Genomic DNA, 144,179 nt, shown 5'->3' on the forward strand with positions numbered 1-144,179 from the left:
CAAACAGTGGTGGATTAAAATGACTTATTTTATTATTGGTGTTTTTTCTTGAGGGATTATTATCAGCCGTGTGGAGTAAAGAAATTTGCCCAAGGTTTCACCCTGCCGGGAATTGAACTCAGGTCTCTCGCTTGCGAGGCAAGTGCTCTAACCACTGAGCTACAGGACTCCATACACTCTTATCTTATGATGAAAGGGAAATAGTCAAAGATTTTGTGCGTACCAGAATCTGTCGGCTTTTTCCTATGGGAATTGAGAGGAACTCACTCCCTTCCAAAGTCCAGTAGCATATCCTGACCCTCAGCATTGCTACTGAAGTTAATAAGAAGGCAAATTATAATACCAGAAGAATGTCTTTTAAGCAATGTGCCCTCCTGACCCTGAGGTCATTTTTTTTGTCAGCCGGGTGTCTGACACATGCAGAAACCCATCACCATACTTAAGAGTATCCAAACCAAACTGAGAATTCCATGTATCCCACCTACACATGGAAATCCCAGAGATAAATTGTTGGAATGGAATGCACTCTCTCTCCCTGGAGGAACACATCCTGTTTACCTAATTCCAGAAAGTATAGGCGCCTGAAGTAATTATTAAATGAAACTCATTGGCACTGCTGTGAAATAATAAAGGTAAATGCTATGTTATATGTTAATATTATGACATTTGATGGAAGTATTAATCTATACTAATAAAGATGAAGTGTCTGTCTGTGTGTCAGTGTATCCGACAATCGCGCAATAACCAATTGACGTAGAGACATGATTTATACCTCATCGAAAAGATCTTGCAGCTGGCATTTTTTTGGGGAGGGATCTCCTATTGTTGATGAGCTATATTAAAACATGCTTTAATTAAGCCCCAAAATATGAAGCATGTATCTTATTCTGTAACTATGTAACGACAGAGGAAGGCACCATTCAAAGTGATACGTCTATATTCTGCAACAAATAAATGGCACTTTTTCTGGTTGTCATGGGAACTAGAGTGAGACTGGAGGGAGAGAGACTGAGATAGTGAGAGAACTGAGAAGGAGAAAGAGAGACTGAGCGAGAGAGATTGTGAGAGAGAATGAGATAGTGAGTGAGACCGAGAGAGACAGAGAGAGAAACTGTGTGTGTGTGAAAGAAAGAGAGAGATTGAGATAGTGAGAGAGACTGAGAGAGACAGGGAGAGAGAATACATTATAAAGTGTAGTGACTGTGTTTTCAGGTCCTGACTATGTGAGAGTCAGGTCCTGATCCTCGACTGTTCAGCACCTTGGGACATTCTCTTGACGTGAAAAGAGCTTTACAAATGAAATTTTGTTGTTATTGTCTTGTGGGAGAGAAGAAAAAGACTGAGAGAGAGACAGACTTAGAGAGAGACTGAGAGAGAGAGAGAGAGAGCGAGAGACTGGGAGAGAGAGATTGAGAGACTGAGAGAGAAAATATATTAAAGGAATCCTTCCACTGAGTCCTCCCAAAGGAGCATTCCCACAGAAGTCCTCCCAGCTGAGTCCCAGCTAAATGAAATGTCTGTCTGTGCGTCTGTCTGTGTGTCAATTTACATTCCATATTGGATCTTTTGGCTGCAAGCGAAGCTGCAGTGGGGTACAGCTAGCAGATGATAAATTGATAACCACTTTTGAAACCACTTGATTACTCACGATAAACACTCAATGGACATTATCCACATCCTGACATTATGAAAACTGCTTTTTTTTTAAATCCAATATAAAATGTTATTGAAATCAAAGTGGCAGAAAAGCTGAATGAGGAGTTAAATTCTGAGTGAAATATCAACTAAGGAATCAATACGGACAGGCCAAAGCCTTGATCATCATAATTGCTTTAATTGCTGTATAAAAAATACAACTTTAATTACTGTAATGTTTTTCAGAATGTCTTTCATTCACTGGTATGATTCTCTTATCTCAAAGTTTATTCTTCTCCCCCACCCACACTCCCAAAGCGAAGAGGATCATTAGAAACCACTTGTAATTGAGCGCAGATTTTCTGACTTGCACTTGGTATTATAGAGCGGTAAAGAGAGATGATCATGAAAAGTCACGTATTCTACCATCGTTAGAACACGAATCAACTGAGGTTGTGGGAGGGAGGCCATGGCAAAGGAAATGGTTGGAGAGAGATACAAGTAATATTAATGTAGCTTTCTATTCTATAAGAAGAAAGCCTTTTTTGGTGAATTCAAAGTGTTGAATGACAATCAAATGACTTTGTATCCACCCTGCCCCTCCAACCTTTGTAATGTGGTGTCATTGTGGAGTGTGGAGGCATTTCTTTTTTGGAGTGATTTTTTTCTTAATCAAGTGATGGTTCCATTTTCCAAAGCCAGGAAATATTCCGTTGTATAACAGGGTTTCCTGTATTACTTTTTCCTGAAGTGGAGAAAAAGAAAATGGAAATTCAAATGCAATTTGAGAACAGTAATTTGTCTCCGGAGTATTCTCTCACCACTATACAGGACTGCTTTTGTCTTAAATGGCAATTATTCTTTGTTAAAGAACTGGTATATACTACTGATACATACATAAATAAATTAAATAACAAAACAATAATCAACTGTTCAAGAAAAATCAATTCACTGTTCCTTGTTGGTTTATTACAAGTGTCTGGGACTTACAACCTTCTGAACCACATCACCCATCTGAGGCTCCAAACACATTTCAAAGAAAACACAATAAGATATTAATATATGAGATAGAGAAAATAAACCCAGAACAATACTTTCAGATATGCAAAGGCAGCAAGACAAAAGGGCACCGATTTAGAGTTCTGAAGAGGAATTATAGGACATACATCATGAAGTATTTCTTTACACAGATGGTAGACATGAGTTACCAAGAAGGGTAGTTGAGCCCTGGGCACTTCATCCAAATCTCTTGAAATCTTGAAATCCAAGATAGGCTGCAAGCAGGTGTCAGCCTGGCTTAGTTTGGTAACATTCACACATCTGAGTCACAACATTGAGGAGTTAGGAGGTGAGCAGCTCTTCTCAAAATAGCCAGCCTCTGCCCTGTAGGCTGGGCTGGCCCTGTTAAGATGCTTGTGAACAGTGTGACATTATTGATGAATTCAAGAAATAATTGGTTGTTCCCAACCTAAAGTCCAGAAACAAAATATGTTAAATTTAATTGTGATTCATCAAATTGAATCAAACACATTGGGTCTGGGCAGGGTTTATTTTTGACTCAGTTCCCTTTCTATTCGTTTTAGTGCAAAGCTATTCACTACTATTGGTTTTTCCTGTTCATTTTTCAGACCATTTCTACATTTTTTAAAAAATAATCAAATAATCAAAATCTGAAAATACTTAGAATATACATTTTTAAAAATATTTTGATCAATTCAACAGAGCGTAACTGAATTATTTAAGGGTTGAGGGTGGAATGGATTTGATTTGAACATAACGCAAATTACTGCAGATGCTGGAAATCTGAAAACAAAAACAGAAGTCGCTGGGAACAATCAGCAGGAACAATCAGCATCTATGGAGAAAGGAAAGTGAGTCAACCTTTTGGGCCCACGACTCTTCATCAGAACTGGCATTTTGGGAGGGAGAAGCTTTTAAGGACTAACAGTGAAGGGGGAGGCAGGGCAAGGAAAACAGGAGAAAATGGGGTAGAGGACGGGGGGAGGGTGGGGGAATTGGAATAGAGGTGTTAATACTGCAGGAATTCATTCTCTGGAAGAGCAGCAGTTAATCCTGAATTTGACTTGGTTGCATTTATTTGGAAGAGGAACAGCAGGCAGGAGTTGGACCCAAGAAAGTTCAGTATTACTGAGGTCGGTCGTCAGAGAACAGACGATGAAGGAGGAAAGGATGGGTCAAATATCAAAAGTGACACTGAGGACAAAGAAGACACAGGCAGATCCAGGCTCTAGCTCTATTGTATATAACTTTAATCAGAGTTCACTTGGTGTTGTGGGTGGGTTGCAAATTAGCTTGGAAGATCTAAAATAGGGAGTTTGGGATCATAATTCAGGGACAATGATGTATTCCAAAACTTTGGGGAGAAAAGGCATTTTGAGGGTTGTCCAAAAGGCTAAGAAGATGACAAAATAAGAGAACTTGTGCAAGAGAGGATTAAAATCCTTCAATATAAAAGCTTCTATTTGCATTGCCTATAATGGGATATGAACAGTGGAGCTATTTCACAATCTCAATTTGTTAAATTTAAAGCAATGTGATTTCTCTATGCACAGCTATTTTGGATCTGGTTTAGGTTTCAAACGACACATGCTGCACAGTTTCAGGATATGAGCAAGGCTGCAATACAGGATTTCTGAATCAAAATTCAATATAAATCTGACAGCTGCTATTCACATTTTTAAATTATTTTTGTGAAGTATCAGCACCAAATGTAAAAAATATCTTATCCATTTTAACATTACAACAGTTGTCCGGCTTATAGCTAATGCTGCAGTCCAGTCTTGCTCTCTTGTGTACCACATTTTTCCTATGATAGTTTTAGCCTAGCTTTATGCCCTTAGGTCATCTCATGGTTTTAGGATTAAAACCATTGACTTAAAATGTAAGTTTATGCAAATTTTGGAAAGTCCTTAATTAATTCTTAATTTGGGAGTCAGTTTCCCAATTTACATTTTAGTTTTTTTTAAAAAAAGACTACCAGGCAATTAAATAATTTTCCAAACTTCTACACAATCTTATATTTTAAGGCAATGGATGTAAGACCTTGAAGAATTCAGGCCAGGTTTCCTAAAGCCAATGCTGTGTGCTCAAACCTTTTGTACATAACTGGATGTCCAGTGACCCAATACTATACAACCACCCAGTAAATTATATCTGAGCCTAAACCTCCTCTCAAATGATATATACATATGTGCATTTTGGGTAGCAGTTAGTGGATAACAAAGGCCAAAATCTCTCACGGCCTTAGCCCTAAGACCTTTGTTTATGTTCACCAGAATTTTAGAAAATCGTTCAATTCAGTATTAATTTGGAAGATGGTGTTCTGCAAAAAGGCATTCCTGGTCCTGCCTGCATTATGTGCATAGCAGAGATTACAAAAAATTATTTGGAAAAGTTCTAGACAATGCGAGAGCGACTGACATCATCATGCTAATTCTGTGATCACATCACACTTTCATGCATGTGCAAAATGGCTTTTCAAGCTTCCGGATGCATAATATGGTGTCAGCCTGAATTAGTTGGTTGCACTCTCGCTGCTCTGTGAGTTAAAGCTCCATGTTGAGATTTCTCCTCATAGTCTTGGACCCTGTTGACATTCCAAAGCAAAGCTGAAGATTGTTGCATTATTGGAGGTGCCATCCTTGGAATGAAATATTAAACTAAGGTCCCATCTGCCTGTTCAAATGGATGTTAGAGATCTAATGGCACTATTCAAAAAGAAAAGGGAGTGATCTCCTAGTGTCCTAGCCAACAATTGTCCAGGTACAATTCGTCATTCATTTCATGACTATTTGTGGAACAATTCTGTGCGCAAATTAATAATAATATAATCCTTGCATTTGATATAGAGCCTTACCACATCATTGAGATGTTTCAAAGTGCTTCACAGAATATATAGTAAAATGGATTTTGTGGGCAAAACGCGGCAGCCAATTGTGCACAGTATTGTCAGTTTGCTAAAAACATTCATTACACGCTACAGTAAATTCTGTAAAGCTCATTGAGACACCGTGATGATGTGATGAGATGTTATATCAAGTGAACGGACTATTTTGTTGTTATTTGTGTAAAAGCCACACTGGACATTGAGTTTTACTTACACTTGAGTTTTCTGTCTCATTTACTCTCCTCAGAATTCAATGGCTACTGTGATTCTCAAACGTTTAATAAGAAACACTGCAGTGATACTGTTCATCCCTTGATAAGAGGCGTCTTTCTTTTGTATCTATTTGACTAATATGCAGGCTCCAAAATGCAGTTAATGAAGCAGACCTTCATATTCAGCTCATTTTCCTAATGAGCAGCTGTCAACTATTTTGACCAAGGTTATAATTGCAACCATTATGATAATAATTGTTACAGCTACATTCCCTAGTATCATTTACTCATTGTCTATGGATGCTATTTGTACCACCTTGTGCTTGGAAATGGTTGGCTGAATTTTACTCATGAGGAGATAAAACCAGACAGTACTTCCAAGCCCATCTGGATACCCAAATACAATAACAACAACAACAAGATTCCATTTATAGAGCGCCTTTCATGTCGGGAGGACGTCCCAAGGCGCTGGACAGTTGGGTCGAGACCCGAGCAGTGGGGAAATGGTCAGGGGGAGGGAGCGAGGAGGGGGTAGAGAGTCGAGAGGGGAGCTGAAGGCACGGTCGAAGAGAAAGGTCTTGAGACCGGCCTTGAAGGAGGAAAGGGAGGAGGCGGCGAAGGCACTGGGGGATGGAGTTCCAGAGCCTCGGGGCTGAGAGGCTGAAGGCCCGGCCACCGATGGAAGGGCGGTTGGGGCGGGGGATGTGGAGCAGACCGGAGCCAGAGGAACGGAGGGTACGGGCAGGTAGGAAGGGGGATAGTAGGTCAGAGAGGTAGGAGGGAGCAAGGCCGTGAATGGCCTTGTAGGTGAGGATGAGGATCTTGAATTTGATCCTCCGGGGGATGGGAAGCCAGTGGAGGCGAGCGAGGGTATGTACAACAACAACAACAACAAGATTCCATTTATAGAGCGTCTTTCACATCGGGAGGACGTCCCAAGGCGCTGTACAGTTGGGTCAGGACCCAAGCAGGGGGGAAATGGTCAGGGTGAGGGGAGTGAAGGGAGGGAGCGAGGAGGGGGGAAATAGTCAGGGTGAGGGGAGGGAAGGGAGGGAGCGAGGAGTGGGTAGAGAGTCGAGAGGGGAGCCGAAGGCACGGTCAAAAAGAAAGGTCTTGAGACCGGTCTTGAAGGAGGAAAGGGAGGCAGCAAGGCGAAGGCACTGGGGGATTCCAGTTTCTGGTGCAAACTGACCTGCTCTAGTGCTCAAAACACTTGTAAATGCACAAGACGGTGGCCAGACAACGCAGGAAGCTGCAAGTGTTACAAACTACCAGTAACTGTGTGTCCACACGTGAAGTATAAGTAAATGCATGCTCTAGCAAGATGCTTTCCAACAGGGTCGGCCTATATTCTGAAACCTTGCTTGATTACTTGGTGGATTAGGGAGTACAAGCACTCCTGGACTCTACCCCGCGTGAAGGGCGCGATATAAATACAAGTTGTTGTTGTTGTTACAGTATTTCATGCAAAATCTCCCTGCAAGAGAGTAATTTGTCAGATTAAAGTCCAGGAAGCTTGTAAGATCAACTCCGAATGATAAAAAGTTTAAAGGAAAAATCTATAAAAATGACAAATAGAAAAAATATATAAGCCAGAACCACTAACAGAATGGGAGCACTTTAAGGAATGCAAGTCTCTTGGAGAAAGTGATTTGCATCCAGGTTTGTCATACAAATTGCTGTTATGGAAACAAACAGGGTCATGTTTCAGGGGCAGTGGTTCCTCCTACAACATCTGTGTTTCTATGCTCACCGAGATGCTACTAAATTAATGAGGTCCGGATAACCAGCAGGTCTTACCTAGTCACATCATTAAAATATTTTTACAATCTCCGAGATACAAAAAAGAAGAGGAAAGAAAGAAAAGGAAGGATGGGGGAGAATAACAGGGAGTTAGGAAGAGAGGAAGGAAAGATAAGGGGATGATAGGAAGAGAGGAAAGAGGAGGAAGCAAGGGAAGCAGGAAAGACTGAGGAAGAAACAAAGGTAAGAATGAACAGAGGAAGGCAGTAAGGTGCAAGGAAGGAATGAAAGATTTATTTTTATTTAATGGCCAGATTGTTCTATTCCAGTCCTCCACAATTACTAAATCTATATACAGTATAGGTTGGAAAATATCTTATCCTACTCAGGAAGTATACCTGTATATAAACCCAGAATAAGAAATGTGCATTTACCTTAAACTTCAACCATTCTCTTTGTTTCTCCTGATGAATATATTTCTGGTTGATCTCCTCCTGCAAGGTCAAAATTTCCCTCATTAATATATATAAGCAATGTAAAAAATAATGGTTTCATTTGATAGTGCACCTTATCATGTCCAAATGTCTCAAAGCTATAGGCAATAAGTTACTTTGAAGTGTAATGACTTGCTCTGCAGGCAACTTATGCATGAAACCTTTACAGACTGATGAGTCAAATAAAGAAATCCATTCGCAAACATAATTGGACGTCTTCTGGTTGATTTGATAATCTGTTCATATGGTGGTTTTCCACAATTATAAGAGTACAGTTGCTCCTATAAAGCATTAAAGAAAGACGCTAGCACCAGAATATTGCTGAAGCACAAATATGTTAATATCCTCAAGGGAAAAAAGAGCAAAACACTGAATGTAAGAGAATGTAATCAATTATTAAAAATGCAAATGATTTCTGAAATGTATCACTCCCATATAAGACTAATACACATACTGTCTGCAAAGACATTTTTGCATTCAGTTTGAAAAGGTTTGGCGAAATTTAGGAAATCTTACATGTACCAGAGAATAATGAAGTCTAAAACGTAGGAATTTTAAATGGGATTCCTTCATTTGAACTTCTGAGTCTCAAAGGAGGATTCATTCTGATAACAAGAAGAATAAATAATCCTTGCATTTGATACAGTGCCTTTCATGTCAGGAGGACATCTTAAAGTGCTTCACCGTATATTCTGTATAGGGTAGTAACTGTACACTTTGTAGGCAAACACAGCATCCAGTTTGTGCACAAATTATCATGATGTAAATGACCAATTTTATCTGGGAGAATCTTGGCCAGTACACTGGCAGAAACTCCATTCTCTTTTTGAATAGTGCCACGGGATCATTAACATCCACCTGAACAGAGAGATGGACATCAATTTCATGTCTCATCTGAAGGACGGCTCCTCCAACAATGGAATGCTCACTCAGCATTATATTTCAGTATCAGCCTGGAATGTAAATTCAAAATACCAACGTGGTCTTGAATCCACAGGCTTCTGATATTCTAGTAACGCAATACACATTTGCAGACTGGGGGGGAACTCTACTCCAAAAATAGATTGAGTCAAAGAGGAGTTTCTGCCAGTGAGCAGTGTTAGTGGGCAATTGTTGTGCATTAGAGCCCCAATTTGTATAGAGTTGGGCTGTTATGTGCTACAACACTGTAACACAAAGACAGTGATCAATACGGCCATAAATTGGACTAGCAAAACATGTGAGTCATCATTTCAGCTTTTGTTTGGTCAGTTGTGTCTGACACATGCGGAAACCCATCACAATGCTTAAGAGTATCCAAACCAAACTAAGATTTCCATGCATCCCACCTGCACATGGAAATCCCAGAGATAGATTGTTGGAATGGAATGGACACTCTCTCTGGAGGGATGCATCCTGCTTACCTAATTCCAGAAAGTATTAGGCACAGGTTGGCAAGAGCCAAGGCTGGGGGGCCCCAGAGTGTGTTGGTATACTGTTGGAATCTAACCAGCTAAACCTGCATAGCTTGCCATTGATATCGCTAAAAACTCATACCAGTGACTGGTCTACTTCTCTAAGTTCCAGACCTGCATGGCATCAGAAACCACCACCCATCCCCACATAATAATAATAATAATAATCCTTGCATTTGATATAGCGCTTTTCACGTCAGGAGGACGTCCCAAAGCGCTTCACAGAACACACTGTAAAGTGAATTGACTGTATATTTGTGGGCGAACGCGGCAGCCAATTGCGCACAGCAATGTCCCACAAACAGTCGTAGATTGAAAATGACCAATTTAATTATTGTTTTTGGTTTTTTGGAGGGATTATTATTAGGCGTGTGGAGTAAGGAAACTTGCCCAAGGTTTCGCCCTGCCTGGAATTGAACTCAGGTCTCTCACTTGCAAAGCGAGTGCTCTAACCACTGAGCTACAGGACTCCACATCCCCAACCATCACCACCTTTCAGTGTTGATACTATTAGATATTTTTAAGATTTCATTTGATTTCACTAAAGCCTGTAGCAGGTTTTCCCATCAGCACCTTGGGATGTGAAAGGCACTATATGAATGTAATTTCTCCGTTGTTCTCCTCAATGAAACATATGCCTTATAAATATTGAAAGGGACATGATGTGTGGATTACCTGAAGTTAAAAAGTGAGAGGCTGGGGAGAGCAGAAGCAATTCAAATGCTGGCACACCTTCACTTTGAAGGTTGAAGATACCTGGACCAAATTTACAAACATATCCAGATTCACACCTTGTTAGGTGTGTGAACAGAACCAGGTTGGTTCATGCATCATAATAACTTCTAGCAGCATAGATTAAAACAAAATAATAAATTTGCTAAATCAGCTAAATCAGAAGTGATGACACATAAAATAGTGCTGACCTTCAATTATGCCTAACAATTTACAATGTTTTAAAAGGCAATGATCAGAAAAAATGACGTTAAAACAATGCATTTATTCAACATGAAAATTGTATTGAAATAATGCTGAAAATACAGTATAAAAGTGGATAGAGGAGTGTGATCACAGAGTGATTAACACTTTTAGATCGACGGAGAAGGTGATTTTGCCAGAGAAGCTATTAGAACTTCAGGTGTTAGCTTGGTTCAGTTGGTAGCCCACTCATCTCTGGGTTAGAAGGTTATGGGCTAAAGCCTCACATCAAGTTTCACAGTCTAGACTGACTCAGTATTGGAGGAGGACTGTATTGTCAAAGTGCTACTGTTTAGATGAAACAATAAATCAAGGTCTTGTCTGCCTATTCAGATGGATCTTAAAAGATCCCATGGCACTTTTTTCCAGTGCCCTGCCAACAATCTACCAGATTAATTGATCATTCACTTCAGGGCTACCTTGCTGTGTGCAAACTATCTTTGCCTCTAAAGCACATTGGGATATTGCGATATTACAGGTATTATATCAAATAAAAGGATTAATTACAGTAATTAAGTATAAATACAGTGAGTATGATTGATAATGGGATATTCACAAACCATATTCAATCTCAACTAAATGTAAGTTCTTATTTGCAAGACTGTAACAACAACAACTTGCATTCGCATAGCGCCCTTCATGCCAGGCAACATCTCGGAGTTCATCTGTAAAACAGATGATTCCAAAAATGGCCAACAAGTAAATCAGCCAGGGTTTCCTTTGTAATCGCTGTCCACAGAAACCCACTGCAAGATGCATGTGTGTGGGCAACAACAACAACTTGCATTTATGTAGCGCCCTCACGCAGGATAGCATCCCAGAGCGCTTGAGGATTTGGGAAAAAACAAGATCAGGCGGCTCTGATGTTTGCCACGCTCATTGTCAAGGCTCATCAGTAAATAATGGTCACTTGGAAGAGAAATGTTCATGGGGAAAAATATGTTTTTTTTGCGGGGGGTTTGGATCCTGTGATTATCTGTAAATTTGCTGACCTCAGCTTGTCTGTTCTTACTTTGCTCCAATTCCAAGATTAAGCTAAATTTTAAGACGGCACCTACACTATCAGTGTATCTGTAAATTCAACTCTTTTTTACTTTGAAAATCCCAACTGAATTAATGTTTTGGATCGTAAAAAAGACTCCACACATCAAACAGGCAACAACAATGCTAAAATTGGTAGGGAGTAGTCCTTCCTGACTTCTATATGTGCCTTTCTGATAAAGAAGCTGTTTAGAGGTTAAAGAAATCTATCCGTTTGAGCTAATTTTCCTTTGGCAAGACACTGATTGTTTACAGTGGGGAATACATTCTGTCAGTGAGGGAAGTCAGTTGTTTATCTGTAAAGGGCATTATTTTCAGCAGAGAAACTGTAATCATGAAGCAGCTAATCTGTGAAGGGATCAATTTTGAAAGTTTTGGCAGGTGGCAGAGACTGAAATATATAACTTTATAATGGCTTTCTCATGGTGAAAGTAGTCATATATGGGCATTTCATTTTCAGGTCTTGATCGACTCCATTTATTTATTGCTGGAAATTTTCACTTTGGTATCAAAACACGAATGAATTTTGAACATATTTTCAGGTGGAATTTGGGTCACAGACTTGCACTATAAGTCTCCTGGATTGATTTGGAACAAATTGAAACAATGGAATCTTATGGGGAAGATTTTCAAGTACATCAATGGAGAATCAAATAGACCAATATACCTAGTATAGGGTGAGATTGAGGACAACAGACTTTTGCAAGTCACCTGTGAATAATATCAAAAGGTTGGTTCGGATCAAGGCCCTTCAGCCCATCTGAATTCATCCTTACAGAATATCAACATTTATCATACCCCATCATAACATCAAACTGACATTTTAAAAATACATCCAATATACTGGTCTCAAACACCCTTCCTGGCAACCTGTTCCAGTCATTATTTATTTCTGGTAAAGGAAAACCTCCTGGTGTCTGTCCTCAAATAGCAAACCTTTACTGAAGATATTAAGTGCTTGTTACATTTTTTGGTCAGACTATTTCATGTTCTACTAATATACTATTGTGCTACCAGTTATTATAGTTATGTGTGATAGTTATATTTGATCCCATTGTTGCATATTTTCCATTGTTGTGATCCTTATATGTAAGCTAGCCTTAGGGTTGCTAGGTTTTAATAAAGAGCTGTTGTTTCTACCGAATATATCCTCGAATCTCTATAATATTCTAGTCAAGAAAAGGAATAAGCACTTTGGAGGGTGGTTGTCAAAATAGGAGGTCTACTAGTGCGAGCAGACTCCGATTAGACATTCCAGTAACTGACATTGAGGTAACTGGGAATACCTGTCTGTGTGTGACTCTGACTTGGTTGAGTCACCTTTTGAAAGAAGGACTCACCCGACAGGGTTAGGAGAAGCAAAGGCCACTTAGCACAAAAGCGTTAATAAAATTTGCACGTACATCAAGTGGTGAGAACAGTCGCACACCAATTTTACCATTGGATGTTTTGTGATCCCTGAATAGTGAATTAGTGGGAGGACAGGGAGAAACTTCCTGCTCGGGTCTGACCTCTCTTTGCTGTTCTAATGCATAATGCAATATTGCCCTGAAAGTGTTCATCTGATGAGTTGCAAAGGAGATGTAAACTGTCACTTGTGGCCAGCACTCCCTCCTTCTTACTGAATGGCTGTGCTAGCCTCGTATGTCCCCTTGGAGCTCCTAATGACTACAAAACAACAACAAAATTACATTTGTATAGTGCTTTTCACGTCCAGAGGACGTCCCAAGGCACTGGACAATAAGTGTTTCGGACCCAAGCTGGGGTTCAGGATCGGGGCGGGTGGAAGGCAGGGGGTGGAAGGAGGGTGCCAAACTACCTCTGAGACCAGATATGCAACCCAGAAATGTAGATATGTATGAGTAATTATTGGCACAGGGAATTGGTTCAACTAATAATAATAAAAATAATAATAATAATAATAATAAAACAGTACACTTGATGTAGCGCCTTTATGTTTGGAGGATATCTCAAATCACGCACAGGTTATACTGTGAAGTGGAATGAAAGTATATTTTGTGGCCGAACAGGATGAGAGAATTCACTGCTGAAATATGAGTTATACTCGGCTAGAAACTATTCCACAGAACCATAGAAATGTACAGCACATTTATAGTCATTCAGCCCATTGTGTCTGTGCTGGCTCTTTGAAAGAGCAATACATTCAGTACTGCTTTTTATCCATACCCCTGCAAATTACTTTAAAGAGTTTATACATTTGTTCGCTCACCTGATTGAGTTTGCCGAAGGTCAGTTCTGCAGTCTGTTGAAGAAGCATCTGATTTACCTCGTCAAGTTCTGTAAATACACAGAGCTTCTTTATCAAATGGTGAAACAGCTGTATCTGAATTGAATGATGAACAAGTGATCTCAAAGGGCCTTTATCACACAAATGTACAACTAATGCATTATTTAAAAAAGACAAGTAATTGTTTAGATTAGTGTGAGGCACAAATTACTATAGCAACAGTAATGGTTGTAGAAACCACTGGATGCTAAGGTTCTCTGAACACAAAGGAGATGGCCAATGCAACATTACCAAGCAAAGCACTGTCAGAAATAACTCCAAGCTCAACATCTGTTCCTGTGACAACTGTGCAGGTGAAAGGTTCTTGTTGTATAATGCTGATCTCTCCGAAGGATTCATTCTTTTCTAATTTTCCCATAATCACATGTTTAGTTTCATTGACCTAGGAAACAAATATGAGACATGTGATAGGAGTAAAAGATGCAAACAAAACGCATTTAACATACGAGTCAAGACCACTTGCATGCAACATCAACTTGCCAAAATACGCGGGCTATCTATATTCAAAAAAGCAAGCGTTCTTTTAATCCCAATGGCCTGCCCTATTCTCATACAAGTTCAAGCTTCTAACTCTCATATAATGGTTCACTTCCCTCTTGAAATGGGTAACATACTAAATGAGAGGGAGAAAGTAAATACGTTCAGATTTGTAATTGTATTAACAACAAATTACTTTTATATAGCACCTTTCACAGGAGGAGTTTAGATGACTCCAGCGCAGCGGAGAAGTGTAGGGGGAGTTATTTTTCCAGCAGCGGTAGGAGATGGAGGTAGGTTGGGTGGTGGAGAGAGGGATTGAGGAGTTAAGGGAGATGAAGTAGTGGTCCAAGATGGCTTTGTCGGTGATGATGACGTCCGAGATGCTGATTCCGCAGGTAATCATCAGGTCAAGCGGGTGGCCATGGATGTGGAGAGTAGAGTTGATGTGGAGGGATAGGTTGGAAGAGGAGAGGAGGGAGGTGAAATCAGCGGCGATAGAGCAAGAGGGGGTGAAGTGCAGGTTGAAATCGCCTAGGATGAGGAGGAGCTCAGAACAAAGGGAGAGAGAAGATAGAAGGGTGAAGATCTCAAAGACAAAGGTGAGGGAGAGTTGGGGGAGGTGATAAACTAGGAGAATTGGAGGGATGGTATAGGGTAAGGTGCTCGAAGGAGGGAAAGGAACCAGAGGAGTAAGGAGTCGCCTAGGGTGATCCAGGTTTCTGTGAGGACCCTTAATAACAAGGCTTGATATAAAACAATCAATTGATACAGAGAAATGGTAAAGCAGGTTGGATGTAGTAAATCAAAACATTTGATTTACATTCAAATAGACTTGACTGTAGAAGTCATTTCTCAATGAACTTAAAAAGTCAACTATTTGTAGCTGTTTTAAGTATGGAAGACAACAATCAGATAAAAAGAGCTGCTGATTTCACCACAATTATTTGTTACAGTCTACAAGATGTAATTCACAAACTATTTACCGTTTTTCCCAGAGGACGTTTTACAATGACTTCAATGCTTCTTAAAATGTGGCATTCACCAGACATAATATATCCTGCAAAGCTGCTGATTTCACCTTCTTTCACCAGCACTGCAAGTAAATATGATGAACAAAAATCATAGGCAACTCTAACAATTTGAAATCTATAGGCAAAACAATGCAGAAATACATTCTTAGAGTCCAGTAATATATTCTTAAATCAAATATCTGTCCCTATTTCATCCTTTCATGAATTAACTTCCTTGTTCACCATTGACCTTCAAAGCTAATGGGTTTCCATTAGCAAATCCTAAAACCAGATTTGAAGAATCTATCATGGCTCTGAATCTGATGCTATCCAATAAACAGCTTAAAACAAAACTCTTAAAGTGGTCTGCAGTCTTATGTAGAATCAAAGACAAGTACAATTTTCTCTCGTGGACAATTCAGACAATTGCACAAAAGAAATTTTGTTTATATAAATTTACTATTGTAAGAGTTTTTTCTTTTTAATGTGAAAATATGCACAAAACATTACTATATTTCAATAAAAAAATAAAGTCCAAATTGGTGGTATGTTTAAAGTACAGAATAATTAAACCATGATTAAACTGAAAAGTGCTTGCCTTGGTAATTTTGATTTTAGTAGCAGGATCTCACGAGTATGGATGCAACAAACCAAGACTGACACAGAGCTGTGAAAATGCTCACTCATAAGTACAAAAGAAATGTTGTCATATCATATTATAGAATCATATCATAGAATTATACAGCACAGAAGGAGGCCATTCGGCCTATCGTGTCTGTGCCGGTTCTTTGAAAAGAGCTACCCAAATCAATCCCATTCCCCCACTCTCTCCCCACAGCCTTGCAACCTTGTTCTCCCCAAACTTGTCATGTTTTAAAAGCATTCCTTGTGTTATTTAATCAAGGTTCATAGGCATGCAATGGGTGGGAGGATAGGAGGGGGGGAAACATCCCCACTTTGATTCTCAGCCAAATCTCGTAGTGAAGTACCAGAGATAACCCAAATTAATTCTAACGGCAATTTGGTACGGATGAACACATGTGTACATGATTTGTCACAGGTATTCCCTAGAAGCCATATCATAATGTTTTATTTTTGGGATTCTGGAAACACTAAGACCTACATATTGTTTCTGGCACAATGCGGTAATGAGAAATAAGCCTACCTATTTACATGTTTGGCACTTGTAACCTAGCTGAGTGTATTGAGTAGGAAGTATATTTCTCTAAACAGAAGTTACAATCATGGAATTGCACAGTCTCCCAGGCAGCTTTGCTATTAACCCCACTACCATCCCAAAGCAAATTTGGGGCTCTGGTTTTCTCTGCTTTTCCATTGCTTTTAAAGTTTTGCCATTTAATGTAGATTTCCTCACCTATTCTTAGATAGATAGTATTTGTATGCCATCCTCTCATCCACTAAACTGCCTGTCCTGATGTCTCTTATGGGCCTCATCACAAACCTCATGGCTGCAATTTGAACAGTGTTGAACTTTCCCAATTTGAGTTACTGAACCTATTTTATTGCAAATTCCTAAAAATGTTTCCACTTCATATCTTCTTTCGCTTTGCCTCCGATCAACACAATCAAATCCCCCTCCTTTCCTTTGCTCAATAAATCCCATTAACTTTGTGAAGTGCTTTATGACATTTGATTATAATAATAATCCTTGCATTTGGTATAGTGACATTGGGATTTACTGCACAATGTGTTTGCTGACTGTGTATTTGTAGACATGAAAGGTACTGCAAAGTAAAACTTAATGTTGCAATCAAATGCAATATTCTCCCCAAATACTGATATTATGTGGGAACAGTTCTACTTTCATAGAGGTAAATCATTCTGCTGTCATATTTCTTAATATAAAAGAAAATAATGCTATGAAAGTGCTGACATTATTTAACACCTTTGTGCACAAACAGTGGAGCTGATGTTGTGTGGCTCGGCCATCAGTTGTGAAAAAGTGATAACACCCTACTGCCCTATGTTGCAGCTGAAATAACAGATGAAAGAATCTGAATCAATATCAGCGCTGTCACCATTGAATATTTTTTTAACCTGTAAAAACCTGCATGGACATGTATTTTACAAATACAATTGATCATTTCATTGCTGACAAGGTTGATTCTTCAGATGTAGGAAAATCCAAAAATGCTAATAATCATTATTATCGTTCAGCACCTGTCATATCGGGAGGACATCCCAAAGTGTGCCACAGGATATATTGTAAAGTGCAGTGACTGTGTATTTTGTAGGCGAACGTAGCAGGCAATTTACGCACAACAATGTCTCACATACAGCAATGAAGCCTAATGTTATTTGGGGGATTATTGGTCAGGACACTGAGAGAAACTCCCTTCTCGAATAATATAATTATCCTTGCATTTGATATAGTTCTTTTCACATCTTCTAGACATCTCAAAGCGCTTCACAGAATATATTTATTCTTTATATAATTTATATAAAATATAATTATTCTCTAGAGAATAATTCACAAGTGAAATTATGCATAATAGTTAGGAGATCATCAACTTTTCCCAGTTTAAATTATAAATAAAATAAAACGTAAAATAAATTAAATTGTAGATTCATTTTTACTTGTATGAAAGCTCGCTCATACCCGGTAACCTGAGTTATGGATCAATTTAGATCAGGCACATATCTTGCATCAACAGTCAAATAACCTGTTTTATTGTTGTAAGTATGCTTCCAATCGTGTTGTAAATTTATTTGGACCTCTCAGAGTCCCTCCTACTCCCTTCTCCCTTTCAAGGCAAATTTCAAAACGCAATTCTTTGACTACTCTTTCGGTCATCTTCATCCTCCCCTACCGCAATTGGTTCCCCATGGCAGCTCAGATGCCGATCTAGAACCGTGATTGTTCTTTGGGATGTCCAAGTGAAAGTTGCTGTATAAATGTAAATCTGTTTTGTTGTATTGCGATGTCCTAAATGTGAATTATTCTAACCACAGATCGGTAAGTACAGACCTTGAAAAGCCTATCACCACCTTTCTGTCAGTCTCAAAGTAAAACAAAAGTAATTATCCTCACTATTCAATCTCCACTACCTCTCAATCATTTTCTTCACCAAATAACTATCCAATTCATTCCTCTTGAATCTGCTGATAGAAGCAGCTTCCATCGCCCACCCTGGTAAGTTTATTTCACATATTCACCACTCTCTATACAGTAATGAAATCTGAATTGTGTGTCGCAAACATCTGCTCATAGATTCCACAATAGTTCTGAATTTACCACCTGGGTACAACAAACTTGACATTCCTATAGGGTGGATAAAAATAAATCTTTTTTAGCATGCATCACATTGAATAAATTTATCAGTCACTTGCAAAATATCCAATCATTACATTTTCATTTTGCAGTAGACTTCTGTGAAGCTTTGAGATTTCCTCCCTACATGAAAGGCACTATATCAAATGTAAGGATTATTATTATTATTTATCTTTAATTAATTGTGGATTATTTCTTATTGAATTTAAAGAAATATTATAATCACTATTCCTCTTCTGTGAAGAACATAACATTAAATATATAGAGCCCATTGTCAAATCATTTTGAAAGCTTCAAATGAAAGACAACAAAATTAAATGGGAAAGAAGAATTGTTTTCACCAATAGGATGAAGATCACATGGAACAATACACTAGCACAGGTGGCAAAACAAAGAACAATACAGGGTTTCAATCTAGAACTAGACAAATTTCTGAAAAGGATTAAGATTATTAGGTGATGTTAGGATTATTAGATTATGTTTCAAAGGAGTGTTTTGAAGATTTGATATTGACTACAATTTTGATATATATCTTAGAGGAGCGCTGCATTATCGGAAGAGTGTCCATAAGATGAGACATTAAACTGAGGTCCCATCTGACTTCAGTGAGGGTTCAGTGAACGATAAAGATCCCATGGCACTATTCAAAATGAAACAATCCTCTTGTTAAATTGGTCATTCACATACTGACTGTTTGTGGGACATTACCAAGTGTAAATTGGCTGCTGTGTTCACCAACAAATACACAGTTGCTACATTTAGCAGTAACTAGTGTGAAATACTTCGGGACATTTTAATGTGATAAGGCAACATGTCAAATGCACAATTTATTGTACTAACATTGGAAAGTGGTTAAATTAAATATCTGGTAAAGGGCTAAATTAATTATTAATGTAATTATTATTTACATGGATGCCATCGGGCTGTTGTCAAGGAGCCTGGTATTGTGCCCTAACAGCAGTGAATTTAAAAGGTAAGTAGCTTGAAGGTGTATTATTGTTATGAAAACTGCTTGACAAATCTTCATTCGGTATGAGTCAGAAGAGCCATGGATGATTACCCCGTGGCCTCAGCAAGATAGCTGGTACCAAAGAATTCTCTGATTTTCTGCTCCAATTCCAATTGCTGCTCCAATTATGATTATAAGCGTTTGAATACAGCAAAAAAATTGGCTATTGATTTAGCTGGATCAATATACTGTGAAGCAGAGCTCAAATGCTGACTGTGGGATCAAAAAAAGTAATCGGGATCTGCAAAGTGGCAGCTACGCATCCTTTTAAATCAGCCTTTGGGTCAAATTACTGCATTAAAATCAGGAGGAGCAAGATATTCCATTTGACCCAATTTTTAGGAATGGTTGGAAAAAGATAAAGTTTCAAAACATTTAATGTTATAATTTTCAAATCAAACCTGTTATGAAACTTTGCATTGTTATCTCCATTCTTGTTTTGCGTTCTTTTTCTATTTTCTGACATTGTCATCTTGAACATTAGGTCAAAAACTATGTCTCAAAGTTATGCAGTTCAACAGCATTATAGGAAGGATAAAGTGTTTCTAAAGCTGAATTGTTTTTCTCAACAAACATTTCCATTGTAGAAGGCCGGAATTCAAATTTGCCCACTGAAACAAAATCTGGCAGACGAGTCCTGAAGCCCATACTTAACGGAAATGCTGTACATTTTATAATCATTGCATGTGATACAGGCCTTATTCTATAATCGAGATGTCTCAAAACACTTCACAGGATTTACAATTTACGGGAAAGATTGCTATCTGGTAAATACACCGTACTCTTCCATCTTTTATGGTGGTAAGTACACACCATGGATTGCAAACTTTTCTATGGAGAAAGAAAATTTTATGTTTTTACACTTGGTGAAGGTGAGGGTCAAATCTATGTAGGCACTCCCTGATTCATGGCATCTTTAACTCCCAATAGACCATGGTAAATCACCACGGCAGCAGATTTTCCAATTCCGCTCATCTCAAGACCTAACTTTGAAAACAAATATTTAACATGAACCTATTATTTTCCATCAAGTGAAACATTATACGTAAACATAATATTCATAAATAATAATTATAATATTATACATACATATAAATTAAACTATTATTTCCCATCAAGTGAAACATTATACGTAAACATAATATTCATAAATAATAATTATAATATTATACATACATATAAATTAAACTTTTATTTCCCATCATAAACACCATTTATCTCTTCAGTGGTTACAAATTATTGCTTTGTCAAATTACCAAAGTATAGTTTTAAACATTTCACAAAAAAAGGATGAAATAGCTATTTTGGTAATTCACTGATGCTTTTGGTTCTTTCGAAATTACCTTAAACTACAGTAATTTCAAACCACAATGAATCTTGAAAATCTAATCTGTTTAACAGTGGGGGTGAACTTCCAAATTCAATCATCATGACAGAGGAAAGTCAAGTCAAAGCCACAGGAAAGGAAGGAAAATCAGATAATGAGTCACTCTAGGTCTTGTAATCCCAGCGGGTAAAGAGAGAAATAAACTTGCATTTTTATGTTGAAATGTCTTATGGGGCTTTGCAGGCTACTGCTGTCGAGTGCAGTGACTTGTTTTTCTGGACAAAAGCAGCAATCATTTGCACCAATATGTTCCCATGAACATCCATTTAGTCCAGAGTGTTGTCAACCATGACGCTGGAAGAAACTCCCTTCTCTTTTCAAATTTCTCTTTTAAAGTCCAACTGAACAGGCAGAAATGTTGCAAACAGTAAGAGAAGGATGTATCAATACTACTGGATTGTAAATTACGTGAAGCTTTATATTTCTTTGTGCTCAAAATACTGCGTCTGCTATAGCCTCTGTGTCATTTACGAGTTTCATTGTAAAACAGCAAGCTATTTTTTTATTAACATTTCATAATTTTTTGTTTTAAATTTTCAAAGTGTTTTGAAGATTTGATACTGACTATAATTTTGATATACGTCTTGGAGGAGTGCTGCATTATTGGAAGAGTGTCCGTAAGATGAGACATTATTAAACTGAGGTCCCATTTGACTGTTCAATGGACGTTAAAGATCTATTCAAAATGAGAAGGGAGTTTCTCATGGTGTCCTGGCTAATAATCCCCTTGTTGCAGGACATCTTAATAGCTACAGAATTAAGGAGTTTGGGCATTTTTCTGCTCCATGCCTATTTCATACTGCACGTTGTGACAGCAATCCACTGGCACACGTGAGTTATAAACAGGAACCCATGTAACACAAAACTGGAGATATGCTTCTCAGAGCACCTGGAAAAGAAGTGATGTGATTCAAACCTGCAGGATAAACAGGGTGGATGTTAATTGCTCACTCATCTTCTTCCCACTACATGCAACATAAATCTAGAATAAGCGCAGCAATTCTTTGATGTGCACTTGGAATTAGAATGGAAAATACACTTAGAGAACCAAGCAGAACAACCCCTTCTGTTTTAAAAACAGGAAAAATAATCTCAGAAATTTCTGAAGCTGGTTCCCTGTTTTGGGAGTGTGTCAACTGCTTAATAATGTATTTTTGCTTCTGGTGTCACTAACTAGCCACCATTTTCTCTTTAAATATGATGATTTGAGACATGTACGTAAATATTAACATTCTCCGCAATTGAAAAAAAATCTGAATATTTCAATGATATGTACTAAGCTTTAAATGTGACCTGGAAACTTCATCCACTAGGAAGCGAGCACATGAAAAGCAAGACAAATTGTCACAATACATAAATGCAGCATTCGTAAACTGGTAGACACTGCATTAATTGCAAATTCTGATTTACAACTAAAATTGTAAAATTCATTAAACTGGAACACCAAGAAACTAGACCATGTTGAGGTCTATGTTGAGACACAAATATAAAGATACTAACCATAACCTGCTGGATATTTTCTCCACTCCATTATGGCAACCAATTTATTTGTAGAAAGTTTTGGCCATTGAGCATAAAAAGGGCAGGATTGGATCAATTCTTTCTTCCTTATTTTGTCGTGCAGAATGATTTCCTTCAATGCAAAATGAAAAGAATTTTGTGTTTCTTGATATCTTTCTTGTTTAAGATTCCTAAAAGCATTGTCAGAAACGGAGGGAGACAAGGAATTCAATAATTGGGTGTGGAATTCAATAATGTTCTCACCTCTTTTATTCTCCGATATTCTCGGACAGATATTTTGAGCATTTGACAGTAGGATTCTGTGATGACGCTCAGAACACTGCTGCTTACATCTAGGTTTGGAATTGGTTCCAAAGTGCCAAAGCAGCTGCCAACGCTTAGCTGACAATACAAAACCAAAACAATTAATTTCTGAAGAGTCTCATTCCAAATTCCAGATTTTCATTTCACGTTGTCAACAGTTCATTTTAACAATCAAACATACATACATACACACACCAGGTATTCATTTATACAGAGGGTAACATACAACAGGCCAGGTTATCAAGAAGAATGGTTGAGGTCGGAAAATAGGACTAATTTAAGAATTATCTTGATGCTACATGGTGCTTAATGCAATGGTTGGATGCACATATGATACTTAGAGGAAGTGGCTGATGAAACTGGTTGTGTTCCAGCAGGTATATTTTGGGACTCAATGGAAATGGGAGTGGGGCCAATGGACTAGAGAACAGGGAACAAAACACCAACTTCCAAAAAAGAGTCAGAACAATAACCCAGGGAACCACAGGTCAGTGCATTTGATAGCAGTGCATTTAAACATTGGAGGGACCCCTGAAAGCATGAAATAATGAAGCATCTAAGGAAATACACAATGATAAGGGAGACTGAGGATAGTTTTATAGGTAGATTGCACAATATAAATATATTTGAGTATCTTGCAGAAATAACAGAGCTTGGGCGTATTGGGAACTCATGGAAGTAGATTTTAGAAAAGCTTCTGATAGTGCCAGGGAAATCAGCTCACAGTGCTGGAAGGCAGAAATGAGTGGGGAGCTTCAGAACACTGGTGATAATTAACACATCAGCAGGAATTCTGTCTTGCTAATAACTAAAGGGAGACCTCTGCAACTTCCCACAAATGGCTGGGTCTTAAGAAAAATAGATTGGAAGGTAAGTTACGAAGAATTATCTTGTTAAATGATAATAAAAATTAATAATAATCCTTGTATTTGGTATAGCACCTCATCACGTTGTTGAGATGTCTCAAGGCACTTCACAAGATTTTACTGTGAAGTGTAGTAACTATGTGGTTACTCCAACACTGCAACTCATAGCCCATCTCAAGATGCTACTTAACAGTGCCTTTGGTCATCCCCCTGATGATGATAGGAGGCTTAGAATAGGGTGGACAGGAAACAATTATTTCTGGGGGTCAGGGGTCCAATGAATAGAGAGCATGGTTTTATAATCAGAACTGGAAGGTCCAAAACAGAGTTTAGGAAAAACCTTTTTCACACAGAGAGAGGTAGGAGTGTGGAATTCTCAGTCACAGTTAGTTGTTGGGGTAACAACCATGCGCACACACAGAAAAAGACTGGACAGAGTTAGGAAGTTCAGGGATATGGTAAAAAAAAGAGGAAATGGGACTAGAGATAGGATATAGGATAAGCACTTGTGTGAATTATTGTCTGATCTGGATGGGCCAAATAGCCTGTTTCTGAGGTGTACCATCTATAAATCTATGACCCATTGTGATAGAATAGGGGTGGGTGACAATCGGCTGCCTTGCCTACCTCCCCATTTTAAGAGGGCTGGGCTCAGTGAGTCTACTGTCGACCCTGATATGGATCTTCGAACTGGAATACACATTCCAAATAAAATACCAAATTTGGCATGTATTTTCAAGGTGTCCAGTTTCACCAAAGGCAGCGGCAAACTGGTTCCCTGAAAGGGCTCAAGATCGTCATGTAAAATGGGGGTCCCAATTTGTGAAGGATGGCAATTCATGGAGGCACTAATTCATGGGGGGGGGGGAGCTAAAAAACATAAAACGTCCACTCATTTAATAACTTTGTCCTGTTTAAACGGCTGCAAAATGGTGGTAAGTATTGTGAGGCATTCATCGGGGCACTCTGGAAATTTCCTGATTTCTCATACACCCAGTCTACCCCCGATCATGAGGGCTTTATGATGCACTAGGTCGAAAGCCTTTTGGAAGTCGATGAACAGAACCTAGGTGGATTTCCCCCTAGCCTTATTATGTTCTGCGATCTCAAGCAAAACCACAAACTATCACACACAATCTTCATGAGAACGGAAGCTAGCCTATTCTTCCTGATCAAACTATTAACATGCAATGTATGCGATACATATGCAGTAACTACTTGAAGCACCACTTTGAGAGCCACTGAAATCATTGAAATCCCTCTGTCGTTCTCAGTCTCAGTAGGGTCATCCTTCTTGTGGACAGAAACCACTTCTATATTTATCATAGTCTGCTCCATAATTATATTGTGGTATATTCAAATAACATTTCTCAGGGAAATTATTTACGTTTGAGTCAACAAAGTAGGAAACCTTGTTTTTTTTCATTATATTCATTATCTACCAATTTTACATATACTTGATAATAGAGGAAATTAAGTGACCAGGATTATTCCTCAGTGTGAATGTAGTCCTGGAGAGTATTGTTAAATTGAAAACATTTTCCTCCCTTGATTTTCCTCTCAGGGCTGTATTCTCCACTATTGCTGGTAACAAATTTGCCTGCTGGGATTATTTTTCACAACTATCAGTAAGCATCACAGCAAAATGTTGATACCTTCAACTCAGCAGTGTTCAAGTAATGTTCAAAAACATAATGGAGTAATTTGGATCTCTAAGTTTGCTCCTTCCACAGACCATGCATAATCTAATAATAATCTTTGCATTTGATATAGCGCCTTATCACGTCACCGAGAATCTACCCGGTCATGGAGTATATCTCCTCACCCATTTATGTTGCGAGGGAAAATTATGTTGCCTGATCTTTCAAATGCTACCCACCATATTCAACAACAACAACAATCCAAGCAGTGTAGTGTCTCAGAGCGCTTAACAGTGGCGGAGCCTGACTCCAAGCCGGGGATGGGGGGTGGGGGAGGTGATCATAAGCACGGTCAAAAAGGCAAGTTTTCAGGTGGGATTTGAAAAAGGGGCGAGATCCGACAAGGCGGAGGGATTGAGGGAGAACATTCCACAGTCTTGAGGCATAGTGGCTGTAAGTGCGACCTCCATTGGTGGAGCAGAGAGTGCGAGAGACAAGTAGGAGGCAATGCCAGTCAAGTGGAGGCTTCGGGTGGTGAATTGGGGAGTGAAGAGGTAGGGAGGTGTCAAGGAGTTAATGGATTTGAACACGTGTGAGGATCCTGAAGTCAATCTGTTCGGTGATGGGGAGCCAGTGGAGCCTGGCCAGAACTGGTGAGATGGGGGTATGGAGTATGCGGGCAGCAGAGTTCTGAATGAGCTGGATTTTTTGAATCGTGGAGTTGGGGAGACCAGCGAAGAGTTTGTTTGATATTCCAGGTGGGAGGTGACAAACGCATGCAAGAGGGTTTCGGCTGCATTTGGGATATAGTACGGTAGGAAGTGGGCAAAGTGGCGGAGGTGGAGGACAATTCATCCACATTGACACCATTCAGTCTATTTGTGAGAGGAATTCTGGGTTTTGAGGTGGACAGGGGAAATGGGGAGGAGAGGACAAGTCACAATTATCCTCACTTTCTGTGTGCTACACTTGCAAAGTGTGCAGGAATTGATGTCAGCAGCAATCTAATGTCATCCGGCATTTTGAAGCAACATAAATCTCATTTGTCAAATTCTTAAATAATCTTAATTTTGAGATTTATTTAGATAAATTCTTTAAGAACTAGAGTTACTGTTGAATTCAATAATGTGCCAAATCTCTGCATGCTAAAAAAAAAGTAGTGTAAAATAAGAGCCAGGTGGAATGTCTACCTCTTTCTTGCTGGCCAATGCCCTTTAATGCTTTCCTCCCCCACTCAGAGAAAACCGTAAAATCTTAAGGTATGCAAAAGGGGTTGGAAAAAAGAATGAGGGGTACATACCAAACAAAGGTTTTGGAGAGGGAAGGAAATCAAATTTTCTAAGGATTTTATTTCAGTTAGGAGAATTGACTTATAAGTCACATGCTTCAGAAATCAAAAATTATGAAACAGGAAATAGAGTTGAAAAAAGAGCTCCTCAAGAAATACTGGCATCTTAGTGCCAATAACTGTGCTTGAAACAGCACCTTGAGATATAAGCTGTATGTAGTGGAGAAATGCATATAAATCACACTTCTCGCAAGAGCTTGACTCCAACCGAAAATCACATTAGACCCGAGGATCAGCCCATTGGTATTAATAATAAAAACTCTTAGCAATTCCAGCAACATCTTAAATACCAACATATCTAGAACAGCAACAGCTTCAATCCAAGGGATGTATATGACACTGCCAGACATCAATCTATTTGGCACTGTCATTCATATTGCCCAATTATGTTGCATTAGTGATTGTTCTAAAATTCTGAGGCAGGACATGGAAAATTTGTTAATCCATCAACAAACTCAGTACTTTGTCAAACTGATTTGATAGGTACTTTCACACATGGAGAAGAGTTGAGCTTGCCAGTGTTTACTAAAAGCTACTAAAAGGAATTTAAATCCAATTAAATTAGATTTAATGGGACTAATGTGCAATATTTGCAGAACAGTTTTGTTGCATTAATTGCAATTTCTAGTTGGATTGCTAGATTCTGATGTACTTCTGTGAATGGTGAATCCCAAACCAGCAAGATTTTTTAAAAAAAGTCCTGTGAGGAAACCAGCATCCTTTTGCTTTAAAAAATGTGTAAAAAAAACACTGGGGTGGAAAAAGGGCTCATCGTATCACCAAAAATAGTGCTTTGTCTCATATATTGTCTGCATCAGGGATATCTTTGCCTACAAAACACACAATCGATACACTTTACAGTGGGTCTGATGAAGCACTTTGAGACATCCTCCTGACTTGAAGGGTGTTGTATCAAATGCAATGATTATTATCATTAGTATTACATCATGTCAACTCGCCTTGGAAATATGGATTCACTATTTGCAAATCTCACAATCTGATATTTGTAAAGTAAAAGTCCCAATTAATGCAACAAATCCATTTGAGAACCCACTGATATTAACAAAAAAATCACCATATCATATAAATTAACCCATTTTAGAATATTTGCAAAATATAATAATAATAATCCTTGCATTTGATATCGCGCTTTTCACGTCTTCTAGACGTCCCAAAGCGCTTCACAGAATATACTGTAGTGAATTGACTGTATATTTGTGGGCGAACATGGCAGCCAATTGCGCACAGCAATGTCCCACAACCAGTCATGGATTAAAAATGACCAATTTATTATTGTTTTTTTTTGAGGGATTATTATTAGGTGTGTGGAGTAAGAAAACTTGCCCAAGGTTTCACCCTGCCTGGAATTGAACTCAGGTCTCTCACTTGCAAAGCGAGTGCTCTAACCACTGAGCTACAGGACTCCACGAGGGAGCTATTTGAGGGAGCTATTTAATTTTGACCAAACCTTCACTGAAACCATACAACAAATAACTTGAGGATAGGGTAATAGATCACCTTAAACATGAACATTTTAAATAAATCAACATTTACTTTATTAAAATAAATTTAGACTGTCCAATTATTTTTTTCTCTAATTTTCTCCCTTCTGGCCTATGCCTCTCTGCTTTTGTCTGGCCTTCTCTTGCTGAAGTGCTGTTCCACAGGCTACTGATAGTTATGTGCAAGCCATTGCAGTGAGTGTCAGCAGCCTACCTGACTACAGAGGGTGTCACAGCGAGCCTCACGTCTCTCTATCTGACTGTCGCACAACCAGTAATGGGTGATGCTTTGAGCGTGAGGACCAGGTGTCAGCCTAAACAATGAGCTTAAAGTCCAAATGTGGGTTTTGAACCCAGAACCTACTGACTCTGAGATGAGAGTGCTACTCAATGAGCTAGGCTGACACCATTTCTGATAAAGTTGACCTATAACTGAAATGTTAACCTATTGTGCTTTTTGCTGGCTTGGTTAAGCATTAGACCAGGCTGGCAAGAAAAGTATAATCAGTTTGAAGCATTTATAATGATTTAAGTATTGCCCTTATTACTCTATAAAACCCTTGGAGAATCGTTGCTGTTTTTTCTCATTAATCCAAAGTGGTGTGCTATTTTTAAACTATTTTTTAAGTAAAAGGTAAAAAATGAGTTATAGCAAATGCACTTAAGAGTATCTTATTTTACATATGCCCATGAGAGAATTGGCTCTGCCAACATGTGCCAATTAACTCAATAGATTCATGACTCCACAAATTTATTGAGTTAATTGGCAAATGATGGCATATGTTAGAATTTATGCTCAGTTCATACTCACAGGAGCAAGTTATATTGCTTCCAGCGACAGAGCAATTGTACACACGTGCAGAGCCACGGCTGCATCTAGAATTTTAAATGATGCCATCCCCCCCACCAATGCTTCCCCTTACCCCCACTCCCAGCCCAAAAATAAAATATGCTCTAGAGTTCAAACAAAAGCAGCATTTAGGCTGGCATTTAATGTGGGGGACAGAGTTTACCTGGAATCAGTTTCCATGGGAGCTTAAAGTTACTCAGCAGGAGGTTTGAACAGTGCCAAAGCTACGCGGGAAAATGAGTCTACATGAACCCAGAGGTTTCAAAGGAACAGTGAGTTGGAGTTTACCTGTGGGCCACATTCCAATGATCACTTTCCAAATTTAAACAAAGTTCCCCATTTCCTGCCAGAAATAAAGCGTGCTCAGAGTTACCAGGAGCAGGTGTGCAACAGGGAGTACTTCGCATTACTACTCTCAGGCTCATGTACCTGAGAAATCCTATTTATCTGTGCACAGATTGGCAGCACTACTGGTAAATTGAGGTTACTGTTTTCTTCAAAGCTTTTCCCACGCAGGTGGGGAGGTGCACAGGGTCTGTGTCCCCTCTGCACAGAAATGTTAAGATTTGTGGATATTCACTTAAATATTTAATTCAATATTTAACTACACCATGCTATTGTTTTTCCCAATGCTCAGAGTAACAAATTACTTCCTATGAGTCGAACACTGCTCTTGTTAGTTAGGGGATTTGGCCTCTACACTCATATTAATATCATATGACCCAATTTTTATAAAAATACAGTGCACTCCATATAATTGAATGGAGACAGATGCCATGCAATTATAAAGAGTATGCAATTACCCGAAGTTCATTAGTGGTGCCACCTTCCTGGTGCTTTCCTTTAATAATATACTACAATAGCAAACAGAGCTTTACAACACTCTCTTAAAATCAGTGCTGTTTCACTTTAAGGGACTTTAAGAGGCTTAAAGTGAAACAGAGGTGATTCCTCCAGGAATACTGTATGTCCAACAGATTGGCAACCCTACTTACACGATCAACTCCAGCAATTATCCGACTAATTATACAGATATGAATGAAATCGACTGCCTAGCTTTCATTCAATTAAGTAAATTGTTCAATTATCCAATATGCATTTGAGTGTCTTGCAATACCACGCAAACAAATAGCACATTTTCGATACCTGGAAATTGGTATGCAAATCAATGGAGCATGAAATGATCTGATATGCAATTAAATTGAGTGTATTATGGGCAGGTCATTCTAGCTACAGGAACACAAATTAAAGTGTCAAAACTATCTCCTGAAGTTCTTCTCAGCAGCTGGGCTGCATCTAACTTTCTGATCATGTCTTTAAATGTTGATTTATGCATTGAAGTACTTGGCAATGGTTGTGATGGCAAAATAACCATCTGTTTCTGAACAAACTATCTGTCTTTTTTTTTTTAAAATCCCAATGTTGTCTCCTGTAAGTGCAGATTCATGCTAGGCTACAGTTCCACAAGTGATAGCCATCTCTCACCCAAGTAACCATTCTTCATTTCTGAGTTTAGGTTCTGGGTACCAGTATCAACGATAAAAATCAGGGTTAGGCACTTGGCTAATTTTTCCCAAACTTGGAGGTAACAAATGCCAATAAATGTTCTATTCTGATGATATATTTCATATTTAAAGTGCCCTTTATCATAATAATTCAAAAGTATGGATTTCTTTTGACTGGCCAATGATTGACAGACACATGCAGAAACCGATCACCATGCTTAACAGTATCAAAACCCACCTGAGAGTTCCACGTATGCTAGACATGGAAAGTTTCCTGTGTCTGAAATGAAATGCGCAATCTCTCCCTGAAGGCACACTACCTGCTTACCTAATCCCAGAGTGTATTAGGCGCAGATTGGCGAGACCCAAGGGGATGCCAGAGTATGTGTTGGGGTACTACTTGACATTTAATCTAAAACTGCAAAGCTTGCCTTTGAGAGCATTGTCTGGTAGGCATCCCGCTGTTTATCCAGCTATGACCACCCTATCCATTAGGGCTTTAGCTCGCAGGGTTAACAGGAGGCAAATCAGAAGAATTATTGTTCCGAATGACTGCTCTGTCCTTGAATTTCCACTGACAAGTCAGGCTCGCTGATCTGTCACCCATAGTGCCCTAGAGTATTGCGGACCCGCCCGGCTTGGAAAAAAAACCAGAGACCACCACAAAGTTTGACTTGATTCCAACATTCCTTGTGAAACACATCAGCTTGGAGCTAGTTCAGCTGCAAGGAAAATTCCCTCTGTGGAGGATAGGTACTTGTTATTTGACATCTGTTCAAGCACAGGTATGAGAAGTTAGTAAAAATGGTTCAGATCAACTAGGTTATGTCTTATGTTTTCTGCCATTGTTGAGCTCTTGAGAAAATTGCATAATTTTGCACCACATGGGGAAAATTCCATGGCCAATATTATGCATCCAAGCACAGCTGTCAATATGAATGACACTTCAATGAAACTGATGCAAAACACACACCTTGAAAAATTAATTCTAATAAAGTCACACCATTTACAATATTATTTCATATCATTTGACACAAAATCACCATCTCACTGATAAGAAACATTTACTGTTTCAAAAATATTTAAAATCATTGAACACTGATTTAATAGGAAAAGGTCTGCACTACTCACAGTATGCAATATATTTATACTTATTTCAGTGTAATATTTACTCAAATATGATGAGCAATGCAGCTATTTATGTATTACTTAATCAGGATGATACATGTTCAGTGGTGCCCAACATAAAATGGTCCTGCTGCACAGTGTAATTATTTTAAACTAAAATATAATTCCAAAATAGCAATCTAGTCTATGGTCAAGTTTATAAGAAATAATTGACAGTATGCAATGAATTATTTGTTTTAAAGTGAAGAGAATGATGGACTGAAAAAATCACTGAGAAGTCAAAATTCTTCCGTAGTGGCTTGATAAACACATCAGTTAAAATTTTGTTTAAACATTTTGTTCAGGTGGATGTTAGATATCCCATGGCATGATTCAGAAACAGTAGGGGGTCTCTCATGGTGCCCTGGCCAACAATCCCCTCAAATAAAATCAGTCACTTACTTCATTGGTTGTATATGGGACAATGTTGGGCCCAAATTGACTGTTGCACACGCCTACACAATACACAGTGAATGATACGATAAGGTGCCATACCAAATGCAAGGAATAATATTATTTGGATGGTGTGAGACTGTACAATTTAGACAAGGTGGTTTCTCAGTTCAATTTCACATTCTTTGATGAGTTAGCTGTGAACGAAAACTATGGTGGGACTACAACTGGCCTGGAAAGCAAGTAATTGGCCAGGGAACACACGCTGCTGAAGTAAATGATTTTGCCCAGGGTTATCTGGGATGCAGCTTAAGAAACACACTTAAAGGAGATGAAGAATGTACAATTCAGTTAAACATGAGTTATAATTTAATTAATTCTTTAATTCTCATGCGAGTGGGAACTCATCTGCTCCTCGCATACGATGTAACAAATGTGTCGCTTTGGATTTAGGCGCTATTCTGCTCCATTGAGGAAGTTTCATGAGATGTGAATTGTACCTGCATGATTATAACTTACCAGAATGAAAATTCAACATCTAAATAACATTGCATTGTAAATGCAAACATTAAGCTCCAAATTTAAAATTGCTGTGCACATATTTATGAGCACAGAAGGATAAATTCACAACATTTACGGAATGGAATTGAATTGCAATCAGGTGACAGGATCTCATTTGTTATGCTGAATACTAGGAGTAATATTAGGCTTTAGTGTAAGCAAATGAAAGATTGAAATAATCATCAAATCATTTATACCAATATCTGAGATGGATCCATCTCAGGATCTGCTGTAGACTCAAAATCCAGAGAGTCATCAAGCATCTTCTTGTATGGAAGGGATTGTGGTCTGGCAGAGCCTTTCAGAATCACATGGAGGCCTTGGTTACCAAACACTGCAGAAAACACAATTCAACAGGTTTGTAGAAATGATTTCACCATGTTACTGAACTTTATAATATAGCTCAACAATATTACACAGAAAGATAAACTGATTTACAAGCTCGATCTAAGATATATATGATCAATGCAATTTCACTCAAAGGGGTGAAAAATGCAGCATTTCATAACAAATGCCATGTGATAAATCACATGGAATCTGTTAAGAAGCAACATATTTCACTTCAATATACTTTATATGGTTTTCAATAACCCACAATATTTTCTCAATATAACACTTTGTTCAAATGTTTATCAATTACAATTGTTAAGCACAATATAATAGGAAATAATCTAGGAGAGCCTGTTATTAATTTATGTATTTTCATCTCTCACTATGGAGGATATTTACTATTTTCCTCTTTAAAGTTGCCGAGTTTACAATGATGGGGTGAAAACTGCAATTAACACATGGTTGACTAATTCTGTCAGTGAGGTCAACTGGGAACTAAGACTGGCTAGGAGTGTAACATTTTCCAACCCCATATCCTCCCAATTCGATCAGGATGATTCATCCCAGAGGCAATCCATGCCGCCAACCAAGCATGAAAGTGCCATTGGTTGGGATCCTGTCTTTACTCTGATTATCTGTTGATAAAGATGGTATTGACATATCACAAGGCCTAATTTTCACCCCAGGTTTTTCTCAACATTAAGAAGCTAACTTTTTAAAATAATATTTTCTCTGCAGCATCAGAACCCACAATTACTGTACTGTAATTGTAGAACCCAGGGATAAAATGCACAGATTAGCAGCATCGTACAGAAGAGAAAGCACACACAGAGGCATATACAAAGCCACACACACACACACAATTGGCTTATTTTGTGGAAAATATTACTATTTTCAGGATCTTATCAAGAACATCAAATGTTTTAAACTGATTGTCTGCTGCTGAGCTCTTTTACCTAAGAATAATATGTTTTAAGACAAATGTGAGGCAACATAGCTTTAAACTACAGCAAATGTCATACTTCTGGAAAACCGATTGTCAACGTGCCCCCAGAAACATCCCAGATTTATCTTCAGTAATCCAGAGCACCAAACTACCTGCCATTGTTGCAAATAGAACAAAAACACCTTGAAATCATATTAAAATTCAGATTTAAGTATGGAGTCACTTCCATGAGGTGGATTGAACACCAATATGTAGTGGTGTCGAGTGGTTTGACATTCGGGTTAATTGCCTCCAATGCTGCCATCTCCGCCCTGTTGAAGGAGACCGTTTAAAAATCCGCCCAATTGACTATATAATGCAGTGGAGACTAATAACAATTAGCTTGACATTTTTTTTGAATAAAACCAAAACAAATGCAGAATCAGATTTGAATGTGTTTATTTCTAGTTTACTGATTCCTTCTACAATTATTGGAATAGATCTGAAAAACTGATATTGAGACGTCTCAAAGACGTGATAATCAAATGCAAGGATTCTTATTATTATTTGAAAAATTCTGTCCAGGCAATACCTACTAACAGCATAACTGTATCCATCGTATTGTATTTAGCTCTATCTAATTCTGTGTGTATGTTGCAGTTCAGAGATTCGGAAAACGTTTTAGGCTTTTGAACCCTTGGATTATAGGGTGACAGATTGATTGATGACAGAGGTACAGCTGGGTTGTGTAAATGTAAATAAAAAGAGGCAGTCAATCTATCCCATACCCTCACATCCAACTTTCTCCATGATCAGCATTACTCTTAGCATGTTAAGCATGCTATCTCCTTTGGTCTTAAATGAGTGCTACACTGTGAACGTTAAGCAAATTTAGTTTGAAAATTGACGTTAGCATTCCAACCCTGCAATATCAGCACATTTGGGTGCTATTGTATTAATTTTTCCTTCCACTCTATGGATCTAGAAATGTGATGTGATGGCCGCAGCCCAAACATACTAAGTTTAATTCCTCCCCACTTTTTGCCCTGGCTGAGGAGCAGAAACAGAAAGGTACACATTACACTTCTGCCGCTACAAGACTTGTTATTCTTCATAGGCCTCAGAGCTGTGAAGATCTGGAGCACTTTACTGGTAGTGTGACAGCTACATTACATTGCAATTATTCTTTTCTTCATCGCAATCACACAAGAAAAATAATATTGGGTGAGGGGAGCCCATTTGTTATCTCTGCAACTTTTATTAATGACGGCATGAGGAGTAAACAGGATGCCCAGTATTTCCACCACTATCCTATGGATCTTGGGACTATGGAGTAAGAACGTGGAATAAAATAACAATAAAAATTTACATTCATGTTGGCAGGATGTCCCAAAAGGCAAAACCATAATAATTGTCATAGATCCTAAAACTATTAGAAATTGCAAATTTCAAAAGCAAAATGCAAAAGAAAATACCTACGAATCCTTTCTCCCATATTTCCAGGCTCACAGTTGAACTTATTGATTTCAACTCCTCGTCTGAAAGCTGCAAAACAATGTCTGGGAATATCTTCAGTAATCTACAAACTGCCTGGCGTTCAGCATATGTTCTTTCAATAGAGCTGCAAGAAAAATTGAAAACCTTGGGTAAGGACAATAATCAGATCAGTCAGCTATTTTCATGTAGATAAGACCTTTGCTTATCTCCATCATCCAGAGATTGCAGAAAATGCTACTTTCACCTTCTTATGGCAAAAAGCAAAATACACATTTTATTCTTGGATTTAATGCATCAGTGTCTAATCAATTATAGTGATTGCAAGATTCCATTGTTTTTTCTTCAGGACAGGTTCAGTTTCAGGGTAAACAATTACTGATACAAATACAAATGTCTGAACAATTGTCTGAATAATACTATGTCCTGACTCTGTAGACTCATAAAAGTCATAATATATTCATTGAGAAGCTATTTGATCGTAAGAATGCTGAATGTATTCCTAATTCAATCGGTTTCACAAGCTATTGATTGCTTTAAAGGTCATTTAAATGCCTCTCTACATGGATTTGGTCAGTCATCAAAGGAATATGTTCATTTTGATCAGATATCTCCAATTTAGGAATCCTTTTACTTCAATGCAAACACGAGTTAAATCCTGATAAATTATCAGCATCCAAATAAATATGCACACCATACTCTGTAATATGGTCCACTATAGGCTAACATTCAACTTGGATTAGAGCTAATTTACTGCCTAATGTATCAATGTAATTCCCAGCTGTTGCGTCCACTGTTTTTTATTTCCAGCACAGAAAAAATTAGGTCATGTGCTTCAAGACATTATACAGATGTTCATCGGACTTCAAATTCAATATCAGGAAGTGGGAGATTTTTCCTCTAACCTAATATTTGAGTAAATATTCTGCACCACCAGAAATGCTGGGATGCAAAATGAAATCCTTCATAACAGATTTGATGTGATAATTTTTCATTTCACAATTGTCCCCTAAGATAGCTATTACAGTAGACTTCACTTTTTTTAAAATGCAGAGAAGCAAAGAAATTTCATCTCAGAAAGCCATTTGGTGGCCTATCTCATCTGTGCCACTCTGATCCCATTTCCCTGTTTTTATATGATTCACAGGGTTAAGAGCATATAAACACATCCACATCTCAATGTTGTGCTAGATAAGCTGGTTAACCATCAACATTGCCTTCGATTTTTCTTTGACATGTCTGACTCCACAAACTATGTTAAGCTTTTCCGAACTTGAAAGGGTTGAGGGGTCGCATTGTGATTCAAGCTCCAAAATGTCAGGGACTGAATCCATTGTTCAACCAATAGAGATACATGGACCTTAACATATTTCAGATTAATTTTATAAATTTCTAAAAGTATTTATTAATGAACAAGGTACATATTATGTAAATTGTCTTTACATTTTTGATATTAAGTTTGTTTGTTTTTAATTGTCTACTTATTTTATTTTGGCCATTTTTTCCATTTGCTGAGTCTTTACACATTTGCTGCTTATTATTTGCTAAACTCGCATATAATTGAGTACTCATCTCACTCTTGTTTGTGGAACATTCTTGGTGCATATCAGCACCAAGAATATACTCCATGTACAAGATTTCTTGTAAAGCATTTTCAGACGTTTTCCCGACGTGAAAGGCATTATATCAAATGTAAAGGTTAATAGTATTATCATATTATTTTTTCTTATCTTACTGGCATTTTGCCCATGTTGGTGGGGTGTGTATAGAGAAACCGAGTGTGAGGAGAGGCCGGGCCTCAGAGAGAAAGAGATAGAGAGAAGAGGGAAAGAATAATTTGATCTGTTCTCTCTGATTGAAATATCAGTCGCTAACCAGTCCGGGGACAAGAGCCTATACCTCCTGATAAGAGTGTGAATATGATATGTTCTAGAAAGATGTTGGTACACTTGGACATTAAGCTCCAAAAGGGGGTGCCACACAAATATGTTTGAAAACTGCTGATCTAATCAGAAGGAATTGAATATGACTGAATCTCTAGATTCTTGCTACTCTCACAGGTGTCAACATGCTTCCTGTTCAAGTACTACAAGTGGCAACGTTGACAATTGTTTCATTTTAGAAAACAAAGAAGAAGGATAAAGTCATTTCCTCTTAAGACCACAGTCTTAATGTTACTCAGTAATGTATTATGCCGTGGTCAAATATGGAAGTATCACAGAAATAAATCAGCTAAGTTTATCACAGGAGCACTCACTGCGTTGTTTAGGATTTTTTGTATGACAGAATGAGCTTTCATAGATAAATTAAATGAAGCCCTGACATGGTCTGATGGGAGTATCATTTATGATGCCAATTACACTGAAAAGAATCTACAGAGCTGTTCAGATCATATGTCAACTCAAACACTGTTAAAGCCCAGCTGTCAGAGAATTAATCCTTGTTTATGTACAACCAACTACCCTGGTACATTGAAGGCTTATCACTCGGTGATTTGTTTACTTAAAAAAAACTTATGACATCAAACAGTACTTGTTTGTTGAGAAACATCACCCTGCCAACTTTAATAAATCATCAATAGATGTGAATAAAGCCATATAGAAGCAATGACAGAAGAGTCATGAAAGAAGACATTCAGTAACAATTCTTGGCTTCACTTAATCGCACCACTGCTTTCAATGGTGTCTGTGTACCCACTGCTTCCGAAGACAGGCCTGTCAGGTTTCCATACCTGGACGCTAGCAGATTGGAAAACAATTACTGGGTGGCTTGCTGGTAATATCCACGAGACAAACAGAAGAAAGTTAATTTATGCTAGTTTTCAAGAACTACTTTTTTTTGACCAAGGTACTCCAAGGTCATTTTAATGAAAAAGCTCCTGTGGACAATAGATCATTGGATAGGAGGAGGGGAAGTTAATAACTATTGTTTCTTTTTTTACCTGCATTTTTGATCAAGTGATAATATCATTGGTGATATTTACCACCTCATATTATTCCTCCAGTGTTTAATTGATAATTGTTATATCAAATCAGTTAAGAAACATTGCAATTTTTAACCAATCTCTTATTTAGCAATACATCATCAATAATAAAAGAGCCCACTTTACAAAATAATGTCATTTCTTCCCACACATGAACAAACATATTGTGCTTATACATTCAGCAGATTGCAATAAAATAGTTCTACGAAAATATTACTGTTCGGAAGTGTTTACATAGACATTCTTAAAACTTTTATGGATTAAAATGATTGATACTGTGGTCAGTGCCTTAGCTTGTACATGTCTGTGAATGTGCTTATGGATTTATATCACTCTTATTATAATGTGGTCAGCATTTGTCTGTGAGTGTGTGTGCACCTATGTATGTATATGTGCAGGAAGAAGAATGTGGACAGAGAGTAAAAAAAATCAAACAATCTCAAAGTCCCTCAAATCAAGTAATTAATGTCAAGTGTAGGAAATCCCAAATCAGAACTCCAAAATAAACTCCAAACGGAGGCTTGCAACCATTGCTTGCGGCCCATTCCATAAAAATGACCATATAAAAATGACCTGTGTTTTTTTTAAGACAAACTGGCAAGTAGTCAGCTGATCGAGAGAAGCTGGCTTTGGAGAAATAGGAAACCTATTTCATACACCTACAAGCATGCTGAGAAATGTGAAGGGCACTATATAAATGCTAGTTGTTGTTGTTGATGATGCAGGAACGGGTACAAGTTAGGGTTAGGGTTAACCTAACAGATAACCTAACAGATATCCGCAACAGATAAGCGGTTATTTCACCTACAAGTACACAGTAATGTCTTTTTCTTTTCAGTAAAATCCTCTAAAGCATTTTGAGATGTTTCGACAATCTGATAAGCCCCTTCATCAAATGCAAGGATTAAATGCAAGGAATTAGTAGTTATTATTTTATTAGTAGTAATTCTTAAAGCTTTCCTTGCACTTTGCATATAAAGAACCCAATAGCAACTGATGAAACACAAGAATTAAGACAGGCCGATCTGATTGATGGCAGCCCTCAAACTCTTCACCTTCTGGTGAGACATACTTGATTCCTGTTCAATCGCACACTAGTTGCCTATTTTTGTATTTGCTTTGTGTCACTCTGACCCTGCTCGAGTGCAGTCCAGAGTCCATGAATTGATTTATTAATTTATCTTTCCTTTAAATAAGCATGGTGCAACCAGGGTTTTCCTGAAGAACTTTGGTATTCCCATGAGCCTCTGACCTTTTGACACTGACCTAGTTTACATGCCATGAAGGAAAATTGTAATGTGAAGGATGTATGTTGCTTACACTTACACTAATGCTTCTAATGGCAAGGAAGAGGTAAATTGTGGGACAGGAAGTCTTGACGCAGGCAGAAAGGAAGTCAACTGATTGTTTCCCTGTAAGAGGAAACACTAAATACTACTGCCATGTCTGCATTTTTCCAATGGAACTTCTTGAGCCAACCTATAGATCACAGGATTTTCAAAGGTTTAAAAATCTGCAGGAAAGGGTCATATTTTTACTCTTGTTATGTGTTGAACGGAAGTAATTTTTTCATGATGTTCATTTGTTTTAATATTTATTGTTTCGGCATTCCTTGGTTGAATAAAGGATCATGACCCACATTTTATTACTCCCACTCCACACAGCCGCCCGGCTGGCTCCAGCCTTCTGCTGGTCCCTCATCTCCTCCGCTCCACCAGCAGCGGCCATGCTTTCAGCCAGTTACACCCCAAATCTTTGGAAAACTCTCCCTCAATCCTTCCGCTTCCCACCTCGTTCCGCATTTTCAGATCACACCTGAAGACCTTCCTCTTCAACCATGCTTACGGTCACCTCCACCCTCCTTCTGGCTCAGCGCCACTCCAAACTGTTAAGCACTGCGAGACACTATCCCAGATGAAGGGGCCTATACAAACGTAACTTGTTGTTGTTTATGAGATTACTGATGTTTTCTGAGTGCCAGTAAAGTATCACTCACTTAAGATGAAAAAATAAAAGATTTTGACACCTTCTGGTCAAAAAATAATTAAATTCAGAGATATGAATTTCCCTAGGACTTGGAAACAAATTCTGCTAACTGTAAGTAAATCCATACACCTCCAGTTCAGAGGTCCCTCCACTTCATTCTCTTGTTTCCCATCTATAATGCCCGTTTTAAGACCTTTATTTTCAACAGGGTTTTTGGTCACCCTCCCAATCACCATCTTCCTCAGTTCCCTCCACCCCCACCACCAGTAAGGACTCCCAGTTGGCTTTGTGAAACACTACGCATTGGAGTTGAAATCAGAAGGTTTGGGGTTTACGTTCATGTGGATTATTTTATCTTTTGAGCCTGATAACAGAAACAGTTCTATCTAATTAGCTCTGGGATGCTTCCTAATGCGCTCTGGGATGCTACCCTGTGTGAGGGGCGCAATATAAATGCAAGTTGTTGTTGTAATTCACCGATAACATGTTGCTATTTGTTTTCTGCTTCCAACAGGCAGAAATTAAGAGTAAACAGAGAATCAAGCAAAACTATTTTACACAAAGGTATAACACATGAAATAAAGATATTTAGAAAATAGTGTAAATTAGGTAACATGCTAAGGATTTTGGAAAGAAATAAGTTTGAGAGAGGTGGAAAGGTGAGTTGAAATTAATTAAAAATATAGCCACTACACTTTACAATATAATCTGTGAAGGGTTTTGAGATATCTCAACAATGTGATAAGGTGCTATATCAAATGCAAGAAATATTATTATTAATCGACCTTTCATATTTCCATTCTTACAAAACTAACTATAGATATGTGTCAGTGACATAGAGGATGTATTGAGAATTCAAGCTCTGCCAGGTACTGTGGTATCTACCACAAAACAAATTGTATGAACAAATTTGGAACTATAATATATTCAGTGTGCTGTCAACCTTCATTTCTCTTTCCTCTGTGGCAATTTTCAAATTGATTATTACATACATCAGTCCAAATACCACATCATTGTTGTGATAATGCAACTTTACTATATGTAAAGCTCATGATAATTTTACCATCTGTTTTTCTTTTGCTCATCACAATATCCATAAGCAAGACAAAAGCAGTAGCTTAACTACTGGTTAAGAAGGTTAAGAAGACCTTTAAACCTTGACAAATAAGGTTATGTTATTTTTTGATTAATGGTGTTACATAACATAAGAAATGCTAGACGAAAAAAGAGCAAGATCCATCTTGTTCACCTTCCATCTTCCTGGTGGTCGCATGCACATATGTCCCAAACTACCTATGTACTATATCCCATAATGTTATTTCCTAAAAGAAAACTATCTAATCTGTGTTTGAAAGAATCAACACTTCCTGCTTCAATCGTCTCCCTAGGGAGCCTGTTCCACAGGCTCAGTGAAGTCGTGTTTGCATAGATTTGTTCTGAATTTATCCCCCTTCAATCGTAGGCCATGTCCTCTAGTTCTACTATTCTGGACAAGTTGAAGCAGCCTGTCATGATCTATATTGTTTCGCCCCTTTAGAATCTTAAAGACAGCAATCATGTTGCCTCTCAAACTTCTCTTTTCCAGCATGAACATGCCTTATTTACTTAGTTGCTCCTCATAGTCCAGTCCTTCTATTCCCTCAATCATTTTGGTAACGGATAACGTGTTCCTTTAATGGTGTAGCAATTGCTAAAGACAGAATTTCGCATGGGATACACTTTGGCCCATACTGTAAAATAAAGACATCCTTTTATTTGTAAGATAGGTGACAACCCATCATTTTATTGCATTTATTGCCAAAGGCATTTTAGTATTCATGGTACTGTATTTTTTTAAATTCATTTTTAAAAAGAAATCTCTTTGATTTGTATTTGTTTGTGTCTATCACCAGCACAAAATATCTCCCTGTGGAAACAAAAACAATTTAGTTTGTAAATTGAAGTAAGGCAAAAAAAAACTTTATTTGTGGCACATTGGAAGGAACATATTGATACTTTAAAATGTAGATTTATTGTAATATTGCACTGATTTGACATAAATTCAAAAAAGGGAGAAAAATTCTGGAGCATCATTGTCTCCAGATGGATGTTATTGGATTTATCGTTAAGCTTTGCAAAACTGGCCTGCAAGTGTCCTTCAAAGTTGAATCTGTGCCTCATTAATGCCATCACCTGCAGAGTGGATTTTTTTTTGCTCAGCAGGGTGTCTTGACACATGCGGAAACCCATCACCATGCTTAAGAATATCCAAACCAAACTGAGAAATTCATACATCCCACCTACACATGGAAATCCCAGTGATAGATTGTTGGAATGGAATGCACACTCTCTCCCTGGAGGTACGAAAACTGCTTACCTAATTCGGAAAGTATTAGGCGATGTTTGGCAAGAGCCAAGGCTTGGGGACCCCAGAGTGTGTGTTGAAGTACTACTGCTGGAGTCTTACCAGCTAAAACCCCCATAATTTGCCACTGATAGTACTGTCTGGCATGCTTTCTTGCTGCTTTTCCAGCTATAACAACAAAATTACATTTATAGAGCGCCTTTCACGTCAGGAGGACATCCCACAGCGTTGAACAGTCAGGTGTTGGGGCCCGGGCATGGGGGAGGGGTGGTGTAGGGGTGAGGGAAGGCAGAGAGGTCGGCGGGAGATCAAAGTCACAGTTGAAGAGAAGGATCTTGAGACCGGCCTTGAAGGAGGCAAGGGAAGAAGCGAAGCAAAGGAACTTTGGGATGGAGTTCCAGAGTGTGGGGGCAGAGAGGCTGAAAGCACGACCACTGATGGTAGGGTGGGGCGGGCGGGAGACATGGAGCAGACCGGAGCCCGATGAACAGAGGGAGCGGGCAAGTTGGTAGGGAGTCAGCAGGTCAGAGAAGTAGATCGCTAGTAGTCCTGGAGTTCAGGGTGGAGGCAGAGAGGTAGAGTTGGGTGTCATCCAAATACATGTGGAAATTTATCCCATGTCTGCGGATGACGTCACCAAGGGAGAGCATGTAGAGGGTGAAGAGGAGGGGACCGAGGACACTGACCCCAGTGACTGGTCTGCCCTTTCAGGTCCTGCTGATGAGTCAGGCTGGCTATGCGGCCACCAGCAGTGCCCTGGAACACTGCAAACCCGCCTGGCTCAGCTACCAGACTTACGAGCCCACCACAGAAGGCTGGCTCAATTACAGCATTCCGTTGCCTGCACGTCACCTTGGAGCCAGTTCAGCCCCAAGGAGACCCCGTGGACAACTACACCTGCACTGGGACAGCTATTTTCTTGCAGTATCACCAATGAGAACACTCAGGTCCAAGGGTAATAGGTAGTTTTTTTTATATGTATAAATATTTATTTTAAAATGTCAAGTCACATACAGCTGGAATATTGTCCCATTTCTCTGCATGGTGCTTTACACATTTCAGTGGTGGCAGAGCAAAGCACAGCTTGTATCTGACCTTATCACTGCCATTCCGCAACGTGTCAATGGAAACACCAAACCACCCCTTCCTTGTCAACCAGCCCTTGCTTACCCGAGTCTCAAATGCAGCTTCTTACCGTATCACCAGTGCTGTCAGAATTGAGAAGATTTTAATACAATTTGCACTTATAAAGCATGTTCCACGTATGAAAAAGTCTCATCGCACTTCACAGTGATCCCAAATAGGGTAGAGGGAAGGGAGATGTAAGAGAGAGGTGACCAAAGGCACGATCAAAGATTCCCCTCTCACCCTGGTTTAGCAAAGTGGCTCCATCTGAAAATGTCTCTGTTTTAATGCTGCTCCTGATTACAGAGATCACCATTTCAATGCAGTTAAAATCAGTATGCCAACTCAGTCATTATCCTGTGAAGCGGCACTCAAATGATACCATCTGGATTTAAGATCAAAGTTGTACTGTGGTGGTGGCTGAGATTTATTTTTCAAAGGGCGATTAGGATCAAACCAACGCTCAGGAGGATGGGAGTGGATGGTTTCATGGACATTAATTAGGAAAGGCTGAAAATAAGCAGCATTTCATATCAGATTCAATGGGACGATCATCAGATCAAACCCGTTATAAAATGTTAGAAATGTTATCTCTTAGTTTGCAAATCAAATTTGCACATTACAGGATTACTATTGGTGAATTTAAAGAGTTCACAGTGTTGCATTGTTGGAAGTACCAGTCTTCAGATGAGATATGAAACTGAAGCCCCATCTGCTTGTTCAGGTGGACGTTAAAGAGGCCATATTCAAAAGAGAAGGGAGTTTCTACCGGTGACCTGGCCAACATTCTCCCAAATAAAATTAGTCATTCACTTCATGGCTGATGATGAAACATTGCTGTGTGCAAATTGGCTGCCAGGTTCACTCACAAAACACACACAGTCACTAACTTTTATAGTATATCTTGTGACGCTCTTTGAGATTTCCTCCCAATGTGAAAAGTGCAATACCAAATGGAAGAATCATAGTATTATTATTAAAATGCCTTATTGAGATGGAGTGGATCTTGATAATAATAAGAATCCTTGCATTTGATTTAATGCCTTATCAAATCATTGAGATATCTCAAAGCGCTTCACAGAATATACTGTAAAGTGAATTGACTGTTATATTTTGTGGGCGAAACGTAGCAGCCAGCTGCAAACAGCAGTGTCTCATAACTAGTCATCAATTCACTCAATCTATGACTGTTTGTGGGATGTTTTTGAGGGATTACCCCAGGAAAATGATCCACCGTTCGACTAACAACCGGGTTCCTATTTATTGCTAGGTAAACAGAGACATGTGGAATAAGGAAACTTGCCTAAAGTTTCGCCCCTCCCAAGAATTGAAGCCAGGTCCTCTCGTTTGCGAGGCGAGCGCGCTAACCAATACCCTATAGGACTCCTGCAATTGATCACTGTGAGGGAAATCCCAGCATTGGCTGACATCAGTGTCACTAAATGGAAAGACGATTGGAATTTAAGCGCACAAAAATTAGAGGTAAGCTAAACTTAGGTCAATTATGACGTCCTTCCGATGTGAAATGCGCCATACAAATATAATCTTGTTGTTGTTGATTACTATTACATAACATTAATCCATACTATGGTTTACATAACTGATTTACAGGGAATCAATGCCTCCAATACAATGGTTGATAGCAAAATACATTAGGTTGAATAGTACAATTGGCAATGTACAATGGCTTAGCCAAAAGCCGACTGGATCGTCCAACTGTTGCCATTATTACCACCCAGGCACAGACAGCAGTAATTCAGTGCCATTTCACGGGATATCTATAGCGCAATTTTGTATATGGATTTTATATGCAATTTAAAAATGCATTATACTTATTCGAAACAGCCCTGAAACTGTAAATTGGGTTGAAAGCAGACTGGTCCAGACTAGTCATAATAATAATAATAATAATAATAATAATAATCCTTGCATTTGATATAGCGCTTTTCACGTCTTCTAGACGTCTCAAAGCACTTCACAGAATAGACTGTAAAGTGAATTGACTGTATATTTATGGGCAAAACACGGCAGCCAATTGCGCACAGCAGTGTCGTACAAACAGTCGTGGATTGAGTGTCCAACTTATTATTGTTTTTTTTTGAGGGATTATTATCAGGCATGTGGAATAAGGAAACTTGCCCAAGGTTTTACCCTGCCGGGAATCAAACCCAGGTCTCTCACTTGCAAAGCGAGTGCTCTAATCACTGAGCTACAGGACAAGTCATCAACAATAGAGCAGAATACCCAACATGTATGCAAATGCATTTAAATTCTGCATATTGCTTGCATCTTGTGACACACCTCTTTTGCAAACAGTCATAAAAGAGTCAAAGGTAATGATTTAATACTGGACCTAATTTGTTATTAATAAAATGCAGAAGCTGCAATGAATTGTAGGCTGAAATAACATGAGCACATCCATTAAAGTATCAAACTATTCTTTTGATAAAAAGTAATTTTACCAAGCGAGCTTCAGGTAGGATTTTTAAAAGAAACACTTAATCCTGTTTTCATTACAACACTCATTTATAGTTCTCCCCACACTAGGGCCTATTAGTACACTAATAGTGTGAAACTGATGAAGCAACCACTGCACGGGTGAAAATTCATGAGCAACTTATGAGTGCATGTTTCACTTCTGTCAACTCAACCAGCACAGAGATGCAGCAAAGGGGGAAATAGCTCTTTAATCGTTCTTTAATAGCTCTTGGATGATTGCAGTCATGATTGTTGTTGCCGTCTTTTGCTGCATCAGACACAGAATGCATTCAGGCAGTCTTAACTCAGTTCCAAGTAAGTTATAATAATAATAATCCTGCATTTGATACAGCGCTTTATCACGTCTTCGAGATGTCTCAAAGTGCTTCACAGAATATATTGTAAAGTGAATTGATTTTATATTTTGTATACGAAAAGCGACAGCCAATTGCGCACAGCAGTGTCCCATAAACAGTCATGTATTTGAGTGACCAAACTATTGTTAGTATTATTTTTTTTGAAGGGATTATTACCCCCGGAAAAGCAATCCGCCAATCGACTAACAGCTGGGTTCCTACTTACTGCTGGTTAAACAGAAGACTGTGGAGTAAGGAAATTTGCCTAAAGCTTTACAAGGCAAGTGCTCTTACCAATCCACTACAAATTCTGCCCCCACCCTCTGGAACTCAATCGCGGAGTCCCTTCACCTCATCCCCTCCCTTGCCTCCTTCAAAGCCGATCCCAAGACCTTCCTCTTTGACCATGCCTTCAGTTATCTTCCCACTCCCATTGCTCTTGCCCTCCACCCCTTTTGATTCCAAGCCCTAGCTCGGATGCAAACCCTCGACTGTCCAGTGCTTTGGGAAGTCTTCCCAATGTGAAAAGCGCCATATAATGCAATTTGTTGCTGTTACTTTTGATAAGGGTCTCGGCAGCCGAGTGGAAAGGTAGCAGAGGTGGGCAATGTTGCGGAGGTGGGGGAAAGCAGAATGTATCAAGGCAAGGGTTTAAAAGCTACAATATACAAACACTAAACAGGATATTTCCCGTGAAACGCTTTGAGATATTTCAACATTATAGACCCTAGTTCAAACATAAAGAACATTATTATTTATTTACTTATTTGATGGAGCCAGATGAAATGATTTAAACCATAACCCCACAGACCAACAAGTCTAATGTGTAGTGGTACCACGCATTGTGTCAGAGTTGGAGGGTGGATTACATAATGTCCTTTTTCACCTAGATGTCAATTAACACATAACAGTTGACATTTTTCAACCCATTTTTCCCACCTTTCACAATTCAAACAAATTACCTTTTTTTGAGGAGCTTGATTAGGGCTTTAATCTGCATTTTGTAATTGTCAGATGGATCTTTCACTCTCTGCCTCTTTACTCTGCCACGATAAACCCGAATTTGGGGAGATATTTTAGATGGTACGGTTTGGACTCTCTTTTCTGATTTTTCACTTAGTAAAAGAACACAAGATATTAAGTCAAGAACAGTTTTGTCCACTTAAAATTGTTATCTCAAACTTAACATTTTTACAATATTAGATGGAAATCAATCATTTTACCTGACCACTTATCACAGTTGAACATGTAAGGTAAACATGATCAGAATTTATACCAGGCACGGTGCCAGATACAAGCCAAAAAGCATACGGGATACTAGGTTTTATCAATAGGGGCATAGAATTCAAAAGTCAGAAAGTTATGTTGAATATTTATAAAATGCTGGTTAGGCCTCAGTTGGAGTACTACGTTCAGTTCTGGGTACTGCACTTTAGGAAAGATGTTAGGGCATTGGAGAGGGTGCAAAGGAGGTTTACCAGGATGGTACCAGGAATGAAGGACCTTAGTTATGAGGAGAGGTTAGTGAAACTAGGATTATTCTCCCTGGAGCAGAGAAGATTAAGAGGGGATTTAATAGAGGTTTTCAAGATCATCAGAAGATTTGATAGGTTGAACCGGGAAAAACTGTTTCCACTGGCATGTGGATCAGTAACCTGAGGACACCGATTTAAGATAGTTGTTAAAAGAAACAGAGGGGAGGTAAGGAAAGAAATTTCAGCTGTTCGGATCTGGAATGCATTACCTGAAAGGGTAGTGGAAGCCGATTCAATAACAACTTTTAAGAGAGAAGTAGATGGGTATTTGGGGAGGACAAGATTGCAGGGCTATGGAGAGAAGGCAGGCCAATGGGATTGAGTTAGATTGCTCTTTTCGGAGTTGGCGCAGACACGATGGGCTGAACGCCCTCTTCCTGGACTGTATGATTCTATGATTCTATACAAGCAGAAACTTATCACTATGCTTAACAGTATCTCAACCAGACTGATAGTTCCACACGTGCATATAACCTTCCTGTCCAAAAGGGCGCACCCTGGTCACCTAAATCTGAAAGTACCAGGTACAATTTGACGAGAACTAAAGCTTGGAAATCCCAGAGTGTGTGTTGATGTACTCCTGGAGTGTAACCAGCAAAAACAACATAACCATAACTAGCATTCTCTCTCACTGACTGTTATACAAGAGTGCAAAACAGGAAATGTGGCAACATTTGACCATTTGGATCACTGACCATTTTATTTGTTTTTAATTATTGATCTGTAGCATTTTTTCAAAACATAAAATAACCTATGATAGAGTCAACTGTTCAAATATGGGATCAAAATTTGAAAACCCAGATTTGTTTCATAAGCTGCAACTTCTGTTTTACAAATTTCACAGCAACATTTTCGCAGACGTATCTCAAATTCCATGTTGGCAAAGTCTGAAATAAAAGTCCAACACTAAAAGTAACTGCTAATCATTCACCCCCAGAATATTATTGACTGTCTTTTTCTTCGACTTGGGACTTTTGCCATTGCTATGAATGCCACAAACCCAGTTTGCAAATACAGTATCACAAACAAGATGTCTCATAGATATGCTGCACTGCCCTCTAGAGAATTGACATTATACATACATCTTCTGCTAACATTATGTTTACCCTCTGGCTTGTCTCTATCCCCAAACAAAAAATATGTTTTGCACCCAAACAAAAAAGGATTTTTGTACTGTTTCAAATAGATAATGGGGTGAATAAAATATTTTTAAGCCACAATATCTACCCTATCTGCTCGATTCAAGATTTTTCCAATTGGTGTAGAAACATAGAAACAGGAGAAGGGCATTAAGCCACTCAAGCCTGTACCCCCATTTTATAAGATCGGCACTAAAAGCACACGTTCCACAAATGACAACAATTGCAGCTGTCAGCCGACATTTCAGGACAAACCATTGTACCAAGTTGGATCAATAGGGGGAGGGAAATTGTCATACCCAAACTGTAGTTGATTTAGACTATAATTTTCAATAGATTGATAATTATGACCAGTGTTATCTAGCACAAAACACGTCACAATTTTCAACCCAATGTTCATTTGAGAATCATTAACTTAAAAAACAATTTTAACAAACTTTTTTTAAAAATTTCACTATTTCCACTCTAAACTTCTGAAATTGCACATTCAATAACAAGAACAACAAACTACACTTGTATAGCGCCCTTCATGTCGGAAAGATGTCCCGGGTGCTGGACAGACAGGGTTTTTTGGACCCGAGCTGGGACTTGGGGTCAGGAGGGGCGGAAGCCAGGGAGGGTGGAGGTGGGAGGGTGGCTGAAGGCACAGTCGAAGAGTAAGGACGTTAGACGGGACTTGAAGGAGGCAAGAGGAGGTGAGGCAGAGGGATTGCGGGATAGAGTTCCAGAATGTGGGGGCTGAGACGCTGACTAACTGATGACAGTCCATGCAATCCATATCAGAACATGATAGAGACATTTAATAGCAAGCTTATTATAATAGTGTTCCCACCTCTACTCAAACAGTAGGTATAGAATAATTTTCAAATTAAAAAACATTTATCAACCTATTAACATAGTGAATTGATTTTTTTTTAAACCTGAACATTATTTGTCAACCCATGAACCCGAGGGCCAACATTAATGATTAACAATAAAGTATATCTTTTAAAATAGATAATTAGACTATTTAATTAAAGAAACGTCTCCCCCTTCTCTTTCTACCACCCATATTGCTAGCTGCCCAACAGCCACACTGTGCTCCTGGGAAGGAAGAACAGAATAATTCAGCTGGCACTCATTATCATGGACATCATCAACATCATTCTTCAATGGACCTTGCAGGAAGCCTCTTGGAACACTGCAGGAACATAATGTACGGTCTATCTGCTTCCCTCAGGGAAAAGTGACTCTCATCAGCTGAGCCGCAACACTTGCAGCTAAAGGAGGAAGGATGGCAATAAGCAGTCATGAAAGCCGGTGGGAGGAAGGATAGTAACAAGTAGTCATGAAAGCTGGTGAGAGGTGAAGGAATAAAAAGAATTATACAATAATTATGTTGTCAAAAGAGCCATTTCACGATAGGAAAGAAAAGAGCTTTAAATGTTTAGAGAAAGCAACCTTATTAATTCACTTAAATGGGTGAAGCAAAACAGAAATGCTGGAAAATTTAAGGTACAATGAACAACATCTGAAAGCTAAAGATAGGTTAACGGTATGGGTTTCTTTATCAGTGAAATTATGCAATGGAGAAAAATCTTCTGTCTATGGCAGAGGAGGGGAGAGCAGGAACAGGCAAAGAAAACAAGGCATAAATAAGAAATTAAAAAGGCAGCTGACAGGTGATTACAAATGGGGGAAATAAAATTTCCAGCAGTTCATAATGTACTTGATATGCATTTATTCTTCCCTCCCCACCCTTTCCCCAATGTGGTCTCAGCACAGTAGCTCTGTCAAAGAATTTCTCTGTGGCAAAGCTGATCCAATCATGGAGATCAAATGCAAGGATTATTATTATCAGCATTTCAATGTAGGTAAAACACAATACCAGCTTAGTTCAGTTAGTAACTCGTGAAGCAGCACGGAAATGTTGCCTCCAGGATCAAAAATCTAACTCCAGCAATTCCTAAATACAACATTAAGGTGACTATTATTCTTAAACAAAGCAAAAATGAGCAATCCGATGGGAGAAAGTTGGGAGGTTATTTATTACCGGGACCTACTTTACGAATCTCACAATTTATTATTATTTATTATGACTACTTATTATGTATTATGTATTATTACTAATAATATACAATATATTAATAATAATATCCTTGCATTTGATATACTGCCTCTAACAAAATGTCTCAAAGCAATTTACACGTTCATCCACAAAACACAGTTACAGTTCATCCTGTGAAACATCTTGGCAATTTAATAAGACTATCAAATGCAAGGATTTTTTTAATAATTGTGTATTTGCCACTGAATGTAGCTATTAATTTTCTCTTAGTAATGTTCCACCATCAGCCATGAATGACCAATTCATCGGGGAATTGTTGACCAGTGCGCCAAGAGAAATTTCCTTTTCTTTGTGGCATTTTATAATACATTATGAAACGCTGCAAATTGCACCCTAAATTAGGAAATTATAAATNAAAAAGGTAAGGTAGAAAAGATGAGATGTTAAACTGAGATCCTTATTGCCTATTCAAGCGGATGTTAAAGATCCCATGGCATTATTTTAAAAGAGATGGGAGTTTTTCCCGATATTCTGACCAATAATGCTCCAGATAAAACTAATCATTCACTTATTGGCTGTGTGTGGGACATTGCTCTGCGCGAATTGGCTGTTGTGTTCACCTACAAAATGCAGTCACTACACTTTGCAGTAAAATCCTGTAAAATGCTTTGAGACATCTCAATGACATAATAGTAATAATAATCCTTGCATTTGATATAGCGCTTTTCATGTCTTCTAGACGTCCCAAAGCGCTTCACAGAACACACTGTAAAGTGAATTGACTGTATATTTGTGGACGAACGCGGCAGCCAATTGCGCACAGCAATGTCCCACAAACAGTCGTAGATTGAAAATGACCAATTTATTATTGTTTTCGGTTTTGAAGGGATTATTATTAGGCTCTGTGTGGAGTAAGGAAACTTGCCCAAGGTTTCGCCCTGACCTGCCTGGAATTGAACTCAGGTCTCTCGCTTGCAAAGCGAGTGCTCTAACCACTGAGCTACAGGACTCCACTCCACATGAGATGTCTCAAAACCCTATTATTACAAAGACTATTATTATAAATCTGAACCAGATGAAATTTCTTCACCATAGTTTCACAAATACAGCAATGAAGCTCTTAATTGTTATTTGTTATCAAAATTGGGAAATTTCATGGCATAGCAAGTTAGAACACTGCCCTTACACTTTTTTGCGGAAAATTCACACGTGCTGTGTAGTGGCATTATGCCACCTTGATACAATTCAAATGATCAATTCATCTTTCCCTCAAAGTTCACTGCAAGAGATGTATTGCCTGCTGAGGGAATTAGAAGTAAATTTATTTGCAACTTGGAAAAAATAATTTTTGTTGTAAAATGCATTGTAATAAATAAATAATAATCTTTGCATTTGATACAGCACTTTATCACATCATTGAGACAAAGCTCTTCACAGAATATATTGTAAAGTGAATTGACTGTATATTTGTGGGCAAAACGTGGCAGCCAATTGCACACAACAGTGTCCCCACAAACAGTCATGGATTAAGTGACCACATTTTTTAAAGAAATTATTATGTCTGGAAAAGTAATCCGCCAATTGACTAACAACCGGGTCCTACTAATTACTATGTAAATAGAGGCATGTGGAGTAAGGAAACTTGCCCTCACATCGAACCCGATTCCTCTTGCTTACAAGGCGATTGCTGCAAACACTTCGCTACAGAGCTCCACTCCATTGCAACCACATATGTGCAGTCTGGATCAGTTGACAACACCCTCGCCTCTGAGTCAGAAGGTTGTGGGTTCAAGCCCAACATCGGGACTTGGAAATTATATAGTCTAACATGACATTCCAATCCATGATTGAGGGTATGCTGCATTGTTGAAGGTGTCATCCTTAGGATGAGATAGTAAACTGTTCAGGTGGATGTTAAATATGCCATGGTATTATTTGGAAGAGAAGGGAGTTTCTCCCTGTGTCCTGACCAAGAAACTCCCCAAATAAAATTGGTCATTCACTTCATGGCTGTCTGTGCGACATTGCTGTGCTCAAATTGGCTGCCAGGTTCACCCACAAAACAGTCACTGCACTTTACGGTATAACTTGTGAAGCACTTTGGGATGTCCTCCCTTTGTGAAAGCTGCTAGATCATATGTAAGGATTATTATTATTCACGCGAGTATAGTCAAGTGCTCTTGTCAGGATTGTTATTATGGCACATTATTAGAGCAGAGAGCATGACTAAACTGAACCTTAGACTACCTGATGCAGCCACTCTCCAGGCATTGGCGCCTCTGATCCTGATGAGTGAGCACCCACAAAAATGCTGCCTAATTATGACTGAAATGAACGGTAGAAGATTTGTTAATATCTTATTGTAAGATATATTCAGTACAGCAAGTACATATTTTCCTAAGATGTATTGTGATGTCATGTGCAATACTTTTGATGATTAAAAGGAGTACTTTATGTAGGAATATTTGAGAAGCAAAATGAAATGAATAATCAAAACTTTATATTCTACAGATAAATTTCCATTGAAGGCTCCACTAGTCTACTAATATAACTTGATTTACGTTTTTGTTCAACTCGCCTTCATTCTTGCATTACAGTAGCAAATGGTTGCAAATGCATGAGCACTGTTTACAAATGTATGGCAGAATGCGCTCCTATTTTTCAGCACATTTTCTGAATGATACTCAGGGACTATGAAGATGAATTACTTATCACACTTATTGGATTTTTGTAGAAGAGCTTTCAAGTTACTGAAGTAACCCTTCAGTGTTTAATGGCATGAGAACAGGAGGTATGAGATGAGAACTAACTTTCTTCAGTTGAACGTCAACAAGACCGAGGCTCTCCTGATTGGCTTCCATCAGCGCCTCCTCACCTTTTCAAATGGTCCATTTATCCATTTGACAACATCAATTTCTCCAAATGGATGAATGGACAAATAGATGGCAGACTTGACTTGGAAAAATAAACTACTCTCCTCCAATGCCAGAGGAGAATAACTAAACAAATTAGTTCAGCGCCTTGGGACGTCCTCCCGACGTGAAAGGCGCTCAATAAATGGAATCTTCTTGTTGTTGTTGTTGTTGTAACGGAAATATGATAAAACGGAATACCCAGCAATATGTGCTAGGAATCCATCCACAGTTTTCAGTTCGTCCTTTGTAATGTTTATTGATTAATTTTGTGAGAAGCAAGTAAACATGTTGCCACAAAGTTGCAAAATATGAAGCAGGAATAAAACATCAACCAATATTGTGATTTTTTTACCATCATGACCAGCATTTTGGTTTATTGCTATTTCTTGACCGAGAAAAAGTCCAAAACATCTGATGGGAGAGTCAGAAAGCAAAACATCAGGCATAAAACAGCCTCTGCCGGTATTTGGGATTACAATATATTCAGGGTATTTTGTGAGCTAAATGCAGAAGTTAGGTGCAAACAAAAAGTCTTAATTAATGGAGTGGCTTCTACATTGCATATGTTATATTTTAGACCTGATTGTTTCCTTTTGCTTTACTCCACCAAACAATGAGTGGAAACTGTGTGGAAACATATCAGATCTGAATCTCCTTAAAAGTGCATTCTATCTGGATGTTTCAATCACCACATTTCAATGTTTCTGGTCATATGTAAAGAGCTATCAGGCTAAGCTAACAGAAAGACATCATGCCCAAAAACCCAGCAGTTCCAAACAGTATTTGAGAACCTGAGCTCTAATGATCCCCATCTGAATTAGGTGAGCTGCAGTTGATACAATTAGGGCTTCTGTTGTTCAGGATTTAAAATATTCACTTTTAAGGCTTATTTCCAGTTTATTTTTAGCATTTTTAGGAGTTCTAAAACATTGAAGGGTTTCTACTACTTTTAATAGAAGATTCAGACATGCTTGTGAGAAGAGGGAGGCACTGTGCATGCTTGGGGGCATGCACAGCGCTCTGGGACACTACCATGAGTGAGGGGCGCTATACAAATGCAAGTTGTTGTTGTCATTGAAAGCGCCTCTCTCCCCTACATGTGGCAGGTGTTTCTTGGTTCCAGACACCCCTGTGTACATGTACGCGGGAGGGAGAGAGGCATGCTCACACATGGGCAGTGCCTTCCTCCTCTCACAAACGTTCCACAAGAGACACCTGTGTGGGCAATGATAGGTAACCATTTACAGGATTTTGCAATACACATTGGATAAACATCGATTTCTCTTTTATATATTGTTTTTTTTTATTGGGGGGGGTCTGTTAAATCCGAAAATCAGAAGCCCTAGATATAATGTACATCTGTGCCATAGAAAAAATAAAGTCCAAACTGGAATTTGTGGAATGTAAATTAAAAAACGTTCCTCACCTTTTCTTCTCCATTTCAGGAATCTTGGGCAGCACAATTTTTGGTTGGATGAATATTTTTGGATACAGCTTCAGGAATATTTGGTGAGCAATAGCTGTACTTTGGAGATTATTTCTAAACAACAAGAAGGGCAAAAACCTCAACAAACTGCTAACCCAACTGAATGTTTGACTTCTATTAGAAACAATCACTCTTCTATTGTCTTTCATTCTACGATCAATCTAAAATGAAAATAAAATCATGTATGCCATAGGCATTACCTGAGTATTCTTTCTGTCTTAAGATCTACTATCCAGTGTTCAATTCTTCTATTTGCTGATTAGTTCCTTGATTTGCCATTTCAAAAAGAGCCCATTTTATTTCATGGAATTACCATATCAGAATAGTTCTATATTTCCATTAGTGCTGAAAGAATGGATCACTTCAAATTTCTCATCCATTAGCTGGAGTATTCTTATTCACTTTGGGGAATGTGTTCCTTTCCCTTATCTCTAAACTTACTTGACTGCTTGCATTTCCTTACCAGTCATGCAGATTGTGGTTGCTTGTCCCAGTACCTTTCAGCTCCTACCTTAAAATTTCCAATTACAATTTTTAAAAAAAAATTATTGATACCTTGATCATGATTTCAGTCATAACAAATTTAAGAATACAATGAATTTACTAATTTCTTATAATTAGTCTGTTGCATTTTTTGTATTGCAGTTACAGTAAATAAAATGTCAGATTTTATTTTATTGTAATAATACATCCTTGAGTACATGTCAAGGCGTTTCATAAAATATACTGTAGGGCAGCATGACTGTGTGCCTTTTGTGGATGAACACGGCAGGCAATTTGCACACAACAACGTCACGAAAAACAGCCACAGAGTGAGTGACCAACTCCCCTTGGGGGGTGTCAACAGCACACCTGGCCTGTTAATCCTGCAAGCTAAATCCCTTGTGGGTAGAGTGATCCTAGTTTGACAAGCAGCAGGAAGCTTGCCAGACAGCTTGCTAAACAATGGTAAACTATGCAGTGTTATCTGGTTAAACTCCAGCAATAATCCAACGCACATTCTTCGGTTTCAAGTCTGGGTTCTTGCCATCCTGTGCCTGATACTTTCTGGGATTATACAAGCAGTGGGTGCTTCACTCCAGGAAGAGTGGGCGAATTCCAAACCAGACATGGGGTGATTTCCATGTTTATGCAAAACTGTCAGTCTTGTTTGGATACTGATAAGCGGGTCCCACCTGGTCACCGCCTCTCTACCCCATCTCGGTCAAGGTAAGGGAGCCAGAGATGTTATCCAACATGAAGGGCACTGTACAAATAATAATCATCCTTACTTCATCAATTTCATAAGGGAGTATTATCTGGACATTCATAAATGATCAAGTTGATGACTCCCCAAACCTCATGCATTGTGAGTCATAGCAGTCACTTCAATGGGAGCTAGCTCAAGTAGGGCTACGTCTAAAACTTTACCTTAGCTGGATTGTGCTATGTTGCTTTGATTTAAAATTCCAAGTATTTCTGAAGGACAATGTCTGAGACGCAATGTTGGACGGATTGCATGGGAAAGACTACGTAGATTGATTGCCAGTCTGACTGCCTTTGTAACCAATGAACCCTGCATGGCAGAAGCACATTAACTTGAATTGGGTGTTACTTTTATGCAGTTTTCCATGGCACAGACAGTTGGCTAAAGACATGCTTTACTTCTGAATTCAACAGACATTGGACATTTTCTAGCGTGACTCAGATCCAACTTTATTTCCTACAGCTTCTCTTGTATTTCCTGATGCTATGTTCCTCTGCCAGTTTAATTTCCATGAAGTTTTTGTATTCATGGGTCACCTTTCAAAGAGGGTCACATTTCATTCTTCGGGTAAGGCATGCTTTGCATACCTGATTGTGTGAAGCATTTTGGATAGCAGTGGAGAAGAGAGCTCTGGCAGTACTCACTAGCTCTGAAATGGTGTTTAAAAAAATTAATGATATCTGTTAGCCTGGGGTTACTGAGCTACAGTGATTATAGATTGCTGCTCCAAATTTGAACCAATATGAAACCAACCTTTAAAGACTTGATGTTTCAAGCACCTATGAGATGAGATTTTGCAACTCAGCAAGATTTCAACTGCCAAGTTTGTACTGAGCCATAGTAAGAATCAAATTCACTCCAGCTCAACCATGACAAGGCAATCTGAGTAACTACAACATGTGGAGTGCTAGAAATGAACTCTAGGGTTAACATGACACCAATTAAATTCATCTCCTCTCCTCAAAAACTGGATAGCAGCATCATGCAGAAGTATACTTAGTGTGAAGAGCATTCCAAAGTAATTGAAGCATGGCTTGTTAAAGTTGCCAAGTATTAGAGGTCACTTTCCTGGTGCCTATTTTGATGACAATTTTTAAGTGGTCCATCTTCACTGCCTCATAATGGTCTGTGTATATCAGTTTACTTCCAAATGTAGGAAACATAGACCAATATGGTCCTTGAAGCAACTCACTGCATAACTATCACTGAGCAGTAACACAGTCTAGAATTTTTCAAGATGCGATGTCCTGGCAGCTCAACCTATTAGCACTTTACTCCAAGCCTAAATGAATGAGTTCAGGTCCCAGCACTACTTGTCTCTCAAACTAATTTGTCTTAAATTCATTGTACTTCATTGGTTCTTTGCCAGGGCATCAGACTCGCATGGAAGCTGCTCCAGAAGAGAGAAAAATATAAAAATATAACCCACTTGAATTGCTCGTCCTCCTCGGCCTCTCAGCTGCTTTTAATACCACTCCATCCTCTTCAATGGATTGATTTCAATGTCCTCACCTATAAATTCTTTAATACTCCTAGCACCTCTCCTTTCTCATGCACCTCTGCCGAACCATACTCTCCTGATAACAATTGTGTTTGACCCATCACCTCCACTTTGTCTCCTCCAAAGATTTCTCCTCCCGTCCTTTTTGATTATCTTTGGAATACCTCAGGGCTCTATATTCAGTCCCCCTCCCCACTTCAACATGCTACCTCTTTGTGATATCACCCACAAACACGGGGTTACATATGAAACCACACCTGCCTTCTCTCCTCTCCCTTGTCTTCTCTTTTCTGTCTCTATTAAGGGTTCCGAGACATCTTACATAAAGAGTGCTATATTTGTAAGCTGTTTTCGATGTTGAACCCACTGTTGGCCTAGAACAGCAACATTAAATGTGGAACCTGATCGCTCGCACACTCGTGTGTGTGGCAGTGAGCAGTCTGTAAGGGAGAATGGAATTGCTGTGATTTTAAAGTTTATTTTCAAAAACAAGTACAAAATCAACAAGTAGATCCATGCCAAGGATACTAACCATAAGAATAACATATTGTTATTAGTAATACATAATAACAACAAACAACAATTAAACTAGACTCTACAATGGGGGAGGGGATAACAGCACAACGTGCAACAGTTATTTGTTATTTATAATAGAGGCTTATGTTGAGTCATACCTGCTCTGTAGGCCATTGATGTTACACAATTCCTCCATTTTATTGTAATCAATCCCTAGAAAATACTGTATTTCTAGGAGAGATGGATGAAAATTAGATTTTGTTGTAACAACATTAAAAACATGATCATTTTTGGTAAATCGACATGCAGGCTTGTTATCAAAAATCCACAATAAATGATTGGGTTCCCAAGGTCCTAGCATTTATAATTCTCAAATTCCAAATCATTTATAATATCCTTTATTCACAATAATTAGATAAAGAGTCTTCAGTAAAGAACATACATTGAAAGACACTCAGGTACTTCAGATATGATTTATACCAATAACCAAAAGCCACAATCACCCCATTTTACCATTGAGTTTTAATTTAATAAGTATGTCAAGCTATTTACTCCATGGAGGGGATAGATGTTACTAGGGGGAAGTTGAAAGAGACCTAAGGGTGTGTGTTACTCATCACTCACCATATTTAAATAGTGTGACTGAGACGAGAACAAAAAACTGACCCACACCTTTGATCCATGGTTCAAAAATAAACCCAACCTCCTTCCTTCCCTCCCTCCCTCCCTCCCCCCCACCACCATCCACCCCAACCACACTGTGATTGTTTGTGTACGAACTCCGACTCACCCCCTCCCTACCTCTTTCAAGGACGGTCTCAAGACCGTCCACTTTGACCGCACCTCCGGTCATCTTTGCCCTGCTCACCGCCCTCGGCTCCCACCTTGGCACATCCTACCGAGGTGAACGGTGCTGCATAAATGTAAATTTGTATCATATTGTACAGCATAAAATTATATAATGCAGTACAATATGCTCTATCTACAATACACATAACAAGTTGTTATTGCTGTGGTACAGTAGTGGGAGGCTGGCGCTGAACCTCACCTTGCAGTAGATGCAGGAATAACTGTGTGTATAGAGTGTGTGTTGGACTTACCTCGAGGGCGAGCCTTGATCACCTGCTGTCCAGCCATGTGGACGGAGGCCGGGGCTGCAGAGGGTGTTTGTGTTTGTATGAAAGTTGCAGTAACCAGGACAGGGGAGCGAGCACCGGCCTGGCGTCTGTCTCCATGGTAACAGCAAACAGCCTGAGCGCCGCCATAGCAACACCCAGAACAACACAGCTGATCCCACTCACTAACCCTGGCCAGGGTCAGTCAGTCTGTCAGTCAGTCACAGTCACACACCATCACCAGGTGCTGCAACAGGAAACCTCGCTCGCCTGCATTCAAGGCAACATCGAAGCAACAACAACAACAAGATTCCATTTATAAAGCGCCTTTCACGTCAGGAGGACGTCCCAAGCAGAGCAAGGATGATGTGACAGCACCATTGGAGAAATAGCATACGTCAGCTTCTGGGAAGGAGTGGGGGGGGGATTGAAATCCCACCTGGGATGAGACCCACATATCAACAACAACAACAATAACAACAACAAAATTGCATCTATGCATCACCTTTCACTGGACAGTTGAGGGTTTGCACCCGAGCTGGGGGTTGGAATCAAGAGGGGTGGAAGTTGGGGAAGTAGGGGTGGAAGGATGTCCGAAGGTATGATCAAAGAGAAAGGTCTTGAGAAGGATCTTGAAGAAGGCAAGGGGGGAGGTAATAATAATCCTTGCATTTGATATAGCGCCTTTTCACTCTCCCAGCACTGCTTGGAGTGTCAACCTGGACTATAACCTGATGCAAGACTCCAAAATTAAGATTAAATTTAAGAATTAATCAAATTTGGCACATTCTGAAAAGATGGAATTTTGCTCCCCAGATTTGGTTTGGGTTTTGTTTGGAATAACATTCATTCAAACTAAACACAGCTCCAATTGTAAATATGTATATTATCTGTTGCATTTTTGCTGACCATAACTTTCGCTCCTAAAGTCTCCAACATTCACAGCTGTAGATGTATATAGGCTGCCCTGCCTGGATTCAATAAAAAAAACAATATTTGTTGGTTCTCATAGTTCTCCGCAATCTAATAAAATACTTTTTGATTATTAAGTTCTTTGTACAGAAAAATTGAATTAAAACACACAAAACAATATAGAAGGAAGGAAGTTTTCACTGCAATAAACATTGGAGTGCAATACTTCTGGCCTCATGTTGACTATCATGATAATAATAATGGTATAATCACAGTATCATAAAACTCATTGCTCCATATTTGCCAACTACGGTTTGCAGTCACTTCTGACTGCTCATTGATTTGCTTTCTAAATTAACTGCTGAGTGCTTTATTTCAATCTGCCATTCAACGTGAAATGCTTTATTACAACAACTTCCTTTAAAAAGTTCTATTTCTAATCTCTGACATCTCCTCAGTAATTAAAAGACCTTCCTTTTTTACTTCCTCTCTCTTCNAAAAAAACTTTTTATATGTTACAAAGACAGCATTAAAAAAGATTCAGCTGTGATTATAAAATTCACTGGATTAGAAAATCAACTTCCACATTAGATCAGAGTTTGATTTCTTGATCCATATCAGTTGAAAATAGATTAATTTCAATCGTGCAAAAATATATGGAGCTAGTAGCAGTTTTCTTTTGTTCACATTCTTTTTGCCTTCTATTGTTCTGAACAAAGTCCCTTGGCTATACTGATTAAACTGATATTGCTGAATAATTCACCACCGAGTTCAAAGCTTATTTCTATTAAACTGCAAACTCTCACATGACCAGATTGTTTAAGCGGATTTCAATTTTAAACAAGAAAGCCAAACATATATTAAAAAACACAAATAATTTTAGCATAATCTAACTTTAATGATTGCAACTATCCCAAATGCTATTTCTAATTCTAAAATAAAATTGGTGATATTTACCAGTGCATTTCAGTGTTATGCCCTTTTGTCCAGTCCAAGACTGAGGATATGGAGAGTGGTAACAAGGAAAAAGATAAATTAGACATTGAACTCTTGACTTCAAATGTATACTTTATTAATGGTATTCAGAAAAGGTTGTGGCATTTTATAATGTGCTAATTAACACAAGGATTGAACTGTGAAATGCATCAAACATTCTCCTATGTATTCACTGAAAAGTTGCAATGATGAACCATATCTCCACAATCTATGGAATGGACTTAAAAGGTAAAAATCAATCTTCCTTTGAAGAAAATGCCTTTTCTGTCAGGTTTACATCTTTCTTCACAAAAGATTGCAAAAGAGAATTGAGAATGAAAAAGAGCCTTCAACCCACTTGATCTCATCAGAACTGTGCAGTTAATGGTACTTTTTCTTAATTGTTAGGGAACAAACAAGTCTCTAATTCTTCTCTCGTTTTGTTTCTTTCTCAATCTAAACAGAGCCTCACCAATTAAACCATTGGAGGTCTGCCCACAGCTAAGCAAAGACCCAACCAATCATCCATTGAGGTTCATTGGGGCTTCAAAGCATTTATTCAATTTGGGGTATGAAAAAAATCTTGGTCACGTTGTCTTTGGGACAATGACCGTGATTATCATAGGCCTCAGCTGAGTATGAGCAGTTTGGAAGACATTAACCTTTCCACCATCTTCCAGTAATCACAAAGCCCCTGCTATTGATTGCTGGATATACCTGTGTTTCTTTTACGTAGATATACTAGCTTGACAACTTTCAATTTAAACAATACGTAGAGTTATACAAAGTGATATGGCATCGAAACAGACCATTCAATCCAACTAGTCAATGCTTGTGTTTATACTGCACATGAGTGCCCCACCCCTTCGATTCCTATTCCTTCTATTCTATTTATTTCTCCTTTACGTATGCATCAAGTTTCTGCTTGAATAAATTGATACTTTTAGTTTTAATCACAGCTTCCATTAATGAGTTCCACATTCTCATTCCCTTTGCATGACAAAGTTTCTCCTAAACTTCTTATTAGATCTACTACTAGCTATCTTATATTTTCTGCCTTCTTGATTGACTCCTTTAATAATCTTATCAACCTCTATCAAGTCCCCCTCTCAATCAACTACCTCATTACCAAATATTTCATTGGAAAATTTATGAAAATTAGAAACATTTCGTTTAGTTATCAGTAGGAATTGTTATCTGTTACCAAAGGGAGGTTGATATCAGTCCCATTGTTGGTGTAATTTGCCCTTCTCATGCAAAGTCAATAGCTGCCATTATTCTGGGCTATTTACTATCCTCTTTCAAAACCAAAGAGAGAGAATAGAATTTCTTCACTATTATCACCTCCATGGATTGAAACTTAATGAAACAGTGATTAAGTGCATTGCAATACTGATCTTGCATAATGTAATGAGACAGCTTCAAGAATAGAAATAATTGCTACACAAAAATTATGAAAATGTCAACTTAATTATTAGTCTGCTTCATTTCCTGACAAGAGTGATAATGTTGACTTTGTATAAAACAGATCATTAAAGAATTGCACGCAAATAAATACAGTATATTTGTGTAATAAGAACTAATTAAACTGATGTATGTGTAAACCGCCTGGAATTCAATGATGATAGGCAGAAATACTTACATTGTTTTTTTAATTATAATCTACATGTCAAGTCTGTCAGATCCCATTTTTGCTTCTCCAATGACATGGTGTTGATTTGAAGGCTACAACTGGCAGCAGATTAGCAATAGTACAACTGTCAACATCGTAAATAATGTAGAGTAAGACTATACAATTGTAATTGAATTCCTGTTACCAAAGAGCCTATTTGGCTCACTCTTTCAGCAGCCAGTTTTGTACCTTATACTTTAAACGTTATCAGCAATGCATATTTCATCTACTTATTCTTCCTGCCAAAATTCATCATCTCACACTTTTCAACATGGAATTTAATCTATGTGCTCCTGAACTCCTTACAGTCCTCTTCACAGATAGTGACACTCCATATTTTGCATTGTCTGCATACTTTGATACCATGTCTTATCCCAGCTAATAATAATGATAGTAATAATAATGCTTGCATCTGATATAGCTCCTTATAAAGTCGAAATATCTCAAAGAACTTCAAAGTGATTAATGTTAACTTTAGTGATTGTGTATTTTATTGGCAAACTCGGCAGCCAAGTCCCACAAACAGTCAAAAGGTGAATGACCATTTTAACTGGCGGATTTTTGGTCACTGGGAGAAACTCCTTTCACTTTCTGAATAGTCATGTAGCTCAGAGGTTAAAGCCATCGCTTTGCAAGCATAAGACCTGAGTTCAATTCCAGGCAGGGTGAAACCTTGGGCAAGTTTCCTTACTCCACATGCCTAATAATAATCCCTCCAAAACCAAAAACAATAATAAAATTGGTCATTTTCAATCTACGACTGTTTGTGGGACATTGCTGTGCGCAATTGGCTGCCGCGTTCGCCCACAAATATACAGTCAATTCACTTTACAGTGTGTTCTGTGAAGCGCTTTGGGACGGCCTCCCGACATGAAAAGCGCTATATCAAATGCAAGGATTATTATTATTATTATTATTATTATTATAGTGGAATGGGTTCTATAATGTCCACCTGAGCGGGAAGATGAGACTTCATTTTAATCTCATCTGGAGGAATCCATCTCTGACAATACAGCACTGCCCCAGAACTGCGGTAGAGTTTCAGCCTGGATTATGAGCTCAAAATGCTAATGTAGAAATTGACCCCACAATCATCTGACTCAGTGATACCAACCGCCAGGCTAAAAAAAACACAGCAAAAACAAAACTTGTACATATATTGTCCTTCGTGTCCTCATGTCTCATAGTACTTTACAGTCGACGCCAAGCCGGGAGGGGTAGAAGGTGACCATAGGCACGGTTGAGGAGGTAGGTTTTAAGACAGGATTTGAAGAGGGGCGTTAGAGAGGGAGCAAAACAGGGGCTTGAGGGAGGGAGAGGTGTAGAATTCGAACGCTTGTCCACAGCTCAGGTAAGGCACAGGTTCCCCAAATTACGCACTTAATCGTGAGTTTAAACTACAACATGTCGATAAGCATTTTTTCAAACATTACTTTTTTCTCCAACTTCTTGTGTTTTTTTCTATCCTATAGGCACTTTAAGTTTAGTGTTTGGATTTATGAAGCCAATCAATGAACTATTTGTCCTTCCCTTCTTTCTATTTTTCCTCCTCCTATATGTTTTCACTTTAGGAGCACTCTGCCTGGCTGAATCTGAATCACTCCTTCTTCAACGCGCTATAAATAATGTGCCCGTGTTGATGATAGATATCGATTTACTGTTGGGCCCATTTGTGTTTGCATTTCAATTATACCAAAAGCTTTCTGACTCAGGTTCTCATTTTCTCTTCACAAAGGGGTTCAGGATAAAAATGGCACATAGATTAGCTACATTGATCTACGTGTCTGAGACACATCACTGATGAGAAATTGATACGAATCCAGAGGTGTATCATGGCTATCGCGTGGGCAGTCTTAGTTTGTTCCCCAGATCAGCACACGGGTGTTTGTTTTGTTTCTCCCTGTCCCCTCTGTGGATCTTCCTATACCACACACCATTTCCCCAGTGGAAGGATGACTAACTCTCGGTATTTGCCAAATTGGTTGCTGTATTTCCCCACAGAAGTATCCAGTCACACTTTTTACAATATATTCTCTGAAATGCTTTGAGAGGTCTCAACGACATCATAACTGCCCCTGGCTCGGTCCTGGGATTCAAAACTGTAAAGTACTCTGAGATGCCATCCGGTGTGGAGGGCGCTATATAAATCCAAGTTGTTTTTGTTGTTGTTGTTGTAACGTGATATATCAAATTGCAGGATTATTATTATTATTCATTATGAAAGAAGTAAAGGCTACTTTACTAACAATCTTACTTCTTCCGTAACCCAATATACAGTCCCTTGTACCATAAACTCATTGCCATATATTTTATCCATTGGGAATCTCTGGACAAATATTCCTGATCCCAAAGATAATAAGCAAACTTTTCAAATACTGTTTCTTCGTCACAGTTCCACTGTTGTTAATTTAATGATAATGATCTTTCACCCTGGTATATTTTCAAATAAAGTGAAGTTAAAGCTATAAAGAAATCTTGAAATCCAGATTATTTACATTTTTTAGTCTTAACTGTCAGCACAGAAGGAGATTATTATTTGATTGTGTCTGTGTTGGTGCTAGTTTCCCTAATTTTGTTTGGTCAGCCGGGTGTCTGACACATGCTTAAGACTATCCAAACCAAACTTAGAGTTCTATGCATCCCATCTCTACATTGAGAGTTCCAGACATATTTATTGGAATGAATGCGTATTCTCTCTCTGGAGGGATGCACCCTGCTTACCTAATTTTAGAAAGTATTAGGTAAATTAGGTATTAGGTTAACAAGAGCCAAGGCTTAGGGATCCCAGAGTGTGCATTGGGATACTGCTAAAGTCTGACAGCTAAACCACATAGTTGCTATTGAAAGCACAGTCCAGCAAGCTTTCCTGCTGCTTGTCCAGCTAGGATGACCCTACCCCTTAGGCTTCCTAGTTGACGAACTAACTAGGGGACAGGCCATCCTAGACCTTGTTTTGTGTAACAAAACAGGGCTAGTCGGTAATATAGATATTAAGGCTCCTCTAGGGCAGAGTGATCATAACATGATAGAAATTAGTATTAAGTTAGAGAGTAAATGTAGTCAAATCCGAAGCAAGGATCTTAAATTTAAATAAAGCTAACTTTGCAGGTATGAGGAAGAATTAGCTAAAATAGACTGGGAGTGTTTTAGGGACCAATAAAGAAAACCAAAAAGCTCATTAAGAGTGAGAAAATGGATTATGAGGGCAAGCTAGCTAGGAACATTAAAACAGATTGTAAGAGTTTTTATAAATACATTAAGAGGAATAGGCTAGCAAAAGTAAATGTGGGTCCATTACAGGCAGAAACAGGAGGAATTATAATGGAGGACGAGGATATGGCAGAGTCCCTAAATAAATAGTTTGCTTCTGTCTTCACATTAGAAGACACAAGAAGTTTATCAGAAATAGAGATGAACCAAGGGGCTAATGAGAGGGAGCAACTTAGGGAAATTTACATTAGCAAAGAATTGGTGCCAGGGAAATTGTTGGCATTAAAAAGTGACAAGTGCCCTGGACCTGATGGTTTGCATCCTAGGGTTTTAAAAGAGGTAGCTCATGAGATAGTAGAGGTCTTGCGTCTGATCTTCCAAAATTCTTTGGATTCTGGAACGGTTCCCATTGATTGGAAGATCGCAAACGTCACACCACTATTTGGGAGAGAAAAGATGGGGAACTATAGACCAGTTAGTCTGACATCTGTGGTAGGAAAAATTCTAGAAGCCTTAATTAAAGATGTCGTAGTGGGATACTTAGAGGATCACGATATGATTAGACAGAGTCAACATGGCTTTACAAAAGGGAAATCATGCTTAACAAATCTTTTAGATTTTTTTGAGGACATATCAAGTAGATTAGATAGTGGGGAATCAGTGGATGTAGTGTATTTAGATTTCCAAAAGGCATTCGATAAGGTGCCGCATAAAAGGTTGATTCACAAGGTTGGGGCCCATGGAATTAAGGGGAATATATTAGCATGGATTGAAGAATGGCCAACGGGAAGAAAACAAAGAGTAGGGATAAACGGATCCTTCTCAGATTGGTGGGATGTGACTAGTGGAGTGCTACAAGGATCAGTGCTTGGGCCTCAACTATTTTTCAATCTACATCAACGGTCTAGATGAGGACATCGAACTTAATATATCCAAATTCGCGGATGACACTAAACTAGGAGGGAGAGTAAACACCGAGGATGACATTAAAAAAATGAAACGAGATATAGATAGGCTAGGTGAGTGGGCAAATAGGTGGCAGATGAAGTATAATGTAGGGAAGTGTGAGGTCATCCACCTAGGTGGCAAAAACAATAAAGCAGATTATTTTTGCGAAGGGGAGAGACTAGACAGTGTTAGCGTTCAGAGGGACTTGGATGTCCTTGTACACCAGTCACAAAAGTTAGTTTGCAGGTACAGCAAGTAATTAGAAAGGCTAATGGTATGTTGGCATTTGTTACAAAAGGGTTAGAATGTAAGAGTAGGGAAGTCTTGTTGCAACTGTATACGGCCCTGGTGAGACCGCATCGAGAGTATTACGTGCAGTTTTGGTCTCCTTATTTAAGAAAGGAGGGGGTACAACGTAGTTTCACTAGGTTGGTGCCAGGGATGAGGGGGATGAGTTATGAGGATAGGTTGAGCAATTTAGGCCTATATTCTTTGGAATATAGAAGAATGAGAGGTGATCTTACAGAAACCTATAAGATTATTAAGGGGCACAGCAGAATAGATAGTGGGAGACTTTTTCCCCTGGTTGGAGAAACTATAACCAGGGGTCACAGTCTTAAAATTTGGGGTAAGCCCTTTCGCACTGAGTTGAGGAAAAGCTTCTTCACTCAGTGGATAGTGAATTTATGGAATTCTCTACCCCAAAGGGCTGTAGATGCTCAGTCCTTGAACATAATCAAGACTGAGATTGATAGATTTCTTGTAGATAAAGAGATTAAGAGATATGGGGATAAGGCGGTTAGGTGGAGTTAGTATAGATCAGCCATGATCTTATTGAATGGCGGGGCAGGCTAGTGGGGCCGAATGGCCTACTCCTGCTCCTAATTCTTATGTTCTTATGTTCAGGGTTAATGAGAGCTGGGAGTGACTGGTTTGGTAGCAGAGGAAACTTATTCGGAAATGTCATCAATGTCTTGTTGAGTTTTCCTCATTAAGTGCTGAAAGGGTGAGTTATGTATTTTAATAAAGATTCCTCATTGCAACATATTATTTAACTCCCATTACAAGACTGAATTCCTGTCATGGGCACCAAATACATATGAGGTGGTGGTGGGTGGGGGGGAACAGGAAGTCCCATCTGTCTGTTCTGGTGGACGTTAGACGAGCTGAACAGGGAAAGGAGTTTGGCCAATGGCCAATAACCTAGCAATAAAACTGATCATTCACTTCATGTTGTTTGTGGAATTTTGCTGTGCAAATTGGCTGCTGTGTTTGCCTACAAATACACAGTCCATACACTGGAGAGCAATTACCTGATAAATGCTTTTCAGACGTTATGGGCACTTTTTCACATGCAAAGATTACATTCTTTTATATATTTATTCTTCAAGTGTCCAACTAATTCTCTTTTAAATATAGATTATAGTAAACCAGTGAGTTAAATTACAGGCCCAATTAGATTACTGCCAGGTCTTCTTTTCATATGTAATCTAATGTTATCTCATTCCTGGGTTCACATCATTTTTATAGCCCACAATTATCTCACTCCTGATTTATGATGTGACTAGTTATCCGTTAATTCAATTACAGTCTCGTACAACATGACTCCAATATCTCCAATATATTGAATATTTAAAATAGTGACTTTGTTTTTTACTCTCATCTTCTCTCCTCAGCCCACCTTAACCTTAATCTACCCCCCACCTCCTTCCCCCAACCCCCGACAACTCTTTTAAAGGTGTTGATTTGTGCCTGGGATATGGTTTCACATGGATAGGCAGCTCTTTATTATTTCACTCAAGTGTTTTTCTTCGCCTGTGAGCCCAGTCACTGAGTGCAGCTTACTATGTGACTATAGGGCATCACAGCTAAGGCTGGCATGAATCCATTCATATCTTCCAGTCACCAGAGATCAATTAGGAAGCATGAGCACAAGTTTTCTTTCCACTTCATTACCAAGCACTGGTGATATTGTGGCTAAATGTAGCCCTTGTTCTGTTCTACCCCCACCCCACCAGTATATATTAGGCAGTGCTTTAGCCACGACTGGAATTTAGACTTGCAGTGGGAGTTAAATATTACAGAATGTTGTATGAGGCTGTAATTGAAAGAGGAATACTTTTTAAAACTAATAACTCACCATTTCAGCACTTAATGATGAAATCTCAACAAGACGTTGATGATATTTCCTAATACGTTTCTTCAGTTACCAACTATTTCTTTCTTCCCACCACCATCCTCCCCCTCAACTCCCCAAGCATTTTGTCTTTCAATCAATTGTACACATATGTGAATGATGAAATCATGGCTGAATGTGTCAGCTGAACGTGAATGCTGATGCACAATGTCTCATAGCAGTTTGAGAAATAATCCTTGTATTTGATATAGCACTTTATCATGTCTTATAAATGTTTCAAAGTGCTTCACAGAATATACTAGTTGCCATTACGAACAGTAGTGTCCCACAAACAGTCGTGGATTGAGGGACTAAATTATTATTATTATTATTTTGAGAAATTATTTTAGTTAATTGGTTTAATAGAGCTGGAACACTGTTCATTTGTATCCAATCTATCTTCCTCTCCCTGCTTTAATTTTTCAATTGTTTTTGTTTGTCCCAGGGACCGGACCTTCTGGTTAGCATAGCTTTAACCAATCTAGGGTGTGCTATGCACCGGGACCAACAGTCACACATTGTTGATGCACTTATCAAATAGAAAATTCAGTCTGCTAGTGTGACAATCTATCCTCACAGGTCTCCAGCAATGTATGTTTGTTTTGCAGTCCTGTATTACCACAGTGATCGGTGAAGTATTATTGACTAATAATAATATAATAATAATCCTTGCATTTAATAATAATAATAATCCTTGCATTTGATATAGCACTTTTCATATCTTCTAGACGTCCCAAAGCGCTTCACAGAATAGACTGTAAAGTGAACAGACTGTATATTTGTGGGCAAAATGAGGCAGCCAATTGCGCACAGCAGCCTCCCACAAACAGTCGTGGATTGAAGTGACCAATTTATTTTGGGTTTTTTTGAGGGATTATTATCAGCATGTGGAGTAAGGAAACTTGTCCAAGGTTTCACCTGCCGGGAATCAAACCCAGGTCTCGCTTGCAAAGTGAGTGCTCTAACCACTGAGCTACAGGACTCCAAAAATAGCTTCAAATAGGTCAGAGCATAATAATAATAATGCAAAAGAGAAGGGCTTTCTCCTATTATTCTGACCAACAATCCATATAAATCCTGTGAAGTGATTTGAGATATCCTCCTGACATGAAAAGTGCTAAGCGAAATGCAAGGATTTTTTTTTTATCTTTTTCTCTTCCTTTCAGTTTTCCCACTGTCTTCTCTGATTTCTCCAGTATCACCTGAACCTTTGAACAGCCACATTGGGTTTAGAGACATCATACTGTGTAGCTCTCTGGCCAGGTCACATCTCGAGTACTGCATACAGTTCTGGTTGCCTTGACATAAGGCGCCTTCCCAGGCCCCAGAGTCAGTGCAGAGGAAAGCATCGAGGATGATCTCCCCTGTTAGAGGAATGAGCTCTGAGCAACAATTAGACAAGCGAGGGCTCTTCAGTTTTGAGAGACGATTTCTCAGAAGGAATCTTGTTGAGGTACAATTTTTTTTAATGGCATTTAAAAAGTAAATCCGGATTAATATATTAGTATGCATCAAGACAGTTGATCAAGAAGAAAATAGGTTCAGAGTAGCAATGGACAATTTAAGAACACACACAAGGGAGGTTTTCTTTTACCCAGAGGGTAATTAGCAACAGGAACAGGTTACCACAAAAGGTGGTTGATACTGGGTTCATTTAAAAAGCAACTTACCATGGTAAGATGGTTGGGTGGGTATTCTGGAAGGATGAAAGCAAATGGGCCTTCTTCATAAACTAATCCTGTGATCTTGTGATCTCTGATAAGATTTTCAAATGGGATTTTACTAAATAATTAGCTGGCTCATTAATCTCAGGTGAATACATTATCTTAAAACAGAATATCTCAAGAAATATCTTGAGATCATCTCTTGGTCCCAGTATTTCATGAAAGAGTGTAGTGGCATTATGTTGTCTTAATATTAATCAAATAAACTAGACAGTTAATTAATTTCTCTCTCTTATAGTTCATTTAAAAAAAAGACATGTCACAGTGAACCTTGGAGAGGGAATTAGAACCAGTAAATTTATTAGCAACATGGAAAAATTAATTTCATCGTAACCTCATATGTACTTTAGTCAGCCTTGCTCAGTTGGCAGTGCCTTCCCGCTGAGTGAAAAGGTTGTGGGTTCAAATCCCACATCGGAACCTTAAACTTCCTGTCTAAGATGACATTCAAGTGCAGTACAGTATTGGGGAGTGCTGCATTGTCAAAAGTGCCATCCTTCTGATCAGACATTAAACCAAAGTCCTGTCTGTTTGTTTGGGTGGATGTTAAAGATCCCATGGCATTGCTCAAAAAGAGAAGGGGAATTGGCCAACAATCCCCAGGTAAAATTCAAAGCTGTTGGCTGTTTGTCAGACGTTGCTGTGCCTAAATTGCCTGCTGCGTTCGTCTACAAATACGCAGTCACAGCACTTTACAGTAAATCCTGCAAAAAGCACTTTGAGACATCTCGACATTGTGATAGGGGACTATATTAAACGCAAGAATTATTATATTATTATTCAACAAGAGGTTGAATCTTTCATTTTCCCCCCCTATATTTTCTCTTTATATTTTGGCTGACATTATTGAGATACCTGAATGTATTCTTAATATTTTCATAAAAGATAACAAGTTAAATATTTAGTGAGCCATTATTTATTTAAAAATATAATAAAATACCTCGTATTAAATTAGCTGCTGGCAATATAATAAATCTGGGAAATGTGCTTTGTTAAAAGGTGTTCTCCTTTCAAATATTCAGTCACTACACTTCACAGTGAATTCCTTGAAGCACTTGGAGACGTTTTAACATTGTGATAAATCATTGTTTCTAATAAAAAGATTATTATTATTAGAATCCTGCAGTTTAGTTATTTAAAATAAAATAGCTTTCTGACAGCATTAACTTCTGACAGCAACAACTTGCACTTACATATCACCATTCATGCAGGATAGCATCTCAGAGCGTTTAAAATAAGAACTCAACAGTCAGCATTACACAAGCGTTTTACACACCAAATTTTACAAATTTTTCACTACTGTCTTGATGATTCAAAGCACATTTCTAGAAACGTTATAAAACGTCTAAAAGTTCCACCAGTCAATATTTCGGCTAATAAATAATAACCTTGTTTCTTCTCTTTTTCTATCTTTCTGCACAAGTTTGCAATTGCACAAACTATGTATCCTAACGATTCCCATTAACTGACAGTTTGAGGGTGAAACAATCCAGCCCAATGGAAACTGTTATCCAGGGCATGTTTGTGAGTGATATAGTTAGGACTCCATGGCTTTCTCTTGCTGCCCCAGTGAATCTTGCGATTTGCATTCTAATTACAAACTTGACCTCATTGATCTGATGTGAATTGTTAATAGCCTTTTCTGCTCCTCTGAGCATGGTGTGCATAAGCAAAATGACTTTTCTGTATTGAATTGACCGAAAGCCAGAATTGAGTTCCATTCCTGATCATAACACAAGTGCATCACACCCATCCATGGGAAATCCATTCCAGCAGTAGATTGGGTCTGAAAGCACTCCCTGCGACTCACTCCAGTACTAGAGGCATCAATATTTGGGACTTCTGGACTCCAAGTCATCACCCCACTCCTTATAAAACCTACTCTTGATCCCTCCAACCTCGGCCACTACCGCTTTATCTCAAACCTGCCCTTCCTTGCCAAAGCTCTGGAACGTGTTGTTGCCAACCAACTTCATGCACACCTCTCCCTCCACACCCTACTCGAACCTCTCCAGTCCGGTTTCCGCCCTGCCCACATTACAGAGACAGCACTCGCGAAAGTCACAAACGATATCCTCTCTATCTGTGACCAGGGCTCCCTCTGCCTCCTCGTCCTTCTGGACCTCTCCGCCGCGTCCGATACAGTTGATCATGCCATCCTCCTCCACCGCCTGTCCTCCATCATCCACCTCAGTGGGACTGCACTCACTTGATTCAAGTCCTACCTGACAAACCACCAGCACTATATTTCTGCTTTTCTTCTCACTTTCACCCTGTCACCTATGGGTACCCCTCCTTGGCCCCCTCTCTTCCTCATCTATAAGCTCCCTCTCGGTGATGTCATCCGCAGACATGGGGTTAACTTTCACATGTATGCAGATGGCACTCAACCCTACTTTTCCACCTCCAACTCTGACCCCCAGTCCCCTGATGTTCTATCAGCTTGTCTGTTGGACATCAAGAGCTGGATGAGCGCAAATTTCCTGCAGTTAAATGTCAACAAGACGGAAGCCATAGTCTTTGGCGCCCATCAATGTCTTCCGTCCCAAGGTTCCAACCTCCTCAACCTACCCGACCTATCCTTAAAACTCTCAGAACCCGTGTGCAACTTAGTTGCTCGAGGTGAGTTTGAATATGAGATCTGTTTGAAGAAGAAAATGAGACTAACTGGAAGAATCTGTTAGATTTAGAAAGTTAAAATTTATAATAAATTACTGCTAAAATACTTTCCTAGTGAGACAGGTGGATAATCCTGCATATAATTAGCACATTCATTAAACTGTGAAGCCATTGCATTCAGTCTTGGGCACCACACCTCAGGAAGGATATATTGGCTCTGGAGGCGGTACAGCGCAGATTCACTAGGATGATACCAGGCCTTAAAGAGTTCAATTATGAGGACAGGTTGCATAAACTTGGTACTTTCATACATTCTACCCTCTGCCTTGCCCCTCCATCCTCACTTTTAAAGCCCTCTTTATTCCCTCTAGTCCTTTGAGTTTAGAAGGTTGAGGGATGATCTGATTGAGGCTTTTTAAATAATAAAGAAATTCAATAGAGTAGATACAGAGAAACTATTTCCTCTGGCGGGGGAATCCAGAACAATGGGGCATAATCTTAACATTAGAGCTAGGCCATTTGGAGTGAAATCAGGAGCAGTCTTTCACCCAAAGGGTAGTGGAAATCTGGAACTTTCTGTGAAAAAGCTGTGGATGTTGGATCCGTTTCCATTTTCAAGACTGAGGTGGATAGATATTTGTTAGGTCATGGTATTAAAGGATATGGGGCAAGGATGGGTAATTGGAGTTGAGGTACAGATCAGCCATGATCGTATAGAATGGTGGAACAGGCTCGAGGGGCTGAATGGCCTACTTCTGTTTCTATGTAACTCCTAAAATCAACTTCGAGCACAATTCAAGTCACATGAAAATGTCACCAAAACTCAAGTCAATTTAAAAAGTGGAGGAGTTTCATAATGTGCATCGCAGCTATAGTCTTCTATTACAGACTCCCACAGTACACAAATAAGTACACAAAACACATGTGGAGCTCTCTTCGCAAGACTCCAAAATCTTTAATGATCAGCAGCATCGCCATTCTCTGCCAACCTTATGCGATTAAGGTTGATTTCTACAGCAGTGCGCTGATATTATAAGTCAATGTTTACATTAACTCAAACTAAAATCTCTAGGATGTCTTTGAAAAAGAAGTCTATGAGATGATTTGATATTCTATTACCTTATTTTGTTTTGTTTAAAGAAATATTCAGCAGTTTTGAGACAACAGAATGTCAGGCACAATGTTTTTGCTGCTTACTTTGAGATCATTTTAAAGTTTACGGTTTAGAGACTATACAAAACAGTACAATTTACATTTAAATAACTCCTTTCATATCGGGGGAAGACTCAAAGTGTTTTAAATATTTGGCTGGGAACCTGATCAGGGTAGATGGAGGAAGGAAGATGGGGAGGGGAGAAATAACTAAAAGCCCAGTCAAAGAGGGCTTTAAAAGTGAGGATGGAGGGGCAGGGCAGAGGGTAGAATGGCTGAAAGTTCACCCACTTATGGTGGGCTGATCTGGCAGGGGATATGAAGCCTGTTGATGTTTGCTGAGCCGAGAGAACAGCTAGGTCAGTAGGGTTTCAGGAGGTCACAAAGCTAGAGTGGGGTAAGGCCATGAGGGATTTGATTCACTGGGGGATGGAGTCGAGTAAAGATGGCCTCATGAAAACTATTGCCGGACTGGACATATCTTGCAGAATTCTGGATGCTGTACAGCTTTTGTAGGGAGTTGCTGGGGAGTCCAGTGAGCAGGATGTTGGAATAATCATGCCTGGATATGGTTCTGCTGAAAATCCCTGTCACAAGATTGGCCTTTATGTCCTAAGGCGCAAATACAGCTGAGTATTTAATAGGATCGTGACAAGACTGCAGATTGCTAGTCTTTTAATCTTCTTATTTAACTAGAAATCACAGTGTGTAATTATCCAAAGTGCTTTGAACGTTAATGAAAACCAATATATAATAAATATATTGCGTACATATGACTATGTCATTAAATTTACAAATTTAAAATAAAAGCAAAGGATGCACCTCAGTAGGATATTAGTGCAAATCGAATATTGTCACCTAACTCTCCACAACAGACTATTTGTTTTTATATTATTTACTGTGAATAACATTTAAAAGGATGCAAAGTTTTCACATAATAAACTGTTTTTTTTAAATAATCAATGTGTATCAAGATGGATGTCTGTCACAGTCAAATTTCAGCGAGGCAGAGTTCTGAAAAGCTCAGCTTTATTTAATTCAAACCACATAATTTACAATTTCCAAAAGAAAATACCACAAACCATTATAACTCATACATATTTAAAGTCCGACAAGTGCCTGCAGATATGATTACAGTGTGTAATAACTCTCCTTATGTGCATTCATGCCATCCTATGCAAAATCAATGTACTGTATGGGTTCTGTAGGTATTAGTAAAACCACCATAACCTGATGGCTTGACCCCATGTTAACCATCCTTGTAATGGCTATAAAACATTTTTTAAATCTGTTATTCGCTGATGTGGTACCGTAAAAAAGAAAATTAAACCAAAACTCTTAAAACAAGCCATTAATGTATTAACTTTTAAGATAAAAAGAATATAATGTGGATCAGCATTTGATTTCTTTCAGCAATTTCTATTTTGCTCTTCGCTCCAGAAAACTGGAAGGTATTAGAAACGCTCTTCTCACCGAGACAAGCACATTTCTTCCCAAAGATATTACTCGAATTCCATTATTTCTGAGAGACCAAGTGAAGGGTCAAGGCCCGTAAGGTAGTGAGGCATACTGGATGAAAAGAGGACAAGAATCAGAAATTAGTTGTTATGTTATATGTCATTGGGATTGTCTTTAGAGTTAATTGATATTCATTGCATTTACCATGGGGAGGAAGGTTCTAATGCATTTTCAAGTCTTATGAAACCAATTAAATCTGTTCTGTTAGACAGTACAAACATCTTATGCGAATATTAACTACCCACTTGAAGTATATCTGATTTAATCATCATCAAGGTCCATCCTAACAGAGGTTACCAACAATATTCTGGTCTTCAATACAATACCTCTGGGTGTTGATCCATTGTTGACGTTTTCACAGCAGTTGCTCAGTCAGTCCACAGCCTGTGATTAATTCTTCAATATTTGCCAGTCCTCAACTTGTCCTTTTCACCAAACAAACCTGATGTCAGTTTCAATTTTTAGTAACCTGGTTACTTTTGGAAGTTAACATAAACAACATAACTAATGAACCAAATGATGATTTTATCAAATTACACTGCAGGTTGACTCACAAAGGTCTGGAGGATTCATTTTGTGTTGTTTAAGTTTGATGTAATAATAATACAGAATTTTTATTCTAAACAGGACTGATCTTCAGTATGTGAATAGCTCTGACCAGCCTGTTCTTTAAAATGTTAATCTGAATTAAGCCACGATTACAGTGACAATCTCATTTGATTTCTTCAGACTGATTCAGAGCAAACACATTTAGATCGTTCCCATTGGTGTTGCAAAAACATTCCCCCAAAAATGTTTCGTAAATTTAGACTGCGATTACAAAAAATTGCACCAAAGGAGGAAGAGGAAAATGTGATTCAAAATGCCGGACCTCAACAGGGAGACAAGACTGCAGAACAGGTTTGTGTTCAACGGATTGATTTTCCACAACAGTATTTCCTGTCACTTGTTTATGTTAAATACCCCAGGTACAGCTTTGGTTTTCTGTTTACATGTTTCTTCTTTATAGGTGGACAAGAGAATCGAAAACAACCACAAGAGTGATGAAGCAAAAGATGCAGAGGTCACACTAGCTCCTGCAGATGCTCGGCAACAGCAAGGTCTGAGATTCGAGATAACAATGTAATGTGTACAGAATACACCCATCAACATTGCATGGCATGGTTAGAATTACAGAAAGAATATTTGAATTGCGAGCAGGTTCAGTGTCCATTGCTGTTCTGGAATGATTTTTCTAAAATATCACAGTAAAGAGTTATGCAGATATCACTAACTTTGCCTTAGTGGTACATTTTTGAAAAGTGAAGATGAAAACACCATAAACCACAATTTAATAACAATCTGAGTAAGGGACCCACAATAAAAGTCACCATTTTTTCGTTTTTTCTGACTGGAGGGAAGTGTTCAGTGATATCCCCCAGGGGTCGGTATTGGGACCACTGCTCTTTTTGATCTATATAAGTGACCTGGACTTGGGTATTACGAGTACAATTTCCAAGTTTGCAGATGATATGCTAGGAAAGCTAGGAAAAGTAGTAAACGTGAGGAGGATAGTATCAGACTGCAAGGGGACATAGACCGACTGGTAAAATGGGCAGAGACGTGGCAGATGAAGTTTAATGCGGAGAAATGTGAAGTGATGCATTTTGGGAGGAAGATTGAGGAGAGGCCATATAAGCTGATGGCAGAATCTTAAAGGGGGTGAAGGAACTGAGAGGAACAAAATTATGAGGGGATTCGATAGGGTGAGCAAGGAGAAACTATTTCCACTGGCGGGTGGGTTGGTAACCCGGGGACAATGATTCAAAATAGTTGTTAAAAGAATCAGAGAGGAGGTGAGGAGAATTTTTTTCACACAGCGAGTTGTTCGGATCTGGAATGCATTGCCTGAAAGGGTGGTGGAAGTCAATTCGATGACAACTTTTAAGAGAGAAGTAGATAATTATAGGGGAGGACAAGTTTGCAGGGCTATGGGGAGACAGCAGGGGAGTGGGATTGATTTGGATAGATCTTTTAAATGAGCTGGCACAGACACGATGGGCTGAATGGCCTCCTTCTGTGCTGCATAATTCTATGATTCTATGATTTTCTTCATCTTTATAAAACAAATGGTGTCAGCCTGGCTCAGTTAGTAGCACTCTTGCCTCTGAGTCAAAATGTTGTGGGTTCAAGTCTATGTTGGGACTTGAATTTACATAGTCTAAGATGGCACTCTAATGCTGTCCTGGGCGGGTGTCAGAGATGCAGTGCTTCGGATTAGACTTTAAATCAAGGTCCCGTCTGCCTGTTCAGGTGAATGCTAAAGATCCCTTTCTCTACGGAAAAAGAGAAAGGAGTTTCTACTTGTGTCCTGGCCAATAATCCCCTAAATAAAATTAGTGATTAATTTCATGTCTGGATGTGGGACATTCCTGTGTGCAAATGGCTGCCGTGTTTGCCTACCAAAAAACAAGTGTTCCACTGTACAGTAAATTCTGTGAACTGCTTTGAGACGTCCTCCCAATATGAAAGGCACTATACCAAATGCAAGAATTGTTATTAATAACGTTTTCCTTATCGATTGTTAAAGTATGGTTAGGAAGTTTTGTCCCCCTTTCCTTTCCCTCCATGCAACCCAGAAGTGATGATGACTCTTGTGTCAATGATGCTGCAAATCTAGTTAGATCTGACTAGCAGCTCCCTCCCCATTGCACATAGCAGTAGAAGGCAAGGTGACATGTCTTAATTGTATTACACCTGTGAGAATGGATGAATATTGTGCAGTTTTCCCTGGTTATCTTTGTAGATCAGGGAATTTCTATGCAAAACTTTCCTACAAAGGATAAATACATCAATCTAAACATTTATGTAGCACAAGGGGAGTTGTTATTTGTTTCCATTTTGTTACAAATCTGACAGGTTTTTCACAGTACGCATAATGTAGTTGAATAATGCTTTCACATGATTATTACAATCACCTTTGTGAGTCAAAGAGAATTCACAATGCGATGCTTTATTAGATTAGTAAAGCTGTTTAACTGGAGCTAAAATACATTTCCAGAAACAAGACTGAAATCCTATTTTTCTGTTCATCTACAGGAGCATCAAACCTCAAATCAATCTGATATTTCCCCAAAAGTACAAGCACACAGACACATACATACAGTTTCCAATAGTGGTCACTACAGAGCAGGAACCTGACTTGATTTTGTTCTCTCTGCAGTGCCAAGATCAATAAGGCCAACGGTAACACCCCATCCACAAACATAATACTTTGTGCAATGTAACCTGGGCTCGTGTGTAAGGCAAAAACCTGACACAACCTTAAATGAGCGAAATCAGCTTCTACAACATTATTTTCTGAATTATAGATGACCTTTGGTAAAATAAATAAACTAGACTGCTTCAAGCAGATTTTGAAAGAGGCTGCTAAGCATTCGGATTGCTGTAATTTGTTTTGAGGTAGATGATGATAAAAGACAGAGCTACATTCACAGCTGAAAAGATGCCTGACAGTGTTAAACCTTTGGAGAAATAAGAGAAACCCAAGGGTGAAGCACAGATTAACTTGTGTAGAGAGAATTTTTTTAAATGGCATTTGTGTAGATGCTATTTCCCTTTCCTAATAACAAGAGGCACAGAATGAAACATGATGCAACTCTCTGGAGAATGGTATGAATGGTAAACACAGTGAGACAACCCATCAAAGATAGCTGAATTAACATTACCAGCCTAGGAAGATTAATAATGAGGATTAATATTTTCACAAACTTTGGACTGTGGGAGGTGGAAGGAGGTGAAAGATAGGATGTTTCATAACAAATTCAACAATGCAGTTGAGAATTATTAAACCTGTTAAGGAACACTGCATTTTTTACCCACAAGTCATAATTGACAGGACTTGAGGGAGTGTTGTTCTGGCTGGATCTGAAAAGGGTATTCTTTTGTAAAAGAATTGAATAAACAATATGCTTTAAAGAGAACTGATCCAGTGCCAGTAAGAGAGAGGAGGCGGCACTAGCAAATGGCTGAATAATTGAATCAGTTGGGAAACAAAAAACAATGATGATGTACAGGGATTGGAAAAGATAGCGCTGATATTACATTACATGTTTTCCTGCAGAGACAAGGCTGCTATCAGCTATCCATAATGAACCTTGGCCAAATTTCCCTGAACCAAATAGAGCTGAACCTGTTTTCAATGGAGCAAAGTGATTTGAAGAGAGATATGATCCAGGTGTTTAAATTGCTAGGAGCTATGAATATTAGAACCATTGAAATTTGCAGCACAGAAAAAGGCCATTCAGCACATCATGTCTGCACTGAATCTTTTAAAGAGGAATCCTTCCAGTCCTATCAACCTGTCAGTTTCCCCATACTTCTGTAGTTTACCCCTTTTTAGATATCTATTTATATCTATTTAGTTCCTTTTTGAAAGATAATGCAGATTCTTCCTCAACGAATATTCTCAGCAGGGCATTGCATATCCTCACAACAACAACTTGCATTTATATAGTGCCCCTCAAGCAGGGTACTGTCTCGCAGGGCTTAACAGTGGCGGAGACTGACACCGAGCTGGAGGTGGGGGCTGGTAGGTGACTGTAGGTATATAACCACTCTGTTCGTGAAATCTGTTTCCCAATCACTCCATTTGTTCATCTGCCAGCTATCTTAAATTCACCTCTAGTCACTGACTCACTGGAAATATTTTTTCTCTATTGAGTCTAACAAAAGACTTGGATCATATTATAGTTGTGAGCAATATGTTTGCTCTCCACCATTGTACACAAAAAGGCATTGCTTTAAAATGAACAAACCTAATGCTAGACTGAAGATACAATTTTACCTCCCAATTTTTTTCCATTATTAAATACCAAAATATTATTCCCCAGGTTCTAGAAATTAATTTCATGCAAAAGTGTCTGAATACACTTTTTAGGTGCCTCTCGAAAAAATACTTATGAACAATGTTCTTCTAAAGCAATTTACATAGTTCCAAAGGCTGACAAACTGCATGTTAAAGACTGTATATATTCAAAGCTCAGAACTGAATTAATATACAGTAAAATTTGCATAAGTCTAATATAATTATAAGTCATACATCCACTCGAGTCCCGTTTCATTTCCTATTAAACCCACTTAAATTTATATGAACTAGTTATATTAACCATCACATATCTGGTAACACCGCTACTGCAAAATTTAGTTTCCCACCCCAAACGGAACACAACACAGACACACCCCAACATTCTCCGCTCCTTCCCGGGGCGTAACATGAATATCATCACACATATTAGTGTGGGGTGAGGGGCTGAGAGAAGAAAGAGTGTCACTTTATCACTTGGTGAGCAAAAGGGTGAGGAATGCCTCATCAGGGGAGCAAAAGGGGCCCACCACTACATGCACGCATAATAGTCTTGAAATGGCATGTGCAGTCATCCACGTGAAACAATCACAGGAACCTAAGTCCCGACCTGCCACCACATATGCACATATCGGCTGCAATGCCAAAAGACCACACGTGCAACACAAGTACGGAAGATTAGGTTTTGACCAGTCATCATGGCATCAGGCTGTGCAGATACTCCAACAAAACCAAATTAAGTTTATATTCTGTTAAAACATTCTGTTTCGAAACCTGTTTGGTTGTGTCATTCATTGTACAGTACATGTTTTCTGCACATGAGGTACTGTGATGTGAAGTACTGTTTTTGGATAGAATGAGCTACAAGAGTTTTAATATGCATGGGTTCAACAAAGTACAGAAACCTTGCCTTAATGTCAGCAGTCAGTACAGTACTTGAGTATTTGTTGTGTGTTAGTCATATAAAATCCATCTTTATGTAAATCATATATGATATTTGTAAGTTTGACATAACTCATACTTTGCATAAGTCATATTAAATGTTATTGTCCCAATTGATATGACTTCTATTAGGTTTACTGTAATTGAACATTTTAAATGGGATAAATACTGATGCATTTCAAAATTATGAAATATGTTTAGTAATAATCATGTGCAAATCCTGTAAGTATATGAGAGAGTTTAATTTAAAAATATAAAATCATTAAATCTACAGCAGCAACTACCCAGACTCCTCCTGCTGCCAAAAGCACTGAAGGACCAAAGCCACAACCAGCAAATGAAGCTGTCCTTGTAGAACTGTCTGAGGCATCTGAACTAGAAGCACAGGACAGACCAGGAGCAACTGATGGAAATAAGCAAGTAGAACTCAACACTTAGGAATTAAGTTCAAATAATGGTGTCAGTCTGGCACAGTTTGTAGCACTCTCCCCTATGACCTCCCTTTGGGATGTGAAAGGCGCTATACAAATGTAATTTTGTTGTTGTGTTATGAATCAGATTGGGGGTTTAAGCCCATGTTGGGACTTTGAGTTCCTAATCCAGGCTGACACTCCAGTGCAGTGCTTGGGAATCACTGCATTGTTGGAGGTGCTACCTTTCAGGTGAGACATTAAACTGAGGTCCCATGTTCTGGTGGTCCTTAAAAATGCCATGGTGCTATTAGAAAAGAGAAGGGAGCTTCTCCCAGTGTCCTGGCCAACAATTTCCATAGATAAAATTGATCATTCACTTCATGACTGTCTGTGGAACATTGCTGTGCACAATTGTCCACTGCATTTGCCTACAAATATGCAGTCAAGAAAATTCTGTGACATGTCAGTTGTACAGATGTTATTTCAACGATTATTATTATATATTTCAGAATACGAAAAACTAGGTGAAAACATGACATTGGAAAACAGGAGCGACGTGATAAATGATCAGATAGATTAAATCAGTTGTGAAGAATCACAATTTTTCCAACTGAATCTCCCCCACCCTTCAAATCAGCCAAATGGCTTGCTCTTAGTCGCAGTTTCAAGATGCTTCATTTACCATCTTGCCTGCTAATTGACTATAAGCCCTGAGGTTTTTTTTAATTCTGGAGGCAGCATTCAAGTGTTACTCCACAGGATGTCAATTGATTTAAGTCAATATTCTATTTTTATACTCACTCGAATGTCAGTCTCCATGATTGGGAGGACAAATGCAAAGGAAATTTCTTCGAGTGAAGATTTGGTGATTTCATAAGGTTATAATATAATATCATCCTTGCATTTGATACAGCATCTATCATGTCAAGAGGATAGCTCAAATCATTTCACAGAATTTACTGTATTTTTGTAGGCAAATGCGGCAGTTAATTCGTGCACAGCAATGTCCCACAGACACCCATGAAGTTCATCCACAAAACACAGTCACTCAACTTTATGGTAAATCCTATGAAGTGAAAGGCACTGTACCAAATATAATGAATACTTTATCATTTATTTAAGTGAATGGCTAATTTCTCCTGGCATATTGTTAGCCATGACAACAGGAGAAACTCCCTTCTGTTTTCGAATAGTGCCATGGAATCTTTAACGTCCACCTGAACAGGCAGATAGGTTTAACGACTCATCCAAAACAAGGTGAAACCGGAATTCCCTGAACCAGTCCTGAAGTCCTGGGATCTGTGGGGTGGGCAGATCAAAGGTACCAGACTATAATGTCAGAATGTCTACTTCACAGATAATTACTGCATATTTAGGGAAATACAGAACTTGAATTAGCAACACTCCAATATAAACTTTTGTGAGTAGAACACTGATAATCCATGTGTGAGTGACGTTTAAACGTTTAGTGTCCCATGTAGCAGAAGACTGGTATGGTCTCAGGCATAATGACACACACTGATTCCAAGTTTAGGGGTGTGCAGCCTTAGTAAATATAGTAGCATTGATCCCAGAAGTTCAAATAGAAATGTATGACAGAGTAGGAGGCCAATTGGTCCATTTTTCCATGTAAAATGCAACAGAGTACAAAACAGAAATTTACATGGGATTAATTAACTGCCTCAACTGTATCCAAAGTCGGGTGGAGCTAGAATGAGATGGGATCATGCATATTGTTGCAATTGTTGAATCAATAATAATAATCCTTGCATTTGATCTAGCGCTTTATCACGTCTTTAAGACGTCTCAAAGCGCTTTGCAGAATATATTGTAAAATTAATTGACTATGTATTTTGTGGGAGAAACACTGCAGCCAATTACACACAGCATTGTCCCACAAACAGTCGTGGATTGAGTGACCAAATTATTATCATTTATCTATTTATCTACTTATCTACTTATCTACTTATCTATTTATTTATTTATTCATTTATTTGTGTATTTATTTATTTATTCATTCATTCATTCATTCATTTATTGGAAGGGATTATTATCCCCGGAAAAGCGATCTGCCAATCGACTAACAATCAGGTTCCTATTTAGTGCTATATGAATAGAGGTGTGAGGAGTAAGGAAACTTACACAATGTTTCGCCCTACCAGGAATGGACAGGAGACCTTTGATAAAGTACCATATGAGAGATTCCTTTATAAACTGATGTACTTGGGTAATGAGAGCAAGACATGGATGTGTATTTAAAGAGTCTGGCGGAACAGATGGTAGTTGTTATGGTATCTAGGTGAAGATGGAATATGTTTTAACTGAGTTGTGTTACCAATGAAGTTAGGCTGACACAGTTCAACTTGAACAGAAGGCTCCAGCTCTGCCCAAAGAGAGTCAGGCATTCTACCGACACAAATGCATAATACTAAATTCCAGTTAGCCAGGTACCAAACTGCCTGAAGTCAGTTTACACTGATGGAAAAAGACATCCAGAGTTTCTCGATTTTAATTTATCTTCTGATCTTCTACTTTAAATCTGATACATTATTGATATCCATTTCGTGAAGCCTGAATACTGGTGTGTCACAGCTCTAGGGACTTATTGCTGGGACAGAAGCGATGGTTTGATTGCTAAAAGTGGGAGCTTAATTTAAAAGGTGGCCTGCAGTCAACAAAAATTAACTTGGCAATAACAGATGGTAGCTGTTTATTCTATACCTTTGGCTATGTATTTTAAAACTATCAAATCCAATTTACATGCCTTGACATCTAATACCTTTTAGAACGTCTTTAAAAACTCAGTTTGAACCCATTTGGTATCCTGTATTGTCCAAGGTATTGCTTCGATATCAAATCACGTACCGGGGAGCTATAAATCTCTATGGATGTCATTTGTTTTGCATCTGTTGAAAAATAAAAGGGCGTAAGTTTGTGTTATTCCAAACAACGTTGAATTCTTGCAACATTGCAACACAGCAAAACAGAATGTATTCAGGAATACTGCATTTCCCCTTCCCCACCCACAACATTTAGATTTAATATTAAAAATATTTAAAGCTATTTGGTGTTCACTATGTGAGGTTATTAATAATAATAATCCTTGCATTTGATACAGTGCCTTATCATGTCATTGATATGTCTCAAAGTGCTTCACAGAATATATTGTAAAGCGGAATGACTGTGTATTTTGTGGGCAAAACGCGGCAGCCAATTGCGCACAGCGTTATTGTGGCTGCATTGCAGAGATGTTGTATAAGTGAAATAGATTTGCTTTTCTCCATCCTTAAACCCTTAAATTTGGTGATTGTCATTGAATGTTTTAATAAATGTAAAACAGTGAATGTGAACATCATTGGATGTTGTTTCAAACGTAAAACATTGAATGTGAACCCCCATCACTAGATGTTGTGAGCAAGAATCAATTCACAACATAGAAAATAGCTAGATATGCAATGTGTAACCAAGAACATTTTAAGAGGCAACTATAAGAAAACACAATGTGGGAGACGATTTTGGAGGACAGGACAATACTGTGGTGATGTATGGATATATATTGCATCTCCCACTCATGGTGCTAATTAGGTGTCAGCCTGGCTCAGTTGGTAGCAATTTCTCATCTGAATCAGAAGGTTGTATTTACTTCAAGTTCCGTGTCAGGACATTAAATTCACAGTCTCGGCTAAAGCACCAATATGTTGCTGGGGGAGTGCTGCATTATTGGAGGTGCCATCATTTGGGTGAAATATTAAAATGAGGTCCCATGCAGGTGGGCATGAAAGATCCCATTGCATTAATCAAATAGTGTGTCCCAATGTCCAGGCCAACAATCCCACAGATTCGCTGTCATGTTCACCTCCAAAATACAGTCACTACACCTTACAGTAAAATCTTGCAAAGAGCTTTGAGATATTGTCCCGACATGAAAGGCTCCATGTCAAATGCAAGGATTATTACTACGGTTATAACATTTTAAAACATGTATTTTCATGGTGATTATTATTAGTATTGCTACTGTATTCAGAGGTGGGTTTTCTTCATGCATCTGAAAATTGCATTGCAAAATGGAGCAAATTAAATGTCATTCCCACAGACTCACAAAGGTTCACTCCTGTCATGCGACTGGTGCTGTGCGTTATGCTCTGCGTGTAAATGGGGAAAATCCACAGCACTAGCAGGTACACCCACTATTTTAAGTCGTTTGACAAAAACATGCAACATAAACACAATATGCCCTGCATCCATGACTTCTGAAGGACACTCTGAATAATGTCAGATTTACATGAAAGGGGAGATTCTCTGAGTGATGGTGAATTTGTGGAACTTTGTGGGTCAGAAAATCTTGTTTTCCACCCGATTATAAACATATCGACCTTGGCAGGTGCATACATTTACTGACAAATAGAGAATAAGATACACATCCACAAAGGTCAGTGAATTTACCAGTGATCAAAGAATCACGCTTGCATTGAGTATTAGCTGAAGCTTCACTACTTTAAATTGACCGCCCAAATGGAAGCCCATAGGTTGCTGCCAAGCCTGAAAAATTGATTAATAGATATGGAGAAGGGAAAATGTATTGTTTTATAAGATTGTAAAATATTGAAGTCCTTATCGAATCTGTTATGAAATGTCACATTTTTTACCCGATGATCACTCTGAAGCTTTTAAAATATTCCATTTCTGAAACTCCTAATTTTCTGTTCCATTTCACAGCAAAAATCAATAAGGACACTTTAAATCCCAATTGGTCTAAATGAACTGCAAGGCAGTCTGCGCAACATACTGTAATAATATAGTGCAATGAATTACCAATCAGTCTAAGCGATACTGAGAGCCAAGGAGGATGTCAGTTTGCAATGGAAACGATATGCCTTTCGTAACAGATGAAATGACAGAACCAAAATCACAAACTAATCAACAAACTAATTGGGAATTAATCTTGTGAATATCTTGTTTTATCCTGTTCTGTGGATCAGTTTGTCACTGATGGATCGTGAAGTGAAGCAATCCCCAGAAAACAGCAATCTGGAACAGGAAACCTGCACCTAACACAACTGAGCTCAAGTACAGAGCTCTGCTAACGAGTGGTTACTTTTCTAATATTATTAATGTGACCAATGGACTATTATCAATAGATGTTTTTCTGATTAAAAGTTTTCTGGAATCAAGAACTTTATAGGACAGTCGATGCACTGATTCCATTAAGGACTGGTGTTCAAAAGAGCATTATGTGCCAATTTAATGTTAATGGAATGGGAAATTGCATTGAACTCTAAAAGAAGAATATAAAAGGAGCAGCAGTTTGCCTACTATTATTTATATACTTTTTTTTACTTATGTTGCATACAATACAATTCAATATTCAAAAACCAGATGCATGGCATTAATTCCAATTTTCAAGTGATGATTTTATTCATGATTTATGTTATTAATTTGGGATTAGAAAAAAATACTCCACACTCTCGTATTCCTGAAGAATGCAAAGGTACTCAAGCCTTTCTTTGGCCAAGAAATCTCCAGGGAAGCAAAGTGCTAGCCTTTATTAGCTCTCTACTGTCTTTAAACATTCAAGTTTTTTTAAAAAAATATATCAAAACCATAAATTTCAAAAACTGGAAGTTGCAATTAAAGCAACACATCCTAGTTTGCAAGTATTCCATTTGAAATTTAACAATAATAATCCTTGCATTTGATAAAGCACCTTATCACGTCGTTGAGACATCTCAAAGCGCTTCACAAAATAATCCTTGCATTTCACAGAATATACTGTAAAGTGAATTGACTCAATAGTCTGTGGGAGAAATGCGACAGGTAATTGCGCACTGCAGTGTCCCACAAACAGTCATGGATTGAGTGATTAAATTATTATTATTTTTTAAATTGGAGTTCTGATATGCAAATCTGGGTGTCTGCATTGTAAATTTGTGTATCTTGTTGGTTTTCTTATATTTTGGGGGATTTTAGGCTTTCAGCTTCACAGTGAACATAGTGCATTGATTGATCAAGCAATATTTTTGACCTTTTCTAACTATCTTGCATTATATTACACTGACACTGATAACTCGGAACACTTTGCAGCCAGGTCAAACAACTGCCTTTGATTCTCACTGAGTTTGCTGACGTTCACCTCCATGACTTGGTGAAGCGAATGCGGGCGAGGACATCCCTATACAAAGAAAAGTTGATTGATCGGGATGCCTCTTCATCAGATGAAAGTATAATAGACAGTAAGTTCTACATTTTACCTCCTCTAATAAATTGTGCAATGCTTGGTTGTGGTGTGTTTTAATGGGATTCCCTAATAAGAAATCAGAGTCATACAAATTGGAATTCCTTATGGCAACGTGAAGTACATCATGCCAACCCACAGGAAAACTGTTCTGATGCAATCTACTCGCAGAGTGAAATGCCTGCAAGTCAAGAGGGATTCTAAGGAGATAATAATAATAATCCTTGCATTTGATATAGCACTTTTCACATCTTCCAGACATCTCAAAGCGCTTCACAGAATATACTGTAAAGTGAATTGACTGTACATTTTGTGGGCAAAACGCAGCAGCCAATTGTGCACAGCAGTGTTCCACATACAGTCGTGGATTGAGTAACCAAATTATTATTGGTCATTTTTCTTGAGGAATTATTATCAAGCAAACATTGAACAAAGAAAATATGGTGGCTAGAAACTTGCCCAAGGTTTCGCCCTGCCGGGATTCAAACCCAGGTCTCTCGCTTGCGAGGCATGTGCTCTAACTACTGAGCTACAGGACTCCTACCTTATTAAGGAAACATTGAGATATACCACAAATGATACCCCGTTGTCTACAAAACATTGATGCACATTCATTCAGAAAGGATAAATTTGTTACTCTTTAAGTGTTCGGGGTGACAATTCACAGCAAATAATCCAGTTAAATGATCACACTGACAGAACTTGTGGTCACCAAACAAAGGTGGCAGCACACTCTTCATGGTAAGTGGTGCCACCTTTCTTTCAGACAGATTCACTGCTATTTGGGACTTATTTGAAGTAGGGTGAGCTTGTATTGTAAATTCTAGCCACCATATTTTCTTTGTTTAATGTTTACTTTCTAGGCTTGATCTTCTAATCAGGGGTAAAATTCATATTGCCCCCCAGCCAAAAAGATAGATATCAATTTGCCTTAGTCGATAGCTCTTTTGTCTCTGGGTCAGAAGATTGTGGATTTAAGCCTCATATCAGGATTTCGAGCTCGCAGTCTCGGGTGAGGAAGTACTGTATTGTCTGAGATGCTGCCATTTGGGTGAGATGCTGAAGTAGCATCCAATCTGCCTGTTCAGGTGTACATTAAAGATCACAAGACACTATAGGAAAAGGGATGGGAATTTTTCCTGATGTCAAGTCAGCAATCCTCCAGATAAATTGGTCATTCACTTTGTGGCTATTTGTGTGCAAATTTTCTACTGTGTTGGCCTGCAAATAGTACAGTCAACAATTTACAGCAAAGAGATAATTGTGATTGGAATCACGGGTACATTCCTAAATCAGAATGATGAAAATATGTACAAATTACAAAAGTATAGGCTTCTCAAGAAAGAGAGGAAGGATAGGAAAGGGGGAGTGGTTTCCATAGGTGTAAAAAACACTTGGGAAATTAAGGTAGTTGAGCCAATGTTGTTAAATGTGTTCGATGGGAAATGAACTAGACTAGCATTTGGGACTCGTTTGTCTTCAGGGGAACTAAGACAAAATGTGGGGAAGTGTTAAATGGAGTGCCTTAAGGGGTTGTACTGGGATCTCTACCATTTCCTCATGTGAGGTAGTTACATTTGCAGATGAGGGGGAACTGTGGAATCAGAGGAGACAGCAAAGGTCTTATGAAGAGAACTCAACAAGGTATGCACATAAGCTGATCAGTGCTAAATGAAGTTCAATACAGACAACTGCAAGGAAGTATGTTTGAAGTCAAAAATAATTGCATAGTTATTTATTTCCAGTTTGGCTAGGCCAAACCAATCTTATGTTTATTTAAATTATGTTCAGCTCCAGTCAAAAAGCCCCCTCATGCGCCAAAAGAAGAAAAAAAAGAAGAGAAAAAGGAAGAGAAAAAACCTGAAGAGGAACACTATTGTGACATGTTATGCTGTAAATTCAAGAGACCTCCAATCACCAAAATCATCCAAAAACTGAAGCTCCCCAACAGCTTTGATCCATACACAGGTAATAGCCACCAATGCAAACAACATTTAACTTCACACAAGTTCAAACTAGCAAGATTAAATCTTCCCAGTGAATTAGAACTGTATCTTCCCTTTCAGGGAGTATTCAAACTTTTGGACTATAAAGCTGAAACTGATGCATGCAATTACTGTATAATGCTTACTCCTACGCTGTAACGCTGGTCATCGCAAAATCATAGAGAGTTTACAGCAAATTGTCCAGGACTCATCTTATTGCTGGTGCCAACTACACTAATCCCATTCCCCTGCTCTTTCCCTGTACTCTTTTTTTAATTTTTCCTCAAGCATCCAATTTCTTCTTACTTTTTTTAAAATCTAGTAATATATGATAATAATGTAGTTTTAACATGTAAGCTTAATGATTTTATATGTACCAAAGTACAATAAAATGTATTGCTGTTTTGCAATAACATCCACAAAACATTCACTCCATTTTACAGTATCTCCTGCGAGGCACTTTGAAATATTTTCTTGATGTGAAAGATGCTGTATCAAATGCAAGGCTTATTATTATTATTAGCATTTTAAAAATCTTGCTCATAAATGTACAGAGATTTGTTGGTCAGGGCCCAGAAATGTGTAAAAACACATAAATTCAATTAATTTATTACTAGACTTCAAGATCCTCACCCTTGTCTTCAAATCCCTCCACTCCTCTGCACCCCCCTACCTCTCTGACCTCCTCTCTCCTCACAACAGTGCCGTTCTCTTTGACCGAGCCTTCAGCTCCCCTCTCGACTCTCTTCCCCCTCCTCGCTCCCTCCCTTCCCTCCCCTTACCCTGACCATTTCCCCCCTCCTCGCTCCCTCCCTTCCCTCCCCTCACCCTGACCATTTCCCCCCTGCTCGGGTCATGACCCAACTGTGCAGCGCCTTGGGACGTCCTCCTGACGTGAAAGGCGCTTTATAAATGGAATCTTGTTGTTGTTGTTGTTGTTGTTGCCTTCGTTCCACTGGGTCTGTTCTCCTCCTTGTCCCCAGAGTCCTCCGCTCCACCCTTGGTGGCCGTGCTTTCAGCCACTATGCCCAGAGGCTCTGGAACTCCCTTCCTCTCTCCCTTAGCCTCGCCCCCTCTCTTCCTATTTTCAGGTCTCGGCTGAAGACTTTTCTTTTCAACTGCACCTTTGGTCACCTTCCTCCCCCTCCCCCTGGCTCAGCTTCGGGATCCATTACTGTAAAGCGCTCTGAGACGCTGTCCAGGGTGGAGGGTGCTATATAAATCCAAGTTGTAGTGTGGGAAGAATATTGGTCAGGACACTGGTTGGTACCGTTGGACATTGCCCGATGAGTTTGTTCCTTGCAAGGCAGATATTATGCACCACAGTATGCAAATTTCTGTTGTTTCTGAAGAATTTTCACATCTTGAAGGTTTACTCATTTGGCCCAAGTACAAAAATTCAATACAAAATATTGCACTACAGTCTGACTTCTTAATCCTTCATTCTAACTCCTTATGTTTCACCTTTCGCTCTATAGAGCAGTGAGATCAGAAGTGCTTGGGTCAGGTTAATGGTGAGCAAAAGCCATCGTTGTCACTGGGGAGACACCAGGCAGGAATGTAAATCTGTTTCAAAAGAAACAAATGTTTTTGTAACCTTTGTTTAAAAGTTTATACCTGCAGGTCAACAGCTACAGATGTTGAACATTCTCCTACAAAATACACAATCACTACATTTTACAGTACATCATTTGAAGCACTTTGAGACATCCTTCCAATGTGAAGGATTATTTATTATTTGTGACTGCAATAGCTCAGCTATTTCTAAGAACACTTCATGCCTCTGGGTAAAAAGCACCACCTGTAGACTGAGATGTAGCACACTAACAGTTCCAGACAGAAGTTCATCTAGGCTCCCCATCCAACTTCCGAAAAGATTTCTTAGAGACATCTAATAAATCCAAAACCTTTAATTTTCAGAAACTTGTCTAGGTTCAGTTTAAAACAATTCTTGTTTCTCATTGTTTAACTTAGCTCGTAAGGAAGCATTCTCACTGCTAGGGCTGAAGATTATGGGTTCATGCCCCATGTCACTTCTGAGCTCACAGTGTAGACTGACACATCAATACATTGCTGAAGAAATTAGTTAAGGTACTAACTGCAGATAAGTTGGTTGTTCACTTTGTGGCCATTGTGAGATAACATCATATCCAAATTGTCTACTACAACCATTTGCAAATGCAGTCACTACACTTGACATGAATTCCCTATAAAGTGATTTAAGACATATATCAAATGAAAAAAATATTTTTGTTCCAGCTGCCTATCAAACTATTGCTTAAACAAATTTCTGCACTTTCTATTCACCTTCATTAACCTTACTTTGAAGTTATGACCTTTTGTTCTGCTACTCTCAATGTAGAAGACAAACTTTCTAAAGTAGCATTTACACTGAAAGTATCAGGGATAATTCCATTACATGTGCATATTTTGTTCCACTCAGTATGTTTAGCCAATCTGTCCCGAAGTGCGATGGAACTCTCAATCCAGTTTGGCTACTCTTTACCATGGTGATGGATTTCTGCATTAGCCAGCTAACCTCCCAAAATGTCCCTGACCAATTACAATTACATGTCGTTCAATTTTAAATGTATTTTGTAAATATTAGATCCTACTTTTAGAATTGCAAATTTTCTAAATTGACCAGAAAGAGTAGAGCAGTGTTAGCCAACAGCAACAACTTGGAGCAGAAAAATCACCAGAGCCAAATGCTCATTGATCAAACTGATCAACATAGAGTTTTATAGTGAATTACTGCCTAATGCCACAATGTTTCTTATTTTAAGCTGAAGTGTATTGTTTGTAATTTTTCACTAAGTCTTGTGCGTTGTATTTCAGATCGTTTTTACATATCATGGTTGTTCATTGTGTCCCTGGCCTGGAATTGGAACTGTTGGTTTATCCCTCTCCGCTGGGCCTTTAACTATCAAACACCAAGCAATCTTCCATATTGGTTAACCATGGATTATATTTGTGACTTCATCTACGTGATCGATATGATGGTCTTCCAGGTCCGACTCCAATTTGTGAAAAGAGGCGACATAATAGTGAGTTTCTTCTTCCATGTTTTGCTGAAGCACAGAGGCAGCCAACATTTCAGTACCTGTACCACAACAACAACAAGATTCCATTTATAGAGCCCCTTTCACATCGGGAGGACGTCCCAAGGCGCTGTACAGTTGGGTCAGGACCTGAGCAAGGGGAAAATGGTCGGTGAGGGGAGGGAAGGGAGGGAGCGAGGAGGGGGTAGAGAGTCGAGAGGGGAGCTGAAGGCACGGTCAAAGAGAAAGGTCTTGAGACCGGCCTTGAAGGAGGAAAGGGAGGAAGCGGCGAAGGCACTGGGGGATAGAGTTCCAGAGCCTAGGGGCTGAGAGGCTGAAGGCCCGGCCACCGATGGTAGGGCGGTTGGGGCGGGGGATGTGGAGCAGACCGGAGCCAGAGGAACGGAGGGTACGGGCAGGTAAGTAGGGGGATAGTAGGTCGGAGAGGTAGGAGGGAGCAAGGCCATGAATGGCCTTGTAGGTGAGGATGAGGATCTTGAAATCGATCCTCTGGGGGATGGGGAGCCAGTGGAGGCGAGTGAGGGTGGGAGTGATGTGGTCCCGAAGCCTGGTGCGGGACAGTACATGAGCTGCAGAGTTCTGAATGACCTGCAGCTTGTGGAGGGAGGTGCCGGGAAGGCCGCGAGGAGAGAGTTCCCATAGTCCAGCCTTGAGGTGATAAAGACGTGGACCAGAGTTTCAGCAGCGTGAGGGATGAGGTAGTGCCGTAGTCTGGTGATATTCCGGAGGTGATGGAAGGCGGTGCCAGTTGTGGTGCGGATATGAGGGAGAAAGGACAGCTCAGGGTCGAACAGAACCCCGAGGTTCCTGACTGGCTTTGAGAGGTGGAGAGTGCAGCCTTGGATGCTGATGGTGTCAGCGCCTGAGGTGCGGAGGCGCTGACGCGAGCCAATCATGAGGGCCTCAGTTTTACGCACGTTGAGCTGAAGAAAGTTGTCTATCGTCCAGGAAACCAGACATATGCAGATGCCCATTCTTAAAATTAATGTCGATTTAGTGGCTTACTTCCCAACAGCTGCTGAAAAAGGACAATGTGACAAAATGAGTAAATCAAGAGAGTAAAAAAAGTGTATCCTATTGTGGAAATTATATTTTACTAAACTGCAGATGTGTAAATCAACAGACAAATCCTTATCTTAAATTTGCAGAAACAGTTGAAAAATAACCTGCTTCTTAACTAGATGAATTGAAGTGCCAGAGATGTCCATCACTAATTTCATTGCCCAGACAGAGATTTTATCTGAGGTTAAGAACCTAGGTGAGATGTACAGCTGTGGGGAGGGAAGAAGAAAAGCTGAAACCATTCGCCCAACTACTACAATTGCATCTCCTGTCAATGAATCATAGAGCAGTGTGTGGGATAATAACTGGAACTCAATAAAGTGTAATATGCATCAATCAGATCCAGCTCCACAGTACTTCCAGTAAGAATAAGACTCACAGTGCTTCCAATAAGTTAAATAACTCATTCGCTGCATATAGCTATAGACTTTCATTGCAACTCACAGCAGTTCTGTATATTCACAATATTCACACCATTTGGTGGCTTCTCAATTCTAGGGGCTTCTCAAACAATGCCGAGCAACATCTTCAGTATTGAATGAAATTACAATGATATATATAAAAAAAAGTATGAAATACAGTGACAGAAGTTATATTTGTAATATATATGAAGAGCTTGTGAATATTTATAATGGTGTCAGCCTGGTTCAGTTGGCAGTACACTTGCCTCTGAGTCTGTGTGGGTTCAAGCTCCGTTCCAATGTAATGCTGGGAGAGCACTGCAGTGTTGGGAGATGCCATCCTCTGGATGAGATGTTAAACTGAGGTCCTGTCTGCCTGCTCAAATGGATGTTAAAGATCCCATGGTACTATTTGAAAGAGAAGGGATTTTTTCCCAGTGTCCTGGTCAACAATTTTAAAATTGTTCACTTCATGGCTATTTGAGGAATATTGCTACGTGCAATTCAGCTGCCTCCAAATACACAATCCTCTAACAACAATGACTTGCATTTATATAGCGTACTTCTCAAGTTAGCATTCGGTAGCTCAACAATGACAATACTTCACACTCCGTCAAGACTAACACTAGGACTCAGTGGTCTCCCGGTGTCCTGGCCAACAGCCCCACAAATAAACTTGGCTATTTGTTTCATAGCTATTCGTGGAACATTGCTGCCACATTCAAATAAGCAGACACTCCACAGTAAATTCCCGACATAAAATGCGTTATACCAAATACAAGGATTATTATAATCATCCTGTTGTTCTCTGTACTCCTCTTGGGCCTGCCAGGCACGTAGTGTTGCAGTGATCGGAATTATTTGTAATACTCCAGGTATGACCTGAGCAGAGCTTGACTTCTGGGAATCTGTGCTCAACAGTTTTGACAAATTATCCCAGCATCCTGTTTGCCTTATGTATTGCTATCACTTAACAGAAGATTTCTGAAATGCTTTGTGTCAATAAGAGTTAGAGCATTGAGCTATAAGCAAAGATTAGACAAGACAAGAATTCTTCAATCCTGAAAAGAGATGTCCAGAGGGGACCTTGTATAGATGTATAAAATTTTAAATGGGATTGAGAAAGTAAGCCCAGAAGAAGACTTTTTGATGCACCGAGACAGCAGAATAAGGGAACATAGGTTTACGATTGCAAAGACTAAATTCAGCAAGTATTTATTTACCCAGAAGGTAATTAGCGACTGAAACAGGTTACCAGGAAGGAAGGTTGAGGCCAGACTGGACTCAATTTAAAAAAAAACAGCTTATTGTTGTGAGTTAAAGGTGGGTATTCCGCAAGAATGCAATCAAATTGGATGAAAGGCATTTTTCTCTGAACCTCTCATGAATTTAAAACATTTTAACTTGCTAAGATGCTATATCAATAATAATATAATAATCCTTTCTTTGATATAGGCCCTTAGTAAGTCATCATAATGTCTCAATGATCTTCAAAGAATTTACTGTAAAGTGTCTGTAAGACAAACACAGCAGCCAATTTGTGCACAGCTATGTCCCACAAACAACCATGAGATGAATGCTAAATTCTATCGGAGTGATTGTTGGCCAGGACACCTGGAGCAACTCCCTTAAAAATGCAAGGATTGTTATTCTCTTACATTCAATAGAGTTTCAGTATGGAAGGAATTTGGACCTGGACTAATCTGGTTAAACATAACATACAGTGGAACGTCATTTTAATGCTTTGTTTGGATCCCTAAAATTGCATCCCAATGATTTCTCTCTTCCAACTGTATTGAATTTATTTTCCCATCCCCGAGCAAAGATTCCATTCTCTTGCACTGATATTCTTCACATCGTAAATACAAACAATAACCAATTTTTTAAAAAATAATTCATTGGCAGGATGATTGATTGATTTTTCCATTTTCTTATCTTTTAGAAAGACAGAAAAGAAATGAAGAAGAATTATCAACAATCATTGAAATTCAACGTAAGTATTATTCAAAACAGTGGAGCTCTGTTACAACACTTGGGATCCACAAAATGTAGTTGGCTTGATAAATGATACACACATTCTCTGTCTTAGCCAGTTCCCAATACTACAAGACAAAATGTCAGAATTCTGGGTCTTCAGGTCACTGTCAATAAAACGTCTTGTTTGCCGCATATGCATAAAACAGGACATTGGCAGAAACCTCTGGAAGTCAAACGTTTTTTAGTATGGGAAATGGCTGACTCTCAGATCATTAGGTCTAATGATCATAAGTTAATGACCCGAAAGTTGCCCATTTAAGCACTAAATGTGGGGCCAGCAGTATGCATGCAAGAGTGAATGGGGTTTGCAGTGCAACCTCATTATAAGCAAATATGTGCTATTGTGAATTATTTTATAACAGCTCTGCACTTCAATCTTGATTAAAAACCATTACTTGTACGTAACCTGACAAATTATTTATTGCAAAAATCAGATGTACAGTTTTCTTTCATTTAAACTTTGTTTCCACAGTATGATTTGGCATCAGTAATCCCATTTGATTTACTATATCTGGTGCTTGACTGCAACCCACTGTTTCGAATGAATCGCTTGCTAAAGGTAAATGTATTTCAATTATTATTCAGTGTTGGTATTGAACTTTGGAGAGTAGTTGTGTTAATGCCCCATATTGTGATTTTGACCTCATATTTTAGGCTGAAACTCCATGCAGTGCTGGGGGAGCGCTGTGCTGTATTTTCCGAGGTGCATCCTTCAAATGAATCATTAATCCAGAGTCCCATCTCCCTGTTTAAATGTACGTTAAAGATCACATAACACTATTCGAAAATAGAAGGGAATTTCTCCTGGTGTCCTGGCCAACAATCTCCCAAAGAAAATTGGTCATTTTAGCCTCCTTCAAGTCCCGCCTCAAGACCCTCCTCTTCGACCATGCCATCGGCCACCCCCCTTCCCCTCCCTTCTATCCCCCTGACCCCTGCTTGGGTCTGAAATGCTGTACACTATCCAGCGCCTTGGGACGTCCTCCCAAAAGGCACTATATAAATGTAATCTTGTTGTTGTTGTCATTCAATCCATGGATATTTGGTGGGACATTGCTGTGCTTTTTTTATATTGATGGCCCCTTGTTTTGGACTCACCAACAACTGGAAGAGTTTATAAACAACTCATCAAATGTTTTTCCGCTGTTTACACATCAGCTAATGCTTTGCAATTTAGACATCAGAAGACATCTCAATTTTAGGCAAACTAGAAACAGAGATCATACTGCCATGAGACTATGCTGAGTAGACTTTATAGAGGGAAATTCCACCTGGGTCAAGGTTTACTCTATGTGGCATTTTAGAGTATCCCAAATTTCACTTCACATGAGGGAGTGGTGAATAGAAGTGTATGGGAGGAGTGAAGAGTGGGTGAACACTTGTGCGGAGTATAAACACTGCTAAGGACTGATTGAGCTGAATGGCCTGTTTCCCATGCTGTACATTCTTTGTAAATCTTTGAATCACCAAAATAAAACAGCTTTGGATCAATCAATGATATAATGAGCAAGTCACAGGTATGAGTTATAATTTTCTAGACATTACTTTTCCCTGATTTAGACTTTCCAAAATCTGTCGTGGAGAAAGTCAAATTGGAGAAATTAATTTTACTTTTCAATTTGACATAGACTTTTAAATGTACAACAGCAAAATGCTGAATGAGAAAGATAATGGTTGGAAAATTACTATTCAAGCCTGTCCTGGGGATCAAGATCCTCCCTGTCATCTACAATAGGTAAGGTGGGGGCCTTACTGAAAGTCCAAAGGCTAAGGAAGCCTAGTTGGACTATGGAAGCCCACAGAGCCTGAAGAGCAGGTGAGAAAGGTGTGCTCCCATGATTCCAGTGCAAGGTATTTCAGGGCAGCCTTTTGTGGAAGCTGTGGGAAAGGGAAGGAGGCTTCTCTGCTCTGTAGGAAGCCCAAGCAGCCCTAATGGGGGATCTTCAATCAGGACACCAAATGCCCTGGGACTTTGAGGCTTTTATACTTAATTCTGAGGGGGCCTTGAGTCCAGAAAGTTTGAGAACCCTTGACAACTCCCTTCATGCCTTTGCCCCTCCCTACTTCTGTGATTTTTTCCCCTTCTACGCAGCAAACTCAGCCACTCTGTCCCATCCCCTGGAACTCCCTCAATCCTTCCATTTCACCCTTCTCTACCTTGCTTCTAAAGCTGCCTAAAACCCCTCCTTTTCAACACTGCTACGGTCATCCTCCTCCCCCTTCCCTATCGCCCTGCTCGGTGCCTGACATTGTCTCTCTGTGAAGCTCTGAGACATTACTCTAGATGAAGAGCACTATATAAATGCAATTTGTATTGTTTTTTGTTTTTGTGTTTGCAGAAGCACTTTTTTGAAAATGAATCAAAAAATACCATAAAAACAAATGAGCAAAATCTGATTAGCTGATTTATTTTGTACTCTGTTATTTTGTCAAGAATAGTGATAATAAATGTGGCATGTGATATTATGATCATCACTGGTGAAAAATGCAGTATATGCTGTGATAACAACAACAGCTTGCATTTACATAGCACTTCACGCAGGGAGCACTTAAAAACTGGGGCATCAATGATTATAACAAATGATATATTACGCTCCTGGTGATAATTTAGTTAATGACTGCTATGGGTGAACACTGCCCCTAAATTTATTCAAATTCATGTGCCTCACTCAATGACCGCAATAATTGGTTTCGGCTCAACCATCTGAAAATAATTGCAGGGATGAACAGTTCACTCACTGTAATCATTTATTAGGACCTTGCCAACACTGGTATAATTATCACTAATGTTAGATATCACCAATATTTTTTATCAAAGCAAACACTGTATTTTTACCCGATATGAGAGCTTAATTTGGGGATTTACTTTAGCAATTTAAATACTTTGACATACATCAGACAACAGAAAGTGGAAGTAGATTTAGAGTTCCAAAAGGTAATTTCGGGGCAAAAAGCATGAAGTATTTCTTTATTTGGAAGTTAATTAATTACTGGAAATGATTACCAGGAAGGATGGTTGAGGCCAGAAAGCTATTCAGGAAACAGATTTATGCTGTGATTAGGTCAGATGGTCTGAAGGACCTTCTTCATCCAAACCTTGCTTGTGATCTTCTGACTCCAAATGAGCACATTCATGACCAAACTCAATTCTGATCCAAGGATTGAATTACTATATGTATCAAATGGTTTCCTGTTCATTCCATTGTATGACATTCCTGATGTGATGTAATACTCCTTTGTTATGGCGTTTTCCCCAGACTATCGTTCAATGTGAATTGCTGAATGAATAATTAAATAGGCTTGTAAAAATCCCGATCCAGACAAAATTCTGTTCCAAGTATAGCATTTCTTGGCAACCTAGCTCCCCAGTTAATGAGAATTCAACTTCACTGCTATTCCAGTACTTTTACAGGACCACATTTGAAGCACAAGAGCAAGGTTTGTGTGAAGTAATTCTGTAAAGCATATATCAAAACATGCATCATGATATTTTGTTTAACTGTGGTTAATATTGCTTAGCTTCCCTATGGATTAGTGGAATTAAGTTCATTCAGCTGAATCGGATCAAGCCCAGAAAACAAATATTCAACAAAATAGAAGTCACTTCAATGACTAGCAACAAATTACATTTAAAAAAAAGTTATATTAAAAAATGGCTTCAAATGAAGTGGCAGCAGACGATACCCTCTTTTTGGAGGGTCTGCCTCCACCTAATTGCAATTATCAAATAAACCATAAAAAGCACAACCAGAGTCACAAATTCCACCCTAGTGAATATGTCTCAACTTAAATTTCTTGGGTTTTTACTTTTCTCTAGTACTCTTCGTTCTTTGAATTCAGTGATCGAGTGGAGTCGCTCATGAAAAAAGCTTACCTATACAGGTAAGCAGTCACACAATATATTCAGCTTCAAAGAATATATTCAGTGGATAGTGCAATACCGCTTCTGATTTCAGATTCTGTACACAGATCAAAGTGCCAAGTTAGGTTCATCATTTTAACAATGAAAATGGTCTAAGTGGTGTTTCAACTATTTTAACCTCAAAATACAATGCTTATGATTTGAATGTATGTTGAAAAAAACATAACATTGAATCCTAATCTGACATAAGACAAAGTATTCTAAAATGACTGCAGAGGAAGTCTTCTGTCACTAATGCTTACACAATCAAACCCTCCATTCTGCTTTACAGAGTTGTACGAACAACAGGATATCTGCTCTATGTTCTACATATAAATGCAAGTTTATATTTTTGGGCTTCAACGTATGAAGGCATTGGAAGCACTAAATGGGTCTACAATGGTAAAGGAAACAGGTAGATCTATCCCAATTTCCTATTGGAATGTTATTGTTGACAAACAAGTAACAGAAGCTTAATTAGTTTAGTTTAACAGTAAAGCCATTTATTGCCATCACATCTCTGCATTTTGAGTTTGTAAATTCTACAGTCATACTTCTAGTATAGACGTCCCCAGATCTTGATCAGACAATCTGCAATGGAATGTGTTCCTTTGATCTGTCTTCCAGTTTGCTCTTTCAGCTTCTTAAGGCATTGACTCATGCCATCATGTGGTTCTAAAAGTATCAGCTAGCAATGTCCTCTGCTCCCTCATTCAAGTAACCCCATACTGCTGTCCTGATTAAAGTCATCTATCTCAGCCCCAAGAAAGGAACTAACCTGGGACCATCCAGATCTGTATGGTTCAGTTTTATATTAGGTGCTGGGTTTAACATCAGAGGAACCAACTCTGGGATGTTTGTGGGATTCAGGATACAAACAGGATAGTTTTATCGAGAAAGATTGAGATTATTATCTTTGATGAGAAGCTGGTTAGAAACCTTTGCAATCCTGAGAGCTTTCCCGTGAGCAGATATTGGGGCTCGGCTGTGACCTTGAAATCACTCACTGCTATAGAAAATATAGAATAGTTTCAAATTCTCTCTTACTTTTCAGGTAACATGACGGTGAATTATTGCTTTTAATATTCTGATATTGTATATTTATTTTTCACATCTTTCTTTTTTTCTTCCTTCTTGCTGATAAATATTCGTTTAGCTACCTCAGCTGTTTCCTCTATGCAGAGAAATCCCTCCTGATGATTGGTGAGCTTCCATTCCCCACCAATGAGTATGAACAAATATTTCAGATATGCAACTATTTTTTTGGAGCTCTTATTCTTTCAGCCATTCTTGGTCAGGTATATTTAACTATTGTGTTTCAAAAAAAGAGTTTTTAAATTATTTTAAGATATTATGCTTTTTTTCTTGAAAACGTTTAATTCATTTCATCAAAGCAGTCTTTTTTGTGTCTTTTTTTTAGTTTAATGAACTTAAACTGCTTTATTTTTACACTGGCCTGCCTAACATCCAACAGGAACATCTCCAAATGTACAATAAGCAAAACAAACCAATTATTCCCCGATCTACTGTGAGCTCTTCTGTATTACTGCTGCACTGTGTGCAGGTGGTTACGAGCCCACCTTCAGGAGGTGGTATCATTGGTTCACTCAACTGTAGTATAAACACAGGAGTGTCTGAATCGATTTGAGCACTGCTCCCAAATGGTCCCTTGACAGTTCTCAGATGGTCCATTGGAACCTTGATGGAATTAAAAGTCTATCACCCTATAGTTGTGAATACACAGAAATCTCCTTTTCTCGAGGTAAATACAATTAGAAGCAAAGAGTATGAATCAGTATTCCACTGTCACATCACTTTATTGCTGGAAGTGATGAACAAGGCAATACTTGGTAAAATTACAAAGCAAGGAAGCACTAGTCTGTGTCTAACATCAATGTGGGTTGTGGAATAGACAACCCACAGTTTCTTTTACTAATTTAAACAATGTGCCCTTTCAACTTGCTGAAAATATTTGTGTTCTCCAGGTACCTGAGGTGTTACTATTGGGCAGTCCGAACTTTGATTACTATTGGTGGTCTTCCTGAACCAGTCACTGTGTTTGAAATAATCTTTCAGGGGTGCAATTATTTCTCAGGTGTCTTTGTGTTCTCCAGCTTAATTGGTCAGGTAAATGGACATAATATCTAAGAATGAATCACTGTTCCTTGCAGTGCATTCATTCTATCAATCTAAGAATAGTTCACAACTTGGTGCCAAGCCTAAGGCTGGACGAAAGAATGAATCCACTGCTGGTGGTGAATAAAATATCTCATAGTAAGATGCCTATCACAAAATACTTGAATACCTAGCTTTGCCTTCAATGGGAATTTGACTTCAATGAAGCGTTTTTTTTGCAAATCTTCAGTATTCCATTCAGATTTATGAAATTCAGCAAATGCTTAGATGCTCTGCTTTAAATAAATTACAGTAATACTATCATCAATCCCTACTCAGAAAAACCTCCCTTGACCTATCCCTGTTCCCTAAATAATTGTTCCATCTCCAACCTCCCTTAAATTAAATGACAGAGCAGTTTTTTAAAATATAAAAGTGAAAATTTAAACTCAGGCTGTGAGCGAACCATATTGATGCTGCCATATTAGTGTTGTGGAATTAATGATATAGGACTATCTTTTACAGAAAGTTTTCCCAACCGCACCAAACTACCCAGCCATAGCAGTCTGAAAGAGTAATATCGCATATTTCAAACTAGATTCCCCCTTTTAGCTGGATTTTCTTCAGATTTTGCAAATGATCATTGCAACTTTTAATGTGCAATATGTTTAATGTGTGAGAAGTTTTAACACCATACTTACCACATGCTAGTTATTTTAAAGCTACTAATGTAGTGAGCTCACTGGTGATTTTGTTTTGAAGTGTTTGACAGATTTCTGTTTCCCTCATTTGAAGATGCGGGATGTTATTGGGGCAGCTACCTCTGCGCAAAATTATTTCCGCAGCTCTATGGACAACACAGTGCACTACATGAACATCAATTCAATTCCAAAAATCGTACACAATCGTGTGCGGACATGGTATGAATACACATGGAAATCACAAGGTATCCTGGGTAAGTAATAAGCCCACACAGTCCTTCTCATTTCCAGCCTATGGGCCTTTCCTTGAAAAAAGACATTGTTTATTTCAGACGAATCTGAGCTGTTGGAACAGTTGCCAAGTGAGATGCGATTAGCCATTGCCATGGACGTAAGCTTCGCTACAGTCAGCAAAATTGACCTGTTTAAGGTGGGTATAATTTGGTCCCATTCTTAAGGTGATGAAATGGAGTCCATAACATTTCATGTAAAAAGCATACTGGAAGGATGTTGAGGTGAAAGGCTGGATGGAATATCTTTCATATTTTTTCTTTATTGATGAGGCACCCATGAACAAGATGGAGTCCTATAGCATAGTGGTTAACGCACTCACCTTGCAAGTGAGAGGACCTGGGTTCAATTCCACTTTACAATATATTCTGTGAAGTGCTTTGAGATGTCTCAACGAAGTGATAAGGCACAGTATCAAATGCAATGATTATTTCATAAAATCACTTAACAGCCTTACTTAATCAATGTATAATTTTCTCCTCCCTCTATCAATTGATTCTGTATCTGTGACTTCCACTTCATCTTCACAAACAGTTTCTCCTCTATCCCCTCACCGTTTTGTGCAGCATTCCTCAGGGCTCTGTCCTTGGTCCCCTCCTCTTCATTATCTATATGCTCCCTCTTGGTGACATCATCCGCAGACATGGGGTCAGCTTCCACATGTATGTGGATGACACCCAACTATACCTCTCTGCCTCCACCCTTGACTCCAGGACCACTGCTGTCCTGACAGAATGTCTGTCAGACATCAAATCCTGAATGAGAGCTAACTTTCTTCAATTGAACGTCAACAAGACCGAGACTCTCCTGATTGGCTCCCATGAGCGCCTCCTCACCTCAGGCACTGACAGCATCACCATCCATGGTTGGGCCTCCACTTTACTAAGCCAATCCAGAACCTTGGGGTCTTCTTTGATATGCCATTGTCTCACACCACTGGCCGCCGAAACCCTCATACATGCTTTTGTTACACTGAGGCTTGACTATGCAAACTCATTGCTTGTCGGCCTCCCCAACTCCTCCCTCCATAGGCTGCAGATCATCCAGAACTCTGCAGCCCGTGAGCTCTCCCGCATCAGGCTCCCTGACTCTATCAACCCCATCCTCGTCCTACTCCACTTCATTCCCATCACTCAAAAGTTACAGTTCAAGATCCTGGTCCTCACCTTCAAAGCCCTCCATGGCCTAGCTTCCCCCTACCAATTTTCCTGCTCCCTCCGCTCAGCGGGCTCCAGCCTGCTTCATGTCCTCCGACTCGCTCACCCCACTATTGGTGGACAGGCCTTCTGCCACCCTCTGGAACTCCATCCCTCAGGCCCTTCGCTTCACCCCTCCCTTGCCTCCTTCAAGACCCATCTCAAAACCCTCCTCTTTGACCGTGCTTTCGATCTCCCTGCTTCCCCACTGCCCGCCACTCTCCCTGATCCCAACCCCCAGCTCGGGTCTGAAACTTTGTCTACCAAGTGCCTTGGGACGTCCTCCCGATGTGAAAGGCGCTATACAAATGTAATTTTGTTGTTATTGTTGTTCTTGAGTAATTAATTCTATTGATAACTAATCCTTGACCACAATCGCTTTTCTCCACCAATAAAATATCACCCGCCTCCCTCCTTAGTGCGGGAGACTACACACTCCTTACCTGTCTGTAAATTCAATCTTGGAGGGCAGGTCTTTTAAGTACTGTGGAAAACTAAATTAAGACTGGGTTTAAAAAAAATTTATAATTCTACACAATCTTAAATTTTAAAAATTTTTGGGAATAAAAGGGTATGGAGAGAGTAAAGAGTGGGTAGAAATCCATGTGGAGTATCAACACCGATACAGACTACAACAACAACAACAACAAGATTCCATTTATAGAGCGCCTTTCACGTCGGGAGGATGTCCCAAGGCACTAGACAGTTGGGTCAGGACCCGAGCAGGGGGGAAGTGGTCAGGTGAGGGGAGGGAAGGGAGGGAGCGAGGAGGGGGTAGAAAGTCGAGAGGGAAGCTGAAGGCACGGTCAAAGAGAGAGGTCTTGAGACCGGCCTTGAAGGAGGAAAGGGAGGAAGCGGCAAAGGCACTGGGGGATGAAGTTCCAAAGCCTAGGGGCTGAGAGGCTGAAGGCCCGGCCACCGATGGTAGGGCGGTTGGGGCGGGTGATGTGGAGCAGACCGGAGCCAGAGGAACGGAGGGTACGGGCAGGTAGGTAGGGGGATAGTAGGTCGGACTAGCTGGGTTGAATGGCCTGTTTATCTGACAGCCAAAGACTGGATGGAATCTGGGGCCTTTGATTTCTTTTATTCTCTCCTGATTAATCTTTATAGTTTGGCTCTCCATAGCCTCCAAGTTTCACTAAAAACATAGCTCTTCAACCAAGCCTTCAGTCAACTCTTTCCTTGCTTGAGCTTCCATTCTATTTCTGTAAAACACTTGAAGGTATTATCCTCCACAGAAGACATAACTTGTTGCTAATGGACTTCATTCTGGAAGTTATTTCCTAAGGAAGAGTGTCCAAAATTATGCAGAATAATTCAGATTAGGTCCAATAATTGTGGAATAACCTAATTTATTTATATTCTTTCAAATAGCAGAAAGTATCAGATAACATGGCAAACAGTACAAAGATTCAGCCAAAATTCTTCCATGTGCCTTTTATCTGAGTCAGCAATACAATATCTCTTGGCTTAGTAGGTAATTCAGCACACATTGACATTAAATTGGGAGTGAAAATTTAGAATGTGAAAGTGATAGCTAGTGTGAGACATGAAAATATATACATTGGTACAATGGGGGTGTGGGGGTGGGGGGTGGGTAGACATGTCCTATGAGACTAGATTTAGAATTCTTTTTGGAATAGATTTGAAATTGTATATAATAGTAAAATTGGATGCCAAAGATGAACATTGATCCATTACAAAGCATTAATATTTACTACCTCAAAAAGCACAAATTTAAAAAGTCCCCATATATATATATTCATTTGAAAATGCAACATGTATATTTATAGCCAGTATACGTTTATTGCAAATGCTGAAGAAAATTCTCTATAAAGTAGTGTGTTTTGGAAAAATGAGATTACTTACCCCACCAAAGTGATTATACCAAAACTTAGCAGCCTCCAGCCTTAGACTGTAGCATTTGTCACAGTTGGTAAATTCTCAATAGATAGAAAGTATCAGTGACAGGATAACATCTGTAATAATTATTTTCTTACAGTAATCGAAAGGCTGTACGGTTTTGCAAAGAGAATCTGAAATGAATCTCCATGAGTAACGTGTTACACATGGCACACAGTGTTATTGATTTTGAATGAGTTTTGCCCAAGGCACTGCCTCTTAGCTCAAATCCGAGCATATTGGCTGAAGCTGTCACTATTTTAGATGTTTGATAATTGCACATTTCTTCTCAAGAAATCTGTTAAATAACACACATTAAACTGCATTGAGTCACCCTGTAAATCTACCAATTGAGTAACTATGAATAGTTATATGGACCTCAGCAATACCGCAAATAGTACTACAGCACAGGGAAAAATCACTGAAACAACCATACTGTTCTCAGGGACATTATCGACATAGCAAGATCAAACAAGATTAAGCCATTTTAATAATAATAAATAAAATAACATCATTGCATTTGACATAGTGTTTTTCACTTCAGGAGGATGTCCCATATTGCTTCACATGGTTAACTGTAATGACTCTACATCCTGTAGGGAAACAAGCAAGTCCATCAAGCCTGTTCAGCCATTTTATTACATATAATGCAGGTCATTTTAATCATTTTCAGAATTCACTGAGCAAGAAATGTGAAGAGGTTGCTATTGACTGCATTTTCTGGGCGTTTGTAGCTTCATACCTGCTGTAACAGTTTATCTTGTTGACCTCAAATAGATGTGCAGTCATAACATTTTCCCTCAACTGGTACTTTTATATTGCATTGTCATGTCTCTGCAGGAGTGTGACAGACAGATGATATGTGATATGCTGCTCAGACTGAAATCAGTTGTGTACTTGCCTGGTGATTACGTATGTAAGAAGGTAATCTTCATTTTTCTCCTCTTCACCAAGTAAATTGATTACAGACAAATCTACCCAATTAAATTCAGCTTTGCTAACATATGATTCATCAAAGACTAATGCCAAGTGCTCAGAAGTAGCACTGAAGTCAAATAATAAATTCCTGTGAAGAGCACAAAGATTGTGAGACTTCCACTACAAGGAAATTTGATAATCATGTCAAATTGTAGAAACCTGAGATTTTGATTACATTATAGGCTTGAGTAAGAAATTAGAGCCTTTACGAACCACTGGAGGTCGAGTGGATTCATCAATAACACAGACAATCATTACCTATCATAAAAGGAAATTATACTTCACCGAAAGAGTAAATTTGATGTGAAATTTCGCAAGTCGCTGGGAATGATTACTTCTTCAAAATACACCTTTCATCTATTACTTAAAAGATGTGATGGCTGTGTTGGCTTATATCTTATGTCCCACAATCGTCAATTATTCCACAGCCTTTTTGACATCAATCCTTGTTTGTCTTGTCTTCTGTCCTGCTCCTCGCAACATTGCCTGTGTTCTGCATTATATGAGTCTTGGCCCTTCACCTAGATTTTATGGAAGAGTCACTGAGTTATTATCTTGGAGCTTGTGCTCATGTCTGGGTATATGTAGCAGGTTGAAATTCTCCCAGTTGGTACCTTTTTCATTATTACTTTATTATTTTGTGTGTTATGGTTTTCCCAGATGGATCAAAATGCTTCACAATCTCTCTGTGTCAGCAAATAATGTTTAGAAAAAAAGGTTGCTGAAAATTTTTGTAATATTTTCAAAGGTAACATTTAGGATTTAAATTGCAATTGAAATCTTATAATTCGTAATATGTCGATGGATCAAAAATGTGACTTTCAACACATAGCATTTCACTGCATTTTACAGGGAGGATACTGCTAACCAACAATCAAATGCCACAATACTTCTAAACAGCAGTGTAATGACACAGTCCTGCTAACCAGCAGTCAGATACCAAGGGCAACATTTTGGACAAAGTCTCATACATGTACACTGTCTGGACTATTGATGTGATTAGAGCACAGTGGGACCAATCTGCTAAAGGATTATTGGTTTGAATCTTGGTCTGCTCTGACTTTGTCGGTCTCAGCCAAAGCTGCATAGAGAGGTTGAATTGAATGTAGCCTTCCTAGGGTTCCATGCCTAGGTAATGTGTATGTATGAAAGCTTTAGTAGTTTGGTTTGGATGCTCTTATGCATGATGATCAGTTTCTGCATTTGTCAGCTAACCAGCTGACTGAAGAAAAAAGCCTAAGACTACAGCCAAGGCTTGGGACCTCAGAGCATGTGTTAGGGTACTACTGAAGTTTAACCAGCTAAATTTAACTAGCCATTGCAACACAGTCTGGCAAATTTTCAACTGCCTGTCTGTGTAGGAACTGTTAGGGCTTTAGCTTGCAGGGTCAACAGGAGCCAAGTGGGAACTGGTCACTCCAAGTCCCCATGAGCTGATTGATTTATCATCAGCATTGCCCTGGAGTACTGCAGCACACACAATCAATACATAATGCACTAGGCCATGAAGAGTGCCTGGTAAAATATAGTGAGCAGAGTCCAGAGACACACAGAGAAATTGAGACGATGTACCATTCTGTGGCTGTAAAAACATTAGAACATTGACAAAATCAAACCAGTGGTGCAAATCATAACCTTGGATCATGATATAATTGACTCATTGCTAAAAGGCAGAGTACAAAAAGCAGAAGTCCCAATTCAAAAAAGACAGAGAAAACTCTCCACATGAATTCTCCTGATACAAAGGCTCATTGACCTCAGCATCCGTCCCACACAAGCCACCAAGCTGTCAATACACAAACATGCTCAGGGCATGAATAGGTCGAAGCAGGTACAAAGAGAGCCAGCAGAAATGATACCTGGAATACTTACTTTGTTTAGTCCTTAACACCCAACTATGTTCCGTTCACATCAAAGAAAGCAAACAGTTGAATTTAAAGCAATAGACAATGGCACTATTTTCATATTCTTCCTACAGTGGTTGAGGGTGGGGGGAAGAAGCATTTATAAATCTCTGGATCTCCTTGCCTCGATCCCTTGCTCCCTTGTTATCTATCTTTAAATCCCACCTTAAAACCTAATGCCTCTTCGACCATGCCTATGGTCACTTCCTCCTCTCCCTTCTCCCTTGCTCAGCATACAACTCCAAGAGCGCTCCAAGATCCTACCCTGCATGAAGGATGCTATATAAATGAAAGTTGTCATTGAGCCATTCTTACTAAAAGCTGCAAATAAAAATCAAAACTATTCTAACTTTTTATTGGATCATGGCAGGTTCTTTAATCCCATTTCCCCACATTTACTCGATATCCCTTAATACCTTTACCTTTCAAGCATCTCCTTCATAATGACTTCAATCACTTCTGCTTTCTGTGGCATTGTATTCCACCCAGCTATAGGTGTGTGTGTGTATAGTATTGAACAATATTGTGTTTCATGAAGAACAATGGTTCCTGTTCTATCATTCAATATCCTGGCCTTCACTACCCTTCCTGGTAACTCATTCTAGCTATAACTGCAGTCTGTGTAAAGAAATACATCCTGTTGCTTGTCCTAGGTTTCCCGACAGGCATCACAGTGGATGCAGCGCTTTTTTCTTAAACACAGAGACCAGAACACAGGAGGGGCTGCAAATCAGTTGATAAATTAGTTAGTCCTTAAGCTACGTTCCGTGTTGCAGGGGGAAATCGGCCGGGAGATGTACATTATCAAGGAAGGAGAAGTCCAAGTCATTGGAGGACCAGATGGCAAAACAGTTTTCGTTACCCTGAAAGCTGGATCTGTGTTTGGTGAAATAAGGTAATTTTATAACAAAAACTTTTTTTTTATCAAAAAGATGATACTAAACTTGGACTAACTCCCAGTGTGTTTATTCTAGAAGCAATCAAAATAGTATCTAATGATAGATTATTTGATTCAGCATTTATTGGACTCTTCAGCTTTAAGTATTTCATAAGAATTATATATTTGGGGTTATGAACTATTGCAGATTAAAGGAGTGTCACATCCAATGTGACTTTGATTGTCTCATACTAACGAGGAAAGGGTTATATATGTATGCAAGCTGGATGGAGTCTGTTAAAAACTTTGTTATGGAATATTCATCAGGGAGCTACATGGGTGACATGTCACACTGTGCTTGGTCTATTATTAGTACTGTAATCAAGTTTAATCAGAAAGCTTGTCGTCAATAAAGCTGAAAAAGCAGACTGCACATACAGGTGAGCAGTAGTTTTGTCAATGCCTTGTGGTGATTCAATCTACCACAAGCTGCTGACATGACTTCAGTTACATAAAGTTGCTCTCAGGACAAGCAATACAGCTATAGGCCGACCTGAATACCATTCACTCTCCTCTACATAAGCAACTTAGAATGCTCCTCTTATAACTTGTCAGTCACCACAGGAATTACAGGGGATTTCATATTGAAGGGTTTTAAAATGATTTTTAAAATCCACAAGTAATACTTTGGTCTTCTTCCTGAGTAAGTTATAGATCAAAAGCTTTGATGTGTAGATCCAGCTTATTCCATAAATCAGCTTAGTTCTATTTGAATCTGCTTGCAATTTTGTCCTTTGAATTAATTTTTTTATTTTCCAGTAGAAAGAAATTAATTATTTCTAGTTGAGGGTCTGGATAGGCTGCAGTTGCATCAAAACAATAATAATGCTGCAAAATAATAATTAATCCTTGCACTTGATATAGCACCTTATCATGTCATCAATACTTCTCAAAGCGCTCACAGAATATACTGTAAAGTGGTGTGACTGTATTTTGTGGTTGAATGAGGTTAAACTTGATAATGTCCCACCACATCACCTCAACATACATGCACATTAAAATAAATGCTGGTTCCAATATCAAAGGGTCTGCAGAAAGAGCAGGGAATTGGGGATTAGAGGAAACCGCTTTAGTGAAGAAACTAGTGAACACATAAGCTTAAAGGTCAATTAGCATCCTTCAATGCTGCAATTTCTAAGACTTTATAAAGAGGATAGGGAACAATAATATTCAAAATTTACTGCAGTATTAGTGAAGTAAGAACTTGGTTATAAAACCGTCCTTATCCTTTTTTGTCCAACAGTTTCAGCATTTTTTGATATTTATCTCATATCACAAAACATTGAAATTAAGTGAATTAATTTATTATAATCAGAGGTGCAACTTTTATTAGCTTGTGCACATCAAGTGTGATCAGAGCATCAATTGGTCTGTCCATCCACATGTGTTGCATAAACAACAACAATTTTACATTTACACAACTCCCTTCGTGTCAGGACAACATCTCAAAGTGCTGCACAGGGTCGACGAGAAGACTGAGGTTGGGGTAAGGAAATCAAATACTAGGATTCCAAAACCATTTGTGCCTTCTGTAAAAAATGAAACAGTACAATATCATATCACTTATTCTTACTGGGTCTATGAAACTGCTTTTAATACTTTTACTCAAATCAATACTGAACCGTGAACAGAATGTCCCTAAGCGCATTTAGGCATAGCTGCACTGCTTTATAGTCAAAGACATCAAAGTGAACATTGTATTATGATTAAAGATCCATGCAATAGTCTTGAAGTTACTGACCTTTACTGTATTCTATTAATTTTAGAGGATGTTCTTCAATCTGGTTGTGTTGCCTTGCAGCTATAACAGTTATCTTGGTCTGTACTTCTGATCTCAGATATTTCCCAAAGTGTAGGTGTGAACACAGAATGCAGAATTAATGATGTCTGCTTCTGGTCCTAATGTATTTGTAAATTTCCATCTGTTAATCTGCTTGCATCGCACCATTGTAACTTTAGCCAAATCGTTCTCTATTTATTTTTATCGCAGCCGTGCAGTAGCGATGGCCACTTACAGTAATCGAATCTTGCAAATATGAAAGATTTGGCCAATGTGAGATTTGCTTTGCCCAAAATTTGGAGTATTCAAGCAGATGAAATGAGTTGTTTTGTCACAAGATTTGCTAACCTCATGTTTTGGCCTTGTATGTGCCTCTTGGGCAGAATTATTCCCTAAATCACTGAAGTGTCAGCCTAGCTGTATTGGTAGATCTTTCATCTCTATGTCAGAGGCTGTGGGTTGAAGCCCCAGGTCAGAACTTTGAACTTACTTAGTTTATATTTCCATGCAGTGCTGGAGTTTGCTGCATAGTTGGATGGCCTGTCCTTTAGATAAACTGTTAAACCGAAGTGGGTAGGCAGGATATCACCAAAGATGCAGTCAGAGATGGGTTTTTATAGCTGTGGGAGGGAAAAAGCTCCACAGAGCTTCCTTTTTCATTCTGGGAGAATTTAGATAAAATTATGGGTTAAAATTTGGGACACTTCATAATGCACAAAGTAACAAATTTCAGCTGGAGCTTTTTAAGACATTTTGACTTTTTTGTGATAACATTTTCATGATATTCTTCACTCTAGGATAGGGTGATCATGTTTTGTAAACCAAATCCGAGGACACGTATATATACAAAAACTGAACTCACCACAATTGGTGATGCTGGTGGTACAAGAGAAGCTTGTGGATTAATGGCTATATTTCTCTGATTAGTGTAACTGTTTCAGAATTGTTTTATTGTTCAGTTTGTTGCTGAACTCAAGACAAGCAAGACAGGGCAAACTTGGCCAAGGACACAATACCTCATCCGAGGACTGTCCCCAGAAATCAGGTACGGATTGTCTATGAGGGTGTATGAGGAAGCTTCAATGACATCTTCAGTCACTGTACTATATGAGGAAGTTTCAATGATACATTTAGGGAATAATATCACTGTATGAGGACGTTTTGGGGAAAGCACTGATTGTAGCACTGTCAGGAACAATCTGTTCCAAAAACTCAGCTCTCAAACCACCATATTGAACTCCACAGCAAGTTAAGTGAAGACAAAAATAAATGTGTAACACCAGATGGCATTGCATTGCCATCTGCGTCATCCATCCCACCCTCCTGTGTGTATTGACACTTTGCCATGGCAACACTGCCCCTTTAATGAATGGAGGCACAAAAAATGTCAGCTGCAATTCAAAAAAATCCACATTTTGCAGTGTTGAAAGGTACTTTAAAAATAGATAAACCCTATTGGGTGTATTTTAAAAAAAAGACACACTTGGTTAAATTGGATTTTCCTGCAAAAAGTAAGGATTGATGTTTAACTCTTTGTTGGTTCGGTTTGATGCAGTTTAACAACTGGAATAAATAAGAAACAACACCTCCCAGCAATTAGAGGACAACCATCCATCATTAAAGATACTGAGCTCCCCAAGGAGAATCATTTCTCAAAAGACTATTGACAAAATCATTCATAAAGCAAAGGACAAGATGGAGAGTTATACTATACCTTACTGTGCATACAATGATCTGTACATAATATCTAATTCTTTTTGCTTTTCATTTATTAGTCATAATGTTTTGATCGCTTTGTTCTATTTTTCTGATTCAAGATGTTCATTCAAAAATGCCAGTTGGTAATATGGTAAAATAATCCAATTCGTAAACTATTTTTATCAATGAATTGGCTATAGGGAATAATCTCCGGGGCATTTCTCTGAATTGCATGTGCACATTATTTTCCAAAGATCAATGTTCCTCCTGAGAAGTCAATGAGAATCATCATAAAATACTGTTTGCTTTCAGGCAAATAGCTTTTATACGTCTTGCTTGAGCTATTTGCATACCTCAAAGCGGTTTGCGTGCCCAAGTACCCTGCCCTCTCCCTCCACTCTGCTAGTTCTGGCCTGCTTCATGTCCTCTGACCCACAACCACTGTGCGGGTAAGCTTTCAACCACTTTGCCACCTGCTCTCTCACCACCACTATAACCCACATGAAACTGACCACCTGCTCCCTCAACCCCATCCCTATCCCTCTCCTTACTTCACAGCACCACCTCCTTGCCCCTCTACTCACAGACATCATAAACCTTTCCCTGTCCACTGGTACCGATCCCACCCTTTTAAAAACGGCCATCATTGCTCCTATCATTAAAAACCCTCCCTGGACCCATCCCTGCTCTCAAATTACTGCCCCATCTCCAACCTCCCTTTCTTTTCCAAGGTCCTGGAATGAGTTGTTGCTTCCCAACTTTATTCCTTCCTCTCCCACTACTCCCTTCAAGAAACCCTCCAATTGGGATTCCGCGCTGCCCATAGCATAGAAACAGCCCTGGTCAAAGTGACTAATGACATTTTATCCATCTGCGACCAAGGCTCCCTCTGCCTCCTCATCTCGTTGACAACTCTATCCACTTTGATATCGTTGACCACTCTATCCTCCTCCACTGCCTCTCATCTCAAGCTTCATGGTTCTGTCCTTGAATGGTTCAGATCCCACCTCTCACACCGTCTCCACTTCAACTCCACAAACGGTTTCTCCTCTAGCGCCCACCCCGTCTTGTGCGGCGTTCCTCAAGGCTCTGTCCTTGGCCCTCTCTTCTTCAATATCTATATGTTCCCTCTTGGTGATATTATCCGCAGACATGAGAACAACTTCCACATGTATGTGGATGACACCAACTCCATCTGAACAAAATGCAAAATATTGCAGATGCTGGAAATCTGAAACAAAAACAGAAGTCACTGGGAACACTCAGCAGGTCAGCCAGCATCTATGGAGAAAGGAAAGTGAGATGCTGCCTGACCTGCTGAGTGTTCCCAGTGACTTTTGTTTTTACCCAACTCTATCTCTTTGCCTCCACCCTCGATTTCAGGGCCACTGTCAGACATCAAAGTCCTGGATGAGAGCTAACTTTCTACAGTTGAACATAAATAAGACCGAGCCCCTCCTGATTGGATCCTGTCAGCGCTTCCACACCTAAGCCACTGACAGCATCACCATCATTGTCTCACACCACAGGCCGCCAAGAAGCTCATACACACATTCATAACATCCAGGCTCCCTGTGCAAACTCCCTGTTTGTCAGCCTCACCAACTCCTCCTTCCATAGGCTGCAGATCATCCAGAACTCTGCTGCCCATGTCCTCTCCCACACCAAGCTTAATGACCCTATCAACCCCATCATCGCCCAACTCCACTGGCTTCCCATCACACAGAGCTTACAGTTCAAGATCCTGGTCCTCACCGTCAAAGCCCTCCATGGCCTTGCTTCCCCCTACCTCTGCGACCTCCTAACCCCCTACCAAACTGCCTGCTCCCTCTGCTCAGCGGGCTCCAGCCTGCTTCATGTCCCCCACCTCAGCTGCCTCATCATTGGCGAGGGTGCCTTTGGCCATTCTAACCCCACCCTCTGGAACTCAATCCCACAGTCCCTCTGCTTCGCCTCCTCCTTTCCCTCCTTTGAGACCCATCTCAAGGCTCTCCTCTTCGACCGTGCCTTGGATCAACCTCCTTCCCCCCCTGCCCTCCACCCTTTCCGATCCCAACCCCCAGCTCGGGTCTGAAACATTGATTGTCCAGCACCTTGGGACATCCTCCTGACGTGAAAGGTGGTATACAAATGTAATTTTGTTTGTTGTTGTTGTTGTTCTGAAATTCTTTTCTGATATTGCTCTGTCTCACTCCCTCCCCATCTGTTTTCAAAACCCATCTTCAGCCATATTCACCCTCACTCCCCCCATCTCCTACCAAACTTTGACTCTCACTCCATCTCTATAAAGCACTTGGAGATGATCTCCTATGTGAAATGTGTTATACAAGTGCAAAAATTGTTGCTGTTGTTCGCATTCAAGTCTTTTCTTGGTAACTTTTTCCTTCGTTTAAATTCTCTGAGTCACGAAAAATAATTTGTGGTGATCTCAAGGGCACTCTACGTAGAATGCAAAGGCCTGAAGGAGTTTGGGAATCAAGCCGGGCAGTGGGATTGAAACTACAGCTTGCTCTAAGAGCCAGTGTAGACACAATGGCCCGAATGGCCTCCTTCTGCACTGTAAACTCTATGATTCTATAATAACTTTGAAACGTGTTCTTTCTGCTGGTGGCATTGCATGCTGGGATTTGTAGTTTCATTTCCTCTTTTATCGTGTTTGTTAGGTACCCCCCACTTCTCACGAATGTGGCATTTGCAAACTAGACAACAACAACTTGCATTTATGTAGCATCACTCATGCAGGGTAGCGTCCCAGAGCACTTGGCAGTGGTGGAACACACCGCCGATCATATTATACAGATGTATATATATTTGATATGTATATACTTATATATAATATATATTGGACATCACAATAGCAGCTGAGGATTTGTTTTCAGGTCATTTCTTGTCAAGAAAAGGTCCAAAAGATCTGATAATAGTTTAGAAATCAAAGTTTGTAGGAAATTGCTAAGCAGTAAATCAGAAGTAATATTTAGCACAGCAACTTCAGGTTTGCAAATAGCTCACTTTTAATCTCAAATTCTACAGTTTGCAATGTTTTAAGAGACAAATGGTCACAATATGCAAGGAACTCTCCCATTAAAATAATGTAGGGTGCAACTGAAAATGGTATCGAGGATCAGATTTTCCTCACACAATCCCCCTTCCTCACACACTCCATCTCTCCCACTGATTCTCACTCGCTCACACACATTCACTTCCTCTTTCTAATGAATAATGCTAGGGCTTTCTAATGCACATCTAGGGCTTCAGTAATTGAATTGAACCTTTGCCAGCAGAGTAATAAAGCTGCTGTAGGATCCAGCACCCATATAACCTGACCCATTTCTGTAATAGCACTTGGTACAAGGACAGGTCTAATAACACAAATCGCACCCTCTGGGAGTTTTGCATTTCATCGAACAATTGTATTTTGTATAATATATAGTCATGGCAGTGATGGTAAAAGCTCCTGATGAAAATGTGCAGAAAGTGTGTTTGCCAAGGAAATACATAAATCAGCTTCTTAAATAATTAAAGCAAGGCTTCATTTTGTGCGAAACAGTGACCGACCATGTGGCCCACACTTGTTAAGCACAGGATCTATTCCAAAAAGATTTAAAATTCAAAGAGAAAGATTTTACGCTAAATTAAAACTTTTCATATAATTCCCAACCAGATGACATTAGAGTCGAAAAGGGAGAGGACCAATTTAAAACAGTAAGGGTTTGTTAGTATATTGAGGTACCACTGTGTCACACTGTGGATTCACCAGTGAGCAGAGACCTCAGCTGCAACATGGAGAAGTGCTTCTTTATAGTCAGAGAGTGAGGACATATCAAAGCAGAGAACCACTGTCACCTCCTCACAGACTGTCTGCTACAGAGCAGTATTGCCAAAGGCCTGGGAGCAAATCGCTTGCTGACTTTCTCCTCCAATGAACTGTGCTTTGGGTGGAGTGACAAACATGTGGTATGTGTTGTGATAATTATCACTGGTGATATACCACCACAGCAGAAAATGTGATTAAGTGCATATTTTCGAGTGCCAATACACAACATCACAGCCATCACAGCCAGCTCAATCAGAGTTAAGCAACATCCTATGAAGTGGCACTGTCTTAGGGGAATAAGAGGGGCGGGGGCTCATGAGGAGCATAAACAGGTGTCAGGCTGGCTCAGTGGTCGTACTCTTGCTTTTGGGTCAAAAGCGCTCTGGGACACTACACTGCATGAGGGGCGCTATATGAATATCAAGTTGTCGTAGTAGGTTCAAGCCCCACATTGGCACTTTAACTTACCGTCCAGGCTGACACGCCAATGCAAGTCTGGTGAGGGTTAAAAATTATTATTTCATTATTGTTGTCAGAGATGCTGTCCCTTGGATGAGTGTTATCAAATTATTTTTTGAAACATCACATTTATTTATTCATAAAGATTGGGTGTGACAAACCCTTCCCTCCCTTGACTTCAGCATGCCGATAGCCACATGAATGCACAACCAGTAAAAGATGTTGTGGAGAGGCCAGGAGCAGGAATTCTGGCTGACTTTCCCTTCCCTAAACTCTGGAATGCACAAGGCCAATTCAGCCTTCCCATGCAGCTCAGCAGAGACCAGCAACTCAGCGTGGCCTGGGATTCGAACCAGTGAGCTCTATAAGCTGCAGCTCATTCCACTACACCATTGGGTGTATTGAATAATTATGGAATGTGTTATGAAGATCACATATTAGTGAATTAGTGAACAGAAGACAAGACAAGTTGAAACTGATTAGATTCTCCTGTTGTTGCAGCCTTCTCTCCGGGGGTGGAGGGAATCGACGGACCGCAAATGTGGCTGCCCATGGATTTGCAAACTTGTTCATTTTGGAAAAGAGAGACTTAAATGAAATTCTAGTGAATTATCCAGACTCGCAGAAGATTCTTAGAAAGAAGGCCCGGTGAGTAACAAATAATAATAATAACAATCCTAATAATCCTTGCATCTGACAAAGCACTGCTTTCATGTTGGGAGGACATCTGAAAGTGCTTTATGGGCTATTCTGTAATGCGTAATAGTTATATATTTTGTAGTGAACACAGCAGGCAGTTTGTACGAATAGTGCCCCACAAACAGGCAAGAAGTGAATGACTAATTTTATCTGAGGAATTGTTGGCCAGGTTACCAACAGAAACCCCCTTCTCTTTGCGAATAGTGTCATGGGAGCTTTAACATCCACCTGAACGGGCAGACAGACTGTAATGTGATTAAACGCATTTCCTCTGATTAAATTAGTCCTGGAAAAACAATCTGTCACTTCCACTTCCCTATCCTTGAAACCACACCATCCTTTTGTGTGATATATGGTATGTGGAACAGACTTTGCTCAAGGCAGGTTTTCATCATATGGATCACACAAGGTTAAGACAGGTTGAGATACAGAAGGACTTTTGGCCCATTTGATCTTATCCATCCACAATGCCAACCTCACCATCTTTCTATCACAGCATCAAGCCATTTTGTAAATGAATCCAAAGTCTTGGCCTCAAGGATGCTTCCTGGTAATCCTGTTTCAGTTGTTGATTACCCTCTACGTGGAGAAATATTTTCTGACTAGTTCAATACCTTAAGACCTATGTTTTTGACTGCACTTTTGGCGACCTTCTCCCACCCGCACCCCTCAGTTTCTTATTCCCCGGGTCTGGTTCAAGACAGCTAAGTGAAGCACTTTGAGACGTCCTCCCAATCTAGGGCACCATATGAATGTAATTTGCTGTTGTTATGCATTCTTCAAAACCTACTTCTGAAGGTAGAAATTCCACTTGGGCCTAGGATGACACTATTTTCTCAACCTTTCATAACATGCAGAATTTGGCAAATTCTTAAATACAGTCTTACTTTTGAAGGTGGTTTTCTGTAGATTCTTTTACAAACTACAAAAAAATAACTTCAAAGTTACTTTGCCTACAAATACACCGTCAATATACTTTGCAGTAATTCCTGTGAAGTGCTTTGAAATGTTTTGACAACTTAACAAGGCAATCAAATGCAAAGATTATTTTTATTCTGAATCTAATAATTTACCGATTGCTACACACTCAGGGATTCTAAGAAAAAGAATAAAGAATTTCTTCCCCATCAACCTCCTCAGAGATGTGAATAACCATAGATAAAATCTCTAATGTTCCTTCGACTCACTCCCTCCCTCACCTTGTTCAAGACGGTTTTGAGATCTATCTTCGAGCGCATTTTTGTCTTCTTTCTCCTCCCCACTCTTCTGAGCTCTCACCTCCAGCTCGGGTGCTTGGGATGTTCCTCTGACATGAAAGCACTATACCAAATGCAAGGATTTTTTTATCATTATTATTATTATTACCAACCTCATATTTACTAAAAATCCCCTCAAATCTTTCCAAATTTCCACTTTTTCTAAAGAACTATGAGCACTTTGCAACTCTCCAAATTTAACTATTGCACTTTTTAGTATATTAACATTTACAAGCTAAAAGCTGTCTACGTTGTTACATCTGGCTTATGGTGATGTACAATGTCTTTGATATTCTTGATAATTCAGATCTAATATGACCTGATACAAGCCCTTAATTTGTACAGACTTATAGAATTGCTAATGGACTTGTTAGCTTCAACATAATGGGAGATAACATTCATTCAAATTTAACATGCATGAACAGCAGTAACTTAGTGTTATTTTTTCAGCTAAGACTTTGGAAACAATATTAGCCAGAGACCCGCTTCAGAAGGTTTATTATTAAGAATACTTAACTGTATTATCAGGTTGCATATTCTTTAATTGTATGGACTGATTACTTCACAGTAGTCCTAACTGTGTTATGATTTTTTTTTAAATTATAGGGTGCAAATAGTAACTTCTGTAAAGTTGATAAAAGAGTAAACAATTCATCGTCCAAACATACAGTCTCCCTATTGTTCCTTTGTTGATATTCGTTTTGTAACACATACATATAAAGAGACATTAAATACACTGTGGGCCTTGATCTTTCACCCAGATTTCTCAGTAATAACACAGTTATCACCCATCACAATGAGTTTCCATGGTAGCACACCAATCCCTTTCTTTTTCAGGGAATTTCCATAGTAACATAATGATTTTCCATCAAAATCTCTTATATGGGAGACAACTTTCACAATCAAGCTAGAAACTGAAGCATAGAGCATAGGTCACTATGATCCAGCTCTGCAGTTAGCAACATTGGGCAGACTTCGGGTTAATTGGCTCTTTTACCAGACGGGTTATTTAACACTCCTACTAATCTTTCATTTATACCTGCTATCTTCGTATCTTTTATATGCTTAGTCTCCATTCTAAATGTCCATGACCCTGAAAATAGTAACAATTGTCAGTCAATATTGTCCATCTTCTGAGGGTGAGAAGACACCAGCAGTTCTCTGTTCTGTGTACATTGTTAGCAAGTGCTAAAAAGCATCAGGACTGCAGTATCTAGATCTCACTTGTTTCAGCTGCAGTACTCACTTACTTATGTCTATAGATCGTGTTAACATAATGGAATAAAATTTCAAACTCAAATCTAGATGTATTCAGACGAGCTAACCAAAAAACATATTTTAAGGACCTGAGTTTCACTTGGATACAACGATCTTGTAGCCAAAGAAACTTCTACAAAGATAGTTGTATCTGTTTCATAGTGAAGTATAGGCATTACCTTGCCACATCCCTTGCCATCACAATTGTTATGTAATTCATTGAGCGCACTCAAGTGAGCATGACACAGACTCTTGACTTAATGATTCATTCTTAATGTTACGCTTGAAACCAGACATTGGACTTCCAGCTGGTAGATTGAGGCCTTCACCGGCTGATAATTCAGACATTGTATTTTACTGAAAAAAGATTTAGAGCAGCCTGTATCCCACTGAGTAAGAGTTTAACACCACAAGCCAGAAATCCAATGCCATGTGCCTGACTTTAAGAACTTTACCATTGAGAATAGCTTTAGGAGGTAGGGCTCCCACAGATCCAGTTACAGATTCAGTGATAAATGGCAAGCGTACAGCTAAAATTTCACCAATGAAAATGTTTAAGACTTGCTGCAAGATTTCTTCATATACGGTAAACCCTTGTCTGGTCCCAACACACATATATGTTCAGAATGGTCCCTGACCTGTAAGTGTAACCGGAGTGACACGTTCCAGTGGAAATTCATCAATACACAAATAATATCACCCTCAATTCCAAATCACATTGCAAACACACAAAGTTACCACTGCCAGACCCTTAGGTCTATAGAGCAATAATAATAAAAATAATAATAATAATTTCTTGATTTCCAGAAAATTGCTGTCTAAAGACAAAGGGAAAAGGACAGAAGTCCAACAGCCAGTTCGAAAAGGCTTCATGTGCCTCATTCCACACAAAGAGGAAACTCCCAAACTTTTCCATACTCTGCTGTCAGCTATAAAAACACAGAAAAGGTTTGCTTTTCTGCAGAAATTCAAAGAAGCTGAATCTCGGGTAATGCTATTTATTAAATTGTTGAAGTTTTACAGTGATTTATTACAACAATCTTGTTGTTAATGTTAGATTCATGTTAGAAGGAGCATCAAAGTAACAGGACAATACGAAAACTTCTCATCTGCAGATTGTGAAGAAAGTCTGCACTGGAGGATAGTGGGATATTTGGGATTTGGTTTTGAAAAAATATGGAGTGAAAAATGCAGCATCTTTATAATAAATTATCATTTATATTAATAATCCAGTGATTTTTTTATGTTTGACCATTGAATGAAACCCCTTCCCCCCATCACTCTGCAATATTGGTTGAGGCTCCACCTTGCTAAGCCAGTCCAGAACCTTGGGGTCATGTTTAACCCTCAACTATCCTTTCTACCCCACATCTGCGCCATGACCCGCTCTGCCTTACTCCCCCTGCGCAATCTTGCCCGGCTCCACCACTGTCTCACACTGCAGGCCGCCAAAATGCTCATACATGCTTTTCATAAGACCATAAGACGTAGGAGCAGGCGTAGGCCATTTAAGGAGAGTACTCCCTCTAAAGCAAGTATGTCCTTTCTTAAATAAGGAGACCAAAACTGCACACAATATTCCAAGTGTGGTCTCACCAAGGCCTTATACAACTGCAGCAAGACTTCCCTACTCTTGTACTCTAACCATTTTGCAACGAACGCCAACATGGCATTAGTCTTCCTAGTTGCTTGCTGTACCTTCATACTAACTTTTTGTGACTGGTGTACAAGGACCCCTAGTTTTAGATTCATTACATCGAGGCTCCACTATGCAAACTCATTGCTTGTCAGCCTCCCCAACTCTTCCCTCCTCAGGCTACAGATCATCCAGAACTCTGCAGCTCATGTCCTCTTCTGCACTAGGCTCCGTGACCCTATCACCCCCATCCTTGCCCAACTCCACTGGCTTCCCATTACACACCCCTTACCATCCTGCTCGCTCCCTCTGCTCAGCGGACTCCGACCTGCTTCACGACCCCGCCTCACTCACCCACTATTGGCAGACGGGCTTTCCACCACCCTGCCCCCACCCTCTGGTACTCCATCCCACATTCCCTCCACCTCACCCCTTCCCTTGCCACGTTCAAGACCCATCTCAAGATCCTCCTCTTCGACTGCGCTTTCAATCTCCCTGCTTCCCCCCTGCCCTCCACCCTCCCTGACCCTGACACCCAGCTCGGGTCCGTAACTCTGTCTTTCCAGCGCCTTGGGACATCCTCCCGATGTGAAAGGAGCTTTACAAATGTAATTTTGTTGTTGTTGAATAAATTTGAAAAAAATGCTAATCAGATCAGTTAATGTCTTCTTGGTTATTAGTTTTGTTTTATGATTTTGAATGGCAGTTACCAGTGCGCAATCTAGGTATCCGGTTCAAACCCAGCTGTCCTTCCTCTCCCACATCTGGTCCCTGACTAGGACTGCCTTCTTCTACCTCTGCCACATTCTCATCTCCGACCGTACCTTACCCCAAATGCAGCTGAAACCCTCACGCTTGCATTTGTCACCTCCTGCCTGGATCACTCAAACGCACTCCTCGCCGATCTCCCCAGCTCCATTATTCAAAAGATTCAGCTCATTCAGAACTCTACTGCCCACATACTTACCCAGACCAAACTCTGTACTCACTTCTCACCAGTTTTGGCCAGGCTCCACTGGTTCCCCATCACCGAACAGATCGACTTCAAGATCCTCACACTCGTGTTCAAATCCCTTCACTCTCTGGCACCTCCCTACCTCTGTGATCTCCTCACTCCCCAGTCCATCACCTGGTGCTTCCGCTCGAATGGCATCACCCTCCCTTGCACCTATGTTAGATTGATAGATTCATTCATGTTACCCACCATCGGAGGTCGCACTTTCAGCCACTACTCCCCAAAACTCTAGAACACTTTCCCTCAATTCCTCTGCCTTACCCCCCTCTCTCCTTATTCAAGTCCTGCCTGAAACCTTTCTTCTACAAGCTTGCTTACGGCCACCTCCCCCACCTTCCGGCTCAAAGTCAGGCTCCGCCACTGTCTGAGATGCTATCCTGCATGTTGTGTTATTCCTCCTTTTCAGGAAATTTACCAACCATTAGCAGTATGCACTTTGTAAGTAACAAATGTCCTCCTCAATAAAAACCTTTTTGGGGGTCAGCCAGTTGCCTGACCCATCACCATGCTTAAGTATATCTAAACCAGACTAAGAGTTCCACATATGTATGCCACCTACACAATATAATGCCCCTGAGCCTGAAATGGAATACACACTTTCTCCCTTGAAGGACGCACCTAATTCTGGAGAGTATTACTTGGAGAAGAATCAAAAACCAAACAAATCTTTTAGACAGCCATGATACAAGGTCAATGGTGATATACAAAGTTCATTTTCTAATTTGTCTTTCTTTATTTTGTGAATCTGAATTGTTCAGAATTGAGTGTAGATGACTACTGATTTATAAGGTTATTTTGGGAAGGGTTTGGGTGAAGGAGAAGTGATATCTGACTTGAAAATGACCTTAACAAGCATCAGATTTTATCTTTAACAAAATAGTTAAGTTACTGGTTACAATAGTACTGGGGTTTAAAATGCAATATTTGCAAATACTGTAGTTATAATCAGTGTCTTGATTCTAGATTGTTAAAATCATATTTTGGGTCCACATACGGGTACCTCTATCACTACTGATGGCAATAACAGTTGATTTTGCGACTGATTCAAGAAAGGCAATATTTGTTATGTTTAATTCTTTTTTTTTTGGTTTTCCAGCAAGCCTCCAGAGCATCTAGCCCTGGCCCTTTACCCAGTATCACAGCTAAGAAAAAAACTGAAGCAACACCTAAGGTCAGCAACTTGCTTACTGTTACAGCTCACCATCTCCAGACCGGCTATACACAAGAGGCAGCTCCCTTGACAGTTCCCCAAACTGCACGACGTGGTATATTAAGAGGAATTAGCAATGAATCGCTGGTAATTCATATGACTCCCACTCTCAAATTAAATGAAGGAGAAATCCTTACTGTCGAAGTCAAACTGAAAAGTGACAAGAAATAATCGTCAAACTTTCTGACGCAAACGGGAAACAAGTGGATCAGTCTCTGATGGTCAGTAAACTTATTGACCTCGGTGGATGAGTGAGTCTGCTCATCAGCAAAAGTCAGCAAATTTACTGCGGATCAAAGAATCATGTCAAAGGACTGTACAATGTTTATTTACTTATATGTTATCAATCATACGTACCATCTAAAGACATATCACTTTGATCGCACTTTCGGTCATCTTTTCCCTCTTTGGCTCCCACCCGCAGCTCGGATGCCCAGCCAGCAGTGTCAAGTGCTTTGATGTGAAAGGCACCATATAAATTAAAAACCATATTGTAATGTTTAATTTATTCGGACACAAGCACACTGGATGTATTGTATTGGAAAATATTAAAAGTTACTGACCCCTTGTTACCCCTTGTGATTAAATTTACTAACCTTTTGAGGTGTGCTCTTAGAGTGACCTCCCCCATTAAATATAATTTGTTATGGTTTTATTCTGGGTGTAAATTGTAGTTGTAATACACTTATTACAATAAAATCAATGCTTTTGAACTTGCTATGATCTGAATGTTATATTTGTTTATAATTCTGTACTGTGAGCCATCCTCTAAGATATTAGGTCATTGGTGGCTCTATTGATAAAGGCCAGGGTCAAACAGGTCCAGTGCTCTGAGCTCTATCACTCCCAGTTTTAGAGTAGTCTCAATGTTTTTGAATTAGGAGTAGTTAGAGTCCGAGCCATAGCTCTCACTCTTCACAATGAACTACTAATATGTGGGTATCACATTTTTGCATTTACACATGAGGAGTTTTGCTCTTTAACATTAACAATACCCACTTGCACCGCTATTAAACATGCTTGTTTTGGTTGGTTCATTGTAACTGAAACATAAATATTAAACTATTCATATAAAGACCAGATAGAAAGCTTTGCATTGATTCACAGAAATAATGGTATTTGGACAGTTTCAAATAGAATGCAAAAGAATTCACTGTCTATAAAATACACGTTTTGTAATACGTACAGTACGAAGAGTTTCATGAATCATTCCGCACAGAGAACAATGTCACAGTTACTTCAGTCCATGACCGTGTTTTACGAAACTGTCCAACAACTTGCATTTATAAGGTGCCCTTCACATGGGGTAGCATCCCAGAGCGCTTGACAGTGGTGGAGTCTGACCCTGGGACAGGGGGAGAGGGAGCGGGGAGGCGACCGTAAGCATGATCAGAAAAGAAGGTCTTTAGGCGGGATTTGAAAGTGGAAGGGGGCAAGGTGGAGGTAGGGAAAGTGTTCCAGAGCTTTGGGGCATAGTGGCTGAAAGCATGGCCACCATTGGCGGAGCAGAGTGGGTGAGGGACAAAAATGAGGCCAGAGACGGCTGATCGGAGGCAGCGGGTGGTGGAGTGGGAGGTAAGCAGATCGGATAAGGCATGGAGGTGCGATTGCTTGAAGGGATTTGAAAAACAAGTGAGAGGATTTTGAAGTTGATCCGTTCAGTAATTGGGAGCCAGTGCAGCCTGGCAAGGGCTCGTGTGATGGGGATACAGAGTTTTGTGCATGTTTGTATCTGGGCGGTAGAGTTCTGAATTGATTGAATTTTGTATGGTGGAGCTGGGGAAACCTGCGAGGAAGGGATTGGAATAGTCCAGCCAGCAAGTGACAAAGGCATGGACGAGGCTTTCGGCTGCTGTAGGTGTGAGGAATGGACAGAGGCGGCAATGTGGGGGAGGTTGAAAAAAGTGGTCCTGGTCAGGAAATGGATGTGCGGGAAAAGGAAAGCTGGGGATCGAACCTGACACCTAAGTTGTGCACGGGTTCGGTGGGTCTGATGGAGAGCCTGGGGAAGTTGAGGAGTTCAGACCCGCTGGAAAGAAAACTTTGACGGGAGTCAGAGTGTGGCTTCTGACTTGCCGACGTTCAGATGCAGGAAATTTGATGTTTTCGAAGAAGCTGACAGGACATCAGCTGACTGGGAGTCGCAGTTGGGGGAGGAGGAGAAGTAGATTTGGGTGTCATCCTCATACATGTAAACCTACATACTAGTAAATCAAGTGATCAATCATAGAAATATAGAATATTACAGCACAGAAGGAGGCCATTGACCCATCGTGCCTGTGTCAGCTCTTTAGAAGAGCTACCCAATCAGTCCCACTTCATGCTCTTTCCCTGTATCCTTGCAATTTTTTCCTTTTCAAGTACCTATCTAATTTCCTTTTGAAAATTGTTATTGAATCTGTTTTCAGAATCTACTAACATTAAACTGAAATTACTTGTTAATTGGAGAATGCAGATTCTTTTGTATTCACACCTTTTAGTGGATTGCAGCACCTTTAAACTGACCTTGTATATGTATGCAGGCAGGATGTTCCACTACAGCAATTACATAATATTTCTAGTCAGGCTGTGTTTTGTGACAGGAATTTGTATCTGAGCTTGAACACTGACTTGCACAATTGTCTCTGATAAATAGGTATGAGTACAACAAACAATCTACACAACAAATGTGCGAAAATTATTAGTAATGCTTTCAGGGAAAAAAAACTTTTTGTCACCTATTTTTAAATACTGTGAAACAATGAGGTGAAAAAATGTGATTTTCCTGATAGATTCAAGAATTTAAGCATATTCAATAATTATTAAACCTATCATGAAACATTGTATTTTACCTTTAATATAACCAAAATGTAATTTTGTTGTATGATGGCAATCTAAATACAAGAAGTTAAAATCAAATTTTGATGCAAATGAAAACCCAACTCTTCAGCTGTTTCCTGTAATGTACAAATGTAGATTTCCTATTTCTTGCTTCATTACATTTAGTTCAGAAATTGTAGTTGATTAAGTCCCTGGTGTGAGCATCTCGAGCTGTGAAAATGGCCCAAGTGTCCAAATATATGCAGACTAGCAATTACAGCCAGCTAAAAATGAATATTATACATTGAAATACTGCTGTTAGTTTACCTCTAATTGGAAGAAGCTCTTTTTCCCAAAGTATTTTTCGGTCTTTCACGTCAATCTGCTGTGTACTGAGTATTGCTCTCTGGGGATGGATGCAAAATGTAGCAATTTCAACTCCTTAGATGCTGAAGCTAAATATTTATCAGTAGCTTAACAGACTGATACAATTATCATTGACTTAAAGCAACTTTCTTATAACAACAACAACAAAATTACATTTGTATAACGCTTTTCACATCGGGAGGACGTCCCAAGGCGCTAGACAGTCAATGTTCTGGAAAAAACTTATACTTTGTAAGGGTAGTTTTACTCGAAAGAGTTCTTAAACTATTTATTCGTCTTTGAAAGTAACACTCCAGAATAATCAAAGGGTAAACTTTAAATACAGTTTGATATCAACATTCAGTAAGCACTTTCCTTAAAATAACACAAGTTCGGTGAATGGTCCTCCATTTGATCGCCAGTGCCAGCTGACAGTAAGATCAGATACTGTTAGCAATAACATCCTGATTGCAAATTTGTTCTTATTTATGAATTAATTACTTTCGACTTTTCCTTTTAAAACAGAACTACTGTACTGTATGGAACAGCAGGGAGGGTGCTTTGATATTCTCTCTAGTTATACACTGTGGTTCTGACACGAGTGGAAACCCATTACCAAGTTTAAGAGTATCCAAACTAGTTTCCACATACATAAACTAATCTAGACATTAACATTTACCCGTGTCTGAAATGGAGGGATGCACCCTGCTTAATTAGTTCTGGAGAATCTCAGGTGCAAGAGTTGACCAAGACTTGGGGACCACAGAGTGTGCAATGGAATGCTACTAGGGATTGATCAGCAAAAACCCCACAGCTTGAGAATGCAGAATTCACTTCATCTAATACTTTGTTTTGCTAATTAATAAATAATGTAATTGTCTCAGGATTCAATAAAAGAGCTCAGCCTCTCAGGAAGTCTGTTTTTACCATTTTACCACTATTCCTGTCATTTTGATGTCCATTGTTAGCTTAACTGCATTAATCAGTTCACTTTCCACTATTCACAATAGGTACAGTATGTCACTGCATGAATTTGCTTTCTAATGGTGTAATAACAATTCAAAAAGTATTGATTATCAAAACACTGTGAAATACTATAAATACAACCACTTTCACTGGAAGCAGAACTCCTTTATTGTCTTTCCATCACTTTTGCTGTCATAAATGAATATGATTTAGCCTTGAGGCAATGGATATATTCATTTGGATCTAAACGGAGAACGTGATTACCAGAGGTTTAAAATGTATCTGTGTCTATTACTATATTCCTTCTTGGTTTGGAATATAGATTGTTCATTGCTGGGGGGAGGTGCTGCATCCAAATCCCTGATAGTCCAGCGCCTTGTGACGTCCCCCCGATGTGAAAGGCACTATACAAATGTAATTTATTGTTGTTCATTATTTGGATATAATCACACTCTGTATATTGCTTACAGTTATCATGTAAAAACTCCTTTGCTTCCAAATATTTTGAACAAAGGAAGATGCACAGCTTGGCTCAGTGGTTGCCTCTAAGACAGAAGATCATGGGCTCGAGTCCCATGATGGGTCTTGAACTCATATATTCTAAGATGATATTCCGATGCAGTGATGGGGAGGTGATGCATTGTTGGAGGTACCATCCTTTGAATGAGACATTAAACCAAGGTCCAGTCCACCTGTACAGGTGAACTGGTGGATGTTAAAGATCCCAATTCTGGAGGTAAGATACAGGTCGGCCATAATCTTATAAAATGATAAAATGGTGGAATAGATTTGAGGGACTGAATAGCCTACTCCTGTTTCTCTGTTTCTAAGTTGCTAAGTTAGTTTGAATGTTTTTAAAACTGAAGCAAGATGGGCCTTGTATGCTAAATGGCCTCCTTCCTTTCCGAGCTGTAAATGCCTAGAGTTCTATGGTCTACATTACTCAAATTTCAGTCCAAGGGAGAAAAATATTCTAGAGAGAAACTCCAACTCTACAGGTTCTGATTTCTCCATAGAATACAGCACTTAACAATGCGAGTTGCACAAATGCAAGGCTTATTATAAGACATCACAATAATACTAGTAATTTTAGCGAAGTCAACTATTTGGCTACCACCTCAGGCTATATACAGACTTGATGTTTCCATCGTATTTGACCTGATTTATCTGGACTTTCATATTCGTCTATAAGTGATCAATGTCAGGGATGAAAAATGTGTCCCTTTTGCACCTCGTGATAGAATCAAACACGCAAACATGAGGTAGACTTAATGAACTGCCCCAGTTGTGTAATAAATTATGGCTAGGTAGAAAAGGCAGGAGAATGGAATAAATGGACAGTTGTTGAAAAGAGCCTGCACAGATATGATGAGCCAAATAACTGCCTTCCCTTTGGAACTGTAAATATCTGTAGTTCTACATTACTCAAGTTTCACTTCAGAAAGAAAAATAACCTAGGGAGGATCTCTGTTCACTCCAACTCTATAGGCTCTGATTTCTCCATAGAATTGAGCACTTAATAATGGCAGTTGCACAAATCAGCAAATCACAGCTTCTGTTGAGTTTTCAACAAATGTAATATTATCTGTTAAATAGACTATAGCGCACCAGGTCTCTGAAGCATCACTGTCACTTCCTCCAGATGTTACCCATTCCTCATCTGAATTACTATCAGACACATCATCTTTCAACCCTTTCTGCATTGTTTCATCCAGAACAAGCTTCTGAGTCAAGAGAAAGCTATTGCTGTTTGCGATTTTTGCTGCCTTTGTCGAGAATAAGATCTTTGATTGCAAGTTATTGTCGAACTGACTTATTGTCTGACTGAGACGCCGTCCGGCGTGGAAGGCGCTATATAAATCCAAGTTGTTGTTGTTGTAATGTAATCGGAATGTACCTGGACTTCTTGCAACAGAAACAACCTCACAACATACTTGGGAATGGTTCAATTACAGTTTTGATCACAGCCAGTTTTCCCCTGTTAGTGATATATGCAAGTGATTCCGCAAAAAAAATATTTATGTCAGAATTGTTATTAAAGATTTATCCTTACATGGGAAAGTAAGTTATGTGTGGTGCAGAAAACCAAGGGAAAAATCTAAATAAATTAAATTATGAAATTTTTTTGAACAGGATTGGATTTATAAAGTTATTGGGGCTCACGTTCTCTGCTCACTGATCTTTGTGAAATATAAATGTGAGCAAGCATGTTTCAATCGGGTGGATGGTCTAATGGAAGTTAACAGAAGAAATGCCACAGATGTAATGTACTCTTTAGATGTCACTGGCAGTTTCCATTGTTCACAGGACTCAACATTTAAAGTGCGGCACCCTCGACCTTGTCCTTCCCAACCTCCAGAGAACACTTTGCACTCGACTATTGGAAAGCTTGCTTTTTTCTTCCACTAGTAAACCTTGACCTACCTGGAGGAGATTATCAATTCTCTATGTGAGCTCATGATGGATGTGAAATCACGGCGTTTAATTGCCGTGAAGGGCACTATATAAATGCAAATTGTTGTCGTTTCCTGCGCTTAGCGGCAATGTGCCAAAAAGCGACTTCAGACACAATCTGACGATCTGGAAGGTAAACCTTTCTAAGCTCTTTGTTTTAACACATGGGTCTGAGTTTCTGGACCCAACCAAGAGTATAACAGAGGTCATCCCATAGCTAATGTTGTTACAAACACTCATGAATGATAGCAAATCAATGGCATTCAGGTAACCTTCAATCTAAAGAAAGAAGGAATGCAGAAATCTCTAAGTTAATATTTGTAATTATACTAAAAGCATTTTACTGTTTATAGTTTTCTTGAATTCAATGTCACTATTATGTTGGATAGGTTATAAATACACACATAAATCCCAGCTTTCGCTCTCCCTTTCAATCTGAAGCTCAGACACTATGATCATCTTTCTTTCGAGGCAGCAGTTAATAGCTTAGTGTCCTCTGACTGCATCATCATGACATGCTCCTATCAGCCAGAGAGTAACTGTATATATAGCCTCTGCTCCACAGACACTTTCTTCCAAGAAGCAATAGAGGAAACATTTGTTGAGGAATAAGGGGCTAAACATGCAATTTAGACTGAGATTGCTTGACTATCAAGTATGACACCTGATACCCTCCACAGGCTGTGGATCATCCAGAACTCTGCAGCCTGTGTCCTCTCCTGCACCAGGCTCCATTATCCTATAACCCCCATCCTCACCTGACTCTACTGACTTCGCATCTCTCAGAGGATACAATTCAAGATCCTGGTCCTCACCTTCAAAACCCTCCATGGCCTTACTCCTCGCTACCGCTGTGACCTCTTAAACCCCTACCAACCTGCCAGCTCACTCCACTCAGTGGGCTCCAGCCTGCTTCACGTCGCTCGCACTACCAGCCCCGCCATTGGCGGTTGGGCCTTCAGCCTCTCTGCCCCCACCCTCTGGGATTCCATCCCACAATCCTTCCACCTCGCTCCCTCCCTTACCTCCTTCAAGACCCGTCTCAATAACTTCCTCTTCGACCATGCCTTCGGTCACCCTCCTGCCCCTACCTTCCCCTCTCTCCACCCCTCCTGATCCCAACCACCAGCTCGGATGCGGTTCCCTGACTGTCCAGCGCCTTGGGATGTCCACTTGACGTGAAAGGCGCTGCACAAATGTAATTTGTTGTTGTTGTTGAAACACCTGGAGGCAGCAATTAAGATGCTACAATTGGATTTGGCACTGTATTTAAGCAAAGAATATCAGCCATAGTTCCTGCCCCATAATCAAATTAGTCAGCCAACACTCACTGCAATAACTCACACATGAGTTGTAGTCACTTGGGTGTGATACTGAAGAGTAACAAGTATCTGGAGCTCTGTCCCAATGAAAAGGAAAATGAGTGAAATTATCCTCAGGAGATGGGCGAATAATTGCCATGAATTTTTAAACACAATTTGGATTGCATTAAGGACAAAATAGAACATATGTCAACATCACATCTGATCAATGGTCTATACTTGCAAAAGCATGTAGTACACAACAGCAAAGATTCTCTTTTGGAACTGGTGCCCAAATACGACCCCAGGTGTCTTTATTTCCTGTAACACTATATTATACACTGTTTTCCTGTGGCTTTGTCTAACAGTGTATTGCACCATTGGGCATGACAGATGCTGCTTCTTTATACTTCCACTATTATAACACATTTCTTCTGTCCAGCTACAGGAAAAACAAAACCAATTATTTGTTTTCCTGCTGATCCACATCTCCACTGACAACCAAGGGATTGCCACATGGACTATATATTTAAACCATATTGGCAACATAGCAACAACAACTTTCATTTTGTCAGCATGTCAGCAATCACTTCCTAAACTAGTTTCTCAAAATTGGATGACAGAGCACTCCCATAGCACATGTGTGTTCCACCATGCCACCACCTGACATCAAGTCTTACCCCTCCTAGCTCTTCGGCCATCAGATAAGTGCAGAACACCATCTACAACAACAACAATAACAATTTGCATTGATTTAGAGCCCTCCATGACACACAGCATCTCAGTGAGCTTAACAAGGGCGGTGCCCGAGGCCAAGCCAGGGGGAGGGGGAAGGTGAGCGTAGGAGCAATCAAAGAGAAAGATGTTCAGGCACGACCTGAAGATGGGGAAGGAAGGGAGAGGCGTAGGGATTGAGGGAGGGAGTTCCAAAGTATCAGGGCATAGTGGCTGAAGGCACAGCCGCTGATGATGGAGCGGAGGATTTGGGGGATACGGTGGAAGCCGGACCAGTAGAGTGGAGGCAGCGGGTACTGCTGTGGGGATAGAGAAGGTTAGAGAGACAGGGAAGGGCCAAGGAATGGAGGGATTTAATAACTAACGTGATCTGTGTCAGTTTCAGTCTATTTCATGATACACTTTGATCAGCATCTGATATACTTTGCTCAATCCTGTTTTTCTGAGTTTTATCTTTGGAATTAAATGCTGCAGGCACCCACTGGTAGCTTGGATGTTGGTAGCATTTTTGAGAGTTTCCCAAATGGCTTTGTATGAAATTGAACCATAAAGGCAATGGAAAACCCTGAGTTTGATCTTTGGTCTGTGCTTAGTGAATCAATCTCAAAAGGCTTAGATTTAGGGTTAGTTTTAGGATTAAGGTTGGAAATAGGGACATTCCTGAACTAGGGCAGCCATGATCCACGCTCTGGATTACTGTCCAATGATCCCTTGATGTAAAGTAAATATGTATGGAGCTATCAGCCGAGGATCTGTTGTAACACATTTGAAAAGAATGAAAAGAATGTTAGATAATAATGGGCCATATTTCCTACATACACAATATAAATAGTGCCCCCAGCCCAACTCATTATCATTTCCATGCAGAAGCCTGGATCAGTGCCAGACTAAAGCTAATACCTGAACTCTGTCTTGAGCCCTGTCACTTTATGGGCAGCTTTATTGCATCTAATAAAGATTGGGAAACCTAGGGGAAGACTTAATCACCCACTTCACCAAATGATGATTTGCATGATACAAATCTTAATTTCCGTACCAGTATTGAAGCTGTGTTATCCACTTAATATTTTTAGTTGCTTCTAGAATTCTGTACTTTGTTTACAACTTTACTTTCACACAGGACTTTAAGCAGTCTCCTTGGATGTAGTGAAATCTCCCTTGAAACAGAAGAAGGCACTGACAATGTCGAATGACCCTATTTATTTCCCCAGCCCTGGCAAGTGAGTTTTGGCTCACATTAAATATTTGAGGTACCAACATTTCAATCTCCAATCATTATTTATAGTATTTTTCCATTCACCTGCACTGCTGAGCGTTTATCTTTTCTGTACCCTTACACATCTTTCATTATCTGCATGACAAGGTTAGCGTTCCAGTTTTTTTCTGAGATCGCTTTAGGAGGAAATACTCAAAGTGTCTTTTTTGTCTCACTGATGCCTCTCTTCACCAGTGTCTTTTTCCAAAAGATTTCAAAATGTAATTCATGAAAGATACTATATACTAGTCCAGATCTGACAAAAAATAGCAACTGACCTCCTACTGCTCTAATGAATTCAGTTTCCCACTGTGAAATAAATGAAGCATGCCTTTAGACTCTTCCATCATAGCTGCTTGATTTACTGTTCCTGGACTGTCTGTATTGCTGTTGTAATTCTCTACCCTGAAAGAATTTAAGCTCTTTTTATTAAAGAGTGAAATTAAAGAAAAAACGATAAATGCAACAAGATTCCATGTGTGATACTAAACAGTCAGTGGTATTGCAGAATTATATACCCATTTTATTCCCTCCCTCTCATTAATCCTGGCTTGGCATTACAATATTACAGCACTTCGGGGGCAGATACAGGGATACGGGGCTGACAATCAGTGTATAGAACATAATTAGCAAGAATGGTGGGTATTCAATCATTTTGTTTCCATCCACAGGCCCTGACCCAACTGAGGCACATTTCTGAAATGTAGCACTGGTGCTTTGACACCATGTTTATTTTCAGCCAGCAGTAAACCAACAATACTATTAGTAAGTTAAAATAAGTCATCTCTATCCTCCACTTGGCAAGGATTCCACCTGCTCATCATGCCATTTCGGGCTTTAGGTATTTCCCTTTCACCCACCACCAGATGTGGTTTCTGGCCCCCATTGTAGTACAAATGTTGTTGCCCACACAGCACAAACATCTGATGCAGTGATGTGGAGTGAGAGGTGGGGGGAGGGGGAAGGGAGGACTGTTTAATTATAATGTATTTCCTTTAAATCCTTCCACCATCCTGCCCCATCCTATCTCTGCAATCTCCTTTAACCCTACTGAACTCAGCGAGCAACCCGCTTCAAGTGCCCCACCCTATTCACCTCACCATCAACAGGCAGGCTTTCAGCCATTTGCCCCACTCTCTGGAATTCTATCCTGGATTCTCTCCAACTCTCTCCCTCTCTCACCTCATTCAAAGTCTGTTTCAAGACACATGCGTTTGGCCATCATTCCCCGGCCACTCGCCTCAGCTCCCATCCTCAGCTCTGGTATCCAGCCAGCAGTGTCAAGCTCTTCGGGACATACTCTTGTCATGAAAGGCACAATATAAATGTAAATTAGTATTGCTTATTGTAATGGAAAAACTGTTTTTGCAACAAATTTTTATCACTGAGAGTCAATTGGCCTTTTTGCATTTGAGTGAATAAAAACAGGTGAAATCTGTGCTGAGCAAATTGTATATTGAAGAAATAGGCTTGATGAACCAAATGTAATTTTCTCATTCTATACCTTCTTATTGTCTGAGAATATGAGATAGAAATCCCTTCTTTTTCAGCTGCAATGTCCTCTTTAGCTGATGAAGGCATGGCTTATTGTATCAAAGTCCAATAAAACTGGCAGAATATCTTAAATTGAGTTGGCCTGCAGGTCAATGAGGTTATTTGCCCTTGGTCTCTTATAAATGTTGTATCGCTTCCTTTTTATTTTTTTAAAATATTCTCTCCTCTCTGTTGTGGGATCCAATTTAGGCTGACACAAAATGAATCTAAGAATCATGTTTCACTGGTTGGTCCAAGGGAAATTACCTGTCAACTAGTTAAACAAAGCAATTATCTTCAAGGTTGGAAATTGACAAAAAATGTAGAATGCGAGAGGACCAGTCATCATAGCCAGCCATCTCCAGATTCTCCCAGAGCACTTCACACCGATCAACCATTCTAGTTGTCAAGGGACCATTGCAATGCATACATGTCTAATTGGTCCAGTTATGCCACTTCGACTGATAGGATCCCTTAGGCAACTGTATTTCTTCTACGCACCAGTGAAGGGTTGCACACAAAACATTGACCTAGCTTTCTCTTTCAGATGCTGAACAGTCTATTGTGCATAGCCAGAGATGTGTGATTGTACAGTACTTGAGAAATTGCATCTCTTCCTTCTCCTAAAAATTCAGTACAGTGCAGCCACCACACCCTCCCATTGATGGTAATTTGCTCTTCACTTATTTACTTTCTAAACTACAAATTATTAAACACAACTCAGTTTAAACCATCCTTCTGATTTATACACTATCAAATTGGTTTCAAATAGAATGTAAGAGTGGAGGACAGATGTGTTGTAGGCAGCATTTGAATATAAGTTATGCACTGTCACTACACTTGACAATAATTACCTAAAGATCTTTGAGATTGGCATCATAAAAATATAAATTCTTTCTTCTATCAAACCATTCAGCTTTCTGACTGAAAATATACTTCAATGCTAACTGGTATATTCACAGAAAATAATGGTGTTCATGGGAAGAAATGACAGTAATTTAATTTTAAATGGCCACAGATGTAAACTTTGGTTTGTAGCTATAGGTGGGTTTTTAAGTATCTGGTTCTAATTTTAGATGAATGGAAATTGTTTTTGAGTATGGAAAGGAGTCATCCTTTATCATTGATTTAGAATGGGCAAACTCAATCTATGTTAGATTACATAGATTAATCCTTATATTTGATAAAGCACCTTTCATGTCAGGAGAACTCTCAAAGCGCTTAACGAGATTTACTGTATGATGTAGTTACTGTATATTTTTAGACAAATATGACAGCAATTTGTGTACAAGGCCCCTCAAACAGCTGTGAAGTGAATAACCAAACAAACAATTTTTTTCAGAGCATTGTTGGTAACTCAATCAACCACTGTTTGTGGGACACTGTTGTGTACAATTAGTTGCCATGTTTCGCCCACAAAATATACAGTCAATTTACTTTACAGCATACTCTGTGAAGTGCTTTGAGACGTCTTGAAGACATGGTAAAGCACTAAACCAAATGCAAGCATTATTATTTATTATTATTACTTACTCTAATCCTACTCGCCTCCTTCTTCCCTGTATTTTTTAATAGTTTTCCTCTTTTTTTATCCAACTCCCCTTTAAATGCTGTTTATATCTGAGCTTCTAGGACAATGCATGGTAAAGCATTTCCTTTTATAACAATCCTCTATGTAAATCTATGTAATTCTCTGCAAAAAAAAATCTAACTTTTTAATGATCTTTTCACTCCTGATAACTTTTCATGGTTTGCACAACCTTGCTGTATCCAAATTAGCTGTAGCATTTGCCTACAGAATGCACAGTCACTACACTTTGAGAAGAGCTTTGCAATATCCTCTGATGTGAAAGGCGCTATATCAAATTCAGCATGATTATTGTTAATATTATGAACCTCCCCTTTATCTCTTCTAGTGATAATCCTCAATTTATATCCTCTCATTACGATTCAGCAATTAGTACAAAGAGTGTTTCTTACTAATCCCCCTGACCCCCACCCCAACAATTTAGAGAAAATTACAGGTTAATAAAATAATGTTTCTACAATTTCAAATTGAAATGAATTAGTGTCATGTGAATAGGTACTCAGAACATTTCTTAGAAAGTAAATTTCTAGGCATAATACAGCGACTCAGTATCATATTCATAAAACTGTGTGGGTATGGTACAAAAGGTGAATGTTCTGCTTATTTAATGTGATGAATATCTTATGTTTGCCCTTTACCAGCAAATATTAATCAAATAGGACTCTGCAATATGTGTTATGCACTTGACAATAACTATTGCCATAACTATAAGAGAAGATAGCACTTCAATAAGGTATTAAGGTCTAATTTGCATTATTTGTTAAGAAGAAATCATGTTATGTTATACCACAATTAGACCTTAATATACTAATTCAGCTTTAGAAGATAAGACTGTACTCAATTTAGATTTACAGGAAAGAAAGAAACAAATTTGGGCGTCTAAAAGGTTTGCTCTCTCCAGAAATCACTTTATGAGACCTGCAGCATTATTTGTGAACCATATTGTTGCAGCTTGCTTCAAATGACAGGCATCATGTCCTGCAGGAAAATTGACACTGACATTCTATTGCAGAACTTAATGCCACTGACTGCTCATCTATGTCAGAGTGAATGTGAATTTAATTTATATGCTAGTCAGTGAGACCATTGGCAGACCCTATTAAGTGATGGTTTTAACTCATTTAACTCATTTGTGAGGAAACTGATTGTTGTAATTGGATACTCCTGCCATTAATAAAGCATTACTGAAACAACAGCAAATAAACTATGTTTATTTCAGGCTGTAAAACACAAAGCAATATTCTAATAATAATAATTCACCTTTATTATTATTACTGAAACAGCAGCAAATAAACTAAGTATATGTTGGGACATCCTCCCGATGTGAAAGGCACTATCCAAATGTAATTTTGCTGTTGTTGTTGTTGTGGAGTCCTGTAGCTCAGTGCACTGTTAGAGCACTCGCCTCGCAAGCGAGAGACCTGGGTTCAAATCCCGGCAGGGTGAAACCTTAGGTAAGTTTCCTTACTCCACGTGCCTGATAATAATCCCTCAAGAAAAATATTAAAAGAAAAAAAATAACAATTTGGTCACTCAATCAATGACTGTGGAACACTGCCGTGGGAATTGACTGCCGAGTTTCACTGCCTTTTACAGTCGATTCACTTTACAGTATATTCTGTGAAGTGCTTTGAGACGTCTAGAAGACATGAAATGCGCTATATCAAATGCAAGGATTAGTATTATTATTATTATTTCAGGCTGTAAAACACAAAGCAAATGTTTAGATACATATATGTTACTGGCTTTGTAAATTTAATTTAACCTGCTTTCAACAGACAACATTGTACAGGAACCAATAATTGAGTTATTATGCTGGTACGTGAATCTAATTGTTTAATGCAGAACTGTATTTTTGATAAATATTTTATTTAGGTTACAGAAACACTGCACTCAAAACAATTTTGATACAGTAAGATTTCAAACAATCATCTATTGCAATCATAAATTACACTAAATCGCTATTAGCTCTTCCCATTCCTTTTGCAAATACACTAAAACCTTGGCTGACCACACCAACGGGGAAAGATCCTGTCTGGAAACCAGAATTTCCAGCTAAGTGTAATTACAAAGCAGGTAATGACATTTTTACTGGCTTTTCCTGACGCTGTTTTATTCAGTGCCCAAAAATGCCAGTAAATGCCACTACAGACTTTGTAATTGTGAGCGGTAATAGCGAATAAGCTGTCTTCTGTTGGTGGGATTCAAACTGAGTCAAAGCTGATATCATTGTTGGCCATTGAAGGCAGAAGAGTGGCCAGGCCGGAGTCTGCACAACAACACAACACAAAAACAACAAATTGCATTTATATAGCACCTTTCACGTCAGGAAAATTTTTTCCTTTTCGGACCAAGTCTGGCTAGGTATGAATTCCAGAGGGTTACCGCATTGCATATTGGACCCCATTTTTCAAGTACTCAGTTTTTTTTTATCCTTTTTTTTAAAAAAAGTTAGCGATAAGCATTATCTAAAACTTCTTGTGGGGAATTGTCCATAAGTGACCCTCCAGTTCCCAAATGATCAGGAGGAAACACACTCCACACTGTAATTAGCTTTATTGAACCTCATAATTAAATGTCTGATCACTCTATCAACAGCTTTGTCCCAAAACCTTTCGATGGGTACGGAAGACTTTGTCTCTTATCCAGTGCTTTCCCATATTGACCTTCCCAGAAAACAAATAAACAAATAAATTGCCTTTTTTATGTCTTTTACGTCTGGAGGACATCCAAGCGACTGGATAGTCAAGGGGTTGCACATAGCTGGGGTTTGGATTTGGCAGAGAAGGGGGTCAGGGGGTGGAGTGGAAAACTAACCAAAGATGCAGTCAAAGAGGACCTTGAAGGAGGCAAGGGAAAGGGATGGAGTTCCAGAGAGTGCTGGCAGAAGCTGAAAATGGTGAGGCGATTGGAGAACGTGAATCAGACCAGTGTAGCCAGCAGAGGGAGCGAGCAAGTTGGTATTGTTTATTGCAACATGAAACATCATCCCGGTCTTGCATTCTATTAGTGTGAAGGAAAGTCTGTTTGCACTCCAGAGTTCCTTTGGGAATCTACCAGTGTACCTCTCTGAGCTATAATTTAGCTATATAATAGCTATAATACAAGTTATAATTTTCATTGTCCCCCACCTCATACATTTTGAAAGTACTGGATTCCAGAGGTATTCTATATACAGCAAACCTTTGCAGCAAAGTGAAAATTTCTTCCAACAGCTCACTAAAAAAAATCAATCCCCAAACAAGATTTTTTCAAATATTTACACATTATGGCCTTTCTAACAGATAGAGATATCCTCCAGTGATTCATACATACATACCCCCAAGTCCTTTAGAGAATGCATGTCACCATCTGAAAGATGATAGTAAGCTTCCATCTTTTTATGTATAGTATTTCATTCAAGAGATTAATAAAACACAGTCTTCGCTCAGGAATCTGTGGCCTGCTCCACATCCCCCGCCCAGAACAGCGGTCGGGCCTTTAGGCTCTCTGCCCCCATCCTTTGGAACTCCATTCCACATTCCCTTCGCCTAGCTCCCTCCTTTGCCTCCTTCAAGGTGTATCTCAAAACCCTCCTCTTCGACCGTGCCTTTGGCACCCTCCTACCCTCCCTGACCTCCACAATCCCCAATCCTGACCCCCAGCTCGGGTCCAAATCTCTGACTGTCCAGCACCTTGGGATGTTCTCCTGACGTGAAAGGCGCTATACAAATAGAATTTTGTACTGCATTGTAATCCTGACTAATTTTAGGGTACTCAGCATTGTATCCTCTGCCTATTCTGCTGCATAGAAACTGCATGGATTGGTGAAGTGCTGAAAGTTAAAAAAATTTTGGGTAACTTTGGTAACTATGCACATAGTTTCACCTCTTCCCTAATGTAATGCATCCACTACCTTCAGGTTTGGGAACTGAAATCAAAAGAGCATCACAGAATATCAATGATTATACCCACTTAATTGGACTTTCAGTATAACAGAAATTGAAACTGAATCTAATTATAGTTGTGCAAGTGGACTAAATAATTAATTAGTTTCTTTAAGAACAAACGTTTATGTTTTTCACAACTAGGTGGTAAGACAGTGCAAACATACTGAGCTGCATGTATCCTCAAAAGGTTAGTAAATGAATGCTCCGCGTTTTGTGATGTTCAGCTATACATACCAGGAATATTCCTTCAAAAGATGGAATGCCTTCCTTAAATAGCTTGTACTCATACCCATTATTATTGGTGGACAGTTGTTTGCTTTCAAAAAAAGAAAGGTATTTCTCCCAGTCTCCTGGCCAACAATCTCCCAGATAAAATTGGTCATTCACTTCATGGCTCTTTGTGGGACATTGTTTTATGCAAATTGACTGTTGCATTCACCGACAAAAAACACAGTCACTACATTTTACATTAAATCATTTGAAGCATGTTGAGGTAG

At 39.2% G+C, this 144,179-nt stretch overlaps 2 protein-coding genes across 2 annotated transcripts; one reads left to right on the forward strand and one right to left on the reverse strand.

Annotated features, from left to right (window-relative positions):
- Positions 1–1,814: 1,814 nt before the first annotated feature.
- Positions 1,815–60,146, reverse strand: cnbd1 (cyclic nucleotide binding domain containing 1). Its single transcript, XM_007903242.2, has 11 exons — positions 60,110–60,146; positions 59,168–59,240; positions 35,334–35,479; positions 32,801–32,937; positions 22,712–22,849; positions 22,448–22,580; positions 15,233–15,342; positions 14,001–14,151; positions 13,692–13,759; positions 7,932–7,991; positions 1,815–2,380 (listed from the first exon to the last, which is right to left on the reverse strand). Exons 1-11 carry the CDS (start codon positions 60,144–60,146, stop codon positions 2,258–2,260), a joined length of 1,176 nt encoding a protein of 391 aa, XP_007901433.1. The 3' UTR covers positions 1,815–2,257.
- A 15,795-nt stretch (positions 60,147–75,941) lies between these two features.
- On the forward strand, positions 75,942–123,793 carry LOC103184971 (cyclic nucleotide gated channel subunit beta 3; the record flags this gene model as incomplete). The annotated part of the gene is made up of 18 exons (XM_042331658.1): positions 75,942–76,024; positions 76,953–77,063; positions 77,840–77,998; positions 78,086–78,130; positions 89,310–89,458; positions 91,252–91,428; positions 94,284–94,492; positions 97,913–97,963; positions 98,480–98,566; positions 101,825–101,889; positions 102,201–102,323; positions 103,894–104,035; positions 104,819–104,978; positions 105,057–105,154; positions 108,954–109,037; positions 111,772–111,890; positions 120,185–120,331; positions 123,703–123,793. Coding segments are annotated over exons 1-18 (2,100 nt in total), but the record flags the coding sequence as incomplete, so codon positions are not given.
- Between the last annotated feature and the right edge of the window lie 20,386 nt (positions 123,794–144,179).

This window comes from Callorhinchus milii, unplaced genomic scaffold (genome assembly GCF_018977255.1).
Source record: "Callorhinchus milii isolate IMCB2004 unplaced genomic scaffold, IMCB_Cmil_1.0 Scaffold2, whole genome shotgun sequence".
NCBI classification, from domain to species: domain Eukaryota; kingdom Metazoa; phylum Chordata; class Chondrichthyes; order Chimaeriformes; family Callorhinchidae; genus Callorhinchus; species Callorhinchus milii.

Bases quoted from the DNA above. Each gene is read 5' to 3' on its own strand.
- cnbd1 (XM_007903242.2), bottom strand. From the start codon at position 60,146: ATGGCTGGACAGCAGGTGATCAAGGCTCGCCCTCGAG. The intron at 22,581-22,711 runs GTGAGAACATTA...TTTGCATTGAAG, and splicing joins AATATCGGAGAATAAAAGAG to GAAATCATTCTGCACGACAA. The intron at 14,152-15,232 runs GTAAATAGTTTG...TTTGTTTCCTAG, and splicing joins AACGTCCTCTGGGAAAAACG to GTCAATGAAACTAAACATGT.